General features: G+C 42.2%; 9 protein-coding genes and 2 long non-coding RNA genes across 26 annotated transcripts in view; 6 read left to right on the top strand and 5 right to left on the bottom strand.

Moving 5' to 3' along the window:
• Positions 1-47,886: 47,886 nt before the first annotated feature.
• LOC121693470 lies at positions 47,887-56,002 on the top strand. The gene is made up of 3 exons (XR_006025513.1): positions 47,887-48,014; positions 48,859-48,861; positions 55,993-56,002. It is a non-coding gene; the product is annotated as an uncharacterized LOC121693470 (long non-coding RNA).
• A 2,277-nt stretch (positions 56,003-58,279) lies between these two features.
• Positions 58,280-62,596, top strand: syf2 (SYF2 pre-mRNA-splicing factor). Of its 2 annotated transcripts, none has more exons than XM_042071576.1 (7): positions 58,280-58,354; positions 58,906-59,004; positions 59,491-59,616; positions 60,535-60,652; positions 60,891-60,981; positions 61,165-61,263; positions 62,048-62,596. In XM_042071576.1, exons 1-7 carry the CDS (start codon positions 58,337-58,339, stop codon positions 62,211-62,213), a joined length of 717 nt encoding a protein of 238 aa, XP_041927510.1. In that variant the 5' UTR covers positions 58,280-58,336; the 3' UTR covers positions 62,214-62,596. The 2 variants fall into 2 exon arrangements, with proteins under 2 accessions (XP_041927510.1, XP_041927509.1); XM_042071575.1 differs by lacking the exon at positions 58,280-58,354 and adding an exon at positions 58,596-58,631.
• Positions 62,597-62,631: 35 nt separating this feature from the next.
• Positions 62,632-63,542, bottom strand: LOC121692731. The gene is made up of 3 exons (XR_006025329.1): positions 63,507-63,542; positions 63,359-63,387; positions 62,632-63,068 (listed from the first exon to the last, which is right to left on the bottom strand). It is a non-coding gene; the product is annotated as an uncharacterized LOC121692731 (long non-coding RNA).
• Positions 63,543-65,029: 1,487 nt separating this feature from the next.
• On the bottom strand, positions 65,030-69,445 carry rsrp1 (arginine/serine-rich protein 1). 7 transcript variants are annotated; one of them, XR_006025328.1, is made up of 6 exons: positions 69,160-69,431; positions 67,688-68,210; positions 66,844-67,509; positions 66,447-66,516; positions 65,543-66,131; positions 65,030-65,382 (listed from the first exon to the last, which is right to left on the bottom strand). XR_006025328.1 is itself a non-coding variant. In XM_042071574.1 (5 exons), exons 2-5 carry the CDS (start codon positions 68,202-68,204, stop codon positions 65,236-65,238), a joined length of 939 nt encoding a protein of 312 aa, XP_041927508.1. In that variant the 5' UTR covers positions 68,205-68,210; positions 69,306-69,445; the 3' UTR covers positions 65,030-65,235. The 7 variants fall into 7 exon arrangements, 2 of the variants coding, with proteins under 2 accessions (XP_041927508.1, XP_041927507.1); XR_006025327.1 differs by having other exon boundaries at positions 65,543-66,516; positions 66,844-66,908; positions 67,316-67,509; positions 69,160-69,430; XR_006025325.1 differs by having other exon boundaries at positions 67,316-67,509; positions 69,160-69,428.
• A 177-nt stretch (positions 69,446-69,622) lies between these two features.
• On the top strand, positions 69,623-73,172 carry mgst3b (microsomal glutathione S-transferase 3b). The gene is made up of 4 exons (XM_042071579.1): positions 69,623-69,942; positions 71,849-71,971; positions 72,104-72,176; positions 72,435-73,172. Exons 1-4 carry the CDS (start codon positions 69,814-69,816, stop codon positions 72,533-72,535), a joined length of 426 nt encoding a protein of 141 aa, XP_041927513.1. The 5' UTR covers positions 69,623-69,813; the 3' UTR covers positions 72,536-73,172.
• A 393-nt stretch (positions 73,173-73,565) lies between these two features.
• On the top strand, positions 73,566-78,358 carry tmem50a (transmembrane protein 50A). 2 transcript variants are annotated; one of them, XM_042071577.1, is made up of 7 exons: positions 73,566-73,660; positions 74,484-74,595; positions 75,247-75,359; positions 75,440-75,507; positions 76,838-76,930; positions 77,106-77,166; positions 77,284-78,358. In XM_042071577.1, exons 2-7 carry the CDS (start codon positions 74,494-74,496, stop codon positions 77,327-77,329), a joined length of 483 nt encoding a protein of 160 aa, XP_041927511.1. In that variant the 5' UTR covers positions 73,566-73,660; positions 74,484-74,493; the 3' UTR covers positions 77,330-78,358. The 2 variants fall into 2 exon arrangements, with proteins under 2 accessions (XP_041927511.1, XP_041927512.1); XM_042071578.1 differs by lacking the exon at positions 73,566-73,660 and adding an exon at positions 74,103-74,123.
• A 171-nt stretch (positions 78,359-78,529) lies between these two features.
• Positions 78,530-82,955, bottom strand: rhd (Rh blood group, D antigen). Its single transcript, XM_042072627.1, has 11 exons — positions 82,823-82,955; positions 82,012-82,192; positions 81,722-81,872; positions 81,615-81,671; positions 81,460-81,527; positions 79,827-80,007; positions 79,429-79,566; positions 79,227-79,354; positions 79,061-79,140; positions 78,719-78,792; positions 78,530-78,556 (listed from the first exon to the last, which is right to left on the bottom strand). Exons 1-11 carry the CDS (start codon positions 82,953-82,955, stop codon positions 78,530-78,532), a joined length of 1,218 nt encoding a protein of 405 aa, XP_041928561.1.
• Positions 82,956-84,945: 1,990 nt separating this feature from the next.
• On the bottom strand, positions 84,946-86,738 carry LOC121693095 (ras-related protein Rab-39A). Its single transcript, XM_042072280.1, has 3 exons — positions 86,555-86,738; positions 86,213-86,461; positions 84,946-85,947 (listed from the first exon to the last, which is right to left on the bottom strand). The coding sequence occupies exons 2-3, from the start codon at positions 86,425-86,427 to the stop codon at positions 85,527-85,529; spliced, it is 636 nt and encodes a 211-aa protein (XP_041928214.1). The 5' UTR covers positions 86,428-86,461; positions 86,555-86,738; the 3' UTR covers positions 84,946-85,526.
• An 823-nt stretch (positions 86,739-87,561) lies between these two features.
• On the bottom strand, positions 87,562-88,554 carry LOC121693096 (protein FAM167A-like). The gene is made up of 2 exons (XM_042072281.1): positions 88,117-88,554; positions 87,562-87,825 (listed from the first exon to the last, which is right to left on the bottom strand). The coding sequence occupies exons 1-2, from the start codon at positions 88,483-88,485 to the stop codon at positions 87,562-87,564; spliced, it is 633 nt and encodes a 210-aa protein (XP_041928215.1). The 5' UTR covers positions 88,486-88,554.
• Positions 88,555-94,317: 5,763 nt separating this feature from the next.
• Positions 94,318-113,240, top strand: enpp4 (ectonucleotide pyrophosphatase/phosphodiesterase 4). Of its 3 annotated transcripts, XM_042072279.1 has the most exons (5): positions 108,538-108,696; positions 109,648-110,531; positions 110,910-111,080; positions 111,243-111,638; positions 111,999-113,240. In XM_042072279.1, exons 2-4 carry the CDS (start codon positions 109,691-109,693, stop codon positions 111,611-111,613), a joined length of 1,383 nt encoding a protein of 460 aa, XP_041928213.1. In that variant the 5' UTR covers positions 108,538-108,696; positions 109,648-109,690; the 3' UTR covers positions 111,614-111,638; positions 111,999-113,240. The 3 variants fall into 3 exon arrangements, with proteins under 3 accessions (XP_041928212.1, XP_041928213.1, XP_041928211.1); XM_042072278.1 differs by lacking the exon at positions 108,538-108,696 and adding an exon at positions 94,318-94,453 and having other exon boundaries at positions 111,243-113,240; XM_042072277.1 differs by having other exon boundaries at positions 111,243-113,240.
• A 26,314-nt stretch (positions 113,241-139,554) lies between these two features.
• The window catches only part of LOC121693546 (AT-rich interactive domain-containing protein 1B-like), a 148,620-nt gene continuing 145,263 nt past the window's right edge, over positions 139,555-142,911 (top strand). For 5 of the 6 annotated variants that reach the window (XM_042073064.1, XM_042073067.1, XM_042073068.1 and 2 more), the window contains exon 1: positions 142,792-142,911. This exon is cut by the window's right edge and continues 1,422 nt beyond it. Coding sequence is in view for 1 of the 6 variants with exons in the window: in XM_042073069.1 (XP_041929003.1) it covers positions 139,612-139,698 (87 nt within the window). In the remaining 5 variants the exon portion in view is untranslated. Of the gene's footprint in view, positions 139,699-142,791 lie in introns of those variants that run through there. The other variant, XM_042073069.1, reaches the window with a different exon arrangement.

The raw sequence follows: 142,911 nt of genomic DNA, 5'->3' as shown, positions 1-142,911 counted from the left end.
CTGCTTATGATTCAGTCTTTTGAATTCGTTTGGCCTTGCCATGCAGTTGTAGGCTACAACGTGCCGTTCCCTTCATGTGTTCTATCAAAATGTTGTATGCCCTCATGGACAGTAGCTCCGTGATGTCTGCATCTTTCCAGGTCGGAGATTTTCTGGACAGCACTATGCCACTCCATCATAACACTGGCATTTAAGTCAGATCTAACCACATGGATGCACTAAAGAAACGTCAACAACACGCCCTCTCAGGTGTGAATTTTAACCGCATGTTCTACGCCTCATTCAGACACAGCACATTTACATAATGTCCGGAGGAAATACTAGGGGGGAAGTGGTAGGCCTAGAACAACCGGCTAAATTCGGACTTCCATATGACCGGTTATGTCGTTCAGATATACGGCCCCACCGTTTAACATCGGCAGAATCTCCGGTCTTACACGTATGTCTGAAAGCGCTTCCTGAGTTATGGATGTGACAGTTGGACTCATATTGGTGAACAAAATGCCTTAGAGCATGGACAAGATTAGTATCAGTGAATTCATTTGCATAACTTTTAATGTAACATCTGTCCTCTGAATACTGACAAATTCTCAAATTTCATATAATCATTTACATCCTAAGAATACATGGCATTTGACATCAAATAGACACACTTTTATGAGAGATTACAGGTTTTCTACAAACCTTTCCTGTAAGTTTCCTGTAGCCCTGCTAGACTTCTACAGAAACTAAGGTCCCCGGGGGCCACTTCCCCACCACTCTGGGCCCCTCAAAACTCAACAAATGTGTTTTTTTGCTAAATAACTACCTGAACCGTTGATGACAACACCGCACCCAAGATGACAACATTTTTATGGTATGTTAGTCTCAGAAGCCTGCATCAACCTCCTAGCCCATACCTACTCATTTGTGATTTGCACACATGCACGCATGCACACACACACACAAACACACAGGCACACATTAACACATGCGCACACACACACACACACATACACAGGCACACAAAAACACATGCACACACACATAAACACACACACATACTGTACACAAACACACACACATAAATACACACTCGCACGCCATACCTGCCAACATTTAGCTTTTGAAAAATGGGAGATTGTTTTTTTCTCTTTGGGGGGGGTTGCACAGAATCAGTGTTTGCACATTTAACATGTTTCATTCATTCCTTGCAACACTGCATATTGGTTGTTGCTTTTACCTTACCGAAAGAGATGCGCATGCCAGTTATGTATCCACCTGCTGCCTGCAGCCTACCTCCAAAACTCCAGATCTGCTGTCAGATTATGTTTCGAGGACACAATTTGCCCATATGTATCAACAACACTCAATAACAGTTGTGTTGTGTTAATCACAACATTTATTCTCTGACAATTTGACAAACTAGGCTATTTAACTAGCCTGCTTGCTTGAGACTCCATGTCTTATGGAAAAAGGGTTGCAATTGAAAGTAAGTCATTGTGTAGGCTATGTGTAGGGTGTATTTCATACACAATTTGGCAACCCGGGAAATGTCAGTCTAACAGAAAAAAATGGATCCATGATTTTCAAATGAGGCTTGATGGTCATGCAAATTCTGTGAGTTTTCCGGGAGAAATAACAAAACGGGAGGGCGACGGGAGATGACGTTGAAATACGGGAGAAACCCGGGAAAAACGGGAGTGTTGGCAGGTATGACGCACACACACACATAAACACACACACACTTGCACACGCACGCACACACACACACATAAAAACACACACACAGGCATGCATACACACATGCACATGGACACACACACACACACACACACACACACACACACACACACACACACACACACTCAAGCAAATACACACACACACACACACACACACACACACACACTTATACTCAAAAGCAAACTCACACATGCACACACTCATTTACATGCATATGTGTTGTAAGAGTAGGAGATGGAGACAAATTGACAAGCGTGAATTATTTTTGTGGAGAGAATGTGCAGAACTGAGCAACGGTGATATTTTGTACCGCTATGTGGTACATCTAGTTTATTGCTGGCGTTACTCACAGAGGATCTGACACTTCAAATGCTATGTTGAAAACTTTTGTAAATAGTAGAGCGTTACATTTCAAACTGAACTGTATTACATGCAAACAGACGAGAACGGCAGGATGAACACATCTGCAACAGAAGGAGGTTGGTACGTTAACTCCAGCTGCAAAGTCAGCCATCCTCACCAGCTAACATGATAATCCAGTTACTGTACAACAACAGTATGACAATTACGGGAAGATAATCGCTCAGATTTTCGTTATTAGGCCACTCGAAAATAGGCTATATTGATCACTGGAGGTAACGCTTAGGCCTTCCTGTGGTTTTGATCAGCCTAATAATCTCTGAAATATCAATTGGAAATGTGTTGAAACTGGCATGCCACCAGACGTTTATCTGCTTTGAGGTAAAATAAAGTCTCCACTCCTGTGAATTCACATTATGTAACATCCATAACGTCACATCCATAATGCACCATTAAAGCTTTTAAAAGTAAGAAATGGACACAATTTGTTCATCACACTTTACATTGATATAAATCAGCTTTGCACAGAAACTTTGGACATTGTTGCATCAACACTGTATGTGTAGCATAAACTTTTAAAACGTTTTAGATGTGACATGGCCATGGAACTTGCTGACTTAAAAACAAGAGCCTTACAAATGTAAGGAGCTGTGCTCTTAAGGCAAGCTGAGCATACACATTGCTCTACCATTCCCTTGTCAATCTGGAGTTTTAATGATAACACTTTGTTGGAACCTTGAGTCCATTTATCCCCTTTTTACAGTATAAATATGTATAATATTGTCATTTTTCTTTTCAAAAATGTTGTTTCTGTATGGTTGCACACCATATTTATGATGTAAAAAATCAGATCAGTTACAAATAATAAATGATAGACCTAAATGAACATTTGAACAGTTCTATATGTGTGTGCACAACTTTTTTTCCATGGTAAGGATGACCTTTATTGGTACACACCTCAGTTTACACACTTCTTACCAATCTACTGTATAGATATAATGTGACAATATTAACATCACACGTTTATCAGTGTGTCAACTCAGTAAATGGAGCCAAAAGTGAGTGAGAGAGAGAGAGCCGGGTGTGTGTGTGTGTGTGGATGTGTGGGGGGGTGTCGCACAAGAGGGAATTAAGAGTCCATCCATCACTGTGTCTGCTCTCCATTAAATAAGATGGAACAGATTCAGACAAATTCCCAGTTTGATGATCAAACTACTTAGAGTTTCACAGCGCGGCGGAGACCAGTCCAGTTGACAGCCAAGCAGAAGGGCAGGGCAGCAGTCCCACTCCTCTCTGTGTGGTCCACTGGTGCAAACTCTGTTTAACCCTCTCCAAAGAGGCTCTGAAGCATTACGAGTGCATTAGCACCAAGGGTCACGCCTTTGCTATGCTAACCCCTGACCCCAACCATCCAATCAGAGTACCAGACACAGCAGTGAGCTCATAGCATGGAGGCCCCAAGGGCTCATGGGAATTGGCCAGAGAGAGAGGCAGAATGGAGGGGAGGAGAAACCAGAATGGAGGAAGAACCTCTACAGTTTGGCCTTAATGGCTGTTGCCGTTAGGAGCCTAAAACTGCAGCAATGGGGGTGAGGAGGTGGTGTATGTGCATGTGTGTGTGTGTGTGTGTGTGGGGGGGGGGGGGGGTCCTGAACTCTGAGCTGAGTGTCCCGGTCTTTCTGAATTATTCAGCAGGCCACAACTGTGATCACACACCTCTCAGACACAGAGAAACATATGCATTTGCACCCCCTTGTGGGATGGCACCTCTCTCACCCCTCTCTTTCATGTTTTGGTCTTCCCCCACCCTTCACTTATCCTTCTCTCTTCTCTATTGCCCTTCTACCTCTCATTTGCCATTCTTCTCTTTTTTCAGCCTCTAGCTTATTCCCTTTTTCTTCCTTTCTTTCTCCGTGTGCCTTTCTAAACTACTTGTTTTGCATCATTCTGTTAAAACTTCCTCTGGCGGGTGGGGAGTGACGCCATACGGTGCTGGCTGCCCGCTTGGCTAATTTCCTCATGGGTTGTCTACTTCTGGAGCCAGAGCTGAACGTGACGATCAGACCCTCCGTCCCGTGCACTATACACACTCCTTCAGGTTTCCGCTCCATTAACACATCTCACTTCTGCTTTTTTGGCAGACCTGCCAAGTTTCTCAGAGTGAACCGTGAACATAGGCAGTTGTTTAGTGGGTCAGACATCCACTCATACAAAAAACGGATCAGTTTGTGACAAGAATAATGTGGGTCACTGGAAACAGATCACTAAACGCGGCTACTATCAAACCTGTCAAGCCAAAGGTTAGCATGCAGATGAGTCTGATCTGTTAGCCTTATATAGACGATATCTCAATCCTTATCCACCACCAGTCCCTCACCAGATACAGTATCTGGATATGCCAAACGAAAAGGAAAAAGAATGATACCACATGATACGTTACATGATATAGCATATCATATTTTTTGCAGCGCAACACATACATTTTAGAATATTTTTGCAGGCAGCTAGCTGTGTGACTGTTTCAACACACTGTCTATCAGGGTGGCAGGAAACATCTGAAGCTGCCTAAGAGTTATATAGTACTGGTATCAGCATATATGAAGCGGGGGGGGGGGATCCTAAGCATTGGGCGCACACATGACACACCACACTGATAACCTCAATCACAAACTAGCTCTCATAACTGTCAACTGCCTAAATGCCTCGAGGTCTGCAGGTCAGCTCGCCTTAAATCTACAACCACAACTGTGCTTCCCTCTAATGATCTAGATATCCGTTCTCTTATACGGTTTATTCATTCATTAATTCCATGTGTCTGTCAACCCCTTCTGACTCTGATGCAAATGTGCCATTGCCATCCTATCACCAGTGAGAGTCAGTAGATGTTTAACGGTTAAGTGAAATCTCCACAGTAGTGGAAGAACACCTCCTGAAGGAGGAATGTACAGTAGCATTTAAGAAATTATGTCCACCTGCTGAAAATCTCTGGGCACCGGCTAGTCAGACCACAAGCCTACAGTACCATCTCCTCTCTGATGAGATTTCAGGTTCTGTTGTAGGCACTGAGCTGTTACATAAGTAGAGTGTAGGCCTACTTCACTGCAATGTTACTCATTCTATCATTGTCATCACCACAGTAACAGCAGCAATAGCAACAGCAACAGCAACGGTGGCAACAGCAACAGTTTACAAACACCTCAGCAATCCTTTGCAGCTGTACAAAACACTGAGGTCAGAATTGAAAACCACATTGGTGGGAGCTGCAATTGCAAAATTGGCATCTTAACCCTACTACCAACTCAAGTTCTACTCCTGTGCCTTCTTGGTGACTTCATGTGTTAAACAAATGCCTGTAGGATAATCAAACCTATCTACATGAGGTGCAGCAAGTAGGGGGAAGCACTGCAGCTGTGGAATTAGTCTTCTTGGCCTATTTGCACACAGCTGGTCCCCAGGTGAGTGCCCATACCGTAAATACAAGTTATTAGCGGTACAAAGTCGCACATGTGCTGTTAGCATTGCTGACTGACAGCAAGTCATCCATTAGTTTAGCTATCATGTGATGTGGGTATGCAAGGGGGGAGGCCTATGTTCAAACAGTGTAACGCAAACGTGAGGTCATGTCTTAATATAAACAAATGAAACATGGACATGAACAAAGACATGTTCATCACTCTTGTCCTGCAAAGTGTATTTTTTATGAGGACATTCTTCTTAAAAATGTAGGCTGATCAGTAGGTCTCTGTAGCATCCAGCTATTACGTGATTGTAAATTAAGATCTACATACATACAAACAGGGCCGCTGCTAGAAAAGCCCCCCCCCAAACCCCTCTGCAGCACCCCTGCATCAGGACTCCAGTTATTAAAAGTCAAGCCAAGCCATTTAGTTACTAATTACTCCACTCAAAACTTAACCTTAGGAAACCGATCATGTGAAGATTATGTGATCACATATTGTCATTTTTTTTTCAGGCCATTGTGGCACCAGCAATCAGCCCTCTTTGCTTCACAATAACACTGGAAGACATCTCAGCCTCTCATTGGGTGCAGTTAGTTCATGTTCACCAGCAATGTGTTTAATGGCTGTAACAGCACATGTAGGCCTACTGGCTGAGCAAGACTTATTGGATGTGTCACTGAGAGTTGATGGAGGGTCCCCTGGCAGCCAACGACCTGTCACCTTACTGAAGGGGTGTCATCTGTCACCCTCACTGCCCTGCCTCCACACTCCAGAGAGAGTTGCTGCATATCTCTCCCCTCGAACCCCTGGGGTCAAATAGAACACATACACTCATAAACAACATATATTATTCATAGAGCGCTGTGAAAAGATCTGTTCTTCCACTGTGGCCATGTCAGCTACTGGAGCATGTTCTGAAACTCTGCGCTGCCAAACAGTATTCTGCTTGAATTTCTACTCAAACTAAACGTCTTGAATAAATCAAATAGATGTAATGGGGAAGTGACTGTTCAGTGCAACTGTGCTGAGGAGACTGGATTTATCTCAGCTGTCATGCTTCTGAACTGTACAACAGTTTGTGCTGCTTACCCATGTCTTTGAGCATGATCCATTACAAACCCCTGAGGATTGAAAATCACTCTGCTAATACAAACACAGAGGTGCTCCTTTTCAAGCCGCCCCATACTCCCATTTCTACTACCATCAGACAGATAGTTTGTGTATTGGGTCCAGAGCCACTATGACTTTTAATCAGGATCCATGGCCCCTTGACCGGGATGTTTTGAATCAGAGAATGAATGTCTTCTGTGTCTCCACCCAATTCCATGGCGGAATCATCAGTGAGTGCCTTCATTTAATGGCCTCTAATGAGCTTAATCATATGCAATTAGACATGGAGTCAAGAGTCTTGGGGTGACAGTGGAAAGTACTTTCCTTTGCAGAGTCATACTGACATTGTTGACTTAGTTACTGGAACTGACTGACGTTGCTGAGTTACTGGAGCCAAAGACTTCGGCAAGAATGAGCATGTTGTGGATTATTTTAAATATAATATTAATTGTTTATGTTTTCTATATGCTAATTTGTTGACCTATACAGTTCTACATTTGTCACATTCTCTGGTCTAGGGGAAGAAATTTCTCTGTTTCCTTCCGTTTTTACTTCCATCCTATGGCCAAATGCATTTCCACATAGCTCAGTTACTCACCCCCACACTTGGAGGAGTGGAAATGAAGCCGAACCCACTACCAGTTATATGGATGTGGCCAATTCACTGTATTTTTCTGTCGTGTTGAGGGAACATTCATTTGGAAGGGTAGAATTCATGCTAAAGCAAACCACTAGCATAGAACTGCTGTAATTATTTCCACATGGCGCTGAAGGATAATTGATGTCCCAGGGCAAAGAGCTGGGATCTGAGGAGGGGTTGCACCAAATCTCAAGTGCTAAGAAATTCTTATTTTCAACACTAAACCTTCCCATAACAGTGAACAATGATGCAATGATGTACTGTAGACTTCTACTTATGAGGCCACAAAATTGCCTCCAAAATTCATCTCTTTTTCCCCCGTAACTCTGACCAGATTGGATGCATTGAGAGTACTGATTTACAACAACAAGCTGATGAGTTGATGATGCCATGCACAAGAAGCCACTCAAACATTTGGAGGACGTTTCTTTTGCAAGAAGCTTTGGCACATACCTACAGTACCTGCTCACTTAGTTTCTAAGAGCTGGTGCAGAAACAGATACCAGGTTCGCACTCAAGGAACTGCAACTGGTTGGCGTTTGTTTTTCTGTGTCAAAGCCAGGGGAGCCTGGGAAATCGTGTGCTCACAGAGGGGTACATGGGTTCACAGCTGCTCTCTCTGCAGGCGTAACTGTTCTCTGAGCCACCTGTTGCTACAAACTTCCTGTACCAAACATGACGGCTTGAAAGACAAACAGGTATGGCAGTCTTGCCTGTCATACTGCTGCCAGCACCTTTGTTCTTTTTAGTGTATAGTTTCAATATCTTTTTTTTTATTGAGACAAATGTTGTTAAAATGTTAAATGTATGATATGAATTTGCTGTACTTCTATTTTAATCTTGATGGTAATATGGGAAATATGTGGACACAAAACATTTGTGTCTCCTTCTTAGAGATGTGGTTCAATGAAACAGAAAAGATAACCCAGAATAATTGAGACACTGATAGAACCGCTGATCCCCCATGGCGATGCAGTCTTTCCTAAAAAACACGGAAAAGCCTGGAGAACTCCTCTTTGAAGAAGCCTCTCAAAATGTCCACTGTTGGTAATTTACAGTTTAGTTCCAGGCTGGAGCCGGGAACACTGTGTGGCTGTTTACGGCTTGAGGGGGTGGAGGGCAGAGAGGCAGTGGGAGCTGTGAAGAGAAGGCAGGGAGAGAGGGGTGGAGAGGACGGAGGGCTGGCAGACCAATGTGCTGCCAGAGCTTGTGGAGCCAGGGCTAGACCACCCAGCGTGGTGGCAGGACGTTGGCGCAGGATCAGGGGCATGTCTGCCAGCTTGTGCCCAGAACGGCGCTCTCAGACTCTGCCAGAGTAGATGGGTTGTTTGCCCTTGCCCACAAAAAAGAAGAGTTCAACGACTCCTGGTGCCCCCGAGTGATCCATGGCCTGCTGGTGTTTGAACAAATAGACGTGGAGGCTCTGTGTGTGTGTGTGTGAGAGAGAGAGAGAGAGAGAGAGAGAGAGAGAGAGAGAGAGAGAGAGAGAGAGAGAGATGAATGGGATGCTGGATGCACTGGAATGAGATATTTTTAGTGAGTGGTTTCTTCAGTTATGTGACATTCCTATGGGTGGAAGAAATATTACAGAAATGTTATTTAGACAGTAGAGGTGCCATGGCACACTCAACAGCGTCGCTATTTTCTTTCATTTTCCCCCTGTATGGTGGGATTTTTGACTAAAAATGAACTGCTCACACACTCAAGTTGTATTTTCCACATAAATCTGTTTGCGTACCAGTTTATGATGAAGTGAAGAGAAACCCTGAAAGAGCTCATCATTTTCATTGCAGCACTAAAGCGCACAGCAGCCAACAGCGCTGTATGCATTTTACCTTAAAACCTGTACTTTGTTAACATTTCTCACACTGCCTCCCACGAGGGCAAGTGGCTGAGTAACTTCCATGCTTTGCAAAAGCACTGTTTTGAAATGGCTAGCCTGTTTGTTTTTCGCTAAAAGCTTTGCCATTACGCTGTTGTCATGAATGCTCACAAACAGTTCTGCTAACGTTCTCTCCCAGTGGTCGTTTCAGTGGCATCACAAAGAATTTGGACTCTGTTTATCTTCTCCGATGGGGCCTCGTTCATTTCATCCCAGCACTTACAGATTATCAACTCATTCACAAATTGCATTAGCCTTTAGCTTCTCTCAGCAGTTCAGGGCTTTCTGGTAATGTATCATTTGTCACAGGGTAATTCACTTTGGTAGATAGACTGGCGAAGGTAGATTAACTGAGAGGTAGGTCAGTGCGAAAATCAGGTTTCAGAAATGTGAAACATATATACTGATACATTGACGTTTGTCTTTTCTCCCCTGCTGCACTATTTATTTTATTGTTAAAACTTGGAAATGCTATTGCATGACCTAATGGATATTTCATTTCAAAATGCATATTATACTTTATGTGCAGTGGTGTTTAGAATTTAGAAGTAATTCTAAACATGTTGTGCCTACAGGCTACTATTACATCTAGAGAGACTGAAAGAGAGAGAGCTTGAGGGACCGATTTCCCTGGTAGCTATCCTGCTTCTTCCCTTGAGGGAGAGCTACTGTGCAGCATACAGTATTGAAACATGATTCAACGAAACACTGAACAATAATAGCCTGGGTGTTCCCATGCTGCCTTGCGCGCGATTTGATTCACACTGCTAAGGCAGCCTGGAGACCATGGAGCAAATTTTCGCCTGAGATAGGGAACCAATCACAGAACAGGGGGGAAAGCAAGAGGATGATGAGCTATGCACAGACGCATTTGATAGACATCCGTGGCACCCAATAAACGGATCTGGGCATTTTTTTCAAATACGATAAAATGAACGTTTGGTTCCCAGACCACGTCTCATTGAGAAGTGGTGGCGCTAGCCAGGCTAGAACAATAAAGCATTTCTTAATGCTGAGAAATGTTTGCTGTCAGTGTGTATTGAATTATCTATAAGTAACTCAGTGCAGAGGGGGGAGTTTTGTTCACTCTTTAGCCAATTTACCTCTGCAAACAGTCCAGTGAAAAAACAATAAAATAATATTACCAACCTAATTGATTACATGCATCAAAACAGCACAAATCCAAACAACATGACCAGCTGCTACAGTAGCTCTGGCTGTGATTGGCTTTGTTTAAAGTGGGCTACAACAAACTGACCACATGCCTCAGAATCTGGTCATCTCTTGACTCTGCTGAACTGTAAAGAGCAGCCACAACAAGCTGCCTGCATCAGCCAGTTGCATCTCTGCCACTGCCTGGCATAGCTCTTCTCGTCTTTCATTGTGGGTTCTTTTCATGTTTGTCAAGTTGTATTCAGCAGCTCACCGATCTACTGAAATAAGGGCTGCTCTGCTTTTCTCCCCCTTTGTCCTCCCCTTCTCTAGCGTGGGCTCATATTGTTTGAGTTGACCAGAGCAGCTCACAGGGGCAGGTGTTTGAGTGATTTCCACTGCCGGCCTCTGCAGTCCGTTCATCACTGTCAGTGCGTCTGGGCCACCCGGGGCCTCACAGCATCTAAACAGCACGCCGCCTAAAGAGGACCAGACCGGCACCCCTGCCTCCCTCTACACTCATACAGTACATTTGCAAATCATTTATTTTGCCAGCGTTTCCTCTCCCCATCCCTCCCCCTGCACCCAACCCACTCTGCCTTGATCAGATTCGGGTCGCGTCTGGAACCCATTTTGACGCGTTAGCTGTAGCGTGCGGCTGCCTATTGGGGACATTTTGCACTTTCGGGCTTTTTATTAAAGACGGGATGTCATAATAGGCCAAGCAGAGACAGAGAAAGAGAGAGAGAGAGAGAGAAAGAGAGAGAGAGGGGGGGGGGAGAGATAGATGGAGGGAAAAAAACTTCCCTAATGTAAGATTGCAAAAGGATGTTTGCTAAACACTGAAGCTTTTAACTTCTACAATTGTAAACACAGCAGTTTCCTCCAAACAGGAAGCATTAATTACTATGTTTTTCCACACTGTGATAGAGTAATTGTTTTAATGAGTGAGTGCGTGATTGAACGAAAAAGAAAATAGACCTATCTGAGTAAAGCCTTCTGTAGTTGCTTCTGTGGGGTTTTTTTTTTTCTGATTCAGCTAAATGCTAATGCTTCTGCAGTGCTGTACTTAAGCCTGGAGTAAAGATTTTGCAGTGAGACATTTACGCTTTTTAAATACTCTTTTTATTTTTAATGAGCAGGTATTGACTCGCCTGCGCTGGGCCATGTTGACATGGAGCCAGCGTCTGTGTTGAGTTTGGAAAAGCCTCTGCGATTGTGAATATAATAACGGCCTGAGATAAAGTGCTTGACAAGGAAATGTATTCTGTGACTGTCTGAGATGTGAATTTTCTTCCAAAGGATTATAGTGGTGATGGGTGTGGGGAGTTGGAGGTTGGGGGGGGGGGCATAAAAGGGGGAAAAGCCATGCTTTACATTATCAAGCGGGCCCCACGCTACCTCTATATACAAACCTTCTTTGACTGAGCACTTTTGTTTGTATGTTTTTATGTCAGTGGTTCAATTGCAAAACAAACTATGTTTTTCTCGTCATAATTATTCCTTCTTGGCTCTCCTTGTGCATTGGTGGTTTGGCATGGACGACTGTAATTTATGGTGTTGTTTACGTTGTGCTGTGCTTAGTCCCTGACATAAGGTCATGGGCGAGGTGGGGGTGTTGTGGGGATCCTGGTCAAGAGTCCTGGACAGTAATGAAAAAAAGTGCAGGTCCTCGCGTCTTTCAGGAGTTAAAGTGTGTTTAGGATCAGGCTACACCTGAGGTGAGGATAATCTATCAAACGGCATGAAAGCCCTAATTAAAGCGTCTGTGGGCCTTCCAGACACTGGAGTGAACCCGCTTGGCCTCGTGCTTCACACACACACACCCTCTCCTCTCCACTCTGCTGTTCTTGGCATTGCTGCACTCACATCTCATATACTCAAGAACAAAAGAAAACAACCACAGAGGAGGAATCCTTGTGCAAAAATCAATGCTTTACCCTAGAAGGGCATTAAACAAATACAAGACCTTTCTGCGTTTTTCAAATAACGGCTGATGTCTTATATACAGTTAATATTTTTATCTCTCAGTTTTGGTGAGTTAGGCTTCCCTTTACTGGTGTGTGTGCCCTTCCTCAAGACCTTGGCATGGGGGCCTGTGGTGTCTTTTTCCAGCATTGCTGCTGTCTGGTAGGGAAAGGCATACCACACTAAGGGCCCATGGCTTGCCTCACCCCTCTGGCTTTGTAAGCCTACGGGAGCAGCAGCAGCGGCGGCTGGATTAACGGTAATTGTGGTGTGTGAAAAAAGCCAGGATTAAAGTGGGATTCTCCCTTATCCATGGGGATATGAAGGCTAATATGCTGCATGAGGAACTAGACACACACATACACAGACACAGACACACACACACACACACACACACACACACACACACACACACAAACATACACACACACACGTAGTGTGTTTTGATGGTAATTTACGATTCATAAACTCATGTCCACAATGCTTACAGTACTATGTGTAAACAGTTTTGTAACAATTTCAGGATACAGTATATCCTAAAATGTTGACTTAAATGTGCAGACAGCTACACAGACACTGGCATAGCAGTGCTGGAAGAGGGGACATGACGTAGTTCAGCTAAATACAGGGTATGTCCTTCAAAGAGCCCAATTCTTATGATTCACTTCTCCCAGTGCTGAAGTGTCTAGCCTCAGTGAAGGCTGGAACACCACACACACGCACACGCACAGACACACACACACTCACACACACACACACACTCACCCACACACACACACTCACACACACACACACACACACACACACACACTCACACACACACACAAACACACACACACACACACACACACACACACACACTGACGTGTTTACGTCTGCTCATGGGTAAGCTTTGTGCTTCCCTGTGACACAATCTGTTACTAAACATCCTACATTTCCCAACAGCGTCTAGTGGAGGGGCACCCGCCTCCAGTCTAGCCTCTCTGACAGCGTCTGAATAGAGATGCATACCAGAGCTGGGTGTCTTCTCCTCATCTGTTTAAAAAATCCCCATCATCATCTTTCATCCCTCTATCTAAAATGGACCTGTGGATGCCCAGGGAACACTCATCCATACATTGAGATATAACATAGTACTGTATGTATATCCACATACACAGCTGGAACCATGATAGGACATGCTTTTGAAATGTTTACACAAAAGAGAGTTTTACCCTCCCGCTCAGGTTAACCTCCTGAAAGATAGCTCGTCTTCTTTTATCATTTCTGCTTGGTCAGGTTCCTTCAACATTACTGTGTGAAGTGAGCTGAGAAGCCGCAGCCTGCCCTCCCTCTCCCCATAACCAAATCATGTCAAAAAGCAATTAATAACTTAATACCTCCATCAGCCCTGCCACCTTCGCCTCCCCTCCATTTTCCAATGCCGTCGTGAGCCCGTGGTTTTCCTGGTCTCATCTACTAGTGCCCTTGGCGGTCAGCTGTGGTTTTCGGGGGCACAAGGAACCAGGCTGTGGCCAGTGTGGCTCTCTTCGGCTCCCAGGGCTAAGTACCGCAGGTCTGGGAGAGTGGTGGGAGAGAGAGCCTAAGCACTAATGCAGAGTCCAGCCACGCTACAGGTCCTGACTGGCCATTAGCATGGAGTGTGATGCATGCAGCTCAGAGGAGGCAAGAGAGAGAGATTTCATCCAATTTAAAGCATTATCAAAGTCCCATGATTGATGCACTATGTGAATATAGATATAGTCCCATAGATTTAGCTGTTGCAACTGGCTGTCACCTTCCTGTGGGTTAGTTTTGTTTTTAAGCTCTCGTTGAAGATTTAGATTTGAACACATATCAACCAGGACCGGCTCCAAGCCCATGGTCAAGGCGAGCTGGATCCAAACCCCAGGCTTTCTGATTACAGTCCATAAAAAAGAAGAAGAAAACATAAATCTACATCAAACCTGAATAGGTTTCTTATATTATGGTAGGTCACGGGGTAACTCTTCATCTCAGCTTAGCTCAGCTTTTTGAAGAGGAAAGTGAAGCCGAGCTTTAGGACGTGGCCACACAATATTTTGTTTTTTTGTTCATTTCTTTTGGCAGGGTCTCCTTGAAACTTGTGGAAGTTCTTGGCAACCCATGCAGGGAATCTCATGATTAAAGAGTCTAAAATAAGTTTATAACTCATGTATTTATTAACCACTGAAAAGAGGGAAAAAGCTCTTTGCTTTTCCTACCAAACCACGTGAGTTGTCTGACCACATAGTTGTGTAATTTCTCTTTCTCTCCCTCTTTCTCTCTCTCTCTTACCGACCCTCTAGTTTTCTTTCTCTTTCTATCTTCCTTCCACCCTCCTTACCCTAACACATACACATCCAGCTCACTCACTTACATTCTCCAGTATATACTCATCCACTCTCTCTCTCTCTCCTTCTCCCTCTCTCTCTCTCTCTCTCTCTCTCTCTCTCTCTGCCTCGTCCACAACCTCACCCACTTACTTTCCTCAGTATCCCCCCCCACACCTCCCTCTCTCTGCAGCCCTCTCTGACGCGTGACTTGGTCCGAGGTCACCCCGGCGTGGTCGGGGCCCACACACCTCGGCCGTCTGGGTGGTAGCGGCGCTGTGTAAACGCTGACTCCAGGCCAGTGGTTTGGGCATGCGGCGCGGACTGGACTGCAGAGGTAAAAACTGCCCTCGTGGCTCTCGCGCTGGGCTCGGCCTCACCTTCACAACTCCCATCAAATAACAGCTGTGTCAATATATGGATATATACATTTAATTCCTGTTATGATATCTACTTTAGGCATAGGCTTTCATTTTTGCATATGCCTGCAGAATCATTATTATGACCGCCGCGCAGCGAGCGGTCATAATAATTATTTCTTTCTTTTTTTTTTTTCGCATGCCCAAATTTCCGTCAATGATTCCCGGGACACTGAAAGACCGGGGTACACGAAACTTGGTGGGCATGTAACCCCACATGGAAAGCATGGAACCATCGTTTTTCGTTTTGATCTGTAGCCCCCCGCTGGACTGGACCCCCCGAAAGGAGGGTAGGGCAGACACAGTTTTCTGTGAATATCTCGAAAACCGTAGGGTTTAGGAGGACCATTTTTTTTTTTGTATGTTGATCTCAAGGGGCCATGTCAACCCATTCCATAACCACTCATTTCATGTATAGCGCCACCTAGTTAAACACAAAAAAGTAAAAATGAGGTGTTGTAATTGAAGGTATCTGTGACCTAACATAGTCAAAACTGCACGAAATTGGAAGTGTAGGATCATTATGACACCCTCTGTATGCACGCCAAGTTTTGTGGAATTCCGTTCATGGGGGGCCACACAATAAATTAATTTATGTTACTATACACCAACTGGCCTGTAGGAGAGTTTTCTGTGAATATCTCGAGAACCGTAGGGCCTAGGAGGTCCACCTTTTTTATGTATGTTGGTCTTAAGGGGGCATGTCAACCCATCCCATTACCACTTATTTCATGTATAGCGCCACCTAGTTAAAAATTAAAAAGCAAAAAATTAGGTGTTTTCATCACAATATCTCTGGCTGACAAGGTCAAAACTGCACGAAATTAAAAGTGTAGGATCATTATGACACCCTCCGAATGCATGCCAAGTTTTGTGTACTTTCGTTCATGGGGGGCCTTACAATAAAATAATTTATGTGTACTGTCACAGACTGAGCTGTGACGCACACGCGCATGTAGCGCGCAGCGCACAGGCGGCCATTTGCCGGCATCTTTAAATCACTGCTGTCCTGTCCTGACGCTACTCATTCTCATTACCGTATGTACTGTTTATCTTCTTAACATTATCATTAATCACCATTTACCATAGATTACTTACACAGGGCCGAACTTAGTTTTTAGAGTGCAGGGAAAGGCCTACCAGCACTTCTAGATGGCTATAGTTTGTGCAGCTCACTGATTCAAACATTCACGTAAGATATATTGTCATTCTCATTTCTCTTCTGTATATTCTTTGTCTAGTATCAACAAGTAAAATAATGCACACTGGCTGTTAAAAACGTAATTTATTGATTAAACATTTGCTATCACAACTCCGTAAGCCATTCACTCACCCGCCGTTAAAAACGTACTTCCGCGTTGCGTGTGGGGAAACAGATGGACTGTTCCATTGGGAAGAAATAGAGGGGTTTCCCGGGTTCATTGTGGGGCAGCCCATTGTTACGGGGGTGTTTTAGGGGTAATAAATTAAAGCTATTTTTAAGGGTTTAGTAAGGTGTTTTTGTACATGTCCATTATTGTATGTGTTTGTGTATTATGTGTTTCCTTGTTTGATTTGTTATTTGGTAATTACAATGTTGTTATTTAGTTAATTGATTATTTTTGACAGTGGGGTTATCCAGGGGGCGGGGCTACGGATAGCAATGCTCTGTATTAGGCCCCAGAGCCTCACTATGTCGGTGATGGTAGTGATGGGAACATGGTCTGTCAATTGATTGTGGTTGATAGTGGTTCAGGGTCTGAGGACTTAGCCTGGCTACTTATGCCTATTTCTTTTTGTTTTGCTACAGTTTTGTTTTGCGTATTTTTCATGCATGGTTGACACTGTAAATATTTGCACGATTTTAAGAAAAGAGGAAAAAGAAAAAAAAATAAACGAAGCCTTTCGTTGAAATCTGTTTGGTCTCCTCCGTCTTCTCCACTGCTGTGGCTATCCTGCCACATGTACATTTAGTGACGTACACCAACAAGGATTCCCGGGACACTGAAAGACCGGGGTACACAAAACTTGGTGGGCATGTACCCCCACATGGATAGCATGGAACCGTCATTTTTCGTTTTGATCTGTAGCCCCCCCGCTGGACTGGACCCCCCGAAAGGAGGGTAGGACAGACACAGTTCTCTGTGAATATCTTGAGAACTGTAGGGCCTAGGATGACCATTTTTTTCCGTATGTTTGCCTCCAGGGGTCATGTTAACCCATTTCATGTGCACACATGTGCACAAACAGATACACACACACACACACATACATTCACAGTAATCATACGTATGACACATACTCACACAGTAGACATATGTACGCTTGCATGCACAGGCACATACGCAGGCACACACACAAGCACGCACACACACACACACACACACACACACACTCTCACACACACACACCCACACACATAACATAAACATAACACAAACAATCAAGAATTTCTCAGAATTATGAACAGGCAAGATGGAGGTGGGGTTGTATAAAATGAATTTTACATGTGAAATCTATGAACTAATCATGTTTTGGTACTTGTTGTCTAGCAGATACCAGTGAGAATTGAGTGTGGATAATGCAATTTAGTGAGACAGTTAGAATCATATAGGCCTTTCAGCGTGATTTCTTTTTGTGGAAAAAATGTGCTGGACTGGGCGGCGGTCATATTTTGTACCACTCTGCGGTACATCTAGTTATGTTATTATTAGCATGCAGCAGTGAGCATTGAGGTGGTAAAAAGTGTGACTTGATTGTAAAGATTATGCATAGTACACTTAAATCAGTGTTGTAGGAATTTATAGATTATCGTGGGTGTTAATTCCCTTTTACTATTACGTGCCTATTTGTAAATACCTTTTGGTTGTGTGCATTCTTCAAATATGACCATCTTCTTATTTCCGTATTTCTATTTCAACTCTGGTGGGTCAAAAGTTGTTATTATCTGTTTTTACCTCTTCAAACTGCTGTGTGAGCTCTCTGGATCCCTGATTGATTTACTATTCACCTCTTTGACAGGCTGCATAGAGACAAGTCATAATTCTGTGCACTTGGGAGATTAAATTCCTGTATCGCTGTCAGCTACATTAACTTACTTCCTGGATCTCAATCCAATTAGTGTTGCAGCCCTCCCTAGCATTAATAAATCAATACCGATGACCGGCTGATAGGCCCTGGACTGTTGATGAGGCTTTTTCCCCTCTCCCCTTGTCCAGCATAGATATGGTCAACATGGTCTCTCTTAGTCTCTCGTTTCTGGTGTTTTGGTTGTTGAGTTTTTACACTCAATGTTTTGCAAATAAATCCAAAGATTTTTTTTTACCAGAGATCACTACCTTAACTGCCTTTTGAGGTAAATGCTGGAGAGATCATGATCTACCTATAGTACTGCTTAATGTTGATTTACAGGCAAACGTTTAAATCATAGCCTATTATAACAGGGTAATTAAATATTAATATTCATTAAAGGTAGGAAAATTAGAAGTAACAACATTGGTGATAAGTCTTTGCTGATCTTTGCTATTACTTGGCACCCCTTGGTTAACCCCAACCTTGGTCTTTGTCTCCTCAGCTCTTCTTAAAGGACTCTGCTGTTTACCATGCCCCTGTTTACCAGCCGTCTCTCTCTCTCTTTCTCTCTCTCTCTCTCTCTGTCTCTCTCTCTCTCTCTCTCTCTCCCCTGCAGCACTTAAGCCACCCCAGCTGCTTGGAATGCCCTCACAGGAGGAGCAGCAATGCAGAGCAGATCGCGGTGGGCAGGATACAGAGTGTGCTGTTAGCGGTTGGCCTTGGGCTCTGTTGCAGATTACCAGGGTTCGGCACTCGGAGAGAATGACACAAATGAATGTGCCGGTGCATAGTGTCCTCCGCCAGCCAAGTAAGAAAACTCACCTCTCAACCCAACCTATATGCCAGAGCTGATGATTTACATGGCAAGCAAGTCCGCAAGGCCAATGAATGAACCCAAGGTCAAAATGCACTGTATAAAGCTCACTTTACATTTGTTTTATATGCTTTCCTAAAGTATTTGTTGTGCCTTATTATGGCACTTGATTTCTCTTGTTTCTTCTGTCTGGCTACACTCTAGTCTGTTGATTGCTGTGATCCCCTTACAACTGGTTGGGGGAACTTGACAGAGGTTGCTTCAGTATGGTTTGTTTCTTGATTGCATACGTCATCCTTCTAAACTGCCTACAGACTAATTTGCCTGTCTAGCTGGGGAGACAGTCGATAGGGCCATTGATTGCTTTCACTTTCAGGGAAAGACTTTTGGGGTGACGGGGAATCTGGTGTCACAAAACCTCACCAGATAGCTTTCCATACAGTTAGTAAGTTGACATGACCTAAATGGGCAATAATTGTAACAATACAATGTTCATTATGGCAAGTGGTCTAGAGAGGAAGAAAAAGGAAGTGGCTATATCCCATTCCCACTGCATTTGTTATAACAAAAATATACACAAAGAATAGTGACCCTCCGTTATGGGCTGCAAGACACATTTTGGAATCAGATAAAACTCTAAAAGATTTCCAGATAAATTCAAGATAGATCAATGCACAACTAAAGGAGGGGAAAAAGTGAAGAGAACGAGCTCATCCCTTTTCAAGGCATATGGTGCAAATTTGATCAGAAGCGATTTTTTAAGAGAGGAGGAGGAGGGGTGGTATTTGTGTCATTGATGTGAAAAATAACGCAGGCTGTAAAAACCCAAATCAAAAGTGCATCTGAAAGTGGTTAAACCCAAAGAAGAACCAGCTGCATCATCAGGGGTGTCTCAATCTCCCCGTGGTTGGCAGGGCGCAGCAGAAAATGCCGAGGCAGCCAGCCCCCATATCTCGGCTGCTGCCAGCGAAGATTCCATGTGCTGGAGGAAGGTGGAGGACTGGGCCTTTTCTCCTGGGATGGCAAATGTACCAGTCCCTGGATGTCCTTAAATATTAATGTGGCCTGTTAGAGACATAGCGCTGGCTAATGTGCTGTAGTGGCCCTCAGAGATGGTGCACTCCCCGAGAGTGTGCACGCTTTATTTGCAATTAAACTCCACAAGTAAGACGGCTAATGCAATAGCTTGAAAGATTTGTTCTATTTCTCAATTCAGTTAATCAACACAGATACTGCACTAGTGTGAGAGGAGCTAAGCACAGTAGGTCTGCAGTGTCTAAACTGGCAATGGCCATAGAGGATGTTTAACGGCAAGTTTTGCATTGTGATATACTCAGGTGCTGATGCATGTTGTCCTTGGGAAAAAAAAATTTGTTTGAACTTTGCTGTTTGTCGGCCGTGAGGGTAAGGGCCTATCAGAGATGAAGTGTGATGCAGCTGGATCCATACCCACTGAAGCCCATTATGGTCAGAATGCCTCGTACCAAAACTGAAACATGGTACGCTCAGAGGGCAGCCATTCTGTACTCTTGACCCCTAAGACTGTCCATCCATCATCTCTGACAGGAGAAAATGACAAGGGCAATGTGAAAAATCAATCCCATTACCACAGTAAACAGAGGTCTGTGAGGGGCAGGGGCCAGGCTTCTGATCAGCCCCTTCTTGCGAGCTCACTCACGGTCAAATGATGAGGTGAAGGTCAAGTTTCCAAAGTAGACTTCGCAGATGTACCCCAGCGCTGGACCATAAGGTTGGCCCCGGAGGTCCGTCTGCTGGTCCATTTGGAGATGACCCCTTTTTGTTGCGTGCACGCCCTGACATAGCAAACAGACTTGTCCTGATGCCTCCATGGCCACAAACTGGCTCTGGACAAGCTGCCAGCGGCGTGTGGGACCAGAGATGCACAAAGGCAGCTCCTGTTAGCCCTAGTGAAGTGGTCAGGCAAGGGTCAACCAAGGGTCGAGGAGGGGGATGGATGGGGACTGATTTTTTCACTGTGAGGACAACTTCAGTGCAGGATGTCCCAAACCACATTCACCATGTCAAAAATGCGGCATTCATTATTCAGGCTTGGACCTTTCCCCGTCCCTGATAAAAGCTACTTACAGTACATGTCATTAAGTTAATTTGAAAAATATCAGTTATCAGAGTTTTCTTGAATGGATTAAACAGGCTGTATATTTCTGCTGTTTGTCCTCTGTGTTGTATATACCAGTCCTCCTTGCTCTGTCAACTCTGGGCAGCGGCCCGTCTGTAATCACGAGGAAGAGGTAAGCAATGCCCTCCAGATGTCAGAGAGGGCCCCTGCTGCCTAGACTGGGATCCAGAGGCTTTTTTGGGCAAATCAAAACACAGAGAGCATCAGACATATGGACAAGTCAGCCAAAAGTGACATCCACCTCCTGTTCTAAACTGTGTCCCTCCTTCAGATAAGAGAGTCCAGGCCAGCAATCAGTGTCCACAGCATATGAATGGGACCTTCATCCGTAATGGAGTGTGAAGACAATGATGGAGCAGGACCTTAGAGTGTGTGTATTTGTGTTTTTGTCAGCGTGCGCACACACACACATACACACACACCCCGTTTGATTTGTTTGTGGCTCCTAAGTGGCCTACGACACGCAAGCTGCTCCCCCTCGACCCTGACGAGCGCTACTTTTGGGTGAGTGTGTGTGTGTGTGTGTGTGTGTGTGGTTTCGAGCGAGAGCGAGTGAGGCTACGGGGGCCTTTGCCAGGGCACTCTGGTTTTTCACAGCTTAATTCCATTAGCAGGGTGGCGCACCGTGCTGCCTGTAGAGGTGGAGAGGGACAAAGAAAGAGGCTGGTTCTTCTGCTAGAGCTATTCCTGGAGATGGAGGCGGAGAGGGGGATGTGGCGAGAGGCAGGACGGAGGGATGGAGGAAAGGTGGTGTGTGTGTGTGTGTGTGTGTGTGTGTGTGTGTGTGTCTGTGTGTGTTGTTTGGGCGGGGGCGGGTGTGGGGGGGTGTCAGTGGTTCCACAGTCTCCCAGGCTGCCGGCTCACTCCTGCCGAGTGTAAACTGTGTTTGCTTTGTAAAGTGACTCTGTGTGTCTGTCTTTGCTCTGCTGACCTGGCTGCTTGCATAATTGAATGCTACCTGTCCCACCCACCCCGGTGGTGCAGGCACTGCCACCTTGTGTTAGGGCTCGCTGCTGCTATGCAAATGGTCTGTGAAGGCAGGAAACACAGCCAGGAAGGTTTCTATGGGACAGTGTGTATACACGTCAGTGAGTGTGCATGTGTGTGTTTGTGTTTGTGTGTGTGTGTGTGTGTGTGTGTGTGTGTGTGTGTGTGTGTGTGTTTGTTTTGGGGGCCAAACATTACATACTGGGGTGGATGGTGATTTCCTCCTCCTGCATGTCTCCGTGTGTGTGTTTTGCCCAGACTGCTTGTTGTGGCCCTGAGAGAAGTTCCGATTTGCTCTGGCTAATAGCGCACCGCAACAACAAAGACTGCGGTGGGCCACGTTTCCTTTCATAGGCCCAGTTTGGGACAGAGGAAAAGCAGACCAATATGAGGAACACAAGGACCATGGCGAGCACTAAATAGCAGATAAAGCACTAAATAAATGTAATGTGTTGTTGTTGTTAAGAAAGTGAGGTCTGAATCCCTCAATTTACGTCAGTCTCTTCTCCACATCAGTTTTGTCTGCGTCTGTCTCAGATTCACAAACAACCAAAAGCTGTGTTGGTCATTTGAAAAGTCATGAGTTTGTATCAGCTGGCAGCATTTCCATCCTACGGATCACATTAGCTTGGAATTTTCCCACTGATGATTGTTCCCATTGGCCGGTGTAACGCCTTATTCACATCAGATGCGTGGCCTGTGTGTGTATCTCAGGCACAGCTTGCGCCGCGTCGCCACCGCGGGCCAGCTACAGAATAGAAATGCCGCCTCATTTTTTCACGTGGCCAGCGTGTCTGACGCGGTCCTGTGAGAAGATCCTATGCAGCTCTGCATCAGAGATGTTCCTGGTGTGAATATGCGCACGCAACCTCCACGCAGTAGTGACGGAGAACGGAGACGGAACGGAGACAGAACGCACACAGCACGCATCTGGTGGGAATGAGGCGTAAGAGACTCTCTGCTGTAGGCTGTTTACTCGAATCTGAAGATCAGAGAGGAAGATAGATCACTTGATCCCAAGATAGGCTCCACTGCTCCAGACATTTTTACCGCAGCTGTGGGAAGAGCAAATAAATGTGCAAACTGTCTTCATTTGAAACTTTCTGCTCACTGGCCATTGTCATTCTTCTGTGTCCATGCAAAGTGGGGGCAATCATGACTGCACTGCCAATCAGCACCACTACAACTGCTGAGTCTGCTAAGCACATGGGATACCAGACTCAGGCCTATTCTCTGTGAGTGGTGATGATCAACTGGTGTTGTTCACTCACTTCATCTGGTAACTTGGATGCACTGTCACTGATTTCCTAGACTAGACTGCCAACAGAGAGGGAGGGATGCACTTTGAACTGAAGGCACTTCAAATGAAACATTCTTGAAAAACACTGATGAAAAAAAGTAATCTGAGATCTCCAATATCACAATTTAGTCAACAATGTATCATGTCTAACAGCATAACAGTATGCAAGAAAACAAAAATACACAACACAGCAAAGCAAATAAGCACATGCAAATACTACTAGGACAAATACTAACATAATGACTCACAGAATGCTCTTATAGTTGCTATTGATTTTCTGAAAAGCTGACCATTTGTGTAACTTCTTTGTACAGTATGTTCTAAAACGTAACTGCTATGGCAGTATTTGTAAAGCAAGACAAAAAAAGAGGGAGAGAGTAAGTGGGAAGAAATACGACTAAAAGGGAGAGATGCTGTCCCTCAGTAGCAGAGAGAGGAAGAGAAGGGAAGAGAGAGGGAGAGTGGGCAAAACCTTGGGTTTCACTGTGCAAATCAGGCATGGCCTCATGTGTGGACCCTCATTGCATGGTTTCACAGCAGCTGCAGAAACCACATCTCCTCCCATGGAGAGCGTCCAGCTCCGTGGCCGGCCCTGAATAAGCACTGGGCCTACAGGAACCAGTTCAAAATGGAGCCGTTAGCAAAAAAAAGAAAGAAAGAAAGAAAGAAAGAAAGAAAGAAAGAAAGCACAGCACACATATGGGGGTTGGGGCTCCAGGGCAAAGGAAACCACGCAGGGATTATGAGCACACTGTTCCAGCCTCAGCAACAAGCCCTCTGGACCCCCCCCCCACCCCCCGACTACTGTACGCCCGCCCCCAGGCTGGCAAAGCTATTTGTTACCACACAGACCGTTTTTTTTTTGGCCCTCTATCATGATTCCATAAAAGTGGTGATCTGGTGGCAATGAGGAGAATCCAGATCTGGTTACAGCTGGACATTTGGCTGGTAGGCTGATGCCTGCTGCCCCATCGCTTTATTCTTTGAGGTGTATAAAATCTACAGGCCTCGGACAGAAAACTGGAAAGCCATTTAACATATACAGGGTTTCAGTTTGGAGTTTGTGTCATTTCTGGAAGTGCTTCTGACGCAAGAAGCCAGGCGACAGTTTTTCAGAGCCAATCAAGACACGTCCAGTCATATTTGGCCGAGGCGTCATTAGCTGGTTGACAGTTTCATGGTGCTGCTCCAACTGACCCCTATCAGCTCGTGCTGGCGCAGAAAAAAAACACACATTGCTTAGTGCTCTGCTAATAATTGAGTGAGTGTTGAAAGGATATATCCAATGAAATTAAAATCAGTGTGAAGACATGGTTTTTGTCACATTGTTTCTTCCCATGCCAACTTTGGTGTCTAGAACTGTCTCTTGCTTAGATCTTGCTGGCCTCTCTTTAGGCCACTTAACGTCTACAGGCAAGGGAAAAGAGAGAGAGAAGGAGAGAGGGAGAGAAAAAATGTTTGTTAGCAACCATCATAGCAAACACTTATGGTGCTAAACACTCAAAGGTCGATGTGAAAAGCTGATGGAGTATGGGCTCGACACAGAAGGGGTGGATACTGGTATTGTCCTCTGCTGTCCACAGAGGTTTCTGGGAACAATGGACGAATGTCAGCGATGGCATGTTCTCATGTCATCTCTGTGTAATTAGACGTCTTCTGCTAGTCATCTCCTCACCGCTGCTGGATGTAAATATAGACCTATTGAATTGTTTGGCAGAGAATCCCTTTGATTTTCCCTTTGTCTTTTCTTTCTGTGGTGGCTGTGCTCCTGGCCAGCCATACTGCCTTTGTTCTTCAAGGAAAAGGTCAGTGGCGATAAGCAATAGGTTTGTTGTCCAGGAGACATGTACTCTCAGGTTTTTGCAACACAGAGACAACTCGAAGGGAAGTTAGGGATATCTTCTGCAGCTCTGTGCACTTGTTAAGTACACACAAAGGTAACAAAAATGCCAAAAAGTGAACTGGGTGAGAAGTGAACATCCAAACCCAGACTCTCACAGTCAGCCTGCGCAGTCCTAGAGAGATGAGAGGACGCTAACGATATAGCAATATTACTGTAATTCACAAATATAACATTATCCCACAAATGCTGCATTTCAAATGGCTCGCAGCATGATTACAGGTAAGAAAAAAACAAGATTAGCCTGGTCCAGGAAGTATTGTATTTCATTATTCCTGTGTGTTATGTTGTGTTGTGTATGTGTGTTGCATTATAGGATGCCTTCATTTCCTTCGGGATAAATCAAGTCAAAGCTCAATCAGTAATTGCTGTGCTTATGAAAATCACCCAGTTCACCCAAATAAAATGCTTAGCTTAATGAATTCAGTTTGTGAGTTCATTTGAAATGGGAAAAAATCGTGGCAGTTTCTGACGATGCCATTTTGATGTGGGCACATTCTTGTCTGGCACATTTTGTATGCTGTAGACTGATGTTTTTACACGCTAATGTTGCTGTGTTGTCACGAACAGCCGAGATGTTGAGCACTTAATTTCATAAGCACTAAATTGTTTTTGTTTTTTCAAATGCAGTATTTTCAAATGTTTGATTTGTGTTAATAATTTGTGTTATTGGCTTTTTATTGCTTTGCTAATGTTGTTGGGCTGTGCAGAAGTGGGCTCCCATCTTGCCAGAATCATATCAGTGTAGATGGCCAAGAGTGCCTTAGAGAGGCCTGGAGACAATATGGCATCTTACTGTACATGCTAAGCACAGCTGCTCTGCTTCTTTAGGGAAAATCTACATGCCTGCCTTAGTTATTGCATGTGTGTGTGTGTGTGTGTGTGTGTGTGTGTGTGTGTGTGTGTGTGTGTGTGTGTGTGTGTCTGTCTGTGTGTGTGTGTGGGACATATGGGAGCCAGCCTCATAATCGTACATTTGTGTGCACGCGTGTGTGGAATGAGTCCCCAGTGTTGATTTAGCGTCACGAGCCATCAGCGGGAACAGTTGCAGCAATGTGCATGACGCAGCTACCACTTCAGGCCCAGCAAACCCATTCACCCCCACCCCCAACCCACCTCAACACCTACCACCCGCCCAAGGAGGGGAACACGCTCCACCTTGCACCTCACACTGGGTTGAGGGACCCACAGGTGTTGAGAGGGAAGCACTGTGGAGCCCAGGGTGGGGGGGGGGGGGGGGAGGAGGGGAGCGGGGGTACAGTGGGAGCTCGGCCACCTACCGCGCTCCGCAGGAGCCCAGCAGCGAGCCGCCATCTGCGATGCATTAGAAGCTGCCTGCGTAATAAAGCAGTTGTCATAGGAAATCAATATAATTAACGATACGCCCCGCTCTCTGTCATATCCTCTCAGCTCCCCATCTGCGTGTTCAGAGGGATGCTATGCGCAGGCTTGTGTTTACGTGAGCCTTTTTAGTGTGCCGCTCTGTGTCTGTGTGTGACTGTGTGTGTGACAAAAGATTACAAGTGTGTTTGTGTGCATGCCTGAGTGAGTGTGTGTGTATGTGTGACTGTGTTTGGGTGTGTATGTGTGTGTGTTTGTGTGTGCGTGTAAGTGTGTGTGTGTGTGTGTGGTTGGGTGTGGTTGTCACCAAGTTAATTTTGTTGTTTTCCCCACAGTCCTAAAGAAGCTGTTGTCAATGGTATTTAGCCACTCAGTCATATGCTTCAGTCATTTGTCCATAATTTTACATGTTAGGTATAATGCACACGTACTGTAGCCTATAAAAGCCTAATCTGTGGGCAGAGCTGTAGGAAATTTGGCCTCAAACAGATGAAAAATCCTCCTGACAAATAATCTGCATGGACCTCCTCACACACACACACACACACACACACACACACACACACACACACACACACACACACACACACACCAGTCTTCAAAGGAGCCTGGAAAATCAAGTCACATATGGAGGACCAGAGCAAACATCTGTGAGGTTGTTGATTAAATCTGAGGCTGTGGAGAGATGAGAGGATGAAGTGTAAAAAAATAAAGTAAAAAGATGAAGAAAAGAAAGAGAGTGAGGGAGAGAGAGAGGGAAGAAAAAATGAAATGCTCCTGACTGTGAAATGACTGCCAGCTTTCTATTTGTGCTTTCTTTTAGAGTCGCTCCACGGCGATTCTTTCTACTCCAGCAGCATATGGGATGTGGGATTGGAGTTTTGGCGAATCAAAGCCTTCTGGATAAAGATCTCTGGAAGCTCCAACTAGTAAACAGTGCCATAAAAGTGGCTTGCGGGGTGGAGCGTCAAACAAAAACTTGAATGTCTGCCCACCGCCAATAAAGCCACGGCTTCCACAGCCATCTCCTTACTCCCTTTGCTTCTCTTCTTCTCCCTCTCTCTTCCTCTCCCTTCCCCTCCACTCTGCTTCTCTTCCTCTCCCTTCCCTTCCACTCTGCTTCTCTCCCTCTCCCTTCCCCTCCACTCTGCTTCTCTCCCTCTCCCTTCCCCTCCACTCTGCTTCTCTCCCTCTCTCTTCCTCTCCACTTTCTCTTTTACTCATGTCTTTATCTGTGCCCCCTCTCTCTGCCCTCTATCTCTTTTTCTCTCGAGCACCTCTCTCAGTGGGTCCTTTTTTCTCTCCTTCCCACATCCTTCATCACTCTTTCTCATTTCCCGCCCTTCCACTCTCCAGAATTGTGTTCTGAGGCTGCCCTACAGTACTTGTTTTTTCCCTCCTTCCTGCCTTTTCCCTCGTTTTTTATCCTCCATTTCCACAAGCTCTGCTCTATCATTATCTAGAACTTTCCTGATCCATCATATCAACCTCGATCAACCTCCACCCACCTCTCTCCTCTCCATAAGTAACACCTGAAAGTTCATTTTCTGTATACATTCATCTAGCAGAAACCACAGAAGGTCCTTCAGCAGTTCTCAGCGCTTGGGTGGAGTAAGGGGTATTTCAGGATCTAAGTGTTTGTGACAGTGCGGCTAAAGGAGAGTGGGGGTGTTTTGACCAGAATATTCCATCTGAAACGACTCAAGCCTAGTAGCAATATACACCGATACATCACTGGTTGGGAAAGTGAGACATGCCCTCCTGCTTTGCGATAGTTACATGCATAACTGTGGGGGTTTTTTCTCCCCTCTGTGTGAAAAAAATACCTTGGGAGCTGTTGGAAGCCACATCTGGGTCAAATCGTACGGTGTGGTGTTGTGAGCAAGACAAATGTGTAGAACAGACTTAGACTGAGACAACAGTGCCTTCTCTGCAGAGCTCACCGAAGTCAGAACCTGGGCGCCTGTATGTGGAAGATGAATGGACTCGACCCCTCCCCAACTCTCATGCCATCCATCCCCATATCCTTCCACCCGGTTGGGTCTTACAGGTGGATAGCTGACTATCTAATGGTGAAGAAAATGCTTCCTGAAGTCAGCCCATGTGTTTTGTAATGCCTGTGAGAAAGATGTCTTGAGGTGATGATGGAAGTGGTCAGTGAGGTCCTGCCCATCCTCATGCTCAATACTGACCTCTAGTGGTCTTTTGAAGATGGACTTCATTACAGTGTTCCCACCATACCAAGACTTCAATAGTCAATCAGAAAACCTAATTTGTGGAAAATTGAAGTCGCACTTAAAAGTAGAGATTTATTAATATCTAATGTGAATGTTGATGTTAATTACCTCATAACTCCAGGGTGAATGGAAAAAATGGTTTCATGAAAAATGATCTAATGAGGTTAAGTAAAGCTGAAAGATATGTAGCCAAATGTGTTAACCAGAATACATGTTTAATAATCCAAAAATCGTGATTCTGATTCTTAGGAACTGCATGCCATCATAATATCTTTCCGCATAATTAGTTCAGTACTCTCTCTTTAGAACTTTCCATCAAGTGTAGTCTTAAAGCCTCCTATGTTTAGCTTCCAAATATGGGTGAATATTTAATATCTCTATAATTTGCCCAACCTCTAAGTACTGGCACTCTCCAACCTTGAGATGGCTGGAGGAGTAGCTAGAACGCCTGAGCCCCCAACCGCCCATCATCATCAAACCTGGTGTTAAGGGTTTAATGACCCTCTCCACTGCATGCCTTGTTAACTCTTCCACGGTACAAATTAGAACGTGTTGCAGAGGGCAAAGGTCACAAGCAGCTGCTGTGGCACCTCTACTCAGCCAATCAGAAACAGATGCTGTCCTCTTCGAGCATTAACAGTAAATAGGCCTTCAAATATAATTGAACATATTTTTTAAAGATGACAAGCACAAAATGAATACCCCATCCAGACTGTTTCAGTCAACAAATGTCTTGATCTTGAGCTTCAGCCTAATGGGTGATTCATTGTTGTTGAAGTCATTTCGTTATGATGTATGTTTGTAATAAGATGTAATAACATCAGTTAAACACATTAAAAAGATTATTTTAATACATTGCCTATTAAACATTTGTAAATATTAGTTTCTGTTATTTGCACAGTGTACACAATCTTGTCTTGAAACATTCCTTTCTGCTTGTTGATTATCTGACAAAAACTTTGCCAATTGTTAATGACACAATTCAGTCCATTTGTGTGAAACTGAATCAAAGAAAGAGAGAGAGAGAGAGAGAGGGAAAGAGAAAGAAAAGAGATTGAGGAAAAAGGGTGAGAATGAGAGAGTACTGATGAGAGACCACCGGAAAGGGTTTCATGTGACCCACTCCTCTCACGCGCACTGAAACACACTTGTTTATTTTGGTCTGCACCCTGTGATTTCTCGGTCGCAAGTGTAAATTACATGTCGCCACCATTAATTATTAAATCCAATCGGTGCTTAATTATTGATGGTATCACCTATTATGCAACGTTGCCACCACTAAAGGAGGCAGTCTGGGAAAGAGCTTTTCTTCATTAAGATTTTCTTGAGGTTAGAGACTCTGCCCACCCATTCCAACCCATATCTCCTGTTCTCTCTTTTCTCTCTACTTCTCTCTCTCCCTCTCTTTCTCTTTCTCCCCTTCTCTCTCTTTCTCTCACTAGTGATTGATGATTGCAGGAAGTTCGTAAATGAAAGATGCACAGGGAAAAAAAGCGCTCTCTCCGAACTGGATCTTCGTGGGTTGGGATGGCCACTCAGAGAGAAAGTAAGTGCTTCTCAAACCACAGCTAAGTATTTTGTGTGGACCTGAGGACACTCAAGCTCCCCTCCGCCCGTAACGATTAGTTTTGGGAGTAGTGGGCGGAGGGTGGCGAGTGGTTACCCACAATGCAATGGGAGTCCGTAGGCCTCGGCCTCACTCCTCCTCTGGTGGTGTGTATATGGTTGCATTGTCATGCCACTTCGAAATGTTTAATCTGCGCACAAATAATCAGGCGATAGAGGCAAAGGACCACTTAGCACCCGCGGGTAAACATTAGTGACCATGATCACCTCAAGTCGGTAAGGAACACAGTGTGAGCGAGTCCTAAGACACCAGTCCCTCTCAGGCTATTCCTCATGCTAATAGATTGTTTCATAAGGCTGTAAACCAGAAACTCCAAAGGCTTTGTTGTGTGCGGCACAACATCAGTTCTCAGTTATGTACTTTTTGAAATTTCCTGGACAAATGGATAGTAATAATGATTAGGGCAAATAAAACAATGTGAATGCTACATCTTATTTTGATATAGCACATGCTGCTCTGATCATAAGTTTGAAACAAATCAGTTCAGATCAGCTCCAAATCACACATAACATTCATGTTGAACTTTCAAACTGATATCTACAAGGGGATATTACACTTTTGTGCATGAATACAACTCAGAGCACGAAAACAAAAGCCGCTTGGCATATAGAGACGCTCTCGGCAAACCTTTGAAAAACTGAGCGAATGCTAACAGACAGGGGGCAGGGTGGTAATCAGCCCTCACCGGGGCACTGTTAGTCGTCGCCGGCGATAATCAATATGGCTTAATAACCTATAATCGAGTCTGCGCTCGTCAGAAGCGATGGTGACGGATGGACCTGGGATAGGCCCTGACGCTCCGGCTAATGTGCTCTCAGTGAGCGACTGTTTATTACTCAATAAGGGACTCGGCAACTGCCATGATCAATAATGGATGGGGATCTTTTAACTGTGTGCAACAGCAGAGGAGCCGGGAGGGACTGCAAGCAGACTAGGCCACTCTGGCTCACCCTCACACTGAGCTGAGCTGAGGGGTGGACATGGCCACGGAGGTCCACTCAGGTTCAGCCCAGTTTAGGATGGATGGGGACGGGGCAGTTTTAGAAGTGATGTTTAATATGGGCCCGCTACATGAAATGTATCTCTCCTTCAAGGTCATCGTGTCAATAATATATGGAAATAAACATTTACCGATACACAACAAATGTGAGAAAGAGATTTTAAGAGATATGGATGGTACATGTGTAAACAAAATAACACATTAAAGTAATTTGTCAAACTAAACTTACATATAAAATGGAAACTCCCTATGCTGTTTATGGTTAAGAGAGGATCTTTAAACACAATCAAGTTAATGCTATTTTCTGTTTTAACGGAAAGATCAGAGCCCTCAGTTTATGTGTGGAGGTGAGACGGGGACTCATTTATCTCAGATCAAGGGAGCGCTTGGACTGAGGTGGCCTTGACGCTCAAAATCGTTTTGATTCAGCAACCTTGAATGGACCTTTTCAGAAAATTCTTTCACACACATTTCCAAAAACCAGGGATGACAGGTCACCAAAAAAAAGTCAATCTTTCTGGGCCCTCTGAAAATATTTTCCGAAACATAAATAGCAGCACACTTAAAGAATGACACTTTTTTACGCGACGGCACAGCAGTGGCCAGTATATCAGGCAGCCAGGTTGTCCAGATCTCTGTCTGAGGACGAGATGTTTGTGTTTTTTCTGCCAGTAACCACAACTTAGAGGCAAAGAATCCTCTATCCTCACCACAGGCTCCTCAGTCGAGGCCCTGTTCCTGGCCTACGGGACGAGTGGAAAGGGAAAAAGCTGATGGACTCTAAAAGTGGCTGAGGTTTCCTCAGGACTCCAGTGGTCCAGTAGACGCGCCTCTGTGTGTGTGTGTGTGTGTGTGTGTGTGTGTGTGTGTGTGTGTGTGTGTGTGTGTGTGTGTGTGTGCGCTCAGCTCATGAGTAGCTCAGTTCAGACAGAGAAAGCCTCACCAACATCCGGCAGTCTCTGTCCAAATATTTACCCCTTGTGTGTGTGCGTGTGTGTGTGTGTGTGTGTGTGTGTGTGTGTCTGTGTGTGTGTCTGTGTCTGTGTGTGTGTGTCTGTGTATGTGTGTTGGTATCCAGTATGGCCATAGGCTCCATGTGTGGGCAGTGTCCAGGCTCTTTGCCACCTTCCTGACCTCCCTGGGTTTTTGTCTGCTGCTGCCCCACCCGCGGCCCCTCAGCCTGCGGCCCTGCTGCCCGGCCTCACACCACACAGACCACCCAGCCCGCCCAGGCCTGTGAGGGGGCCACTATACCTCCACACAGACTGAGCCTCCTCACCAACAGTTACCCACAGGACCCTAGTGTACGTGTGTATGTGAGTGTGTGTGTGTGTGTGTCTGTGTGTGTGTGTGTGTGTGTGTATGTGTGTGTGTGTGTGTGTGTGTGCGTGTGTGTGTGTGGGGGGGGGGGGGGTTGTGTGTGGGTTGTGGGTGTGTGTCTGTGTGTGTGTGTGTGTGTGTGTGTGTGTGTGTGTGTGTGTGTGTGTGTGTGTATGTGTGTGTGTGTATGTGTGTGTGTGTGTGTGGGTGGGTGGGTGTTCGGGTGTGCTCCCTATGGTTACACATGTGTGTTTGTGAAAGTGTATGTATGCCAGTGTCCAGCCTTTTTTTCTGAATTCATTCATATTTCTGAGAACACCTACTATTCGTTGACTACAAGTGAGTTTAATTTTGAAATTATACTCAAATTATCAATTTAAAGATCACCAGACCATAAAACCAGATGACTTCATATGCAGTTGAATATTGACAATGTGTGTGTGTGTGTGTGCATGTGCGGGTCTGCTCCCTATATGTTTAACATCTGATGTCAAGGTGGTGACATTAATCCTGTGCTCCATTGGCCGTGTTGCTTAGTAGTGGCTCTTGCGATGGGACTATTTGTGTGTGGGCCATACCCATCCTGTCATCCAAATTGCCAGGGACAAATCTACCCCATATGTTGAGTAGCATAATGATTATACTTGCCTTGTCCATGTGTGTGTGTGTGTGTGTGTGTGTGTGTGTGTGTGTGTGTGTGTGTGTGTGTGTGTGTGTGTGTGTGTGTGTGTGTGTGTGTGTGTGTGTGTGTGGATCACATAAGCCTAAAACACGCCATTAAAGAAGCTCAGTGGTGAAGTAGTCACTCAGCATCATCCGAATCCAGGTACAGACAACTACAACAGCACAACACATTCACACATTCACACATTCACACATGTAATAAATAATCCTTTCAACTCTGCAAACTCATAGAGCTTTTTTGTGCAGCAATCACTCACTGACATGCTGTACCTGTAATAACAGCCTGGTGTATGGGAGTGGGCACTCATCTGGAGAGTTGTGGAGCTTCAGACGCCCTCAGATCCTCGCAGGCTGATGACTGTGGTGGAGCAGCAGAGGGCTCATAAAGGTGTCAGAGTGTTGAAATGCTCTCTGTTTGAAGCCACTCCCCACCGCAACCCGTCGCCACATCTGACGGTCTGCCCGAGATGCCCCTGAGCAGCCGTCAGGATGCCCTTCTATGCGTCTACTGTTCACTGCTGCTCCTGTTATGGGCCATAAGAGAAGCATCCTGAGAGGGAGAGAGAGAGCGAGAGAGAGAGAAAGAGAGAGAGAGAGAGAGAAAGAGAGAGAGACTGAGGGATGGAGAGAAAATGGGGAGCCAGTGGCAGCCGTTAGGAAGCTGTGCAACCACAGGAGACACGGATGAGTCACCGAGCGGAGTCCTCCGAGCCCCCTCGGAAAAGGCCCAGCCGAAGACTCCTCGCACGCCGGCGTCCGTCCTCCACACCCCTCTGTTTATTTTCCCTTCCTGTCGCCTGATTGGCTCGTGCGGACTACCAGCACTGCGCGCTGCACGGAGAGCTCGTCCCTCGCAGGGCCGATGACAGATCTAAAGGATAGTTCCCTATCCCCTTGTTACAAATAACTTCCTCCGACATGTTTGGGCATGCTGACAATGTTTTGAGTGAAAACAGCTTTCAGGCCTGGCCTGGAGTCAAGCTTTCAACCCCTGGGGTGGGCTACGTCTTCAATCGCTGTTTTATTCCTCCAGAGAAAGAGAGAGAGAGAGAGAATATGAATGTGTCAGAGAGGGAGAGATGGACTTGATGGGTGCAGAAGCTGTGGGTTTAGCGATGGGTAGGAAGACAGAGGGAGAAGGAAAGAGCTGAATAAATTACTTTTACCGTTTTTTCGCCATAGATTCCTAGTAGAAATAAAAATGTCTGAGGAGAGATTACTGGTGTTTCTTGTGACTAGTGAGCAGTGGCTGCTATTTATCATTATCACACTATTCCCAATTTCACTCTTCATCTCTCTTTCCTGAGCTCGTCCTGCCTCTGGCTCCCTCCATCTCTCGTCTGCCTCGCACTCTCTCTCTCTCTCGCACTCTCTCTCTCTCTCTCGCACTCTCTCTCTCTCTCTCTCTCTCGCTCTCTCTCGGGGTCCTGTGGGAGTCTCGCCTCTGGTCAGTCCACCGCCGTCAGAGTGTTCTACTCAAATGCTTAATCAGAGGAGATGGCGAGATCAATGAGATGTATCGTAACAGGAATCTGAAATGAATCTGTTCCTCCGGATCAATGAGCCCATGTGTGGAGGGCGACTGGACAGAGAGAAGGAGCTGGAGGTGGAGGGGGGGGGGGGGGGTGGAGGAAGACGACCTTCCATGAGACGGGAGCGTGCTGAAGAGATGGTGCATCACTTTTGGGAAGTGGCTCCTCGGAGGAATAAAAATGAGAGAGGGATGCGATGGAGGAGTGCCTGAAGAATGAAGTGTGAATGAAAGAAGCAGATCATTCTGCCTTGCTCACCGTCTAGGAGCATAAATATCCTAAAAAGGCCTCTACTCAAGTGCCTCATCAGTCTATGTGCCAGTGGGCTATCCTACAGGGATTAGTTTCTTGATGGATGTCTGTTTACGGTCGCCCCCACCTTCCAAGCTCTTCGTCTGTATTAGTGCCTCCTTTTAGAAATGTGTCAAATGCACAGATCACACTTGTCCAGTCACAAGACTGAATAGCCTTCCAGGGTTTTCTATAAGGAAACCGTTTTTATGAAACAGTTTTATTTACAACACGCGGATGAAGGGTCCTTTGTTGTAGTTTTTGCGTGTAATGGCCATGGCATGATTTGATTTGGGCTACACAGAAGGACATGGTAAAGTTTACTGAACCAACGCACGCCAACCGCAATTTTTTTGATGAGTATATCCACACCGCGTGTAGAAACAGCTGACAAGTGAAGTTTCACGTAGACATGAATGGAGGACAGTTGCCCCTTTTGATCACTGTCACCCCTAAAGGCTGTGCCCTGGCACCATGCAGTGATCCTACAAGGAAAGATGGTTTGCAAAGACTTGCCACATTTGTGCTAAAACAACCTTCTTTTGCAGTGCATGAGCAACCATAGTGCCACTTGTTAGATTATGTAAGGCAGGGATGGATTACTGCACGGGCCTACCGGGCCCAGGCCCAGGGGCCCAAGGGGTCAGGGGGCCCTAAAGCCCAAGCCTTTGCATGGAATCATTGCCTCGTTATTAACAAATGAGGATGTAGGCTATGAATCTGATTGAATTTAGTATTGGCCATCCCAAAAATGCACCAGAATACAGGAAATCACATCAAACAAATTAAAACATTTCTGGGGGAGGACCCCCCCCCCCCCCCCCCCCTCCCACATATACGACAATAAATCTCTACTCCAGCTAATGCTTGGGTCTGTTTGATTCTTCAAAGCAATATTACGCTCTTGCTTTTTCCTACACCTCACTCAAAATGAAGAACAGATACAGTGAAAAAGGGGGAGAGATGTATAGAGGTAGGGGCTTTGCAGACATTAGTGTTCTGCCACCAGTAGATGAATACCAGATTAATAGCCGAGGGAGGCAGCAGGCTTAGAGGGGTTGGTGTATCCTGGGCAGTGGATGAATAATGGCTCTGGAGCATAATGGAGAAAGACAGGCAGACAGAGAGAGAGAGAAAGCAGACAAGGGAAGCCAAGCAAGGCGACGAGGAGATAAAGCAAGGCGAGGAGAAAGTGGGGAAAGAGGTATATGGGAGCAAGAGAAGACAAGAAGACACTGGTGAGTCACTGCAGAGCATCCCGCCCCATATGGGCCTGATCACAGTTTCTGATGGCACGGCTGATGTCATCGTCACAGAAGATGTTAGCAATTAGGGTCTCGGGCTGAAAACATCTCTGATGGCACTTGCAATGGGGCCTGGATGAAAGTGATGGAGCTTGCCTGAGTTTGCTGTCAATGTTGCAGAACAGGCCAGTCTGCAAACACTGGAAAATTCACAAATTATCCCAGGTCATGAGAGAGTGGAGAACAGAGGGTGCAGAGAATGGGTGGGGTGCCAAGCTAAGGCCCAATGCACTTCAAAGCCAGCATCTCCATTTGCCAGAGAGCTGTTAGAAAGCCTTGAGGGTAGGATTAAAATGGGCTGTTTAGAGGCGGATGTTACATTGATGTGAGCCAGGCAAAGTTTTGGTGCGCAGCCATTATTTATGGCACCACACTAATTCAGTCCTACAGCACAGCTCAGTGTACTGTCTTTGTTTACATAATTGATCTCATCTACCACTATATCTGTCTTTTCACCACTTCATCCAGCTAATTCATCTTCAGGAGAAACTACCTCAGATATCAGACCACGATCTCCTCCACCTCCAATAGCTGTTTGGCTGTTGGAAAAAGACTACGGATGACAAAACACCTTGGCCACCGTGGTCTGCATCAGGAGCTGGGTGAGTGGGGGGTTGAGACGGGGGGGGGGGGGGTGGGAGGGCGCCAGCCTTCACTGGTCTGCCGCGCGTCATATTTCTTTATCTGAGGCCCAGGCGGCAGGCGAGCCTCTTTTCCCAGAAGCTGTCAGGCGGCGATGAGATCAACGGCTCATCCATCAGAGCGGCCCGCTGCAGCCAGCCCTTCCGTCTGTGTCGGGAGGCAGCGGAGGCAGCGGAGGCAGCGGAGGCCCCGGCGGCCTCGCGCCCATTACGCTTTCACATCATCATCCCGCCGCCTGTCACGGCTCTCGGAGCGGCCAAACGGCAGCCCCTGAATCTTTTCTTCACTCCCGCTCCCCCAGTGTGGAGTGTGTGTGTGTGTCTCTGTGTGTGTGTGTGTGTGTGTGTGTGTGTCTCTGTGTGTGTGTGTGTGTGTGTGTGTGTCTGTGTGTGTGTGTGTGTGTGTGTGTGTGTGTCTGTGTGTCTGTGTGTGTGTGTGTCTGTGTGTGTGTGTGTGTGTGTGTGTGTGTCTGTGTGTCTGTCTGTGTGTGTGTGTGTGTGTGTGTGTGTGTGTGTGTGTGTGTGTGTGTGTGTGTGTGTGTGTGTCTGTGTGTCTCTGTGTGTGTGTGTGTGTGTGTCTGTGTGTGTGTATGAGTGTCTGTGTGTTTTACGAGGAGCAAAATAGCATATGAATTTGTGACGTGCTCTTTTTGAGTCTCTTTGACTGCAAATGAAAGCCATATTTCTTTTTCGCTCTCACCCCCACGGAGAGAGTGCAAAAGGCAAGGAGAGGAGAAGGGAAAGAGAAGGAGGGAGGGAATTACTCATCCGCACATTCTTGATTCCATTCAATGTGCTGTTCAGTCAGTTGTTTTAGTCAGCTGAATTTGTTTGCGATGTGATGTACAGCTTCCATGCACATAACAGATAACATGTGTCACAATTGTTGAATACAGTTTTTCTCGATTGCTTTTACCTGCTTAAGTAAACTAGAACCCACTTGGTCTTCATGACTACTTTCTTTGCACAGCAGAAGTCATCTCTTGCGAATGTGTTCACACATTTTCATTGGGTTCACACATTTCTCACACCCTTTTGCAAAACAGTTAACACAGGTGTCATTCAAAAGCCCCAAACTCTATTGGTTTTCCCATGCTAAACAAAAGGAAAACATCTTTTCACAGGTGGTATATATTCCTTGCATAAGTCTGAATCTCTGATACACCTGTGTGAAACTCTGCACTTTGCACAATTCTTCAATCAGCAATCATTCATTATACATAAGAGATGTCTGTTCTGTGTTGCTATTTAGGCAAGTATCATCTAATGCACATTTAGACAAAGTACTGTTGTATTGCCTATTTGGTGGAGAAAACAGTACAAAAGGTGTTTACTGTAGGTCTATTTCGATGAAAAATGACCAAGTTGTAGTTCAATGAAATTTACTGTATGTCTTACATGTCAATGGCAGTTACATCTTGGGAGGAATGAATAAATTATTTTTCTATTCAGTACATTTTGTCTTTTCACAGTTTTTTTCTGATACCAGAAAAATGAGAAAGCAATGGAACAGACAGCAAAAATGCTCATTTTGAGAACTAGATTTTGCATTTTGTTGTCCAGTGTGTAATGATTGATTAAAGAGTGTTTTTTAATTGGCAACAAGTTGTAGTGTTTGAAGGGAAGATTTGCTTTTGCTGCATGTTTTAAGTGTTTTGAGAGAGTAACAGCCTTTTGCAAGCAAAATGTGTCATTTTGTCCAGAGTGCTTTTGTTCAGACACGGGTGTTAACTGTTTTGAGAGCGTGATTTCAGAGTGGACACAGGTATCAAAACGATCGAGAAAAACTGTAATTGGTCTCAGAGGTACACTATTGTCTCTCCCTTCTTGGTGACTGAGTGGATTCTTGTTAGAGTCACCTAATTTCTACCCACAGAGGTATTAGTGGACAAATGCCATTTTCCAGAGAGAGTAAGGAGACTGAGAGGTGTGTTTGAGGGGGACAGAGACAGAAGGAAGGAATTGAGAGGGAGAACGAGGGGGTTGACAGAAACTAAGAGAGAGAGATGTTTATATGGGGGCCCTGTTTTTTTGTGGTTTATTTTCTCTCCCACGTCTCTCATGTTCAACTCTCCGGTGTTTTAAGACGGCCTCCGGAGACGGGTTTCTCCTGAGGAACTGAACAGGCTTCCCCATTCACCCCTGTCGTCTGTCCGCATGGCCCTCGACTCCCTCCACACAGGAAGGAAGCAGTTGTGAAACGCTCAGACAGCTTCCTACAGAGGCGCTTCGCTCGAGCACCTTCGGCTTCACAAACTTCTCCCTTAAGTAAAATTGGTATTTCATAATCTGTGCTTGTTTGAATATATGCTTTAACAGATCTGGAGAGGAATTTTGTCGTCTTGTTTTTGTCCTTGCGTTTCTCCCCAAATAGCCCCATCCAGTGTCGTATGTGTTCCCCCCTCTCCCCCTCTCCCCCTCTCCTCCTCTCCCCCTCTCCCCCTCTCCTCCTCTCCTCCTCTCCTCCTCTCCCCCTCTCCTCCTCTCCTCCTCTCGTCTGGCATTGCCACTCGCCCTCTTTCTCTCTGCTCCCGCCCTCTCAAGGTGTTTACATAATGAACATATTGAGTTTGTTATAGAGACTGAGCCTTATTTCCCTTCGCTGTGGGGAAATAAAAAGGGTAGTCTTCATATTAAAACATATTTTTGAAATTATACGATAATTAAAGCAATTAGAACTTGTTTATGAGGCTGGGCTGGGGTTATGGCCACTTTAGGCAGGCACAGGAACAATATGGATCTTGTTTGACTGCTATTTGAAGCGGTTTGGCACGGCAGAGTGTCCTGTTAACAGTGCCTTTCAAGCAGATGATCTGCACTTTGCAGTTTCTTGAAAACTCAACAGAGATTTTACCCAGGCTGTCATCTACAGTTCAGCTTCTAAAGTATCAGTATTTGTGGCAGTTAGGAACCAGTCTTCATAGGGAATGTGATGTTGGAATGGTCTGACTTTCTGGATAAACATAGCCTTTCTGTGTTTTGTGATGGCTCCTTTGAATATGTGACTCTAATCAAAACCAGTTACCAGTTAGAAACATTTCATTCATCCTAACAGCAATTTAAGTGTCATGTTCAAAAAAACACCGTAATGATCAATAACATAGTGTATTAGTTGTTTTCTGACAGTGAGTACCCGTTCAAATGTCATTATGCAACCTCTTGTGACAGTTGTTTACTTTGATTCTATCTGTGACAGGCAGTGCTGTTTTGGTCCCACATACATGTTGAATCCAAAACACTTCACACCATTGCTGGTTTCATAACAACAGTAAATCTTTGGTCCTTCAATTTGCCTCATCAGAGTATACAGCTCATCTTTAGTTTTATCTAAATTCTTATAATATATTGTGCTAAAAGACAAATGGCTTGTATAGCTCCAGTACATGTTGAAATTTTTCTTTGATAATGCCAGAAATATTCAAATCCAGATCTGTGCCAAGACAGTGTTCAGTGCATGGACTGTTATATGTGTAGAAAATGAGGCACTCCACGGTGTCTGTCACAGTGCTACTTAGCACTCGCCTTTCCGAGTGTTCCGTGGATGGGTTACCTTCTCTGTTGAACTTGCGCAGTGGGATAGCTGCTGTGATTGGTCCTCTGTATATTTCACCTTTTGCCATCACACGTCTTACTTCTCTGAAGTCAACAACATTCAGGCTCTCAGTTGTACCATTACTACAGTCACTCTGGGTAAGCTTGAGAGCCATGGAGAACTGCACACCTCTAAATGAAAACAAAAACATAACAGCAAAGTAACAGCAAAGACAAGTGGCACTGTACATATATCATAATCCATTGGTTGCATAAAATGTTCAGGTTAAATAAAAAAAAAAGAAACAGAAACAGCAACCACTGACACATGTATGAGTGCTATTGCATTGCTCTGTGTGTATGTGAAAAATTAGTACGCTTTTAGTAGACCTTTATCAGGTCAGGAGATAACCGAAATGTTGCTAATAATAAATTAATATTACAAGTGAAATAGACAGTGGGCTGGAGTTATTTTCAGTATGTCCGTCGACCTTTGGTCTTCTACAATGCACTTGTCAACTTAAGAAGCGTGCAAACGTTTTTTGCTCTTGAATCACACCCATTTACAGTACACATGCCCCTTGGTGTCTCTCAGAGATGGTTTCAGACCCTTCAAATCATGAGAGGAAGGAATGAAGCTAAGTGATAAAGTTACCTTGGCATCTTATGGTCACTCTGCATATTGTCCTGAGCTTCAGATTCTGCCTGGACTTCTTTCTGTAGTTTACTGTGGTCGAACCTGCAGAGGAGACATTTAAATAGATTTGAGGCCATTCATGTGATTTACAGAACATTGAAATAACTACAATATATCTTCACTTTGTGTTACAATAATGGAAATCAGAAGTGTAGCTGGTTTTCTACAAACAAGAGGCCATAGAATTTTAGATTAATTAGCAACGGGACTCACTCAACAAAAACTGTTTGTAGTATAGATGCCAGTTTAGAGTTGGTTAATCCATCAATAGATGTCACAGACAAGATGTGTATTGTTAGGTGTATGTTATCACAGTTACTATCAGCATCAGTTTCGCCTGGGGCGAAAATACCAACATGAAAGGATAAAACATTTCATAATCAAAATGTTTAAAATATTTGAGTCCAAAGGATAGACTTCAAAGACACACACTCTCTCACACACACACACACACACACACACACACACACACACACACACACACACACTGACAACATAAACAAACATCCACCCAAAATAACTAGGTGGCTATAATAAAGAGAGATTGTAAAGAGATAGACATAATGCATGTCATTTTCAATGGACTTAGGTATAATGTTGTTTATTTTTCATGTGTAAGAGTACTTGCTAACAAACATTACAGACATTACTCACAAAAGTCCTGCATCCTAACAATACTCACCATCTGACTGACCGATATGTCTCTCACACAGAGATCTGTGACCAGTTATCCATGATGAACAGTCCATTATATCCTCTAACCTTCAGCTGAGTAACGCCCCTTCAACAGTGTAATGCCTGTAATGAATATTGACATGTTTTATACTTTACTGTTTAAGACACTAAACTACCATCATATATTTAACTACTACTCATACACCTCATACACAATGACCTGATTCTCACAGAGAGGGGAATCTACATAAGTTTACTGCATTAAAGGATTGTGAACTTGTGTCACTGGCAGGCATATGTACCAGCGTGCTGACCTGAAGAAGCTCAGACAGTGGGCCCTTAAGTGGGCTCTTACAGAATGGGCTTTTAATCCGATTCACATTTCTTACATTTGCATTTTAAGTATATATATAAGTATATCTAAGTATATATATATATATATATATATATATATATATATATATATATATATATATATATACAGACCAGGGATGTCAAAGTCATTTCAAGATATGTCTGTATAGGGTCAGACTCACAATATTCACAATCTGAGCGTTTTATCCCCTAAGAAGAAATAGACTTTTATGACCCACAGTCTCTCTCACAAATTGATCTGATAAACAGAATTGATTTGATTCCAAAACATTTCGGTAACACTTTACTTGACGGGTTAGTTCATAACACATTCATAGCAGCTCTCATAAACTGCACATAAAGCATTCATGACTGTTTCATGAGACATGACTCAACATTCATACCAAACCTTTCATGAATGTAGAAGACAGAACGACGACAACTTGTCAAAATAAAAGTCCAACAATCGCAAAGCAGCATTGCCGTTCTTCTCTCCAGCCTTTGTAAATATTTCATGAATATCTACATCGAATGTCACTTTACTATACAAGTTGGGAAGTATTCGTAATCACGGAGTTTAACACTGGGAGGTAAACTAGCCTACATTCAGCCGTATTTGTGTAATCAGTGGCAAAATATGAGAAATTATCTGCAAAGGTTACATCATAAAACAAATACATTTTGTTTGAAAAAAAAATTATTTGTTTGACCATGTTCTGTCTTTTTGGCACTGGAGTAGCCCACTGACTCAGATGGGACGTGATCAGGTAAGAGGTTTGGAACAAAAACGGCAATGCCTCTTTGCGATTGTTGGACTTTTATTTTGACAAGTTGTTGTCGGTCTGTCTTCCACATTCATGAAAGGTTTGGTATGAATGTTGAGTCATGTCTCATGAAACAGTCATGAATGCCTTATATGCAGTTTATGACAGCTGCTATGAATGTGTTATGAACTCACCCGTCAAGTAAAGTGTTACCAACATTTCTGTAATGAAAGCCTTTCATGACCATTTTGAGTCACACTGCATTCCACTTTCCAGTGGTTCAATTTAAGTATATATACTTAAATAGCTCTGATATCCAAAAATGTGCTTGGCTTTCACAAGCTAACATTAAATAATTAATTAAATTAATTATTTAATATCAGTGTAGTTTGGTGAAGACACAGAAACAATTCAAGATTCAGGATTCAAGACTCATTCATAGTAACACCTCATTATACCACTGCTTGGTTGAATTTTCCATTGCCATATTCTTTAGAACGTGTAATAACCATAGGTTATTTGCACACCTATGAAGTAGCTCCGATTTTATAATTATAATAATATAATAATAATAAATTCGTTTTATATAGTGCCTTTCTAGAAACTCAAGGTCACTTAACACGAAGGGGTGGTAGTAAGTGTGTGTGCATGTGTGTGTGTGTGTATGTGTGTGTGCGCAGGAGCGCTGGGTGGGATGGAGAGGGAATTAGAAGCCGAAGGCCTCAGTGAAAAGATGTGTTTTGAGGTGTCCCACAGGCCCACAGAAGAGGCACAGCGGATGTGGAGGTGGAGCTGGTTCCAAAGAGTTGGGGCGGACACACAAAAGGCCCTGTCCCAAAGGTCTTAAGTCTGGTGCGGGGTATAGCCAGCTGGTCCTTGTTGGAGGACCGGACCGCAGAGGGGCGTAGGGGTGGAGTAGGTCAGAAAGGTGTTTAGGGGCCAGAGCATGGAGGGACTTGTAAATGATGCAGAACTTGATTGGTAAATGTAGCTGTATGAGGGTGATGTGCTGCCAGGGCTTAGTGCCTATTAAGATCACACTTGTATATTCATTTGCCAAACTCTGTAAAATACAGACGTTTAGAACATAGCAACATTGTAGCATATGACAGAGGTGGCTTTTAGCTAGTTACATGGCAGTAGGCTATGTAAAATAGTGATGTTTCAAAGCTAAGGTTCATCAGAATCCTGGGATATGCCCGCTTGGGAGAGATGGAACTAACGACTGGCCTTTGGCCATATCAACCATCCATTTAGAACTAGTAACGGCAGTTTGTCCTGTAAGTTGAGAAATTAGTTTATATGTGGCGGATAGAATTGGTTCTATAAACAAGACAGTTTTAGCGATTAAAATGTTTATAAATTAAATTAACAGCAAATGAACACATGCAACGCAAGTGGCAACAATGGTATAAGATAATGGACTCCACAGCGTTCGGTTCACTGAAAGAAATGCATGTGGAGGTGTAACTCCGCTGGCACGTTGGGGCTGTTTTACCACCACGAACATGCATTTCTGTCTGTGAACCGAACGCCGTGGAGTCCATTATCCCTTAGGCTATTTATACATGTATAGGAAGGGGGGAAAAAACTTGTGTTTTGGCTTCTCTTGCCGAAACTTGCCAGAAAGTTGTGGGTATACAGAGAAGAAGGATACTCAGGACACAGCCCTGGGGGGTCCTGTAGGAGTCAGAGAGGAAAAGTTGGACCCCATTCTTACCACCCGGCATCGTCCTGACAGGAAGTCCCACCAAACCCCATTTTCTAACCCAGCATTGTGAGAGGTTAAAGTGTCTGCTAAATGTCCGCTTTAAGTCCAGGACCCAGCTGCACAGACTGGGGTTAAGACCGAGACTCCCAAGCTTGGTGTTAAGTTTGGACTGTGTGGTGTTAAATGCTGAGCTGCAGTCAGCAAACAACATTCTGCAACTTTTCTTCTCCAGGTGGGTCTGTCATAACATTACACATACACCGTACTCATTCTATAGATGCTTTATACTGTATAAGCTATCATTCAAGCTGCACTAATCACCATCTCGTTGGTGAGCTCTCTTTGGCAGCCCAATTGCTGCAGGTTTACATCAAACTATAAAATCTGGTTAACACTATATTAAAAACTATTAAAAAGCCACAGGTGGGAGTGAAAAATGGTTAGTGGTTACTTCACCTCATTTGAATTGTAAGGTTGTGTCAGAATTACTTGAGGTGAGCACGTCACAATAAATGTTGCTGTTTGGCACTGGAAAGCTACAGGGTTGAAACAGCTTCAGGGGAGGGTTGTATCATGAGTGGCGGCCTGCCCGTCAGATCTTCTCATCAAACGGCTTCTGTGGCAACAGCTCCGAGCCCAAATATCATCTTGTGTGGGAGGCCTGGTGTTTGTTTTATTCGAAACCTCGCCTCATACTTTTGGTTAACCATTATCTTGCATCAGGTTTGTTGTTCCAGTCGGCAGTGCTGATCGGGCCTGAAACGAGTGGTTTGTTTAAAATGTGGGTGGCTGGCTCGATTCAGACAGCATTAGCTGAGGCAGCTCTGCTGGACCCGCTCAAGAGTATTTTAAACCTCCCCACAACATGAATGCCTCATTCAGGCCACAGGCCCCCCATTCCTTTCACTGCACTGTCGCCACAACCTGAATACCTTCGGATGTGTGTACAGAGAGCCATAGCCATGCCTACCCCCGAATACTCAAACATGTGTACTCGCAGACAGACATTCTCACCGCACCTCCCAGAGGCATATAGCATTATGACGCCTTATTGGGTCATTACCTGTTAAATGCCACTACAGGTTAAGTGCACTGATACCTGTGTCATTAAGCAGACAAAACACAATTGCCAGTCATGCCTCGCACTTTAAGTGTGCTGTGACATTGCTGTCATAACAAAGTGGATGATAACATATACGCACACTCACAATGACATACAGTAAGCACACTACTACACAGTACACATGCACATGTGCACACACACACAAACACACATAAACACACACACACACATAAGCACACACACACATGTAAGCAGATGCACATACACAGACACAGACACAGACACAAACACAAACACACACTCACACACACACCCCACATGCGTAAGCAGCCAGTTCGTAAGAATCTGGGTGGAGTGTGACAGAGCTAGTCACCTGGCCTGACATTCCATTCAGACAGGGCATGCATGAACTGGGTCCCTACTGAGGAATGCAGACATGTATAATACTCAATCAAGCAACAGCAATTAAATTATTTGCGTTTTTACTCTCCTTGACAGATGAAAGAGGCACCTTATCGGTGGTGTGATCAGATTAGACAAAACACGCATCACAAAGTTTCTCACGCCACTTTATTAACACAAGACACTTGCCCTTGATGCAGAGGTATTACTATAACGACAAATCAAGAAGTGATTAGCCAAATAAGGTCATTTGTCGCAAAATATTTGTTTCCTGATTTACAAAAAATCCTGCCTTTGTGTGTGTACTAATCGAGTATACAGTCGGCATAGTTCAATTGAAACGATAAGGAAATTATGTTTATTTAATAAATAGTGAAATGCTCATAAAGGGATGTCTGAGGAAAATCAACAAACAGCAAATGAGTAAATAAATGATAACAATAAATGATTAAGAACTCATGTAACATAATTGTTTCCCTTTCAATTCCCTCGCAGATTGGGGCGATTTACATGTTCCATGTAACAGCGATACAGCTTTCAGGGTATAATTCTCCCATTAATATTTCATTGCCATCAAAGTGTGTTTTCCAAAGGATAGGGTGACGTGCTGGTCAATCCCTCCAACCCCCCGTGCAGGCCCTCAGCTCAGCTACAATCCGGCCGGTCACAGGCTGGGCGGAGGAGGACAGCTGTGGTGTGGATGTGGAGGGCAGCGCCTCCGAAGTCATCTTATCCCGCGCGCCCGAGCGCAGGGGCACCTGTAGCGCCCCGGCAGCAACAGTAAATCACGTGACCATTTCCGCGCGAGGAAATCCTAATCCCGACGTTGATCTGCCCGGGCCCCGAGCTCCGCGCGGCTGATAGAGGGCACGCTGAAACCCGAGGCGGCGGCATTAAGAATTAAAAAGCCAGGGAAGTGGTCCCCACGCTCGCCTTGTTTTGTCATCAGCGCTCCATTAGTGTCACTTTAGGCCGTGCGGCCCCCTCCTGCCGCCTTCATTGGGCCTGAGTCAATATCGGGAAAGCCGGCCCGTTTTGGCCCAAATGGTTACAATACACCGTCTTCACGCCTAAAGAGCTGACAAAGGTTATTATAGTGACCCGCTGAGCAGACATGGAGGAGAGAGCTCCAGAGGATAAATCGTTACTCTATCGGCCCCAGACGCAGTAAGTAATGCGAGGTGGTGCCGAGGTGATGGCCCTGTTCATGGGTGTGCTTAGAATGCCACTAGATATGAGAACTACATTATGTGTACCTCTTTCAAACCAAAATGTTAACTTTTAAAGCATTCAAACAAAATGTCATATTTTGATAATAGTGAATTTAATGGATCTTATGTCCATACAATAAAACACTGTTTGGTTACACTTTACTTGACATAAACAAGTCATAAACATTTATGACATAACGTTTCTGTTATTGAGTGACATTCTGTTTTTGTCATAACAAGTTAGGGTTAAGATTAGGGTTAGTTTAAGGGTTAGGGTTAGGATTAGGGTTTGGGTTTGGGTTCATGTCTCATGACAGGGTCATGTGTTCATGACAGTGTCATGTCACTCTTATGTCGATACTGTCAAGTAAAGTGTTACCCACTGTTTTTTGTCTTTGGTCTCTTTTTTGTATGATTTGATGTGCAGAGAAATATCACATAATAGCATAACTTTGTACCATGTGGTCATTCTCACTATGTGGGTGTCCTAATCTTCTGGATACAATTCCAAGCAGCCTCGGTGTCCTGTGCTGAAGTGCACTGAGGCAGAAGGCCATGGGGAGGCAGGAGGCTGGAGGGAGGTGAGGTGACACGAGCGGGTTGTTTATGATGTGGCCTGCTCAGGTGGTCTGTTCCTGCACCCACAGCCTCCACAGATCTATAGCCGCTGCCACTGCATCCCCACAGGCACAAAGCCACAGGGTACCCCACCCGACCCAACTCAACCCCACCCGACCCAACTCAACCCAAGGCAGCACAGGGCTGCACTCACAACACTGTTTCACATTACACAGGCCCTCAGTGCTGATGCACACAATACACATATCAGTCTCATTACGGAATGACCAGTGGAGAAGTCCTTTGACCAATGGGAATGAATATTTGACTTCTCAAACTTTATTAAAAGACATTATTTTAATAGTGAAAGTGTGTTTGTGGGTTCTAGAGAATTTTCATTATCATAAACATGGGTATGAGAAGCCAAAAGCACTTCACTCTTACCACTGTGCTTCTAGTCTGTCCCTATATAGTAATGTCTCTATAATACTACATGGCAGTGTGCCATCATGCACACAGACACAGATGTAACACACACACACACACACACACACACACACACACACACACACACACACAGAGAGAGAGAGAGAGAGAGAGACTCACAAACACCATACATACACTAATGGTTAAAGATTTCTCTTTCTTGCTTCTCCAGAATGTCAATAAATAAACCAAATAGCATTAAGAATAACTTGAACTATATGATCGGAGCTCTAATTTGATAAAATTAGTATCAGTGTTTTAAGGTTTGGCCATTTAGGTGAAATCCTAAGCCAAAGTGGGAGTAATTTGGTCGTAGGGAAATTGATTTTGAGCATCAGCACTTTCTCATTTTCAAACAGAGCCTTCGGCTAACCAGGTTAATTTCTGTTAAACGCATTACCCAGGTAGCTCCTGCTCTCCCTCGCAATGATTATGTGTCGGAGTTGAGGGATTAAAATTTCGTGCAAATAAGAGAATTATTATGGTCCCTGACTGGAAAGGGAAATTAAGCGCCGCCATTACGCTCTGTCTCAGGGCCCAGAGCAGAGATTAAAGATGATATTATTAGGAACAGTTGGAGTCTCCATGGGATGAAATAGAGATTTCTATCAAATGGGGATTTCTTTTCTGTCTTCCACTGAGCCAATTTGTCAGGGGGAGCTGTTTACAAAAGATCTGAATGGATGGATATGAATATTATATACTTAAAAAGATGCTACAAATACAATTTGATATTTTTGTCATAGTGACAACACTGCCAATCTACATGCATGTGTAAGTAGGCATAGTATATCAAAAGTCAGCATTTATCCTAAATCCTCAGTACTCTCTAAAGCCCTGAGTCTTCTCTGTTAAGTTTCCATAAGAACAAAACAGAACCTAAAGTGCCCATAAGTATGGAAGATTTGTGTATGGGCAGCTCAATCAATGTATGTTGCAGCCCAGAACATCCAAAAGAGCCCAGTCCCTGCAGCAGCCTGTCCTGTGCGTCCTGTGGCCGGCCCATCTGGGGGCCGCACGTGGCATTTGGGTGCTGCTAAGTGTAACCATGTGGGGGAACCTGACACTGCTGCTGAATGGGCTGAAGGGTTAACCTGGGCAAGCAGGAAAGCCTCAGAGCCCTGGAGATGGATGGTACTTCATTCCCTTTCAACAGAGAGAAAGAGAGAAAGAGAGAGAGAGAGAGAGAGAGAGAGAGAGAGAGGGAGAGACAGATAGGCTGGTATACTGAAAACAAGGAGAGTGGAGAAGAGAGACTGAGTGGAATGGCTGGTTGGTTGGTGAGAGGGGAAGATAAAGGGGAGAGGTAGAGAGTGAGAGAGATGGGGCACTCATCTAAACGAGAGGCAGAGAGAGAGAGAGAGAGAGAGAGAGCAAAGTAGACTGAGAGGAGAAACAGAGACAGAGAAAAGAGACTTCATCCATCCGGCTCCGTCTCAGGGGTTTCTGCGGCGACCGTGCCTTCCAGTGCGGCCGACCGACAGGAGGCATTTACCGTACGCCATCCGGCAGCCAAACAACAAGCAGCCACACTAATGGGCGAAAAAAGCAAAAAGCCACAAGCCACACGTATCCAGTAAATAGCCGACTGACCGCAGTCATAGAAATGCAGGCCTTTTCCATTCTGTTTGATTCCACGCGCCAGGTACACTCCTGTGCCCATTACAGCGTCCAGGCCAGCCGTCGTCTGACCACTGTTGTGACTCCTGTAAGTTCATCTCAGGGAGTGTGGTCGCATCCCAGGCTCCCACTGAAATGAGAGGAGGGAGCCTCCAGGAGAGGCTGTGTGGGACATGGAGAGAAAGAGAGAGAGAGAGAGAGGTGGTGGGAGGAGAAGAAAGATAGGAGAGATGAAAGAGAAGAGGAGAGGAACAATGGTCTGCTGAGTCCAAAAGACTTGGTTTGCCATTAGCCAGTGTATTTCATTCTCCTCCCTGTATGTATGTATGTATACAGACACACACACACACACACGCACACATATGTTTGTGTGTGTGTATGTGTGTGTGTGTGTGTGTGTGTGTGTGTGTGTGTGTGTCTGTGTGTGTGTGTGTGTGTGTGAGAGAGGTGTGTGTGCTGGAGGATTAGAAGGGCCACACGCTGATGGATCTTCCTGAGGTCAAGTGGGCAGTTCAGTCCCCAAACAGGGATTGGGGGTTGGTTGGGTATCAACCCAGCTCGCCATGCCTCAAACCTCCTGTTGACTCCAGCATGTGCTTTAAGTTAAGGCAGCGACTGCGTCTGATGAGGGGTTAAGTGAATTTCCCAGCTCACCGGCGTCTGGGCTTATTTGCTTTGTTCAGCTCTGCAATGGATTACAAAGAGCCTGTGCCCTCCAATCGCGTGCCCACAAATCCTCCCCAGGTCATTACTGTTACAGAAATGGTGTGATTGAGGCCCCTTATATTTGACTTTACACAGAGATACTGAAACCTGACACACACTGTTACACCAACATTGCACAGACATTCAGCATTCACACAGGGCCAACTAAAACTGGTATGTCTGTAAGACTGAATTTGATCAAGGTAGAATTTTTTGGCTTTCTCCCTTGGCACTGTTTCATACACAGGCTCAGAGATTGTTTCCACTTTGCCCATCCTTAATGTCAGTCTTTTGAAAGGCGAGCTAATCTTCTGAACTTCAGCTGAATGCTCCTCTGTTCACTGCCCTTTCCTAAACAATTCTGCATTCTGTTGCCGCTTGAAGCCTGAAAATTGTTAAGCATCCACATACTGCTGTTGGGATTGTTGCTCTCTTTGAAACTCTTAGCTCTTCTTATGTTCTTCTTACGTCACCAGCTCTGTCTCTCTCTCTCTCTCTTTCTCTGTCACTCCCTCTCCTTTTTTCATTCTTTCACAGACGCTGTTCAGCAACAGCACTGGCGCCTCCCTTAGGCTGTGATTAAAGTCAATGAGTGAAATAAGATACAAGGAAATTGAAATGATTAGCTTTTATTGTAACCACGGCGACTGGCAGGGCTGCCCTGCCACAGAGCAGGAAGGCAGGGCCCATAAAGCAGGGCCACTCGACTGTGAAAATATGAGTTGGGAAGCACAGCGCAGTGCGGGGAGGAGAGGGAGACGAACGCTGATTATATGCTGATTTTGCGCTGTGCTCCATGAAATGCGCCTGACCTCATCACGCAGTCCCATGACTTCCTGGGACGCCACTGGACGCAGCTGAGTGATCGATCATGCCATACGGCTTTAGTCATTAGTCAGCTTGTATTTTTCCCTCTCTGGAAAAAAGAAACAAAATACTAGCTAGCAGACATCTGAGTATATTTTTGCTCTTCCTTTTTTTGTGCATATATTTATTAGCTGTTAAAATGACTTGCATCATGGAAAACGTCAATGATGCCTGTCATGAATGTGAATGCTATGAACCCTGTTGTGCAAACCATAAATTTGAGGATGCAAAAGGTACTGCCGTTCTGTAGATGAGCAATCTGATGAAAATTAAAATGAAGGCCTCAGCTCAGCTTACTCCCCTTGGCACTCCTCTGTTGCTTACAGATTTGTTTGATCTAAACTCTGTGTGTCCCCCTCCGCACCCCCAGCCCCCCAAGTCATCCCACTAGTCCGCCACACTCGGGCCTGGCAGCGGAATAAAGGCTGCAGAGCCGCACAACTGTGCACGGGCCGGGGCCAAGCGGGCAGGATGCCATCGGTACATTTCCACATTCTCTCATCGCCAGCACTGCGCTTCCTCTCTGCAGGCCATCCATCACCCGCCGAACGCCACGCGCACACCAGGCGCTCTCTCCCAAACGTGCCACGCCGGCTGGCCGGCCGGCCAGGGGCCTTCACCCCCCGGGCTCCCCGCGCTGCGCCACACAGCTACAAAGCCACAGGGGAGAGGGGAAGGGTGGGTTACAGACCAGTTGGTGGACCATGTGGGCAAAGAGTGAGAATGTGGGCAAGAGGGCCACCATCTCAATCCAGGGCAGATGAAACGGCTTCACTGGCTCCTTTCCTCTTCTTTTCCTCTCTTCGCACCTCCTCCCCCCTGGAGGAGGGGGGATTCCTCTCTCCTGTGGCCTCCGTGATTTCCTTTTTGAAGCCAAGGGGCAAAAAAAAATGATTTTTTTTTTAAACGGCCGGCAGCCCGGGTCTTGGCAGACCTTCGGCTTCCCTGTGGGGGCACAAATTGTCACGGCCACCGGTTGGCCAATACCAAACCACCGTGACCGGGAGGGAAGTGACATCATGCACCCTGGCTTGGCGTGCGGGTGTGATGGCACTATAATAGCCATAGCACTGCGCTTCTGACGCCTGCCAAGAGCCGCTTAACCACCGGGAACAGCGATGGCGGCAGAGAAGGGGGTAGCGCACTGCCACAAACGGCATCTTAATTTGTCCCAGAGAGCTTCCTGTCAGGGGGGCTCCAGCCTCCGCCCCCGCCCTCACGCCCTCCTCCCCCTCCCTCCCTCGCTACAGGAGCAGTGCCTGACATGGATGTTTGTTTTCCTGAGCTTCATCTGCTTGTTGTGGTTACTCTGCCTTTATTTTTGTGACTCCACAAAACACACACAGGACCATAGCAAATGGAGATAATGCACAGAAGGCCACATCGCTGGCTTAGCTGGACCCAGTTGCCAAGATTTGACCACATGACAAGAGCTAAATATTTGTTTTTCAAAAACTCAGTGCATCAATTGTTCTGTCCATTTTTTCTGATTAATAAAATAAATGGTGCAATTCTTCTACAAATGGCTTTGCCCTGGCTTCATGGAAATTTTTTGTTTTATTTTTGAAGTGAGTGTACTATGACATTAGATGGGATTTAAAAATATAAATTTCATAAGCAGACAGCGTTGATGTCAGTCGCATAACCGGAGGCCTGTGGCATGACTTCATCACACTGAAGGAGAGTTTGCAAAAACATGCTCTAGTGAGATCTCTCCACTGCCGGCTTACAGCAAATTTAAACGATGCTTCTTATTTAGGCAAGCATATTACATTGCAATGCGATACTGGATTACATTCGGCAGAAAGAGGAGACGGGCTCTATTCCCCCCCGCCTCCTGCTGAACCCTCCACTCACTTTAGGATGTAACTTCATCACTGATGTGCTGCCAGACCCGTTGGGGGAGCTGAAGTTTGGAAACACCACGCCCCATCAAGGCCTCCCAGTCTGAGGAGAGTGTTTAGCTGCGAGCTGAAACACACAAACATAAAGCTTCATCCAAGAGTGATATCTGCCTCAGAGGATTTGCAGTTTAATGGACTGAGCTAAATGCATTCCATCTTGGCGTTACCAGGTGAATAGGGCCATATCTGGTTTCTGCACACTGTTTTTCTCCACGTCTCATTCCCATTAGCGCTTATCCATTTTCACACTCTGTGGGGTTTTCCCTCTCCCCCCACTTGTAATAGGCCCACTGAAGAGAGCAACACACCTTTAAAGTTCAAGGTTCTTTGATGTAACATAATGTATTATACTGATTTAATGTATCATACTGACAATATGTGCCATGCATAATGTTTCAAATCAGTTTTGCACTTTAAGTTTTTGGCATAACTTAGTGCCATGCATTGTTTATTCATTGCCCACTGAGTAAGACCATGAAAGTAGATGGGCATGTGCTGTGTTATTGTTTTGAGACACAGTGGTTGATGATTCAACTATTCTGTCTTTCATCTCAGTCCAAATACTATGATTTGCCAGTCAACAAGTCAATGCATGCAACAGCAGCTGTTGCACAAGCATCATCATAAACATGAAGATCAAGTGATCCAGGCAATCAATCACGACATTTGTTATTAAAACACTTTTGAATGCTAAATGACTGGTGTCTACTTCATTTTAAGCCAGCAAACATCAGTACAGTTCTCCACAACCAAGCAAGGGTCAACTTGTCACGAATCTGCGGCTCAGTAGGTCTACAATAGGGCTCTGATGGTGTGAACTTGAGAAAAAAAGAGTTCCCTGGCCTCCTTTATTTCCTCCGCGCTAAATTGCGTGTTAGCCGTCCAAGCATCCGATGTGAGGAAGCTGTGGCCATTTGCGCATCCCGCCGAAAGGAACCATTTGATGTTGGGTCACATTTTCTGCGCCGGCAGAGAGACAGATAAGAGCGACTGTTCCTCTCACAGCTGTGTGTCCAGGGGCTGTTGGCAAACGCATCTTCCAGCTAGCTTCCTCCACAACAGGCCATTGTGTCACCAAGTGAGAACTGCAGCATCTAATTAAGGTCAGAGGGAAGAGAGGATGGGAGCTCAAGATGTGGGGGTGCAAGAGAGAATTGTTCTCCACATATGATGAGGGAAGGGAGACAGCATGCGCTGGAGTTATGTGGTTTGGAATGGTGGGAAAATAAGACTCACATGTGATAATACTTTGTTATCCCTGCCTCCATTCCTCACCTGTTCACTGTAGAATCTGTTCAATACATACATGATATTCATGTTCAAACTTGACTGACTGTTTTGTTGTCTGTTGCGCATCCACCAATGCCTTCATGTTGCTGTTGAATGGTCTACATTTACATTCATTCATTTAGCAGACACTTTTATCCAAAGCGACATTCAAATGAGGATTAACATTCAAGCTGCATTGCAACGTCTAGAAAGGAGGTATTTTTAATGAGGAATCTGTATTTCTGCCCTTGGCTATTTGGTGTGCACACATCCGCACTGATAATAAATGTTTCACTATAGTTAAAGTCCTAGTTCCATACTCACCTAGAGTCTTGTTTCAGTTCCCTCATATTTGCCTGTCACTTCTTTCTGTTTCTTTTCATTTTCTTTCAACTGTTGGGCATTGTTCTGCTTATAGATCTCTTTTGATGAGAGCACATTTGTTTCATTAGGGATTAAAGGACTGTAGAATGTAAATATGTCTTTCTGGTGGGTAAAATGTTTTAGATCATTGCAACTGTGACAAAATAATCCATTGTCATTGAACTTTGATTCCCAAAAGCAATGCTCAAATGTGTTTGATTCGTGCACTGGCAGATGTGTACATTGCTTAAAGTGCACTAACACAAATACACACACATAGATAGAGAGAGAGAGAGAGAAACACAGAGAGACAGAGAGAGAGAGAGAGAGAGAGAGAGAGAGAGAGAGATCAGGAAATTGTATGTTACATGGTGCCCTCTTGTGGCACGAGACCTTCTTTGGTTCTTCCATCACAGTCCTGTCTCAAAACATAAATACTACTTGCAATTCCACATTCCATTGTCCTCCACAATGAGATGGACAGAGCCACCATGGTACTGGTTTTTATTTTCCCTTCACTTTTTTGTTGTTTTCAGGCCCTAAAAGTCTGAGCACTAATTATGATAATAAGCGTGCAGATTAGTCAGCATTGCCTCAGAGAGTAGACTGGGAGACATATGTTTATCCACAGTTCTCTGGCAACAGCAGGGCTTTGGTGGTTGATGCTTGTGGAAAAAAATATAATGGGTCTTAATTGGAAGTTTAATTGTCAACAGCACTTCAAGAATGATGAGAGCTCTACAACCAGTGGTATTTGAATATGTTTCATGCCTTCCCCGTTTGCCCATATTTTGTGCTTGTGCTCAGTAATGCTATAGCCATGGTTTTTAAGCACATGGTGTGCCCGGAAAATCATTCAGAGAAAGTGTACCTTGTATGGAACATGTTATGCTATCTTGGACCGTGAAATCAATGGAGAGCATTAGGACTATCTGAATGGGTTAATGGTGAGATATTTGTCTACGCACAATTGTATAAATGACATGTAATGTGGTGTGCGATATGGAATTAAGCAAGGCATGCCATGGATGGTGATGCTGCGATTTGAGTGTGCATTCGGATTTTTATGGGCAAACAGTGTAGAACACCAACAGAGAGAACACATTGGCGCCTGATAGGCTCTACGAAAGGGGGGACGGTATGGAGAGAAAGAAAAAAATGTTGATGAAAGCAAATGAAAACAGACAAGCTGTAGTAGGCCTACAGGCTACAGCCAGGCTGCCAAACTTACCACAGGAGCACAAATTAATGTATGAGAGAGAGAGAGAGAGAGAGAGAGAGAGACTCTGTATGTTTGTGTGTGTGTGTGTGTGTGTGTGTGAGAGAGAGAGAGAGCGAGAGAGAGAGAGAGAGAGAGAGAGAGAGAGAGGGAGAATGTGTGTTTCTGTGTGTGTGAATTTGTAAAAATGGGTGGTGGCTGATTAATAAATCAATGCATCATGGAAACCGAATGAGAATTAATTGTGTGCTTCTCTGCTTGGATTTCCGCGCTTTTGTCAATAGCAGAGTAGCATTACAGCTCTGTGCAACGGAGACGCATGTTTTCTTTGGCCAGGAATTAATAACTTTTCATTCAGTGCGGAAATGACAGGGATAGCAATTAAGGAAATGGAATGATTTTATTGGCCATGATGTTTATATTACTTTCCAGATGTTGGACAGCTGTAAGAGTTCTGGTCTTACAGATATGGCAGTCTGAAGGACTTGGAAGTAGAAGTTTGAGTTATATTTAATGAAAATTGTGCTTTCTATGATGCGTATGTTATGATGAACAACAGAACATGACTGGTTACTGTTCCACTATTTTACTATGACAGAAAGATGCACCCTCATAGTATATTCACAGTGCTTCAAATGCTTATATATTTGAATTTTGAATTGTAAAGTACTAGGTTGTGTGCATACAAAATTGTCTATAAGGATAGATCTATGCGTTTTTGTGTAGCCATGGTTACATTGGTTGCTACGTGCACTAAGTGAGAGAAAAGGGAGAGAACAAACTCATTTCCTTCCCTCTGTCCCAACAAACACACACACAGACACACACGCCCACCCTACTCACACCATCATCTGATCAAATACACTATTTACAAATTATTTGTTACATCCAATCTTTCTCAAACACTCAAAATTCTAATTTTTCAACAGTGCTTTACATAATTGGTATCCAATAGGATTTGTTTCCTGACTACTGTGTCTTTGACCAACCAATGTTTCACATTGTTTTGCATTGTTGTGATGGTCTTACATCTGGTTTCCAGTGAAAATGCATCACCCCATTACCATCGCCTGTGATCTGGAGGATGCTTTAATCTGAGGCTATAAACTCTGCTTAATTACATCCTCTTTAAGTGCTCAGTTAATTATAACATAATCAAACAGGAAATGCATCTATTTTAGTCAAACCGACAGACTGTGTTAAAGATGCTCTGCAGACAGTTGTTTATATCCCCTAATTCTTGAGTGTAAACTACAGAGACACACATAAAGTGCCATGCACTCATGAGTTTAACCTCTATTTGTGCTGAACAGGGAGGGAAATCAGTGTCCTATACAATATAATATATTGATAGGCTAAATGCTTAATTAAAAAAAAAAGTGAGTTTGAATTAGGCTACAGGCTGTCCTATATCAAACTGCTTTTCTTCTATTACCGACACTGTGGAGATTCTAAAGAATTTATCAAGTTGGTAGCCTACCATAAACAGTAAGTGAAACTATTCACCAAATTGTATCTTATCAGTAACATGGGGCAACACAACACTTGCAGTAAGGTGTAGTATGCCTTGTGTGCCTGTGTAGTATACACCAAAAATCCTTGATCAGCCTACTAACTTCACTTCTACTCCTACTTCTACGCCTACCAGTGTTAAAAGTCAAATTAATATATCGAAACGTCACTTCCTGTTTACAATATTCAAGATGGCGTCTGGTGTAGAGGTAGGGATTGCTATGCTACATATTTCGAAAAATGTAATTATTGGTATTTAAACTGCGCTAACTGGTTTATTATTTGAAATTCAGTTTCATTGTGTCTGTATATTTACGACGGCAGATATTCATTGATTTTCCCTAGTTTTGACTATTCACTAGTCGTCGCAGTTTTCCGTCGGGCTTTAAGCTAACTGTTAACGTTAGACAACGTTGTTGAGGTTGTTGGTCGGGGGAAAACTACGACATCAGTGACTGGCTAATCATGTTTATGAATTATATAATTGTACGTACGTAGTGGGAGAAGAATATGGATTAAACACGGTATTATGAGTGATGTTAAACTCACTTGGTAAATGCGGCGGTGTCGGCGCTAACGTTATTTGTTCGGTGTTGGTGTTATTAAGTTCGAGTGCTCAGCTTAATGTAATGTTAGACCCTTTTGTCTTTTGATCCGTATTATATTTGGCGCAGTATTCATAATGATAATAATATTCATAATGATTTGATAATTTTGCCTATATTAGCTGTTTTCAGTCATTCTGTTAAAACTCACGTAGGTGTCTACGCCAGTTCCTGAAGAAGAGACAACAGAAAGCCTCGCATCCCAGAAGAGAGAGGAGAGGTTAAGAAAGTTCCGTGAACTTCATTTCAAAAGGGTGAGCGCAACAGTGTTTCTCAGTGATATTGACTATGCAAACTGGCTATTTTGTTGCTGCTGGGAAATAACACACAATGAACTTGTTGATAGACGCTGATTAAAGTGTTGCAGTGGTATCCCATTATTGTGGTATACCATGGTATGAATATACACATTGTGTACCAAACAAACCCTGTATGGATATAAAAGTGTCTGGCAAAGCATGAAACATGTCAGACATGTTCACATGAACCCATCTTTGAGAACACCATCCGAAACCATCCATAACCATTACAAAATGCAACATCGAAATAATTTTTCACATCCTGGCTCCTAGCTAAATCTGTCCTGCTGACTTACTGACACTCAGTACGGTGTCAAATTACAGAATACCATGCAATTTATATTAGTATTATACAGTTAAAAAATCATACTATTGCATCCCTAACTGATTATCATGCTCATTAGAGTTGAGTAGTGAGTATGGTGTATGTCTCTGTTGCAGAATGAAGCTCGCAAACAGAACCATCAGGAGGTGGTTGAGGAGGACAAGAGACTGAAACTTCCATCTAACTGGGAGGCAAAGAAAGCTCGTCTCGAGTATGAGCTAATGGTCGATGAGAAGAAGAAGGTGAACATTTTGCCCTTCTTTTTTGTTATTTGAAATAAGGTGATAGACTAGCATTTTCAGCAGATTATGATTAATAGCATTTTTTCCCCAATTCATATTAAGCACAGAGTTATATTTTGGTTTGCTATCTGACGTTTACCTATTGGAAAATGTTTTAATTGTGATCCATATTGTGTTAAACATTTAAAATGAAGTATTCTTTTGAACCAGCAAATTTCAAATGAGGCGGCAGGCAAAACGTTTTTATATTAATAAAATAGCCCAAGTTGCAATATATCAGCGTCTCTGTAGCAGCCAGTTAGGACGGAGCTGTGCAGTATGTATGTTAGGGAGAAGATTACGTTGGTGCCGTGTCAACGATGGGAGTGAGGTTTAGGGGGATGCGTATAATGGTAGCCAACTGGGACATAGCTGAGCATTACGCATGCTCAGTAAACCTCCCTCTTGACACCTTAAGAGATGTAAGAGCTGTAAGCGATGCTAGCACCCATGGGTTTTAGCTCCCTTGCTAGTGCACTCGCCTCCCAATCTGGAGGTGCTGTGTGTTGCGGGTTAGAGTCCGGACTATAATGCTTACAAAAATAAATATTACAATAGTGCTATCTCATGGCTGTGCCATCCTTATGGTCACATTGGAATCAGACCTGCTAATTCTTAAAGCTAACACCTGGAAGGTGCTTATGAGGCTTTCAGAATGAGCAAAGAGAATACAGAGTTCTGTATTTTTTATGATTTGAGGCTTTCTATAATCTGTATATTCAATGCTTTGGCAACACCATGGGCTTTTCAAGTGGTCATGTCAATAAAGAGTATTGAATTAAATTAAATTAGATGGAGTGCCCTGCAAGGGGTCCATGTCAGGCAAACATTGGCCTGCACCACAGGCACAGCTCTGATAAACTGCTGTGTGATTTGTAGGAGTGTGCAGAGCGTGGGGAGAACTACCACCGTGTGAAGCTGCTTGAGATCAGTGCAGAAGATGCTGAGAGGTGGGAGAGGAAGAAGAAAAAGAAGAATCCAGACCCGGGTTTCTCTGGTGAGTCCTGTTCACACACAGTGGAAGCGCACCATTATTTATTATACTGTGGCCAATATGGCTGCCAGCTGTTGCTCTTCAAGCCTTAAGGAGATGAATTGACAAGGGAGGGGGGCGAGGGGGAAACAGTGGCTGTTATTCATTGGTCCTGGCAATTATGAACTGAAGAGTTTTTCCTCTCCCACTGACTTTGTATCTCTCTCTCTCCATCTCTCTTTATTTCTGGCCAACCCAAAAGGCTATGCTGAAGCCCAGCAGCGGCAGTACCAGCGTCTCACCAAGCAAATCAAGCCAGACATGGAGAGCTACGAAAGACAACGAGAGGAATAGTATGTTCCTTGTGCACTTTTACTTGACTACCTGCTATGCCAGTTTTATGCCTGTTAAATGATAATGGAGATTAATTAAATGTTGCATGTTAAATATTTGAATGTAAGGAATGTGAACTGATGAAATATAGTGTGCACAGAGTACATTATGTGTAATATGGAACCCTTCTGGTTACCTTTCAGTGGTGAGGACTTCCACCCCACCTCCAACAGTCTGATTCATGGAACCCACGTGCCCACCAAAGAAGGCGTCGACCGCATGGTCCAGGACCTGGAGAAGCAGTAAGTGGGAGGTTGGAGGGGAAGGAAAGAGACCAGGACATGCCTTAACATTGTGAAAAGACTCCTCTGTTCAACAGTGCAGTCATGAATAACATTAGATGATGGCATCATCTGAGTCGTCTATCTTTGCCGTGTACAGCGTTGGGCCAGACAATGCCAATCTGAAATTTTGATTAAGCCTGAAGATGTAGCAATTAGTGGTTACCCTTTAAATTATCTGCATCAGTTTATATTTTGTGTTGTAGACATCTGTGTAGACAACAAAGCTATGAAAAATTGGGGCGATTTGTAGAATGACCATGTGCTTTAACCTATGATGTCATGCTATGGGCATTTAGTGCTACTTTTCATGATTTTCCATGACAAACAGCACTTGGAAAACTGATAACGTGTGTGCATGTGTTTGTTTCTCTCTTCAGCCTTGGTGTTCTAGGCTAGATTATGCTTTCAAGATCTATTTTTGGGTGTCCTATTGTAGCCATAGCTTCTGTGAGAGATTAGCCAATGCAGTCGGTGCCAGGCCATGACGCATATCTCCATGCTTTGAAGATGCTTGGAGAGAGAAAAAAAATGACAGTGTCTGTGTTAGCTGTACTGCTTCAGCGGGCTTGAAAGTTGACTGGCTCCATTGTATTGTCAGCTCCTCGAATTAACTGCATGTCAGAAAGTGAAGCAAGACCATCTGGAAAAGATTCAGTCGAGTGAATCCTTTTTTCTAGGGTATTCAAAGCACAAATCTCTGTCTGACCCTGTCACTTTTACCTCTCCTCACCCCTCCAAACAGGATTGAGAAGCGGGCTAAATACAGCCGCAGACGAGCCTACAACGACGACGCGGACATTGACTACATCAACGAGCGCAACGCCAAGTTCAACAAGAAGGCTGAGCGCTTCTACGGCAAATATACTGCCGAGATCAAACAGAACCTGGAGAGAGGAACTGCTGTGTAATCGTAGGTCAATGTTCTAGACGTTTCCGGATTCAGCAGCTGTCCATCAGCTTGTAAAAACAAAATCACCCATAATTTCTCTTCTGGGCGATCCCCTGTTATCTTTGTGGAGAACAAGCTTCTCTTTGTCTTCTGGTTGAAGGGTGGCATAACAAAGCAGTGAGGACTGTGATATCATCAGAGGTGACTGTGAAACAGATTTCTCTTACATTTCTTTATATTATTTCTTTTAAGCAGGCAAAGCATTTGACCATATAGCGATTCATTGATCATGCAAGGTTTCTATTCGCATCGGTATTTTTTTGTTTATATAAATGCATTCTATTCCACTTTTATGATTTCTTGTTTGTTTTGCATAATAAACAACTATAGTGTTTACTGATACATCTTTTAATTACGTTTCCTTCTATCTGTGGGAATTGGTGACTCACATTGGTTGTTTGTGCGTGTGTGTGCTCATGTGCTTCCCAAGTGTGCGTGAGAATTCAAAACCATTCATCTCCAGGGGGCATACTGCCAGTGTGCCACATTAAAAATACCAGCCAAAGAATGCATTAGTGTAGGTGTACGGAGAAAAACAACAATTCTGCAATTCAATTTGGTGACTTTATCGGGCTCATCTCAGGCCTCGGAGCAGAGCGACATGAGAGGAGAAGGCTTGTGACCTGAAACTAGATCAAAGGAGACAATGAAGAAACTCATGCTGTCATAATTGCCCATGTCTTCTGTCCACACTCTCCCAAGTCCAGCAGCTGATTTCCTTGGCGTGCCTGGTCAAATGGGTCCTCCTGAGGCCTGTACAGTATGCCAGGGGGCCCCGAGGACACGGTTTGACTTTAATTAAACCCCTGCAAAGCTGAATGGAATAAAAACATCTTACATGAAGAGAACAAGTCAAAGATGCAGCACTTGCAGCCAACTATGAGTAGTCGTGTGTGTGTGTATAGATGGGGCGGTGGGGTTCTTTGTAACGTGTCACACCATCATATGAATCAGATAAGTGCATGTGATACCCACATGTGGTAAATGAATGTTATGAATTAGCTTTGGAGGGGGTAAAAATAATTGCCCTGTTTGGTTTGTGGATGGGACGGCTGCTTTCAAAGGCGGATGCGTGCGAAGAATTAGTGATTGTTTATGACTTACCCCATACATTTCCACTCAGTTGCAAAATCCTAGGATGAGGGGCAACATGATGACAAGGGGTCAAGTCAATACAAAGCATCCATACCACCTTAAAACCATTGTAGAAATCTGGGTGGTTTGTTGATGTGGCCTAATTGAGGTAGCCTACCTCATTTGCCACTTGTTTTCACTGTCTGTTTAAGTGCCATTACCGTTTATAATAACATGACCTCAACTGCAAAGGGAACAGGTAACAATGACACAGCCAGTTGCAGACAATCCTACATTTACCCAACATTGGCAAAGAGAGTGCTTAAAACACACACATACCCTGTTAAAATTTCAAGTCAGTAATTGTTCATCATTTCAATACAGCTTTCAAGTTACCTTAGATCACTTGATCAACAGCTTTCAAGGACATCTCCATTCTTTAAGTCTTAAACATCCCCATTAGTCCACAAACCTTTACAATATTTGATTAGATTGTATCCGCTTGCTTCATGTTGATGAGTCCAACTCCGACCGTAGTCTAAAGACATGATCACAGCAGGTAGGTTAAATGGTTTTTCAAAAGTGTATATTACCTCGCAGAAGATTGATTGTAGTAAGGTGTTGAGAGTCTTTTGGTGAGGATAAGATAGCCCTATTGTTTAACTTGTTACGAGTCCTAAGACAGGCGCCTTTGAATACAAATTAAACTCATGTGATGGCCTCAAATAGATGCCCGGCATCCGTGGCACTAAAAGAGAAAATTAAACATCAAATAAACTTTGCCTGCGAGGGGTGACTTGAAGCATTTTTCTCAAGCCAAACAGAAAAGGCGTTCTGTGTCTGGCAAACAATGGAGGCCTTTATGTGCATCTGTAAACACGGAGGGGTATCTTCAGAAGATGTGTCAAGATTCTTTTGTGGTTTTGCCAGGATGTTCCCGATTTAGAGGGCAGCGTTCCCTTGTGGCGGAGTATCTACATCAAAATAAAGTCTGCTAGCTGCAGCTCACAGCACCGTGAGGATGTTGTAGAACAGTCCCTCACTAAATGCTTTCGGACATGAATGAATAGGCCTACATGTGCGCATGAACGTTGATGACATGTAGGCCTAAATAAAAAAAAGTCCCGCCCCCTAGCTGCAATGTGAACTCAACTGACAAACGAATTTTAGAACTAGGAATCAATTATTCTGATGTCAAAACTAAATGCTCGAATTCCGTGATAGCAAGAGCACACCCTTGATAAATGGCAGGGGAGGTCATGTGAGGCAACGCATGAATTGACTCGTTTGGGACCATAGCAGACTGGTACACGCTCTAGGTATTCTAAAGACCAAAAGCAATGCTGTACACCTGCCAAATCTGTTTTTATAAACAAGGCTCAACTGTCATGGCTGCAAAATTAATTGCAGAGGATTTATACCACAACATTCAAATATCCGATATTTTATCCCCTTCGTTCGTTGTTTATTAAAACCACTAATAACCTTGAACTTCGGAATCGTACAGATGAGGTGACATTAGATGTAGTCCTCTACTTCCATCTACTGGCTAGTTGTGCAATTAGTCATTAGTCCCACTAGTCACTAGTGCATGTTCCAGCCTATCCTTTTCTGGGTATGAAGTCTCATTTATTTATTTACATTTATTGTATCTGAGTCATATCAAGAGCTAGACAAAAAGGACTAAGAGCCACTCACAAATCCACATTATATGTCTTTATTCAAACCACAGAAACGTCACAAAAATATCCCACCTGTAGATTTTCTTCTTGCCTTCTTCCCAATTCCCTCAACTGCTTTTTACTGTACATCTGCAAGAAAATATCTATGATGAATTCTATACACCCCCTTCCCATATATACAATAAATACAATATATACAAAGTTCAGCAAGGACTAGCAAGCTTGCTACTGTTTTGATGAAAGAAGGACTTTTGTCTTGACGGGGATCCACTGGCCATAAGGCTTTTTACTGCCCACGATGTCAACCCTGGAGGTTACCTTAACCTCTGCCATGCCCTGAGGTTTGCCATTCGTCGGCTTTGCAACAGTGTTCTGTGAAGATACAAAAATAATCATAAACATGCTTTCTTTCCTAGGAATATATACTCAGAATTTCACTCATTTCTTAATACTTGTGTGGATTTGTGACGTGACAAACTTGAAACAAAAATGCACACATGCACAACTGCTTTTGTTTCTGCCATTCACTCACATTGATGCTGAACGTGATGGGTTTTCTCTTTGGAGACATCTTGGGGCTTAATTCGCCATCCTCTGAGGCCATCTCTGTGATCTACCAGAAAGACAAAAGGAACAGACTTGTTTAACAAAGTGATCACAAACTCTTTTCAAACTTTCTTCATCATCCTCAGACTGATAGAGATGTGACCTTTTTTTTGTCTTTAGACAACAATCCATGCATATGACTATCTCAAGGTCATTAAGGCCACAATGTACAGGCATAATTGTGACTTAATATCTACGATCTGCAATGTTACAACGGATATCTGTCTGCACTGCTGCCAATGGGCAGTTGCCGAACTTTTGGACCAGTTAGTTCCAGTATATTTGAAGGGAAAAGGAAAAAATAACAGCACAAAAATAAAAATAAAAGATCCCTTTCTCTGATGATGCAGTTTCTGAACCCCAACTTGTGCCACAGCATGGGCACAAACTTATCTTTGGTACATGGAGAGGGGGAGGGGGTTGTTTCTTCTTCTGTTTTTAAGTTTTCAGCTCAGGGATAGTCACTACTGTGCAGTCCCAGCACCTGCACTTCTTCTGCAAGCTGGAGGATGGCTCTGCCAAATAACAACGCATCCGTTTCAACCAAGAGCAAACAAACAAACGTTTCTGTTATGCATGAAGAACAGATCCTGCTAGTACGTTACATGTAGTCAGATATGAGGCGTTGGCTACTTCTTTAATGTCTATGTTGAAACGAGCTAGTCTCCAATTTGAAAGGGTGGAGATCAATGCTATACAAAGATGTACACTTAACTATGGTGCGCTACTAATATGTACTGTACTTATTAAACAAGGTACACTACAGGCATCAACTGTTACTTGACCTTTAATGTGCAAGTGAGACTTAAGAATTAACCCTTTCCACAAACCCAGTGGCGTCACATGACTGCCCCCTCGCTCTCCTAAATCCGAGGGGTGCTGGAGAGCAGACCATGTTATCTGAAGAAATGAATAAAACAAAAAGGCAGAGCACATGAAGCTAAACCATGTTCCTACAGACAGTGATACGAAGGCTGTCAAGAGTTAACACACACTTACACAGGAAAGAATTAAGCATACTCTCGCTCTCTCTCTCACACACACACACCAAGCATGCTCTCACTCTCTCACACACACACACACACACACACACACACACACACACACACACATCAAGCATGCTCTCGCTCTGACACACAGACACACACATCAAGCATGCTCTCGCTCTCACACACACACACACACACACAAAACTTTATGCTTACTAAGGGGAGAAACCTCATTTACCTTCAACATTTTCTTTAAATGTCCATGACAGACTCGATGACTCAAATTACCCGAATAAGCCTTTGCTGTAATTAACACACAGCGTTTAGAGGACTATTTATAAAATCAGCCTGATCCAGGCCAGTCAGATGCCTGCAAATACACTTTCTTTATCAAAAGGAAATTGAAAAGTTATAGAAACGAGCCAGAGAAATGTGTCAGTTTAAAAAATGTTTCACAATTACAAAAATATAAATACATAAATAAAGAGACCCCTTCACTCTTAACAATCTTTTACTTATTGACTGGTGTGTGGGCATTCAGATAGCCATATTAGCAATGGTCAGTTTCAAATACTACACTACTTGCACATCTCCATTGTAGTAGCTCAAGTACAGTTACATTGTACAAGTGTAAAATAAGGTCTTCTGTAGCTCTATCCCTCAAACAGGACGCACAAAAGAATAAATGATCTGCTTCTGTTGACACCCACCTGTTCTAGACTCTGCTGGGGTTCTGGCTCTGGTCTCACCCATTTGCTTGGGACTGGACTGCTATGATCTGGTGAAAGGGCTGCTTTCTCTTCCGACTGGAGGGTCCTCTTCACACTTTCAGGCAACTGCAACCGGTCTGACCCCACAATCTTCACTGCATTTTCCGCAGCAATTCTCAGAAGCTCCCTTTTTTCTGTTAAAGGACAACCCAAGATTATCAATTTATCAGCTTGACAACTAACATTAAGGACACTAACAATAGAGGAAAATGTAACCCACTAGTGTCAGCAGTGTTGCAAACTGACAAATATAAAGTTCCTCTGTAAATAAAAGAACCATATACTAGAAGCAGGCGCAAAAAAAGCTCTTACCATCCTGACTGAGATGGACTGAGGACTGCTCGGGTGTCCGGGACTTGCTCCTGCGGCTGTAGTCAGAGGGCCTGCTACGGTATCGGCCAACGACGCCACGGTGCCTTCTGCTGTCGGGTGACCTGGAGCGAGAGCGGCTTCTGCGTGTGTGGTGGCGATCTGATGACGGGGAAGGGCTGTAGGAGCGGGAGCGTGCCCGGTAGCGGCGAGGTGGCGAGTGGCGATGACGGCGGCAACGGTGGCGTGACGATTGTCTGTGGCATCGTGGATGAGAGCGGGAACGAGATTGGGTGCTTGATGTAGAGGAACTGGAGGAAGATCTGGAGTGACGTCTCCTCCTATGAGATCTCTTCGTGCTTCTGGATGAGCGACGGTCACGGCTGGTACTGCGGCTGCTCCTGCTGCTGGAATGGGGACTAGAGGAGGGAGAGCCGGATGGATCTTGATCAAAGATCAACCTCAGCCCCTCACTGAGACGTGCTGTCTGAGTTTGCATGCTCTTGTCAGTGGTCTTCATATTTTTCTATGGAGAGCAGAAAAGACAACGATTTAGAAAAAAAAAAATGTTAAATACAACACTGACTAAGTGTATTATGCTATGACTTCGACTTTGCAGCGGTTTAAAACGAGACACAAATTGAATCAGCAGCTCAATTAGCACTAAACAATTTTTGCTCTCGGGGTCCCCCTACAGTTGAGTAGCGCAATAATAAACGAACTAAATATCCGTCTTTTGCAACAAAGTATGAACATAACTCGAATATAATATAGAGGGAATACAGCAGTCTGTAGAAAAAGATCTTAGAATTACAGTAACATAGCAGCTCTTTTCCGTTTCGATATCGGAGGGGGGTCGGTAATTGAGGTTATGTGCCATCAAAATAATTTTGGAAACGTTATGCTAAGGTAAAATAATAACAATAACAAACACACACACATTTTAAGTGTCGGGTAAACAGGCACAGTTCCGCACAAACCTAGACGTTAACGTTACACAAATGAGACCAGCCCGCCCCTCGAGGCTGTCCGAGTTTCATAAACACTGACATTACGCAACTCTGGAAATTTCCAGGGACGACTCGATGGTTCACGTAATCGCAACCGTAATCAGTAGTTCTAGCATTTCAAACACAGCTATCTTATAGATAATCGTAAAACCCCGCAGTCTCACGACGGGTTAACGTTAACATAACATTCCGAAAAATCTCTATAGTTAGCAGCACTAACTTAGCATTCTACACTATCCAGGCCATCTGCTAACGTTAAGTTAATGTTAGCGTCAGCACTCACAAAGGGCAGCTAAGACAACTTAGCTAACGTTTAGGTTAGCCGCAGACATTTCTAGCAACATTTTAAAGTGAAAAGTTAAGGGATATTTCACACCCCATGCCACTCTTATTTGACACCAATAATATCGAAATTTTGGTCAGTTTAAAGTTAGTTATCAAACTAGCTAGCAATAAGGAACTTACCAGCGATAGTTTCACGTTGACGTCGTCAGATTTAGCTGCTAAGCTCGCTTAAAGCCACGCTGTTCGGTCTGTTTAACTGGATTAACGTTAAGTAAATAAAGAAACCTTTGATTTGAAGTTCAAATACGTTTACAAGGGAAACTTACTGATGGATTCGTTTAAGTTTTTCTGAGATCACATTTACAATAATTCGCAACAAAATAATAACGGACTTCCACTAGGCCTTCCGACTGTCTCCAATGGCGACTACGGTATGCGCACGAGTCACGATGACCAGAGGCAAATAATATGTTGTGACGTCATGTTCGCGTTTCACCAGTGTGGTTTACACACTTTTCCTCACAAATATCTTGTGTTTCACAATATGGCGATTCAAAGCAGTTGGTGAAGAACAAGCATATACACTAGTTGGATACTAAAGTTAATGACTAAAGGTAGGATATATTTAAACAAAGAAAACATGATAACCAACCAGATCAGATCAGCAAACATCGCGAGAACTGTTATCTACTAGAAATCACTTTGGCTGGCTCTTAGGCTACTAGAACTACTTCCTTCCACAAAAATCATTACTTCACTTGAGGGAAAACGATCGAGAACGACAGACTAGAGACTAAACTATATATTCAAAATATTTTATGTTAAAGTACCTGCATGATGGACGTTCTTGACGTGTTACCCTCGAATTTCGGCCTTGTGATCTTCACGTACCTGTACAGTTGGATAATGCTATGTTATCTTGGAGTTCAGGTTGGGTCTGCAAGGAAGAAATATGACGTGAAGGTAGGCTCCGCATTTGATTTTGTTTGCATGTATGGCATGTAACCATGGGTAAGACTACTCTGTACACTAGCATAGATGGACCTTCCTGTCTGTATGCCAGTCAATGGTGAAACTAACTGTTTATAAGTTCAATAAGTGAAAGTTGAATTTTGTAAATGAATTGGATAGAATACTCTACTCTACTATATACTCTTTTGATCCCGTGAGGGAAATTTGGTCTCTGCATTTATCCCAATCCGTGAATTAGTGAAACACACTCAGCACACAGTGAACACATAGTGAGGTGAAGCACACACTAATCCCGGCACAGTGAGCTGCCTGCAACAACAGCGGCGCTCGGGGAGCAGTGAAGGGTTAGGTGCCTTGCGGTTTGAACCCCGATCAGTAGGCACTACTGATCGGGGTTCAAACCGCCAACCCTCCGGTTACAAGTCCAAAGCGCTAACCAGTAGGCCACGACTGCCCTAAAAAAAGGGAGGAGTGTGTGTGCTCCTTTGGGCCTTCCAGTGGTGTGAGTGGCTGCCCAGGGCCAAAGCCACTCTGACTGGACAGAGGGAGGAGTGTGTGTGCTCCTTTGGACCTTAGAGTGGTGTGAATGGCGAGCCAGGGCCAAAGCCACTCTGACTGGGGAGAGGAAGGAGTGTCTGGGTGGAGAATACTGAGAAAAGTACAGTGTCCATGCACTCTTGAATATAAAAATTACTAACTGGAGCTAGAGGCCATAAGTCCACTTGTTTTAAAAAGTTAACTTTGGCCTCTTTGCTTATGAGCACATGGTGAGATAAGGGAATAGTGGAGCAGATAAGCAGATATATAAAAGGTTTTGTGCATTTTATGACGAAAGCATGACATTTTGTCTGTGAACTTCCTTTTCAGACGTGGAACCACCTCAGATTTGGCCTCTCGGACCAGGCAGACTAAAAAAAAAAGGCCCTAATTTTCAGGAGTAGGCCATAAAATATTTCTGCAAGTCATTCTAAAATTGTACCAGAGAGGGTTAAAGCGGTTGTTGAAGGAGAGAAATTGGACTATTTCATGGAAAATATAAATTTCAAAAAAGTTGAAGAACTCCAGTGATATCCAAATTCCTTGCTGCAGACATTGCAGAGGACTTTATTTTAATCAGCACTTTATTTTTATCAACACCATCATTTACATTAAAAGTAAATGTTCCAATCAATGATCTAGGCAGCACATTTTCTTCTCTCTCCTTTATTTTACAGTCTAATGGTTACTGACTAGAACGGCTCTGGGTCAAAGGTCATACGGAATCAATTTTTTCTCACATTAAATAATCGAAATTAATCAGATATTCTGACAGCCCTATATATTAATTAATATTATTATGTTAGTTTCTTTACATTTATTACTAATACTTTATTGTTACTTTTATACTCTTTATTAATATTTTACACAGGAGAGATGTTAAATTCCTCGTGCTAGGGATTTCACACACTGGCCAACCTACTAGCCTATTTACTGTCAAAACCAAAATCAAAAGTTGTCCGAATGTCCGTTATGGATGTTTATACCTGGTTGCTATGGTTACATTTACACCTGGAATGGCCAGACTGGTGTTCCAGGAAGAATATGTCTGAGGCCAAAATAAGCTTTTCTATTGGAATAAAACGGCATATTTGTAAACATGTACATTATTGTAATGAAGAATAAAGGGGTAAAATGAAATAATGATGTCATTGACCCACAAAGGTCAGGTACAAAATGGCTCCACGTCTGAAATTAAACGTTAGAGTGTTTAGATTATATGTGGAAACTTTTATGCTTTAGTCATAAAATGCACAGTTGTTCTGCTTATCAGTCTAGATGGTTTAAGGTAGACTAGGCCTATTTGGTTTGCTGCATGGTTATGTTGTGCCACTGTACCCTTGGATCTCTTCCTTTCCAGTATCCAGCAATGTACAGTGACAAGGACCAGGTGTTTAACTGCATTCAGAGAGCACATCAAAATACCCTGGAGGTGTATCCTCAGTGGCTCGTCTTTCAGACTATTGCATCGTTGGTCTATCCTGTAAGTTTTATCAAAGGTTAAGAAATGTTTCATCACAATTATTAAGATTTCAGATAATATGCCTTAATGTGTAATAGGCTACATACACTCATACAGACGTTCCCAATGTGCCTTCTCTTCCTTGCTGACTAGGTTGCTGCCTCTGTGTTGGGTGCCATCTGGGTGACCAGTAGGTTCTCATATGCCTGGGGCTACTACACTGGAGGTAAGGTCTTCTATTACTGGTAACTAATTTACCTGTTTTTGTCTTTTATATGTGCATCTGAACATGTAATAGCCATGAGAGAAGCTTTAAGGTGTAACAGTGTCTAAAATTGTATTGCAACCTAATTAATTGTACAAAGGGGAACCTGTTCCAATTCAGTTTGCAGTTGAATGTGTATTGCCCTTATAAAGTATGTTCAGAATAGTTGAGTTACATGTATGTTTTTTGGTTAGTCATGGATGTACTTTTACTATTCAGATCCTGCAAAGAGGATGCGTGGTGTTTATGGCTACATTGGATACCTTGGAGTCATCATTCTTTCAATTTCTGTTGCTTTGCAACTACTTAAAGTGTTCTGATAAGTAAGGCAAATATTTGTTATTGTCATGGCGCACAGCTAGGTGAAAACAATCATGTTCCTCCATTACATATTGCTGTAGATTTGATCTGTTTGTGATGTGTTCTCTGAAATTGATCTGTCTGCATAATGCACTGCTTTTAGTAAATTATTCAAAAGGACCACTATTGCTTTTTATTACTTCTAGTAATGACTTCAGAAGATAATTTTAGCTTTGTACATCATAAATTGTATTTGATGATGTATTGCATCAGTAACACTTACCAAGGCATGACTATTTTGCATATCTTTGTCTTTTGACAACTGGAAACATGTACAATTAAACATCAATTAACAAAAACATCTATTTAGAAACAACTTCATATTAAATAGTTTACTCAATACCAGCCTTTGGGGTAGAAAGAGTAGTCTTTCTGCAATGCTTTAGCTTTATTCAGGTGATCATGTGACATAACCCAGAATGTCTTTAAAAGTTACTTGTTTGTTGGTTTTCTGTCATATGCCATCATGTAATGTCTGAAAATTAAAGTATGCCATTGAACTGTAACTTAGTTATTTGATAACAAATGACAAACCTATTCTAACTTCATCCAAGGGCTTGTGTTTTAACAATAAAGTATTTTACAATGTATTGTCAATGTTGTTGCTGATATATAATATATTATATATGATATACTAATTTACTATCATTCTAGTGTGTACAGTCAACTCTTATCTCTGTCCTGCAATAAAGTTCGTAGCTTAGCCATCAAAGCAGAGTTAATCAGGCTAAATGCTTGTGATCAACAATGTCATCTGACCCACTCTCTGACTTGACTTGACTCTCACATGACTCATAAACCAGTATATCCTGTTACTTTTTGATAGGGAAAATACACAACATGCCTATTAAGAATTTACGAATAGGACATTTTTATAACGACAGATGAACCATTAATATTATCATGTCTAGCCTAAAGCATTGTAATATGGTTAATGCCTCCCGCAGTGCCAGAAGCTGCGCAAGTCCTCACAAGTCCTCTGATGTAAATATGGTTTAGAGACAGTAATTGATCATGCGCATGCGCTTGAGACAAGTCAGTCGGTCGGAAACAAGGAGGAAACTGGACCGAAGACGTCTGAATTGGTAATATTCCGTTGATGTACATCACAAATACATTCGTGGTTACATGCGTTGTTGATAAAAAACAAAACAAATCACACATATACTTTATTTGAATCATGGTAGGTTTTTAGAGTAGCGAATAAACGGGCGTTTCTGCAACGACACAAGCTAGGTTAGCCAGGATAACATTAACGTTAGCTTTCAAGAGCTGGCAGCTGACTACTACTGCTAGCTAGGTAGCTTGTTGGAGGAGTAGAGGCTTTTATTCCCTGGACAGAATTTGTAGCTTATCGAAAAGCCGTATTTTGTCTATCAACTATACACATAACTTGTTACATTATTGTCCAAGCTGTCTCACGAAAAGAGCTTGTGTTATCGCGTATCCACCAACAGCTGAAGTGAACGTTAATGTTAATCCTTTGTGTGTAACATCTCATTTAAGAACCCATCGACACTGCGCAGCATTGAGGACACTAATACGAAGGTCGAACAATTCAAATCGTTTTGTGAATAGGTTTTTAGCACTCTGGTCCACTGATACGTTTTTCTTCAAATAACACATTTGATTCTTGGTCTGCAATCTAGAGCGTTTGGTTTTAGTTATAAGTTCCTTGGCATTGTTGTGTTGTAGCTTGCGCCTCGGTGGCCTACATTTCCCAATCATCCACGCAGAGATCTATCGATTTTTTTCATGTAACTTTAAGCTAATTGTTAAGATGTTTTGATAGATTTCGGGAATAGGATGGTCCTGTTCTCAACTCTATTTCGGGCGACGTAACCTGTATAAGCGCCTTAAAAATTTACTTCTGTGTAAATAACATGTCTGTTTACTTCTGTTTCTCAGGTGGTGAATCATGTCAGGTTTTCTGGATGGAATCAGATGTGGCGACTGTGAATGCAATGTGGATTGGGGCGAGAAGAGAAACACAATAGCTTCGATAGCTGCTGGGGTTCTTGTAGGTTCCTCCAGTTTAACCCTTAATTATTTGTAGCTCTATGCATAGAGCTGTTTTTGATAATGTACCCTTTTACACCCTACTGAAAAAAAAACAGCCTGACCAGCTTAACTTGGTTTGCTGGTTGACCAGCTTGTTAACCAGCTTGTTTGACTACCCTATGATGGTTGACCTGCTAGACCAGCGAAAACATACCTTCAGCTGATTTACCCAGCCTACGATGGTAGTTCAGCTGGTTTTGCTTGTCGTACCACCTCAAGCTGATCATTTTAGCTGGTGTTGCTGGTCTACACTGCTGGTTTAACTGGCCATACCAGCTTATGTTGGTCATTCTAGCAAGCCAACGTGATCATCTTACACAAGAATGTCAAGCTTAAGGCTATTCACCAACATGACTATCTTGTACCAGCTGTATCCTACACGACAGGCTGGTCACACCAGCATGACCAGCTTCCTCAGATGGTCACGCCAGAATATCCAGCTGGTGGCCCCACCAGCTACACCAGCAAGAGCTGGAAGAAAACCAGCAAAGACCAACTAACCAACATAAGCTGGTTTCTAGCTGTTTTTTTTTTCAGCAGGGCAGTTTGAATCTGAATGTCTTAGTTTTTTTTTCTGTTTTAGTTAATCAATTGTGTCTTTATGTCTAAGTTTTTCACAGGATGGTGGATTATCATTGATGCAGCTGTAAAGTATCCAATAGAAGAGGACTTTCACCATGCTTACCACACATGTGGAGTCATAGCCACTGTGGCTTTTTTAATGTAAGCCATTGCAGTAGCTCACAATAGAATGAGACTGTGACAAACAAAGTCCATTTGCAATGATGATGTTCTTTTTGCAGGATCAATGCTGTCTCCAATGGACAGGTGAGGGGAGACAGCTACAGTGAAGGATGTCTGGGACAGACAGGTATGTGGCAGTTGAAATGCTTTCCCACAGTATTAGTGATCTTGTGTTAGTTTCAAACACAACATGGATCGTGAAGCTGAACTGTTACTTTTTCACTAGTGTTTTATCCCAAAGTAATAATCCTTGAAGACCTCATTGCACTAATCTCTTGCTTAATTGAATTTCAAAGAGGGCCAGTCCCAGTTTGTGGTAGATTTAATGTGGCCCTTATCTACCAGTAGTTCACTTTTATACTGATACAAATGAGCAGATTAGTCTTTCAAATAATTCATAGAATCACCCCGGTTAAAGGAATCAGTATTCAGTTGGTATGCTTAAAATGCCATGTAATTCATTTTTATGCTTTGCTATATTTGGTAACAATTGCTAATAACAAGTGATTGCTAACAAATGGTAGACTCTTGGTCCTATGACTTATTATAACTGAAAGACGGCCAACCAGGGTGTGACACAATTCCCAGTTACCACTTACGAGAGAAATGGAATGCAGCATATGTTTTGCTTGTGTGTTTATTCTATGAATGGTTGTTATGTAGGCCAAGGACCTCACGTAAAGGCGAAATCTGCTGATTTTTCACATAGATCTCCGTTTTTCGAGGTCACAAAGTACTGTCGATATGAAAAACGGTTTTACCTAGCCCGAGTTTCTGCTAACCTGACTCTCGCCAGATTAATTTCGTTCCGCCTAGCTCCACTCACATCCATCTGGGATTGCTTCCGTTGAGAGTGATTTTGGCACCAGATTTTATGGTAGAGCCAATCAGGACACAGGGCGGGAGTTTCATAGATGTGACATAGCGTAGAGGCGACTGTGAGACTTCTCAGCGTCACGGGTTGGCTTCGATGTGAGTGGTTGAAGTAGCACGTCAATAGATGACGGACAAGTGACTTATCCAATCATATGCAAGGATTTTTGATGAGGCCCAGCCTTCTGAAACACCTCTCCAATGGATCGATCCCAGATGGATGAGTGGAGCTAGGCGGAACGAAATTCATCTGGCGAGAGTCAGGTTAAGTTTCTGCAGCCAACAGCTAAAATAGCCAGGCAGCTACAGCGCTACACTTTGGGGGCATGAACATGGGGGCTCATGAACATGCCCCCAGAGTGTAGTACCGTAGCTGCCTGGAAGCTCCAACTGTTGGCTGCAACAACTCGAGCTAGATAATAATGATTGTTTTGGGGGGGGGGGGGGGTTCCATACCAACAGTACTCTCGGTGACCTAAAAAAACGGTGATATATATGAAAAATCACCAGATTTCTTCTTTAATATTTATATGTTTACACCACTAAATCCAATCTATGTAATTCCACTGAATGACTTGTTGTAGGTGCCAGGGTGTGGCTTTTCATCGGCTTCATGCTGGCATTTGGATCCCTCATCGCTTCCATGTGGATCTTGTTCGGAGGATTTGTTGTCCCCCGTAAGTACTTTAACTGTTGGCCTAGTCCTTTTCATTGCATGTTGAATAGTTTTCTTATAGAAGCCCATTTCCACCGCTTGGGTTATCTCAAAATGTTTAGTATCTTAGAAACAGGCTTTACTTTCTTATGTGAAAATCACATATGAATCTATATGTTTTTGTTTATATCCTGCAGAGAAACCCATTGTGTACCCTGGAATTGCAGTTTTTTTCCAAAATGCTTTCATTTTCTTTGGGTAAGTGTTTGGTTGTCTAGTGTGTATTTGTGGGTGTAATTGAACCTTAGCACCTGAGATGTAATGAAAGCTTGATTTTGATGTCTGTTTGCACCAATGTCTTCTGTTCTATTTCAGTGGCCTGGTGTTTAAGTTTGGACGCACTGAAGACTTGTGGCAGTGATGAGCTGTCTTTACTCAGCAGAACTGTTACACACACCTGCTTCTGCTGGCCTCCTGCCCTTTGATTCAGCCTGACCCCTGGTGTGATGAGACCAGTCAGACTAAAAATTGCAAAATGGACCCCAAAGCTTGGCCACCCATGGAGAACATTAGCTTGTTGCAGTGTCAAACCTGTCTGATCTCGTCACGACTGTGGTTATAAAAGAAACATGAAAAGAATGGAGGCCACAGCCATTTTTGATAAGAAACTTGGGTTGCTGTGTCTATGTTGCATACCGTGGTGTGGTATTCCATTTTTGCTTGGCACAGTCTTCAGCTGTAGCAATACTTAACCAGAACAATATCCTAATAAGAACAGTGGTTTGAGGTTAAAAAGTTAAAAACAGTCATATATCAATAAACAGGAGGTGCCCAGAGTTATGATGCTAACTAGTACATAATCTCCTTTGTTTTTTATATATATATATATATATATATATATGTATATAAATACATATATTACATATGTTTTCAAATACACCGGTAAATAAAGATTAGTATGAGTTTTATGGTTGTGCCACCTAATACTTCAAAGGGAATGTTTCCAAAATCGTTAAAGCTGGAAATTCTGTTCATGGTGTGAGTGAGTATGTTACAGAATGTGTCCCTCTGTGCAAGAAAACATGTGAAATGTACCCTTTGCTAAAATTGTTTGTGCTCTTGCAGTCCTCTACTCTATATCTGTCCATATCAGCAAATACAGACTATATTCTGTAGCTTTCACTTAAGTATACATTATTTATAGAAATGGTATGTGGTGGCTTTAGCAAAAACATTTGCATTATGTAAAAAGCACAATTTGATATCTGAGGTCCACGTTTTGAGGGAAAATCAACTAATCTTGTGTTAAGCGTTTGATTGGTCTACATCTGATGTTGGGGAAAAGGAACATGCACTCCTTTGTTTTAGTTTCCATTCTCTAAGATGCCATAATAATGGCTCTTTACATGTCTTACCTTGCAAAACAATAAAAAGCTGATTTGTTATTAAACATTGTAAGATGGTCTTCCTATGTATATTTTAGAATGGGAAATCAATCCCATATGTGCTAGTCAAGTACATGTAAACAAATGAAAAGCCAAAAGTTGTATGATGAAACATATTATTGATGTATGTTTTTATTACTTTTTTCTCTCAAAGATTATCCATTGTTTACATCTTCTCACTTGTGTTTTGCCAGGTGGGGAAACTGCAAAATATTTATTCGTTTTACAAACATTGCTGTTTTCATGGAAACATAGTATTAGTTTATTGTAATATATACCATAGAGTGTTGTACCAATATGGACATCTGCATGCTGTTATCAAATGTGTAACAAATTATGGATAATGTTACAGGTAGTACACTCACTTTCCAACAGGCCTGGTCATCAAAGCACTTCCTGTCCTGAGGGGGTCTCCAAAACCTCCATTTCAGGATGATGCCTGAAAAAGACAGCCATCGTCCATAAAGACTTCAGTAGGTGCATGTTGAACTTTATTCTGTATTCTTCTAAAATGGGGAAAACTGGGTTCAGAAAGTAAAGGTCCTTATTCCAAACATTCACTAATTGAATAATAATTAAGTGAATAATCTAATTACTGAAATTTCCTTTTAAGTGCACCAGTAGAACCAATACTTGGTATGACTTATACTTTCAGAAACCATATTTTCCCGCCTCTGCTTTTTAAATATTGACCACTATGTATGTACCTGTAATGACTCCCATAGTCAGACTTGAAGCAAGTGTGATGAGGAGGATCACAATGTGGTACACAGCAAACCTCACTGCACTGATGGGTGAAGATTTTAGAATATTGTGTTGGGTGCATACAGGGATACAAATACATATAGGAAAGGTTTCAGGAATGTTACCTACAACGTTGTGCTATCTGAGTTGGCAAACTGAAGAAAGAGCTGAACAAACCATCCCAGAATGGCAGGGATCCCATGAACACTGAGAATGCTGCAGGTGTCATGGCATTTGAAAACTACTTCCATAAGGAGCTTAAGGAGAAAACAACAAAGGTTTTTACCGATCCATACTCTATTATCGATCCATTTGAAGCAAAAATATGTACCTTAATATATTGGTGTCCCAAGGTTGACATTATGCCAGCTGATAACCCAACTGCCATGGCAACCCAAGGTTGAGGAAAAGTTGACATACTGCCTCCCACAGCCACCCCACCAGCGAGAATACAGTTCTGGACATGAAGCTGGCAGAACAACACCTGGACCAGTCAGCTTCAACTCCTAACACCACTCATAGAACTGTATTGCAAAGTGCTGGTGTAAAGTAACAAAACTCATATTTTCTCATCCCAAGATATTTCAGTCAATTTATACACTATGTTTGTGCATGCTTTCTTTGATTGGGCTTTCAAAGACTTCATGCCCTCCCCCTTCTCTTTATCTCTGTAAATGTTGCTCATACAAAAGTCTTCTGGACGTTTTAGAAAATTAGTGCCAACCTCACCATGTTGATTTTCCCTCGAGGGTTGAAAAGAACAGAAATCGCGATGGCAGTTACAGCAGAGACAGCCATCGCCAGGTATGTGCTACAGATGACATTTAAAGGCACTGCAAGATCCATATCGTTGTTCAGTAAATGCACTATGAGTGAGTTAAAACTAGGCCAGAATATCCATAGGAAGTCCCTGAAAAATAAAGATTTAACCAAGAACTCAACATGAGGAGAACACATGGGCCCATAAAGGAAAGCACAAATGCCAAATAGTTACATTATCATTTAGTCAAAGCCACAGCTGGCACTGACCAGCAGGGTATTTATATATAAACTGTATTACAGGCTCTAGGCCCAACAGCAAGACATACAACAACAACAACAACAAAAAGGAATAGATACATAAACACATACAAACATACTCTGATTCATGAGAGTCTTAACAGGCACCCATACCAATGTTTCCATAAATTTGATTGATATCTGACCGAGCTGCACCTAGGGCTTGTGAGCATCATTATAATACAGTTTTGAGACTCATCAAGTCGGGTCATGAACTTAAACATTAGGTTCCTCAAGAGAGCCTGTAGAGTGCTTAGCCCTGAGTCACAAAAGAGCGCACTTGCACTGCTACTCCTGGGCTTTTTCAGCAGGATCCTCAGGCATTCAATGCCACCTGAAGTTTGCGCAGGGTCTCCTTTTTGTAGCTGACCCATAATGGGGCTGCATACATAAGGGTGCAGTATGCACGGAACATGCTCACTTTCACATCATCAGAACAGTGATGGAATTTCCGGACTAACATGTTTGCTTGGACATACAACATTTGTCTCTGCCTATACATATCAGCATCATCTTCCATCTTGTCAGTGATGATGTGCCCAAGATATTTTGTACAGTTAGATACCCAGAGGGATTGCCCTGACAGGTAAAACATTGGAAGGTGCAGCTTCTGATCCTCTTTGGTCCTACATATCAATACAACACTCTTTTTTGCATTGTACTGTACATCAAACTCAACCCCATACTCAGAGCATATATCCAACAGCTGCTGGAACCCAACAGTGCTGGGGTACATAATAGCCAAATCGTCTGCGTACATCAGATGGTTTAACAGAGTGTTCCCTATCAGACAACCTGTACACTTCCCCAACTGCTTTGACAGGTTGTCCATGTATAGATTGAACAGGGCTGGAGACAGAAGCCCCCCCTGCCGTACACCATTGCCTACACTAAAGGGTGAGGATAGGCTTTTTCTCCATGCATCTGTTGTTTGGCATACCAGTAAACCAGGATACGTATGATGCATCCAGGCACACCCCTAAGCTTAAGTTTAGTAAAAAGCTTATGGTGATTTACCCTGTCAAATGCCTTGGAAGTATCAATAAACCCTAGAAACATTGTAGAGCCCTGATTTCTGTAAGATTCAACTGCTTCTTTCAAGGCATAGATCTGTGCTGTGCTTAGGCTTAAAACCAAATTGATTTTCTGCTAGTAGTCCGCATTGAAAATATGCAGTGAAAGCTTTTCCAACATTTGTGTAGGGTGGTCCATCCCAGACTGCAGAATTGTTATGTGAAAGCATACCTAAAAGAGGTAAATTGCTTGATACTGTTGATTTAACAAGATCAAAGTTCATTCTAACTTACCAAATAAGGAGAATAATGTCATCTTTCGATCAGATTTCTCTTTTTCATGTCGTGGTTCAATACCCTTCAATACCCCTGTTAGGATACAAGCCATTTATTTATATAGATAGATAGATAGATAGATAGGGGATATTCTAGGGGATATTCCCACATCTGTGTCAATTGTCCAATGTACAAGCCATGTAAAATATAAATTAAAACAGGGCTTCTAGATTTGAAACGGTCAATCCCAGGATTATACTCAGGTAAATGTTTCACCTTCAGTAAAGTTTGAATTAGCCACTTATTGAGGATGAATCCAGTAACCTCCATCAAAGACATTAAGAGAAGCTGGACAGGATTGGTCTTCCCAATCACAACACCCATGGAAATCAGTGATGAGAATGCACTCATTTCTGCAAAGACCAAACTGGCAACACAAATAGTCATTTTAACTGCTTGAAATGCATTTTTTTCAGTTCTTCAAATTAGAAAATCTCCAAGGAGTGTTTGTGTGACGACTTGGTTTTGCTATCTTGTCTTTCTCAGGAGTTGGCATACAGGGATACCTTTCCATGGTGATTCGCCCTGGATATGGTAATTGCAGAAGAGTCTGAAACACAATGGCCCACTGCACTGCCATGGCTGCAACTAGCAAGCTGAAGCCAGCACTGCTGAAGCCATTACGAACCAGGAAGGTGGACAAGAAACCAAACCCCATAAAAACCATGACGTGGACATCCTGGAACTCTTGAAACCAAAAGAGAACACACCCTCAGATGCAGTTTACAGGTACAATGCCCTAAATGCTAAGTGACACATTCATCCAAATGGTGGCTGTAGTGACCACATGGTTATCTGGGGAAAATGACAATTAGAATGTGATAGTACAAATTAGGTAAAACAGTTGTCATTTTAAGGCTCCCCCAGTTTCAGTGAATAAAAACCTGAGCTGCACATTCAACATGACCATTTGAGACTGCATATAAAACCTTTATAAACCATATAATTGGTGAAATCTTCTATTTTATGAGGCTTGTCATGTGAATGGAAGCCTATAGGGAAATTATTTTTTTTCCAAGCTTGCTTTGATGGCAAGCATTTGGGCAGAATGGCAAGGCCAGAGCCTCTTAGAAGCTCTTATCAGCTCTAGCCAGGGCTGCATGCTGTCCACCTCCACCCCAACCGTACAATTGTGAAAGCTATTGAATGAAGAATGTCTGTATTTTCACAAAATGTTAACAAAAGGTTCTTGTATATTGGACTGTCTATACCATAGCCTACTCAAAGGTATTTTTTGGAATAAAAAAGGCACATTTTCACAGTCAATTAGAAGTAAACTGGTACAAATACAGATACTGAAGCATTTTCTGTACAAACCTGCATAAAATACAATTGGAAATATGTATGGAACTTCCATGTAGAACGCAAAAAACAAGATAAATATAGTTTCCAAAAGTAAGGCAACGACAGGGAGTCGTGACCGAAGACTAGGTGCGTACTGTGGCACCATCAGTATGTTTGAACCTTCATACAATTTTAGCACTGACTCTCAGGCGAGAACTTACTTTGCACATGAGGCAAAAAGGAGTGTTACCTCTGGAGAATTTGAACTACTACTCACACATCACCTTACTCTGCAGATATTCCTGGTAGGATATGATTTTAATGGACAGCAAATATTTTGCTCTGGCTATTTTCAGCTGATTTATCCCAATTCAATTTCCAATGGGACCATAAACACAGTGGGTGTGCATCCTACACTGCTACAATAACACAGAAAATATTTAACAATTAGAAACAAAACATGGGTATTAACATTCTTCTAGGGCAACAGGTAAATATGGGCATCAAATGTCTAAGTGACATGTTAACGACTTCTGTTTACATTTGAATAAAATCCTAATGAAAGACAAGCTCGTATTACAAATAATATTACAAAGTGTATAGGCCTACATCAGAAAGTTTGGGCAGGCCACTGCATTTTGCATACTTTAGTCTTTCATACTTCACATTGTGTAAACCTTAATAAAAAAGCTGATGAAAAGGCAAATAATTAGCTCACAAATATATTTTCACTAATGACTTTAAACTGGTGGGTATGTCTGAAATTACGTGTAAGTTAAGCACATCTTCCATTTCACTGCTGGAAATTGAACTATAACATCCAGTAGGTCTAGTAATTGTTCAGTTTAGATGTACAAATGTGGCTGTAAACTCTCAAAGATTAGCTGCTATTATTAAGGAGCGCCTTTAGATGGCACTGTGTTTCAACAATCTTAATCAAATGGAAAAGACTATCCTTTTCATTTTTTCCTTCCTTTTAAAAAAGGTCATGTGCTTTGTATAGAGAATCAGTGTTTATTGAATTGCAAACATTTATCAAATTGTTGTCTTATTCCAAGCACTGGGTGTGAAGATCACACTGTCAATTGTCTCTGAAAACTGCAGTAATAGCTGTTAATTGCTCATGAACCAGCATAATCCTCTTACGATGTTGACTTCAGAAGACCTTTTGAAGACCTGCACTCGTCAAGTTATTTCATAAAATCCTCTTGGCCATCTTTACTCTTAAGTCCACCACTGAGAACCACAATCAAAATATCAGCGGGGTTTATGAACACCTAGAATGTTAGTTTTGCTCATTGACAGATTTCGTAGATTTCGTGATTCCCCACCTGTGAATGGTGTGTTTATATGTGGCTTATGTGCACAGAGCATGTACATGACAGAATTATTACACAACAACACACTTCCTGTGTCTGAGAAAGACTAACACATCTTCTTCACACAGGGATCATCTGGAGCTTTGCAAATGTTGATGAGCTAATCGGGGGTCTCACGGGTCATTGAATGGAATAAAAGGTCTATTCCAGACATATGGTCATTTTTTGGGAAAAGTCATGGAATATCAGGGAATTTAAGCATGTTTAAATGTATTCATGAATTATTCTTTACTGCATTATTTCACATATTTCATATATCGCATGGTTGCTACCGTTAGCCTACTTGATCTTTTTCCCACCCATTTATGCCTCTCTTGCTCATTAACAAGATGCAACTTCAGGCAAGATACATATGGGTGTTTTAGCTTTTTAGTCAGTGAAAGTCAGGGAAAAGTCAGGAAATTTGACATGTGACTTAATAGTGGGAACCCTGGCTAAGACTATGATCAGGTTGTGCAAAACATGTCATTAGAAATCCAAAATGGGAGCCACTCCATTAAATGATCTCTCTCTGAATCCCCTTTGTTTTTATGGTATGATCAATGGTTGAATGATTGCTGGTCTACACCATGATCATTAATTTTCTTTCTGGGCAGTCAATCAAAGTGAATACAACAGAATCAACATTTGAGACAATACAGTCAGTGTGGAGCTTCACAACAGTTTATTAGACACATGTCATCCTTAAAGAATTACTCACGTTTAAATACTGTGCTGGTGTAAAAACGTATGAGGAAACAACATCTATTCCCGGGCTAACATTACCAAGCAAGGGAAACATGTCCAGCATCAATGAGGCAAACACACTCATCATGTGACCACTCAAGCTCTTCACAGTAAAGTAAAGCAAAGTCCTGAATTGGTGTCAGTTAATCAGTCGCACAGCTTCTGTGCCACTGTTTGTCTGTGTCAAGTGTGAAATGATCACTTCCCCTTCCCATGCCACTGGGTGACCCAGACAGGCAGAGCATAGGTGCAGACTTACAAAGGACTGGTTAAGAGACACTTCCAAGGGGCCCCAATAGGCATGAATGCAGACAGACGAATAAAGGGGGAAAGCAAGCAGTGACAGCTCCTTCCTGCTATGCGCATGTACAGGAAAGCTAATGTGGCACATAAAGGGATATTTCCACTCTCTAATTGGATGGAACGTTGGCTCTAGCAACGGGTGCAACTATCTATACTTCCATTTTAATACATTTTCAGATTGTCCATCACAAAGTTAAAAGAAATGGTTTGAATTTATTGTGAATTTCCTCTTAAATTTAAATCGTAATGTTAGATTGTGTCTGAGACAGCAAAAATCATTTTGGAATCATGTCTCTATATAATAGGCAGCTATAGGCCTCTATCCATCCTCAGCCACACTGGCAGCCAGATGGCTTTGTCTGGGGAGGGTCGATTTGCACAGGTGCTCCAACTGTAAGTCCATACCATCCGTCTCGGATGGAGATTCGGCGTTTCTGGTACTGATTGTAGATTCCCTGGGCCAAATTCTGAAATGCCAGGCTGACATTTGTGTTGTCCTTGGAGGAGACTTCCAGATAGCCCACCATGTTGAGCTTCTTAGCCAAGGCCTCTGCTTCCTCGGTCGTGACCTGCCTCTGTACATCCAAGTCACACTTGTGGCCCACCAGCAGGAATATCATGGGGTTGGGTTTGACGTAGTCAAGCACTTCCTGTTGCCAGCTGCAGATGCGCTCAAAGGTCTGTCTCTGGGACAAGTCAAACACGAGCAAACAACCAACAGAATTCCTCATGTAGGACTTGGCAATTGACCTGTGTGAAGGCAAGTATCAGTAGATCAATTAATGGAAATGAAATACATGTAAACCTGTCTCCAGGCAGTGAAATGGTCCATTTGTAAATTATCAGAAAATGAACCAGTCCTGTCTGCCATGAGGGAACAAAACGTATATATTACATTCTTATTGCTATGCCATAACATAGTAATGTTGTTACTGATCCGTGCTGTGATACTGTATAATAATACAATTTGTATTGTCTGGTGTTAATAAAATGTTTAATATGATTGACAGCTTACCTGAATCTCTCTTGTCCAGCAGTGTCCCACAGGAGCAGTTTCACCACAATACCAGGGTCAAAATCCACATGATGAACTTTAAAATCAATTCCAAGCGGAGACAGCCTTGAGTCATCAAATATGCCCTCAGTGTAGCGATGGAGAAGAGAGGACTTTCCTACTGCTGAGTCCCCAAGAATGACAATCCCAAACCTGAAATTCCATGAGACCTCCATTCTGTTGCCAATGTGGCTGGATAAAGACCATAAGCTGGAAAACAGTGTGGTAGGTCAGGGAGATCTTTACTGCTTCAGTTGCATTTTGAAATAACTTTGATAGAATAAGTTTAGATGTGCCAGTCACCCGAACTTGACTTCAGTAAATCCTCCTCTGACTGAACAAACGAGTTGGATACAAAGACATGTTCATAATTGTTGTTGGCTCCACACCTACTGTAGGTGTGAATGGGTTAGACTGCGTACAGTATGTGGGCAGATGTCAATACTGCATTTGTGCGTCATGACAAAGTTGACCATGTCAAAACAGACACTTCTGTCTCTTTACACAGATTGTCAAACAGTGTTTTGAAAGTTTTTTCAAAAGAGCCCATCCTCATTTACCTGTGAATGGTGCACCTTTGTTTTGCTAACCTCTTCCTTTTCTTTGTTGCTTGTTGCTGTCAAACAAGAAAGCTTAACCTGTTGGTCCAGCAGGCCTGATTTTTTTTTTTGTTTTACAGAAAGGATTGTCACATAGCATGGCTGTATTGTGAGTTACTGTATATGCCAAACGATACCTTTATTCTAGACCTAACAAGTCAGAAACACATCATGATAAAAAACATTTATTTAAAAAAAATGACTAATGAATCAGAAGAAATCAATTAAGTGTCATACAGTTCATACATTCAGAATGGATCAGGAAAACATATTTAGAGTGTCAAACAAAACACAAAAATTGTGTTTTGGATTTTAAAAAGTCTCTGAGGTGGAGAATGATTCTATGCGGTGGACCAATGATAAGTCAATTCAGTGTTCCTTTGTGTCAAAACATAACCTTCGGTCTCCTCTTGAATAATGATGCAGCTGAAAATGTTCCTCAGTGTACTCAGAAAGTCCAGAGCACGTGAAAGTCATTTAAAAACAGGCGTTCAGCCTACAAACAAATTTTTAGCTCATCTGTGCCAAAACAATAGCTTTAAACATGAATAACAAATTCAAAATAGATTGAACATAGTCTGACAGTAATGTGCTCATGTGTATTGCTGCTACCATCTGTGACAGTGAAAACACATTCTTATTTATCCACATAACAGACCAGCCATCCAGCACATCCACATACTTCTGAAGTGGCTCTCACCCATTTCTGTCCTAACACAGGGAGAAGCGCCGGGCATTGATGTTCATCTTGGTGACCCCAATGAGCTTCAGCGGGGCAGATAGCCCAAATCCAGGTGTGATGGGAGAGTCGCAGAGCAGGTCTGACAGCTCATCGCGCTCCTCCAGCCCAAAGGTGGCGTCGTTCAGCATCTTGCGGTGGAGGTGACAGGTCTGCTCGATCTTCAGCTTGTTAATGTCACTGCGCAGGCGCATCAGTTGCCGGGCAAGCTGCTGGTCTTGTACTCGCATTTCTGTCTGTGTTAAATGGTGAAGTCATTTGATAATTTTTCTTTCAATTACCAAATTTAGTGTAAGACTTCCCACATTAAACTCCCCTCTTCTCAACATGTAATTGTATTTTAGAGTTTTGTATTATATTACATATGGTTTGTGTCTGGAAAGTTGGTCTCCATACTAACACCAATGCCAATGAAGTGGTAGTACATTGCTTGGCTTATTGAATGTCATTGTACATTTTTACATTTTGTATACTCTGTTTTAACCATTTCTTTTTAGCAAGACAACAAAGCAAAAGGTCCTGCTCACCAGCTCTCTCCTCAGCCAGACCAGGGCCTCGTCTATGTTGCCGAACTCCCTGAGACTTGTGAAGGGTATGCAGTCTCCATCTGACCCCAGGCCAGGCCCTGTGTCCCTGGGTCCCTGCTGCTTCAGAGATCCTGGAGCACATGTGTCTTTCCCCTGGGTGACAGCCACGCATTCCTCTTTCCCTCTCTGGGCCTTCGGAGCGGGGGCCTCCAACTGGGCCCTCCACTCCAGGTAAGACGGCCTTCTGGTGTCCAGCTGCAGCTTCTCCGTCAGGGCCTTCAGACTTAACAGGTGGTCGTCCTGGCTGAGGCCCACCTTCTCTTTTTGGGAATCTTCCACCATAATGTTTGGGATTCGTTCCATATCCATGACCCTTGATCAGAGATACATTAACATGTCAAACACTGGTGGTATGTATCTGACATCTGATGTATCATACTGGTGGTATGTATCTGCCATAATCAGCCATTTACGTCGTACTATACATATATATACAGGTGCTGGTCATATAATTAGAATATAATTTATTTCAGTAATAGTAATAATAATAATAATAATAATAATAATAATAAAGTGAAACTTGTATAATGTATACATTCATTCCACACAGATTTCAAGAGTTTATTTCTTTTAATTTTGATGATTATAACTGACAACTAATGAAAACTCCAAATTCAGTATCTCATAAAATTAGAATATTGTGAAAAGGTTCAATATTGAAGACACCTGGTGCCACACTCTAATCAGCTAATTAACTCAAAACACCTGCAAAGGCCTTTAAATGGTCTCTCAGTCTAGTTCTGTAGGCTACACAATCATGGGGAAGACTGCTGACTTGACAATTGTCCAAAAGATGACCTCTGACACCTTGCACAAGGAGGGCAAGACACAAAAGGTCAATGCTAAAGAGGCTGGCTGTTCACAGAGCTCTGTGTCCAAGCACATTAACAGAGAGGTGAAGGGAAGGAAAAGATGTGGTAGAAAACAGTGTACAAGCAATAGGGATAACCGCACTCTGGAGAGGATTGTGAAACAAAACCCATTCAAAAATGTGGGGGACATTCATAAAGAGTGGACTGCAGCTGGAGTCAGTACTTCAAGAACCACCACGCACAGACGTATGCAAGACATGGGTTACAGCTGTCGCATTCCTTGTGTCAAGCCACTCTTGAACAAGAGACAGCGTCAGAAGCGTCTCGCCTGGGCTAAAGACAAAAAGGACTGGACTGCTGCTGAGTGGTCCAAAGTTATGTTCTCTGATGAAAGTAAATTTTGCATTTCCTTTGGAAATCAAGGTCCCAGAGTCTGGAGGAAGAGAGGAGAGGCACATAATCCACGTTGCTTGAAGTCCAGTGTATATTTTCCACAGTCAGTGATGGTTTGGGCCGTCTACTGTACCTGCTGCTGACCAACTTTATGGAGATGCAGATTTCATTTTCCAACAGGACTTGGCACCTGCACACAGTGCCAAACCTACCAGTACCTGGTTTAAGGTCCATAGTATCCCTGTTCTTAATTGGCCAGCAAACTTGCCTGACCTCAACCCCATAGAATCTATGGGGTATTGTGAAGAGGAAAATGCGATACGCCAGACTCAACAATGCAGAAGAGCTGAAGGCCACTATCAGAGCAACCTGGGCTCTCATAACACCTGAGCAGTGCCACAGACTGATCGACTCCATGCCACGCCGCATTGCTGCAGTAATTCAGGCAAAAGGAGCCCCAACTAAGTATTGAATGCTGTACATGCTCATACTTTTCATGTTCATACTGGGATTTTCATTAGTTGTCAGTTATAATCATCAAAATTAAAATAAATAAATATTTGAAATATATAAGTCTGTGTGTAATGAATGAATATAATATACAAGTTTCACTTTTTGAATGGAATTACTGACATAAATCAACTTTTTATATGACCAGCACCTGTATATATATAAAGTATTTAGACATACTTTCTGTCATCATGGCAATATCGCGAAGCCTCTGTCACTGTTTATAACCAGAGAACAATGCATAAGTTGCTCCTCGATGTTTTTCATAGTTTGAGGTTCAGGAGGTTACACTATGACAAATGTATGTATGTAACATATGCTAAAACTGGAATAATAAAACTTAAGAAATGATCATGTAAAGGTCATTACATAGGCCATCCACTGTAAGGATTTAAGAAGCGTTATGTGAAAGGTAACATTAGTAACATTAATTTATAATGGGTCTGTTAACCCAATGAAAAGATGAATGTTCACCCAATTAAAAGCCTGCCATCACAGAACAAAGACTGTCTTCTTCACTGCCATCCAGCTTTTTGACTCATTTGTATGCATAAGAGGACTTGAATAAATATAAAAGCAGACAACATTTAATATGAAAGCTAGAGAGAATTTCTAGATTTTGTTCAAGAGTATCATAAACATTTTAAAAGTAAGAATACAATGAAAGTTCCTCAGACAATAATTGAAAGAAATTTTAATTCATATACTTAACATTAATGTTTGTGAAAATATAAAATTATATTTGTTTCCTCACAAAATAAAAAAAAAAGTGGGTATGTTAAGCAAATTCTACTGCTGCTTATTACCAGCTGAGTAAACTGTTGTTACACCATCATTGTGGCAGTGGTAGTGGTTAAGGAGCTGGGCTAGCATGCAGTAGCCAGAAAAGTTGTGGGTTCAATTCTCGGCTCCCACCGTTGAGGGCTTGAGCAAGGCACCCCCGAGTTGCTCCGGGGACAGTGTAACAATGCCCTTGTAATATAAATGACATATGTAAGTCACTTTGGAAAAAATGTAAACGTATTAACTAGACCTGATATTTACATACCAGACTTTCATACATTTCACGTGGAAACCATTGCAAATAGGCATACACCATGGAGGTTGTGAGTTCTGTTTGCAATCCTTCACTACAGATGCACAATTGACTGCTACCGTTTTTCTGGTGAGAATGTAAAGCAGGGCCATCTGTTTGGGATGTTGATGTAGGTGTTGATACCTTGAGGTGTTACTGATGTTGTTGTTCAGCTTGCCTGAATATGTCTGACTCTGCACCTAATTTAATGTAGTAGTTGTGGCAATATTCAATACCCACAAGGCATGATGCTATTGTAAACTGCTTATCATCAAACTGCCATGATAGGCTATAGCTTCATGTTGGAATCTAAGAGCATGCACACAAGAGAGCGCCCTACTGCACCTAGTCTGTGCTTGCCATTGTGTTTCCATTAGGATTCAGGAGTCCGTGGGTAGCTTATGAGACCAATTCAATATAAGCCAGAATGGTGTTGATTAAGTTGGGTGGCTTTCTAAATAAGATTGTTTTCCAGGTGTTGCCAGTGTGTGAAAATACAGAATTGTATCTGACTCCAACACTGCATCCTTGTTAGTAGAGTTGGTTATTAAACCAGTGTCTATCTGTGCATTTAGGCTATGACCAAACAAATTGTTATCCCACATTTATATGAAATTGTTAGTAGCCAACACAGTTTAGCTGCCACAGTAGGCCTACATATTCTAATAATTAATACAGCCAATACAATGAACTAGTAGCCTGGGTGAACCAGACGAACCAATTAGCAAATTTGAATTTGCACTGGTGGTCCGTCTGGAAAAGATCCCATTGACGCTGTTTCCGAACTTCCCGTTTTACAACCTCCAGGGACGTAACCAGCAGTGAAATTGAACTTAAATTCATGCATGAAACTCTTACCTAATTGTTTCAGAAGTGCAGCAAACACATATTTCTTGTATTTTTTTTTTTTTTAACTAAATTCCAAAGAAAATACATGTTCCTGGGTTTTTGCTGATTTGGAAACGGACATCAATAGGACCCTTTCCAGCAGGACCGGAGTGGGGCCACTTTTCAGCCCGGGAGTTTCAGGCCCAAGACCGGCCCACTTTTTTAGTGGTGGTGGAAATTGGATAAATAAGGCAACATTTCAGCTCTTACTATCCTGTAGTTTTTATTATAGGCTAATATTTCACTATTCCACAAGGATAGGTTGATAAGTTAACAAAAACAGGAAGGAAGAAATAAAGCATTTGAAATGTATCCCACAATTCCACTAAGAGGTATATTGAACTACTGTATTGTTTACATTTTTCTGCATGGGTCAGCTATCATGTTGTTGTTTGGTGATTTGCTCCTTTACACCCACTTCTGCATGAGCAACAAGCCATATAGGTTGATCATGTAGCCTACTGCTGTCATAGCCTACTGTTCTTTCTTCCATAAAATAACTTTAATTCATATGGTTAACTCTATTATCCTTTCTACTTGTCCCTATAGCCATAGTTAATTTCGGGCTCATCATTTTCAGCGGGGGACTGGCTGATCTGCTGCTCAGGCTACTTTTGTTTTTAGGCCTATAGGCTACTGCATACACAGATCAAGCTTGAGTTTTGTTATCAATATTTGCATAATATTGGATGATACCAAAATGCTAATATTTTAATTCATTTAATATGTTACTTGTGAATAGGTTGACAACGCTACAACGTCCAGTAGGTTATTAGCCCAATTGCGCCGTTATAATCATGGCTCTCTCTTTACCAGTTGCCACTTATGTCTGTCCTCTTCAAAAAAAATTGGCATGGCACATTTGTCAGCAATTCCCTCCAATACTTTTCGTCTTTTTTACCAGGCCTTTTCAGTCCTTCGTGGCATCTTTCTACCATCCATCCTCCCTGACGCTTATCACTACGGTAGGGCCGGCCCGGCTGGTATCTGAGAAAACTTTTTAGGAAAGACGGGCTATATGGACCCAACCAATTAACTCTTCTTGGGAGGGGAGAACAACCCATGCAGAGGCTGCAGGCATAGAATGCGAACGTGTGTAGCCAACTTTAAGAGAAGATAGATTAACGTGACAAATGCCAATATTTTTCCCTCGACCGGCCCAAAAGTGAAGCGACCCACCGGGAATTCTCCCGATTACCCACTCCGGGCCTGCTTTCCAGATGAACAATATCACCCTGGCCTATGATGGTTATTCTAGTTAGAGGATAGCCAACACAGAGGAGAATTATCAAAGATGGTTGATTACGAAGATACTTCATGAGAGGCTATTTCCTGTCCCTGGAAATTTATGTAAATAGGGTAGCAGTACACGCCCCCGCACATTTATGCAGTGATCGGGCTCTCTTTTTAACATTGAGGTCTATGGCAGAATCCAAGAATTTCCCAGAATTTGTCAAAGCCTTATTTTTCTGAGCAATGGATGCACATTTCGGCCACGGTATCATGATCTCCAAACCCTCCTCCCTATTTCAGTAGAATGTTGTGATAGTGTGACCCTCCAGTCGAGAGAAAATCAACATTAATGAAGGTGTACACCCTTTATTTGTACTCCGGCTTGTCTGGCGTGGAACCGAGGCCTTCAAACGTATGTCATACGTCAGTGACACGCCCCTGTGCAGGCGGGAACTGAACCAGAGCCCGTCTCTGACTGAACTCCACTTTGCCCTCATAGACATGAACTAGGACGACCCATCTTGCTACGCATTCATTATCTTTGGAATTATCTTGCTGCAATACCTTTAATACTTTATAAGCAATGTTATTTCACATCACATGCACAGACACTTTTTCAAAGAAAGGCTATCCTATTGCATCTTCACATGGGCTGCCTGTATCCAGACCTTTATGGTTGTTGGGCTTTTGTCCAAATCGACTTACAAATAAAAACAATAAAATACTTAACATGAACAGTGAACAGTTTTAAAATGTTGGTACATTATTAGCTGCAGTTGGCAAGATTTGTTTGATCATATTCACTGAAACCGACTGTTTGTAGCCAACATTTCAGACTCAGATTTACATTATTGGCTCATCCGAATAACAATAATAATAATAATAATAATAATAATAATAATAGTAGTAGTAGTAAAGTAATAGTAGGCCTATTAATAGCCTAATTATAATAATAAAGGCTATTTATGTATCGACTATGGCGGCTTTTCTGCTGCTCAGTTTTTATTTTATCAGTTCCGTATTAAATAAAAAAAGCCTAATAAGATAAACCTTTCCTATCCCATTTAAATTAGGCAGTACTACGCTACACCACGAACAAACTGTCAATATTTTTTTGCGTTTGTACAACTTTTATGACGTGACGTTTCTTGGGCATTTAGCATTTAGGCCTACTATCATGTCAACAGGCAGCGTTGTATGCGCAATGCTCATCTAGGGCTATAGGCTATGGCTTTAAGTGTTGTTTCATTTTAAAAAGGGCGGCAAAAGTGGGACTGTGGACTGTGGACAAAAGTGGACTGCTCCAGTTCTGTTGCTTTAAGCGTTTGATATGTGGATAACTTTCAGCAGACTAAACAAATAAAAGGTAAGATTGTGTTATCACAAAACTAGCTGGTTCGTTAAATATGGCGAAGCATATTACAGCCAACTTTGTAGGCTACTTGCAGCAGTGAAGCTGAGTTTGTTGTTAACATCGTTTGTTGGGTAACGTAAACGTTTCTTCCGTTACGAGCAGGACTTTTTTATATTCTGCATTCATTTTCATGGGCAAAAGCTAGCCTAATATGCATGAGAAATCAAATTAAGGGAGCTGCAGCTGTTAGCATCAGCACGGTCATAATACTGTAACACAGCAGGGCACACTAGCCCAGCACTAGCCCAGTGATGAAGGATCGTGTAAAATCCCCATCCCCAGAAAGTTTCAAACGAAGCTTGGGATGATCACTGATCAAATTACTATTTTCTGACACAACCATTCCCAGGTGCTTCTATCTGTCTGAATCATAGACTGTATATATAGAACTGGACAATGTGCCGTCTGTTAAGAGTGATGCGAGCGTTAGTCCAGAGCCCCCTGGTGGCTGGCTGCAGTACAATGTGTAACTCCGCCCATCCCCATGTATTTCAATGGCCAAGTAGCCAACTTTCCGTGTCACTTTTCTCATCTAAAACTATTTTTGTATCAACAACTTTTTATTCGAAAAAATAGTTTTCAAGATGCTTCAATACACACAATTTTTCTTTTCTCGCTGAAATTTTTTTTTTTTAATGTTATATTAACAAATCTAAAAGGGCGTGTTTACACCTATGATTGACAGCTGGCTGCAGACACTACCGCGTCATCGCTCACTTATTTTAACACCTGATTTCGACCCTATGATTTCGACACATAATCTAACCTAAATAAGTGTTGCTGTTATTATCATTAGGCTATATCTTATCACAGTCTGACTAAATACATATTGATAGTCATACATTGTGTAGTTGCTGGTAAGAGACATCGTTGTTAGTTGTGACAGATTCTTTGTGAAAAAAGATATGTTCTGTTCTTTCGTAGATGCTAAGTATATTAGCTCATAGCATGCTACATCATGCTAGCATTAGCCAGTTGATAGGTAAAGTAAAAGGGCTCTGCTATATTGATCCGAAGTGACGTTAGCCATAGTCACCATCATTTACAGTCCTACTTGTTTCAAATGGTTTAACGTAACCAGTGATTGCCGCCATCATCGTTGCAACTTCATTTGAATATACTTTGTCACTGGAGAAGGCGATGTAAAGTGTCATTAACGTTAACTCTTGCTTAGTTTTGCGAATGGCAAAAAACGCCACCTAGCCTGCTAGGTCGACAACCTCGGTATGCCCATTTATGAATCAGCCCGACAAATAACGTTACTTGTGTTTTAGTGAACACATTATTGGACCATAGCTTAACGTGAGGAGGGATTCAAAATTACAAATGGCCAATTTGCTTACTATGCTCAGAACAGCGGTATCTGAAAATGCGTTAAGGTCTCGTTGTTACCTGCGATTGCACTGCTGGAGAAGCATTTTGCATTAGAAATCCTCCCGTAGACGTACATCATTTCAAAATAATACGTCTAAATTGAAAACTGTGACAACTCATTGATAGGCCCTCTCAATATGTCTGTAATCGTATGCCTCTACCACAGGCTTGCTAGTCTTTCACCAGAGAGGGTGCTCCATTATAAATCAAAAATTTAATACTGCAGCCTTCATGTCAGCTGTAAAAATATGAGAACATGGACCTACTACATCAGGACAGGATACTCTAAACATTTTACACATAATCAGGAAGCTACTTTGCTGTTCAGTGTGTGATGTGTTTAAAGTGGTACTACGTTTAAAGAAACATTTTTATTCTTTGTTTCAAGTGCATAAGAAAATACCACATTATGATGGTTATGGTTACCCTTAACAAATACAAAACAATATAATACTTAAAACAGGGATCAATCAATAGCCTAATGAAATAAACAATGAGGGGGGAAAGCAATAATAAATAATAATGCCCATTCAATCAATAATATAATAACAATAACATGGTAAGACTACATTAAGGAGAATATCAATAATAAACAATGTCAAATTAATCAACAGCCTATAATGAAAATAAAACAGTACTACTGCATACAAACCATAATGTATAAGAAGTGCTTAAAAGACCAAAAACTATCACAAGAACGAAGAGCACTGGGCAACTCATTCCACCAACATGGTACCACTGAGGAAAAGAGTCTTGAATTTGACCTAGCGTTTAAGACTGGTCGACACAACAGAAGTTCATCAGAAGACCACAGTGGGCGGTTGGGGATGTATATCTTGATCATTGAATTAAAATAACAAGGAGCAGATCCAGTCAATGTCCTATAGGCCAAAGTGAGAGATTTAAATTTAATTCTGTCTACTGTAGGGAGCCAATGGAGAGTAACTAGGAGAGGAGTTACGATGTGTCCTCTTTGGCTGATTGTGGCATGTTGCAGCATTCTGAATGATAGATCACACAAAAGAAATAAAAAACATTCAATATTGATTTAGTATCAACCAATAATTATTCTGATATTAACATTCTTGTAACATCTACATCTTTGTGTAGGCTACAGTTAAATACTAAGCAATGGCCTCTGACTTAAATACCAAGGCAGTTAAATGACCGTGGTATAGTCTACGTGATACACAGGACTACACAGTAAACCCATTTAAAATAGGCAAGGATATGTATTTAATAACATTTGGGGTTGCTCACAGTATACCCACCACTACAACTAACTAACTCGACTACACCACTAGTTAAATGGCACATTGCAATTTACAATTTGTGTGAGTTCAGGGGCATACAGAAAGTTGAAGTTTGGGTGACATCAATAAAGAAAATAGAAACAAAGGGATGTGTACAGCCTCAAGTATAAATGATGTCACATTAACAGAAGGTTCAGAGCAGAGGCAGACCTTTCTTGGTGCCATGCAAGTTATTGAAAGTCATGTGTTTTCAGAACGTAGTGGTGCTGTGCCATGTCCCATGTATAAGGGGCTTCAGGTTGATCCAGTGACGGTGGGTGATGATGTCAGGGAGATGGATGTCAGGGTACTTGGAGAAAGGGGGAGGACATGCCACCTCAGACCACCCCAGCCAAACATCTTCACGTAGGCATTCCCTTGCTTGCAGACTAATGTAGACCATGGAGACCACCTTGCCGCCACCTCCAGTACATTCAGTCATCACCCATATCTTACCTGCAAAAAGGAAAGTTACAATAAAGTTAGTCAGACAATTTTACAACATTACAAAGCATCTAATCAGGCACTCAACACCACTAGTAATACCAATTAATTAAATATATGTGTGCAATAAACTTCACAGCCTACCTATAATGTTAACTACACATTTAAATATGCGGTGTGAATGTTATTAACTTGCGTCAGCTTGAAAAATAACGTTATCAGTATGACTGATCATGGACGTTAGATGACAAACTAAGGTCTTTCTCAAATGTTCACCGATATCCCTGGGAAGTGACTGATTCTTGGCGTAGCAGCTAGTGTTTAATGCAGGCGTTTCATTTATCGATCATTCACTTATGCGGTCTACAACTACTGACCTACCGATCTATTTTTTACAGTCTATGCTACCGACCTACCATCACAGAAGTAGCTCTAACAGAGGTGTCGTTAACGTTAGAAAAAATGGCTAGTAGTTACATTAACACGAGGTTGATGAGGTCCATGCTTCACATTACGTTAACGTTAACTTGCGTTGCTTTATCACATCATACCGTTGCTTTATCACATCATGTACTGTACTGACTGTCTAGTGTTATTAATCCCCATGTACAGTCAATGGTTACTCCATGTTGAGATGGCATACATGATATTGGAAAACAGCAACAACTAATAAAACCAAGTATATCATGCATCGACTGTTAAGGGAGCTGTGTGCTAATCTTCACTTCAATGACTAACTTAGCCTCCCGGTAACGTTAATGTAGCTGCTAACGTTAGCATGTAATTCGCTGTCCGCATTTCTGTTGTTAGCTCATTAGTATTCACCATACTAAATTGTCACAGTCTATAATCAACATAATAAGCTCTCTTAGACGTATTTAAGAACACCAATAGACAAAAAAAAACGTTTCAGTCGATACGCAACACTTACCAGACAAGAACAAACCGATTGTTGTTTGTACTGTTTAGCTAACTCAGTCACAGCCGTAAAATTCATCCAGCCAGCTAGCCTTCGGTGCCGAGTCGACCTGCGTTGTGGAAAGGAGAAGGGGGCGGGTTTCACTTGACAAGGGGCGTGTTTAACTCTCTGAGTGGCAACTGAGTGGGCGTGCCTGACCGCGACTCCTCTTCACTGCGCATGCTTCAACTTTTGCTGCGCAGCCGCACTTCAAATTGGCTCCAAATTTTCCAAGATGGCGTCGCCTCGGCGGCTTCAATTCATAGACAGTAAAAGAAATGGACCAACAGACTCCGTCGTTTTCAATGGGAGGGCACCATAGACAGTAAAAGAAATGGACGAACATACTCCGTCGTTTTCAATGGGAGGGCACTGAGTCAAATAGAACGATTTTTCAGTTGGTCCCCCCAGTACTGCGCAGCCTCACACTTAACTTCGTGACGTTAGCCATAGAACTGAATCTTGTAACTCATATGATAGATACACAGAAATTCTTCTCACATTTCCTTCGCCTTCAAAGTCATCAAAGTTAAACATTTATTTATGTATTATTATTAATATCATCCTCACCAAGTCGTGTTAATGTTGAAGCTACCATACATGATCATCTTCAAAAACAGTCATGCTAAAACAAAAGCTATTTTCTTTCCACTTTTCCGACCTACGGTCAATCCATCGAAAACCTCTGAAATGATTACTGCCGTTTTTTTTTTTTTTTTTTTAAATTAGGTTGCCTCTGTGTAATGCTTTACCTTAACATACGGTCGTGTATGCTAGGTTTTGCTTACGAGTTACCGTCATAGACAGTAAGGTGGACTGAGCTTCTTATCCAAACAATACGGTGATCTCCCTACGGCGCGAAAGAGAGATTACGTCAAAGCTAGCTTCCCTCCAACCGAACAAGCTAACCATTCTTCTTACGGGTAACCAACGTTACGGACGAGGTAGTGGAGTCTGTTTTGCCTTTGTAGTGTTTATGTTGATTACACAAAAGCTACAATATCAGCACAGGATATATGTTGTATGAAATTATGGTATTTCAAAAAAATCCTAGAATGAATGGACTTCTATGGGAGTTAGCAGAGAGGTGGTCCCTCCAGCCTACGTCGATTCTTCTACTTCCGGGAATTCGCCTGCCCCCTTGGAGGGCACTGAGTCAAATAGAACGATTTTTCAGTTGGTCCCCCCAGTACTGCGCAGACTCACACTTAACTTTGTGACGTTAGCCATCGAACTGAATCTTGTAACTCATATGATAGATACACAGAAATTCTTCTCACACTTCCTTCGCCTTCAAAGTCATCAAAGTTAAACATTTATTTATGTATTATTATCATTCTCACCAAGTCGTGTTAATGTTGAAGCTACCATACATGATCATCTTCAAAAACAGTCATGCTAAAACAAAACAAAAAAGTTATAGCCTTGAAGCTAATCTTCTTTCCACTTTTCCGACCTACGGTCAATCCATCGAAAACCTCTGAAATGATTAGTGCCGTTTTTAAAAAAAAATTAGGTTTACTTTTTATTATTATTATTAGGTTGCCTCTGTGTAATGCTTTACCTTAACATACGGTCGTGTATGCTAGGTTTTGCTCATAGATATATCTATGGGTTTTGCTTATGAGTTACCGTCATAGACAGTAAGGTGGACTGAGCTTCTTATCCAAACAATACAGTTATCTCCGTACGGCGCGAAAGAGAGATTACGTCAAAGCTAGCTTCCCTCCAACCGAACAAGCTAACTATTCTTCTTACGGATAACCAACGTTACGGACGAGGTAATGGAGTCTGTTTTGCCTTTGTAGTGTTTATGTAGATTACACAGAAGCTACAATATCGGCACAGGATATATGTTATATGAAGTTATGGTATTTCAAAAAAATCCTAGAATGAATGGACTTCTATGGGAGTTAGCAGAGAGGTGGTCCCTCCAGCCTACGTCGATTCTTCTACTTCCGGGAATTCGCCTGCCCCCTTGCTTCAATTCCATAGAACACTGTAGAATGCAGCCACACTGTCCAGTTCTATATATACAGTCTATGGTCTGAATCTCATAGCCTATTGAGCTCTTTCTTTACCCATCTCATCTTAATAATGTATTCACAGCACTTATTCACAGCACGGTGAATGACATGTTCATGAGTTCATGAGCCTGGTTATTTATTGCAGGACTACATCATGTCACGTTTTATATTTTATTATGATCATTCTCTCTCTTTTGGGCTCTGATAAAACCATAACGCATAAGAAACGCTTCAAGCCGCCTGCCGATGGAGGCGCACATTCACATGCACATTCAAAGCAAACTTTGTTAGCCATAGGGTGTTAGCGTGTTATGAACACATTGTTTTGGCTAAGATTATAAATTGCGTGAGTGAAGCTGAATCCATATTGAACATTTGTAGTATGATTTTACATGTTATAAAAAAGGGTCATAAGGGGACAGGTAAAACCTGTTAGACTGTGGTAAGTTAGCCAAAAGTTATCTCTCCATGGACCTGGCCAAAGGCATCGGCAACCACATTAGCTAGCATTAGCCAGGTAAGCTAACCAAGTTGGTTGCTTAACAACCATGAAACTTAACACCATTATGACATAACAGTTGTTAAAGATTAATATTCTTTATACAACAATATATTTGTCCTGACCGTAGGACAATGGTTAGCGGTGCCGATTCCCAATCACAAGGTCACGAGTTCGAACCTGGGGTGACCTGGGTGACCTGTGATATGGGGTATCTATGGAAGATCGTGTCAGTGCCAGATGATATTCTCGGTTGAAGGCTGGGGCCCCATTGTGCAGTCTTCTCTGAGTGGTGATCACTGGCACTACTTTGTTCGGTCTGCACATCTAACCATGTGCGGTAAGGCAGTGTTTTTTGTGGCATCCTCATCTTCAGTCAAAGATCCTTGTTTAACATTAATGTTACTCTGCTTCAACCCTCTCTGCTTCAGTTTCGCTAACACTTTTTAGACAGATATGTTCAAACATAGCGATTATTAAACCTAACACAATCGAAATATCATTTCTGACTCAAAAATACCAAAAACAATAGACCAAAACATCACAATACCACTATAAAAAAAACCCATTTATGAACACACAGGAAATCATTCACTAAAGGAGTGCGCACTGCGCAAGTTTCCGGACAATAACGGCTCTGGGACAATTTTGCAACTATCGCCCTCTAGTGGGTGCACCGACAACCTTTTTTGCCTCTTTCTCGCCAAGTAGGCTACTTTGTTCACTACAAAGCTACACACATCATAGTCTAGCTTTCATATTAATTGTAAGTAACTACATTTAAATTTAGTTCATTGTCACCTCTGGTTTTACATGAAAATCTCACAATTTATGTTTATGGGTATGTTTATGTTTATGATTTTGACACTTAAGTGACCAGGTCTAATAATTCCAATATCAATAATAATATCACTTTTATAATAAAAAAAACCTCATATACAAAATACTTTATATGTTTATATTAATGATATCATTCAGACACTTTCGTTCAAAACGACTTTAAGAAGTGGCCTATAACGTTATTATTACATTATTATTAGTTAAAAATAATAAGCCTATTTAAATTTAGTTCATTGTCACCTGTTTTCCATGAAAATCTCACAATTTATGTTTATGGTTTTGGCAGACCCTTTTATCCAAAGTGACTTGGGGCTGTATTTTTCACACTGGCGCATGGCGTAAAACTCGTTTTCCACCCGCGCAAAGTTTAATTAGGTATTTTGCACGTTTATTTTTTAAACAATGCGCCCAGGGGTGTGGCAGTTAACAATCTAGGGAGGGGCCTGGCGCATTGTCTAACCCAGTGGTTCTTAACTGGTCTGGCTTTGGGACCCACAATTTCCCATGTTCATGAAGTCACGACCCATATATATTTTATAGCGTTCAAGACAACAGATTTGGTGAGCTACATGCTAAGAAAGGCGAAGTGCCTGTAGGCCTATTTGTTTGGAACATGCTGTTTGGCATTACATTTGTGAAGTCTCCAACTCCTGATGTCACCTTAAAGTACTTGACAGGTCTGTCTTTAACAGGTGTACTTTATTATGAGGCATTTTCACTCATGTTCCAGCAATTGTGAACATTGCACACTGTGGATTCTGCACCATTTTGTCTCAATTTAAGTCTATTTGAAATGGGCGATTTCTTCTCTTTTTTTAACCACAAGCTCCGCGACCCACCCAGAATGGTTCCGCGACCCACTTTTGGGTCCCGACCTACCAGTTAAGAACCACTGGTCTAAACATCGCTATTGTACACCTGGTCAGAAGTCTATGGCGAGTTGTTTATATGTTATTTTAAGAGCGCATTGTCAACAGTCGTATTGGCAGGTGCACGCACCATCCTTCTATCATTCATGAACGCACACCAGCGCACGTCCATGCAAAACATTACAAATTGCACGATTACAATGGGAAACATAATTAGAATAAAGATATTACGAAATACTGTACATCTCATGATGAGTAGTTATTCACCATCATTTGCAAATTGGTAATGATGGTTAAAAGGGATTAGGGGAGAGGCGAGAGACACGAGTTCAAATAATAGACGAGTGCAAACGGTCTCGCAAGCAGCCTCCTTCAAATGCGCCGTTGAATGCCAAAATACCAATGCATTTATTTGACATATTGCGCTTTGCGCCGTTAAAGGGAATGACAGATGTCATTCTCATTGGTTTAAATGATGTTACGCCCCAAACACACCCATATGACTGACCCCTCCCAATGTGGACTGGACATCCTACTAAATTTAAATAAGCTTTTGACAAGTGAAGATGCACTTTAGAATGTCATGATAGGGCCCTTGCAGTCTAATAATAATAACTCTAATATCAATAATATCAGTTAAATAATTAATCGTTCAAAATAACTTTAAAAAGTGGCCTATAACATTATTAGTTAAAAATGATAAGCCTACATAAAAACAGTAATAATAACAACATGATTAAAACAGTAATAATAACAACAATATCAATAATGATAATATCAACAATAAAAATAATGAGTTTTCATATGAACATAAATATACCCTGCTTCAGGTGTACTTTGGAGTGGGTAAGACTGTCTTTAGTGGCAGGCTAGCACATACCGTTGACTTGCGCTAGCCTAGCACCTGCGAACTCTGCAATTAGAAGGACTGGATGAAACGTGCTGAAAACGGTCTCCACTGATAAATATCACACTTGCTTACTTGGAAATAAGGTCTTATGTCCAAAATCCTGAACCACCCCTTTAAGGCTTAATTTCTCCTTAGGTAAGGGGTTTATTTAAGGGTGTTGCACATAATAATACCTTAAATTGTTTCTTTAGTTAAGGAAAAACGTTAAGGGATACATACTGCATTGAAAAGGATTTAGCCTACCATCACGAAAATTATATTGAGATTGTTCAACAGCTGTAACTAGCTGGCTAGTAGGTGATGTCGTTAGTTAGCAATCCACCGAACACAGTGAAGCTTAATGATCTTATCATTCATCTCACCTTAAGAATATTCGCTGAAATTCAGGTAGCAAGTAAAGCATGTTATAGACATGCACTGAGCAATACTGGCTGGCTAGTTAGAAATGATTCTGACGGTCATCAGTGCACCAAAACGATCTTTTTTGTTAATGTTTTGCCTAGCGAACCGAACCGAAGCTCATGGCAGGCTAACAAGACATCCACATCCACATGAAGTTAAAGTTAGCCTACCACTAACATCATGTAAACCACACAATAACAATACATTTCTGAAAGGCCTATTTGACAGAGTAAGCATATTAACAGAGAGGTTTTATTTTAAATTGTGTCATTTTCAAAAAGTATAATTATTGCAAGTTGCACTACTTTTTGTATTGGTTTTATACAAGATGTAGCCTACTTGTGAAATTTGCACAGTAAAAGTAATGTATTTTGACTGCAATTGTCTTTGCATTCTGATTAGATTCTTCATTAGAATCATGAGTGGCTCTTTGTAAATAGCATCATTTTCTGGGGCTATGCAAAACTGCATTACCCTAGTGTGGAGTTATTCTACATCATGACAGTAAAATAGACCATCCTTAATCAATGTACTGCAGCAATTCCTCTCTCAACCTGTAGAAAATGCTGTGAACATCTGATTAAGCATGGTAAAAAAAATACCATCATATACCGTGAAACCGTAAGAATTTTGAAAAATACCGTGATATACATTTTTGGTCATACCGCCCAGCACTATGTCCACCACATGTAACCTGCCAAATGCACGCTGATGATGCAGTTATGTACACGCTAAAGACAAAAATCAGGCTCCACAAAAACTGACAGCTGTCATGAGTAATATGTAACTAACAGTCATCAACACCTCAATTTGTCAAAGACAGTCTGTGTGTATTTTTCAAAAAGGGCAAGCCCCAATACCCCAACATTCTGGTGTGGGGGGTTAAGCTTGAGGTTGTGCATGAATTTAAATACCTAGGAATGATATTTGATTCACAACTTAGCTTCAAGCAGCAGGTCAAACAAACAGTGAACAGAATGAAGTTTAACCTGTCCAATTTTAGACAACTTAACCCTTGAAGTAGCTACATTATATTTTAATGCTATGATCATGTCACATATAACCTATTGCATGATGAGTTGGTCGTTGGTTTGTAAGCCAAGCTTAAAGCCAATTGAAACAGCATAACAATTGTCATATACTTTGGTCTATGATGGTTCCTCCTGTAAGAGGATAGCCAACACTCAAGTAGAATCATCTTGTCCCATTGTCTTTAATATTTAATAAGCAATATTATTGCATGTGTAAAACTTTTATACATTTTAAATATCGGATCTGCCCATGAAGTCTTTAGGCTGTATCCAGCGCTGTATCAGAGTATTTCTCTCTTGAGCTCTGGTGTGAGAAATTAGTTTTAGGATGAGTGACCATTACCAAACCATGCTGTGCCTATTAGTCCGTCATTGGTAATTCATTTTCAAATTCTCACAGAAGCCCACTATTAAACACTTCAGATGCATCTATACTTCTTTGCTACAATTTGAATATTTTGCATGAATTCACTATTGCACTAATTCACTAAATATGTAGGCCTAAGTAGATTCATAGCAGTCAGCAATCCACAGTGCAAAATCCACATTTGCTTTGTTAGTGTCATGTTTTGGCAAAGGAAGACATAAGCAGACACTTACCAGGACATGTGTGATTCCTATAACCTTGCCTTAAGCTTTTTCCTGGAGTCGCATCTCAACCTCTCTGACTCAAAGCTTTCATCTGGGATTTGTAGTGGGAGGGGGTGTGGTGTCGGAGAGGGGGCGTTGCCTAGACACCATTGAGGAATTTCTGGCAGGTCTTTATTCTCTCCAGAACTCCTCAATGCTATGCTCATCATAGGGTGCAAATCAGGACAACATGCAAACTTCATGTGAGCCTCATTTGAATGGCTGTGGCTATTATATCTCACGCTAAACATTTAATGTATAAATAAATATGACTATGGTAAGATATAGGCCTACTTTAATCATCCTGAGGGAAATTAAGTGAGCCAGGGAGATAAATGAGATCCACACTAAACGCCATCAGTCTGGTCAGTTGGGGTGGAAAGTTGCATTTGAGAAATGAGAATACAAATGAAAAGTAGTTTGTTGGTGCGCACATCCAAGGCAGGTGCTGGACAAAAAGTGCTAGGCTATCAAAAGGAAAAAAGGTAGATTGTCCGCACACTTGCTCCCATCAGGAATTTTAATTGACTTATTCACCCGTGTGTAATGTTTCGAGCTTATACGCTCTTCATCAGACTTGAATATCAGGCAGACTGTCGCCATATTTAAACAAGTACAAAAGGTCACATGACCCATCAGAGTGATAGGCTATAATTACATAGATTTACAGAACATTTATATACATATATACACAACATCATAATATCTACAAAAAGCATGTACTTATAGAAAAACATTTATATAATATACTTTGTAATTTTTTTTTATATATAAATAAGTACAAGCTTCCACCCTATCAGAATACTTGGCTGTGTATCAGTTGGTAGTCGCCATCTGTATACAGCGCCCCCCTCGTAGTCCGCCCCGTCTCTTGCAAACTTCTTTCTCTTTGAAACTCTTAGTTCATCCTCCAGTGCCTTTTTATGTTGTTCGCAGTCTTCCAACAATTTTTCATACTTCTCCTTCTCTGTTATGCTTTCCCCGAGTTCCTTCTTCACATCAACGACGCGTGCTCTCACCGTAGAGAGTTGTGTGGAGGTTTCCTCAATTGTTAGAGCCATGAGATCGAACGAACACTTATTTAGGATTTCACACCATCGGTCACTGAATTCCTTGTTCTCTCGACCCAAGAAAGGTGTTTTAGTTATTCTCAGACCCCTTGGGATCTAGTCCTGAGATAATCACTCAGGGTCACTGTGTGTAGGTAAAGACGAGATTCCTTTTCTTGCAGTTTCTCCAGTGTGCGTATTAAAATGGTTGGTTCATTACCTTGTGGTGTGTCCGTGAATAAAGAGTCCTTCAATATGATTCTTATGTAGTCCGCTTTTTTGAACTCAAAAGTTTTGGAAAGCTCCGACATGGTGGATAAAGTATTGTGTAGTCGTTCCTTTTCTTATTAGGAGTCAGGTGGAGTGCCGCATCCAAAAGTCCAACAAGGCTCGTCAAATGAAAAGTAGTTTGTTGGTGCGCACATCCAAGGCAGGTGCTGGACAAAAAGTGCTAGGCTATCAAAAGGAAAAAAGTTAGATTGACAATCTACCTTTTTTCCTTCAGAAATGAGAATACAGACATACAGCCTCTTTTTGGCATGTTCCATTTTTATTCACAATGCAAACCCTGAAACTTTGCAAAGCATCAATACACCATTCAGCACAAGCAGGTACAAGTTGGCTGAACTGAACATGATGTGCCATTATGAACTAGAAAGAAGTGTGTGTTTGTTTTTGAGCACACAATGTCGAAGTTGGTATTTGAGCATAAATAAACTTTTTGCCAAAATGTTTCATCAAAAGAGTTTTGTTAAATGCTATGAACAGGCCAACTATTTTGCCAACTAGCCAGAATTATCACACATGTTTTTTATTAGGCTTTTCATGATTCAGATCATATTCCTCCATAGCAAAAGGTAGATGATTGTTCATTTTGTTCAATGGAAGTAAAGTGTGGCAACCTTGTGAACACCATAGAATGAATTGGTCTGACCTGACCCCTCGTGGACAAAGGTGAGCCTTGCCCTGAAGTCCATTTGCAATTTTTTAGAATGTAGAAAAGCTCACAGTTATATATCTCACTGGCATAGCCTTACTTCTACTGATTTTGTCCTCTGGTTTGAAGTCAAACTTGAGCATAGGCTATGTGTTTCGATTTATACACAAACAAAAAAAAGGCATAGGTCCAGACTCAACCCATTTTTCACCATGAAAGGAAGATGGATGCAACTGAGGACATAATAGTTTTAAAAAATCTCTTATTCATTTTATTAATCTGATTAAGCCAGCTACCCCTGTCATGACTTGCCTCCATGCCTCTAGTGGAGTTGGTATGGAGAAGGATGGTGTCTATCTCTGATGGGCATGTCACAACACTTTTACAGCGCGTAATATGTCATATTAATCATATAAGGATGTAGGCTATTTATTCATTTAGGCCTATTGTTATTGATTTATTTTGTTTTCATTTATGCTTCATATTGAACTTTGCTTTTTGTGTTGAGGGATGAATGAAAAATGAAATGATCTTATCTTATTTGAGGTTACAGTTCAGTAGCCAAGAAAAGAAATACGACAAGCGATTGTTGCCAATAATACACAGAAAGATCTGCTATATTTAACTATTTTTACTCTATCCTAGTCAGATGTCCTGTCATTCAGATGATAGTTCTGCACCTGAACCTTGGGAACCGCCTATCTCTATTTAAAGCATTACTATTGGTTAATTCAACTGCTTCCTCGTGTCTATCAAGACGTCTACGTCATACAATAAGACAAATTGAGGAAGTTGTAGCAATGACGTGATATGGTGATATTCATTCGGCATCGAAATGTCAGGCTAATCGCTGATATTTAGCTGGTGATCTATAGGCTACTCGTTTGGAAAACGAGTAAATGCTGTTGCTGTTTAATCAGAGACCGTATAAGGGTAAGTGTGGTTGCGTTAGTGTTAATCGCCGTGATATTGTGCAATAGGTTTGGCAAACGTAGGTTTAGGTTTAGGGGCCTATCTTAACTGTCAGAATGTTCAACGTGCATTTCCTCCTCTTTGATAACGTTACAGCAACGACAATGTCATTTAGTTAACGTTGTTTTAATTAATACAGCATTTGTAAATTATGCGTCGACCACTGTGTGCTAACCATCTTTCAGTCACTTAGTGCTATTTAGTCGTTGCATCGAATGTTTTTAGTTTGGTTAAGAGTATTGCACGACGCTTGATACAGAACTTTGTGGTGGTTCTTCCGTTTTCCTTGAAATGGCTAACGTTAACGTTCAGTCAGAATTGTGTTGCACCTGTTTGTTCCGTAAGTTAACCGGGTTCGTCGGCAAGTTAGTGTGACTCAAATTTTAAGGATGTTATGTAATTGAATTGGTTGCCTCTGCAGATCTTCCTGAGTAAACCCAGATAATGTGATTAGGTTCATATCGCTGTAATTTCACTAAGCAGAACTGAGTTGATGCGCAGTTGCAATTCATTCTTGCGGTCTTTTCTCAAAATATGTCTTACACAGACTGAGTAACGTTAACCTTAGGCCTACGAGTGGCTTCCTGAATTTAGTCAAACGATCAAACTGTTGTTGCACATAGTTAAATCTGAGGCACTCAGGGGGCATTAGCCTAGTTAAAAATGGCTAGTTGTTCAGTCATTGTGATAAAACTTCAAATTGTTATTGAGTTACCCTCCTCCTGAGTGTCCCAGATCTGTTCAACAATGCTCAACCATAGGATCCCCGAACTGAAAAGCACCAGAGGAACATCTTTTTAAGCCTGAGTAGTCGGCTACTCTATGCAAATTGGTTTAAACCGTAATTTCTTGCTTGACGTTGGCAAAAATGGTTTCTCCCTGGTCTTACCTCCCACCTGTCTATATTTTTAGAGTTCTTGAAGGTGACTGCCTCAGTCTCCCACACGCACACAGGATGTTGATTCATCAACTGCTTTGGTTAGCTGTCTGCTGTGGATTTGCTACTTCAGAGCACAGAGGAAATGACACTGAGAAGCAGTCCACACCAGTGACCCATCCCTTACTGCTTGTATCCTTTGATGGTTTCCGGGCAGACTATTTGAAGACGTATTCCTTTCCACACTTTCAAAAATTTGTCTCTGATGGTGTTCGTGTGGGCTACCTCACTAATGTATTCACAACAAAAACATTTCCCAACCATTACAGCCTAGTCACTGGGTTGTATGCCGAGAGCCATGGCATTCTGGCCAGCCGAATGTATGATCCACAGACCCATAAGACCTTTACCATAGGAGACACCGATCCCTCCTGGTGGGAAGAAGCCACACCTATCTGGGTGTCTGTGCAGAACTCTGGCTATAAGTCAGCTGCTGCCATGTGGCCGGGCTCCGACCTGAAGATCAAGAACAGCACAGCGACCCATTTCCTCCCCTACAGTCCCAAAGTGACTTTCCAAGAGAGGATCGGAAACCTAACCAAGTGGCTGAAAGATGACTCGGATGTTAGGTTTGCTGCTCTTTATTGGGAGGAACCGGACCGGTCAGGCCACAGGTACGGCCCAAACAACACTGTAGAGATGGCCAAGGCCTTGAAAGAGGTGGACAACAACATAGGCTTACTAATGGAACAGCTCCAGCAGGCCAACCTGTGGGGAAAGATTAATGTGATCCTGACCAGTGATCACGGCATGACTCAGTGCTCCGAAGAGCGGCTCATCAAGCTGGACAACTGCCTCAATCGGACCGACTACTCAGTGGTGGACCTCACCCCTGTAGCTGCCATCATGCCTCTTAACAGTAAGTTCCACTGCATATGTAAACACATTTCCAACACAACACAGACACTTTGGACTACCAGTCCAGTATCAGTAATCAACAAAGGCTCTCTGCATAGTAGCCTCATTGGGCCTTTATTCAAAATGCCAAAATGCATGGAAGTTTATTCCATCTAAACCTAAATGTGTCCAGACACTAAGCCGTTACAAAACTGTTCTGGTAACTTATAGGTTAACTGTCACCGAGACCCGAGACCAGAGATTCTTCTTCAAGAGTTGGTCCACATGTCCGCACATTGCATTAAAACCACAAACAAAGTGGCTGTTGACAAAATACTAGCATGTGCATTTATTGCTGACGTACATCCCGATGCAACTCTTATTCAAAATATTTTCACAGATGTTTCCAGGGTCTACAATCTGCTGAACAAGTGCCACCCTCAAATGAAGGTCTATATGAAGGAAAACATACCAGAGAGATTGCACTACAAGTACAATGAAAGGATTCAGCCCATCATCCTCGTGGCTGAAGAAGGATGGACCATTGTGCAGAATGGCTCGCTTCCTCGACGTAAGCTTCTCACTGCAGTTTTGCCATTACCCCTTTGTATCCTTCAGATATCTAACATCTGGAATGTCATTATAAGGGATAACCTTGTGTGGTTTAAAAGGTTAAATTAAAATGAGCAACAGTCTATTCACACTGTGTTTACTAATGCCTTTTTTATTACAGTTGGTGACCATGGCTACGACAACTTCCTTCCAAGCATGCACCCTTTTCTGGCAGCTCATGGTCCTGCTTTCCGGAAAGGTTATCACTTGTCTAACTTCAACAGCATAGACATCTACCCGTTAATGTGTCATCTACTGGGCATCCAAGCCTTGCCCAACAACGGCAGCTTTGTCAAAGTTCGCTGCATGCTCGAAAGTGAGACCTGCGCAGACCTCGCAGTGACTGTGGGCATTGTGATTGGAGTCCTCATAGTGCTCACCACACTGACCTGCCTCTTCAGGCTTATGAAAAGCAGAGGGCCTTCTCCCTCTCGGCCCTTTGCTCGCCTTGAGCTACAGGATGATGACGATGATGATCCCCTACTCGACTGATGCACTTCTTTTTTTTCTTTTTAAGGTACACATGTTCAACCCATGTTTTCAACCTAGGTTTCGTATGTATATCTGACACCATTCATACCAGGCTGCTGACTTGCCGTATTGTCAGGTCAAAATAATTTACACCATGACGAGGGCCAGTCAATAGCCAGGTATTAAAATTCGAATGCAATGACGTCACTTCAGTATATGCAGGGTGGTGCAACTCTGCTTAGTGTTAGTGTTCTGCACAAAACTGCTAGGACTTGTGGATATTATAATATTCTATTATACCACTTGTAAACAAATATTTAGTGTCAACCAGTAAGTTTGTGTTGCATATCACAAGCAATAACTCGGCAGAGGTTAATTCTGTTTTTTTTTTTGTTTTTTTTCCTAGTAACGTTTGACCCATTGGTATAAATGGAGTTTAAGCTACTTCCTTCCATGGAAACATTGGTTAAAACTTTCTCAGAATGCTCAAGGATAAAATTCCACTCCAACCAGAGACTTTTAGAAGGGCCTATCTGGAAATGATTATTGTATAATATAACAATATATTTTGGACTCTTCCAGTTCTTTTCTACTTGTGTAAAGTTTTTGCTATGTTGCTAAAGATTGCTAATAAGGAATACTGTGGGAGGCTATTCATGTTCGGTTGGTTTGTCTCTAAACTTAAGTGCAGCTGAGCCATTTTTTTTTTTTTGCACCGTCACATTTTTAAGAAGCTATGCTTCAGTTACTGTCTGCTGGAACTTGGAAACTCCCAAAGACGAGGTGTCACATGAGACATGAGAACGTTTGCTTTAATATTGTTTGTTGCTTGTAGACACTGGAATTACTTGAAATCTTTTTAGGCCAGATGTGTGCTAGTATTGGTACAATAGCATTGTCGGTGTCTGATACAATAATACAAGGTCTAAGCAAATTTAAAAGAAAATGTTTTAAGCAGAGATAAGGGCATGAACTGTTCAGAATTAGTCTTTTTTTATTATTTGGAAAAGGTTACGTATTTATATTTCCAGTTGATTTGAGTTGTAAATGAGAGCACACACACATTAATTTCCTTGTACATTTGAGGTCTTGCCTGAAAGTATCACTGTTCACTGTTAATAGAATGTATGGAAATACCCTTTTAATCACACCTTCATATTGACAGGCTTTTGGGACATTATTGTGCACTTCTCTATTCAGGCATGTGAAAGGACTTATCCATACACCTTGTAGAAATATTATATCAGGAAAATATTTGTTCTTTATCTAAGTCTAATCTATTCTTGCCTTGATGTGATAAAACGAAAGGGGGCATCTATGTTATGTAAGGAATGTTATGCAGTGTTCTTCTTAGTGAGCGTTTCAGTTTTGTTCTTCTGTCAGAATATATTATCTACCTGCACTATTTGTCACCCCCTTCCAATGGTACGATACTCTTGCACAATTTCACAAGTAATGGTGAAGCTTACACCAGAATATTGGTTTATCTGGCATTTTTCTGTATTGTGGCCAGGGTCATGATTCCACATTGTAAACTATAAAGACTTATTTTCATATAGGAGACAGTAATAGTGCTTTAAGTTAAGGAAAGCCTGAGTAGGCATGAGGTCAATAAAAGCTTTTTTAAATAAAACATTATTGCCATACAGCCTTGTGTAGCTGCACTTATTGTTACCACTTATAAGCCTAATAGCCTGCACCCAGAAGAAGCCATGTTGCTTCAAGAACACCTTTCTTGAAGGACAAATTGTGCGTATTTAGGATGGTGGTATTTCTTCCCCTTTTCCACGTTCTGGATTTTGATTTACCATATGCCGTTGCAAGAAATCATCATCCAGGCAATCGCCATGTGGGGGCAGTCTGCAAAGACTATTGTAGCCTAATAGCTCAATGAGCAACAAATAGGGAGCCTTGGGTTGGTGTTTAATCCATGGAGGTATTATATAGACAAAGATCCTGCCTTCAACCCTCTCCTGATGTAGACCTGGAGAGTACGAGGAGGAAGTACCGCCTCCATTCATTTCAATGGCCGATGCTAGCTTCTTCAGCCAAAAATATCCTTAACTGACTGCCACCATCTTTAAAAATGGTGTCTGACTTGCCCACTTCGGGCCACATTTTCACAAACAAGACATTTAGGAGCCACCTTACAGATGGCCACAAATGATGTCATCCATGTGGATTGCCTCCCAACTTGGAAACAGACAATATACTCTTGTGTCCACCAGTGACATGGTATCAAGAGTGCCTTGAGGCACGTTTAGTACAAATTTTAACTTGGACTCTAAGATCAACTGATTTGATTTCTGGGGGCAAAGGTCAAAGTTAAAGGTCACTGTGTCCACATGTATGTCCCTTTAGCGTGAACGTGATATCTCAAGAATGCCTTGTGGCATGTTCTACAAATTTGGGAGGAACATTCACTTGGATTCCTTTCCATAATCTATGTTTTACATGCCTCACCACACAAATGTATGTCAATGCGGTAATTGTAGTTACTCTCCCTCCCAGGAATTGTCCTAATCTGCCAGATGCCACTTGAATATAGTCACCTTCCTAAAATAATGGCTTATGCCATTATTTTAGGAAGGTGACAATATTTCATTCTAATTAGAGAGGTTTAGGTGCGCGTTTAAGATTGCATGTTGTCGTTCACTTTGCATTGTAACAAAAGTGGACACTCTAAACAACAATTCAGGGGTGAAAGGCTGCAAGAGCATAGAAATGTCTTTTTTTAAAAGGTGTATGTTTTAATCAGTGCATAATCAACTTTGAATTCTGTCATCATTTGTTTGGTTTACAAGATGCTAGCCTAATACAGTAGCCTAACAGTCAGAGCTGCCAACTCTCTCACATTGAGAGTGAGATTCATTCATTTGATTGGCTCCACACGCTCTTACACCAATCAAATGCGTAACATATGCCAAATTCTATGGTTGTAGCACTTTGGTTCCGTGACACTAGGTAGCTTATAACCTGTTGTGTCATTTCTTTATCTTGATATACCTGCTTGGCCAATCCAAGACCGTCCAGAAGATTGCTGGGTCACTCAGGAAGGACTTCAGGTTTGTCTTATGTAACACACATTTTAATTGATCTTTCTGAAAAATCTTTTCCCTGAAATCTTTTGAAAAATGGTAGTTTTTCTATTTTCTATTGCTTAGAACAAATCTATGCAATACTCAAGCTGCATGTATCGCTCACTTTGCCACTTTATCCTAGATTACTAAGGTGAGAAATTTCTATGTTCTTCCGTGTTGTCATTGTTATATGTGTCATTTGAGATGTCGCCACACCTCAACTGCTGTCGACCCTACCTTTCACAGTACATCCTTAGTTTTAAAACCGCCGATTTGTAAGTTGGGCAGAGTGGGATTCTGTGAAGTAGTTGCCCTGTCATTCAATAGTCAACAGAATAGAAGAGAACGGCTTGTTCTTTGCTTTTATGCACCTTGTGTGTTTTGTGTTTTCTTTTTTTTGTAACTATTCTTTAACTATTGCCCTTCTATGCTTCTGTTTATGTAAAGCACATTGAATGACCTCTGTGTATGATATGCGCTATAAATAAACTTGACTTGATACTGCTCCATAGTGTACCAGACTATTGTATTTTACTATGCTGTACAGCAACTAAATTACAACAAAGTTTTTATTATAACTGTCATATTAATGAAAAAGTGGGTTCTACAAATTTTATCCAGAGACTTCAATACTATTATACTATGTGAAGGTCAAAAGGGTTTCTGAAATTATGTGGTGGATCTAACAACCTAAAAGTGGAAGAAGTGAAAAGGTGGCCCATGAATATTCAAGGATTTTCAAACATAATAAAATCAAAGAACTGCTCTTTGCACATCATCTGGAACAAATATACATAGATACATGTCTGGGGAAATTTCTGGATGAGACCTATTAACATGGTAAGTATTTGAGACATTCTAATTCAGAGCAGTGGTTCACATTCAAGCAGATCTAGTAAAGGTTATTGGTATCAAGATGTGTCCCCAGGGATACACAATCACAATGTCCAAAAGTACATAAGCACCTATATTTTGTTTTATTTCAGGCTATGCTATGAAACCTTATCCTTTCTGTGCTTGATACAATACACATGATGGTGGGAACAGTCATGCCCTGGTAGCCCGCATAACAGCCGTGGTGACGGTGGCCCAGTACCAGTGTGAAGGTCGGCAAGTGCAAGATGAGGTGTGTATTGCTTCTGTATACCAGGTAACTTGAGAAATGAGAAATTGCTTATTCTATGGTAATTGAATATGGAAATTCTAAGGTCATTGCTTAAGTAATTTTTGGCTGTATGGTTACACTTCCTCTGCAGTACCATTTTCCAACACAGGAGGCCAGTATTAGAACAGTATTCAGCTGTTTTCCAAGAAATTGGGTGTATGCGGGAGAACATATATTACTCCTTTGTAAAATTGTCTCATGCTAATATGTTGATATTTGCTGCATTGCTTCCATTGAGCTTTTAGATTTAGAAGTCTTAGATCTGCTGTGTCTCAGAATGTTCATTGAGAACAATATCATGAACCAGGTTATATGATACGTTTGTATTAAGCCTAGTCCTAGACTAAAAGCTCTTTTTCAATGGAAAACCTCTTTGAAATTCTCTTTCAGTCAGGGACTAGGCTCAATCTTCACCCATACCGGCCCCAAATGTTTACTCGCTCATGGAGCTTCCTATTGTCACTTTGCAAGAATGAGCACAGTTGTCGTAACATGGTGTACTTGTTGCAAGATGTGTTATCTCTTGCAGTTATTCATTTTAAGTCTAATCTCAAAATTTCGGCTTTGTGTTTCCAGTATAGTGAGTTGTGCATGTATATGTGCTCGAATTACATACCAGTGGACCTGCCCCAGAGGACCATTTGTCTTGATGCAAGGGAAAGTGGTTTGATGGTAGCCTATTCTGATGGAACTGAACCTCTAAGGCAGTTATGGGAATTTTGTTCATGTCAGTCTACACAAATTGCTGTGTGCCTTACCTGATTTAGTCATCTAGGTCAGTAATGTAAAGGTCACATGTGTTATCATGCAGGATGACAAGTTAGCCGATCTCCTCTAAACTTCCGTAAGGTACGTGCAGCTTTGCTCCTGTAAGGGCCAATAATAAAGATGAAAGGTAAAACTAAAGTGTTACCCTTTAATCGAAAGTGACCATTTATCTACAAAACAAGTCAAGTTATTTGGTTAGACAAATCCATTGGGGAACAGTGAAAATCATAATATTCGGGCTGAAATGTTGAACAAAAATTCTTCACATATCAACTAATCCAAGTTAAGATGTTGACAAATAGATAAGTGAGAGATTGGTCAAATGTGTACCCAGTTCTTTAGTTAACGATGGCTAAGGTCCCCTATATGTATATATGTGTGATAATACAAGGCTTAGCAGGAGCAGGAGCACAAATTGATTGCTTCATTTAGTTTGTCGGACTGAATTAATAATGTACCCCTTAAGTAGCACTTGCTGACACTGTTATTGTTAATGATTACTCATCTGGATCAAGTGCATCATACTGCCTAGAAGACTTGCTGTTCAGGGAAGTTAATTTCATTTTTCAGTGCCTGTATTGTTCAACACAACACAAACAGACAGATATACTGTGAAAGTAGCCTATATGTGTTTGGGGTATGTGTGTCAATGCAAGACAGCCAGACATAGATTTGGTGGATAACTGGTGACCATAAGGTCTTAACTTTGATATCCTACAGAAGTAATATTATAGATCATATATACCGGTACAGTATATATACTGTATATAGACATATATATACATATATCACCTAGCCAGAATACAAATACTGTATCTTAAGCCAAATTACTCTCTTTGTGGCAGTAACCACAAAAACATTGATTAGATCAAATGTACACTCCTCTAATTGTGCATGATGGACTGACTGTAGCACTCGATGTTGTAGAAGCCTGATTTCTGGCACTGTCATAGAGGAGGTCCAGCAGTTTTTTTATGGATATCAGCAAAGAGGGCTGTGTGATGTTGGTGGTGTTGGATAGCATTTACAGTAAGACACTACTTTACTATCTTGGACTCGTATGTGGATGATTTGATTTTTATATTTTATATTTTCATATGCTCATAAATATGCTTGGGTAGTGTAGAAATATCATCTTGATGTGAAGATGACACACAAACCTTATCATTTTCTAATCAGTGTTTCTTCTAATGAAACATCCCCTTCTGTTAAACAGGAAATTATATACTACAGTTGTTCCCCTAACCTTCCCCTTCAAAGACACAATTCCTCTATGTGTCAGAGGTGCTGGACATGTTGAATACCGTCTATCTGGGGACCTCATCAATCGAAGAGCTGTGGCTGACTGCATGTACTTTATTGAGAAGTGCGAAGTGAACTCAGTTCCTTTCCTCAGTTTATGTCTTCCACAAATCCTCTACACTATACATTGTCTGCATTTTCATATTGGCTATAGAAGTAGTTCACAAAATTGACTGGAGATGAGTGAACTCCGTGCTGTGGTTGAGGGACCAAGGGAAGACCTTGGTCTTCTAGTCTTCCAAAAGTGTACTGATGCCAAGTAGTTTCTAAGAGGCCATGTGATTTATTAGCGTGTTAGAGGTTCATTGAGATGAGAATTGCCTATACTAGCTGTCTTTTGAATACAATACATTTAGGTTTTCTTTACAAAGGGGTCATGCCTCTGTGTACATGTATTATGTCAGAGCACAGTATTGATTTTGCAATCATTACAGAACAGTACAGCACATTTTGTAAGCTTAAATGTTTTCTAAATGGAGATACTCCATTTTGGAATTGGAATTGGTTTGCAGCCAGAGAAACTGCGACCCAATGTGCTGTTGCATATCCACCTACCAATTTCATATTTCGACGTGCCCCGTGATTATTTACACCTTCAAGGCTGCTCGATTGAACTAAACATCAGTCAATTAGCAAATCAGAAATGTTCCTATGATTCCAATTTAGTGAGGAGTCCTTGGCTCCCCTCTAGCTCCCTCTCACTCCCCTCCCCTCTCTCCCCCCTTTTAGATTTGCACCCTGACAGTGACAAATGACTCCTCTGCTCGCCGAGATTGGAAATTAAAAGCATTTAGAGTTGCTCATGCATTTATGCTAATGAGAAATTCAGCTATGATTTGCATGCAAAAGAGCCCGGGCTGAAAGCTCATCATTTTCTCCGTCCCTAGTGCTGCTGTTTCAGTATCCTGCCTCGTCTTTTGACCACAGTGTGGGGGATAAAAACAGTGGGTGTGGGGTTGGGAATGTTTTGGAGTGAAGAAGCACTGAGGCTTTATCTAATGATGGACATTTGCATTTGTCTGTAGAAAAATTAAAACTGACTACTTTTTCTCTTGGTCATGTCCATTGCACATGTATTTGTATATGTTGAAAGTCCCGTTTGTTTACTATGAGATGTGATTTTGTATTTTCCCTTTCAGACATTGGCTACTGCAGATTGAAGTTTCATGTGTGCAACTAGCTTGACATAGTAAGTGGACATAATTTCAACTGAAGACTCTTGAACTTGACAAGATAATGCATATCTGTGATTCTCAGTGGTTTTAGGGATGGTTTCCACAAGAATTTTACATAGAAGTCTAACATGCATCACTGACCTCTAGAAATATTGTTAAAAGCATAACATGCAGGTCTGTGTGTAGCTTGCTGTATTTACAATGAACAGATGGGGTTTAGAATTGTGTGGATTTTGTATATGTGTTTAATAATGTTGTTAACAGCAAGGTAGTAAGCTAATTGCATATTGCATCAGCTTGTTGGTTTTGATGATGGTGTCTAGCATTCAGAGTTGGGGCTTATACAGGCTTTTAAATCAGTATTTTAAAAGAGGTAAACTATTTTAGGTGAAGTCTGATATGAAAAATGCCAAAAATGAGGCTAGAATTATTACATAATAAACATAATGGTAATGATGTAAAATTATGACTTGTTTGTTGCTGAACTCATTGCCATTGATGCACTGAAATACAATCTGCATAATGTGTATAGCTTTCAGTCTGTGTAATGCATTTTGTTTTCTTGACAGGGAAGTGCCAGTATTGCTGTATTCACACTGCATAGTAACGTCAGAGAGGGTTAAAGCGGAGCTAGTAATCAAGGATCTTTGGTAACGTGACCCAGTTCTAATTTTTAAAGTGGCACAGTTGTGGTAGGTGTCATGCTAGTGTACACAGGATAAATGTGGATGGAATTTTACCTGAGTTGTGCTACATGGACTAATATCATATTTGCTCTAGTGAAGGGAATTTTAAGGTGTATCATATGCAACAGCCATTAGAAGAGGTGCTAGTCATGTGTATAAAAAGTAGCTTGCACTGTAGCAACAGGTGACATTGTGTCAACTATAAAGTACTTTGAGACACTGTCTATTGTTTAAGGATATAGTATGTTATATATAGTACAATTAATAACAGTGAATTAATTAGCATCTATACTCTGAAATTCCAGTTTAATACAATCAATACAATTCGATGAAACGAACATCGTCATCCACATATGCTAGAGTGCGTGAATGTACTTGCTGGAGTCACACTTAAGGCAGTAGTAGGCTACTGCATGGGAGGTTGAAGTGCTCTCATGTACTTAGATTATTTTTCTGTAAAAGCAATTAATTACAAACTCTTAGAGTGCTATTGCTCTGAACCTGCATAACCTGTGAAGATGCATTGGTCTTGTTAAAGATGAAAAGGTTTATGGATCTCAAACTTAAGCAGCCATTAGAGATCAGACAGAATGCAGCCAACGTGTCACTTTCTCCACTACTTTCAGCATTTACACTAATATATTAATGTAACATCAGGCTATCTGCCACATACAACTTATTTACATGCTGCAAACCCCATGTGTTTTTCACCCTTATTTAGTGAGTGTTTGTTGATAACATATGTACATGCATGTTTTACATAGACAATATAGAATAGAAACTATAATTGAAAAACTAGAATAGAAACTATTGACATACCACATTGAGTTTTTCATTCTCTTTATTGACTATATATTCTTACTGTTGGAAATAGATGTAGTATAATGAAGAATGAAATATTCTGTTAATATGGTTTTGTCGTGCCACTTGTATTTGTCATCCTGTCATTTCAGTGAGGAGGCTGCAGCAATTAGACACACGGTTACTGTGCAATTAAAACTGCTGCTTTCATTAATAATTTTGATATAAATTCATCATCACAGGAGAGAATAGGCGCTGCAAAGGCGTTTCAATTATGTTTCTTAATTAGAAATGTCAATACTAAGAAATAATTAAACTCTGAAATACATTAAGGTTGTCATATGTACTTCTTAAAAACAGCATGAGTATCTCTTGCATCTTGCCCTTTTGCGACATCTTATAGTCTCCAAAACATTCACCAAATATAGTACATATTTTAAATAGCCTAGGCCTACATTAGTGTTTCTTACTCTTTCTAGATGATTGAATGCTGTATACGACACATTAATACTTTGTTTTCTTGTTCCCTCTTATTACATACTGTATACGAAGAGAATACGTTGTCACTCAATTGGATGTCAGCAAATAATGGTGTGGTCACTCAGAGTTGTCTGTGATGACAGAAATGAGCGTGTGAAGGCATTGACCCCATACTGCCTGTACAGCATCAGTGTTAGCTACCCGGAAGTCTTGGAGCGTTTCCCTGAAGGGCTGCCAGGGATTGACTCTGTGGCACAGGAAAGATTGAAAACCCTGGTTGGATGTGAATTATGTAAATTACCTTGACTTTAACCTTCACCCTTGATGTAAATAATGAGGATTACATTATGATCTATGTTATCTACCCATCAAAATCTACTTTGCAGCAACTATTTTGTTAACATATATATCTGCTAACTAGTTAAACTTGCACACTTGGAACTTTCAATAGACATGTAATGACTTTAAACATTTTTCTTTCTCAGTAAAGTCTGGCATTTTATATTGTGTATGTTGTGTTATAGAGATAATTTAATTGTTTTCTTATTGTTGTGAACCCTCTCCTCTCCTAACCAAAACTTTAAGAGAGCTGCTTAGATACTTCTCAACTTTTTAGATGCTTGATCCCAATTTGTATTGTCATAATACATTTTCTTTCTCAACCACTAATTAATTTCGACTACTTCGAGTTATGATTAGAATTTGGGATCTCTGCCGTTAACAGAGTGGTTTGCCTGCTGATGTGTCGATTCTGTTTGCTGATACAGATACGTATTTGTCAAGGATCCGCAGGCGAAACTTTTGCCAACACCGACCATGTCTTTCACTTTAACAAGCTCTTGCTCGATGGTGTCCCTCTTTAAGCTCTGTCATCCGACTAAACAAATACATAAGCATTTCACAAACATATGTCAATAAATAATAAGAACATATTTTTATTGATCATTAAATACATTTCTGAAACAAACAATGATGGATTTTCAATAATTTGTTTTGAATTGGGACTGGGGATTGTGGGATATGGTAAGTGAACAAGCGTATTGCGTCCAAAACAATAAACACATTAAACTTGGATTATTTCGAAGTTCTACAGCCTGAGACACTTTGCACTGCGACAGACAACTGTTTTTGCAAGCAAACCGGCTGGTGGAGATTTACTAAGATAAAAACTACCATTTCCTAACACAACTGTTGTCATTCCGTGCATGCTTACAAAACCGTAGGCTATTTCACAAATGAAAACAATGCAGGAGCTGACGAAGATGCTGATAATCGAGAACAGCTGCATCACTCTGAGTTTCGGGGATGTTTGCACTCTTTTCGTGCTTTTTCTGATCATCCCAGTGACAGTGGCCTCTGCACAGCATTCTTTTTCTAAATCGAAACTGATAAAAAGCTAGCTGAGGAGCTCAATGGGACAGAGTCGTCTCTGGACTTGCCACACTGATTAGTCGGGAAATGTCGGAAAATGCAGGTATGTAAGTGAGCATCTTTTTATGTATTTGGGCCTAGGCCTATGTGTGTGCAGTAATAGCAATGAGTTACTGTGTGTTATGGTGCGCCGTCTTCAGTGTTTTTCATGTTATGGTGCACCGCCATCAGCAGTGTTTTTCATGCGTTATGGTGCGTGCGCTGTCACCAGTGTTTTGTTGCTGTGGTGCGCGTACTCCCGATTTTGTCAATCCTTTCATCTCTTATATGCGTGCTGTAATAGGCAGTATCCTATCTTGTCCTATTTATGGTAGGGTAGGCTACTCGTGAACATTTCATTTTCGCGTGCTGTAGGGGGGCCCGCCTTGTTAATCCTGCATAAGGACCCGGTGTTGGCTCGTTGCGCCACTGATGTAAGATTTACATTAAAATCTCAAATAAAGCCTGGGAGGAAGCTTATTCTTAAGCTTAGTTTATTGTTCAACAGGTATTTCACAGATGCACAGCAGTCACTATTGATTCACACTTGATGTCTACAGGCCTATTCCTTCCGAAGTGTGCTATGTTAACATTAAAGCCAAACCAGGGGGTAAAGAGGTGTACTTTTACAGCTGAGTGATGTGGTTCAGTTTAATTTACACCGAGTACCTTTGGGTACAGCATGTTATTCTATGTTTTTTAGCCATACCGTCACTTGCCTTTGATTTCTCCTGCAGATAATCCTACAGTCAACGTCACAAATTCAGGCTAATGAAAAGAGCAGTGCTGAAAATAAGAACGGCCTCTTGCTCACATATTCACTCAGGAGGTACTCATTAGTACTGTGGGTATTAGGGTGACTGGAGGGTTTCGCCATTCGTTTGATTTTAATGAAGTTTAAACAATCTCCTGAAAACACCTGTTGGCGGCTATGCCACGGCTAAGAGAGGGACTTGAAAGTGTTCCAGGCTCAAAGGGACGCTCTTCTGTAATGATATGATCAGTCTCTCTGCTCCACGTTTGACAAATTTCGCTCAAAGCACACATGTGACAGTTTTCTAATTAGAGTCCAATGTTCCCTCAAAGTTGTGGGATGTTATTAGTGGTGTTATTGAAGTTTTTGCTGGTTAATTACTTTGCTTGGTTTACCTATAGTGGGAATTAAGCTGAGCGAAACTTAACCATGTACTGTAGGCTACCTGAGTGTAGAGCCATTTCTATTTAGAACTGTTATAACTATATCTATCACTAGAAATGTATGAGCACTGGTAAAAGTTAAATAAGCAATGTTGAAAGAAATGTTCTTAACCTTAAAATGTGAAGTCAATAACCATAGCCAAATGAAAGATATTATGAAAATAATTGTGATTCTGATGTAAACTTTTGCAGTCATATGCTGTATTCATGAAATATGAATGAACTTGCAGAATTTAATAGCATGTAGGCTAGCCTACTTCGAATCGAAAAAGACCTGAAAGGTGTTTCTAGATGGGATCAATCTAGCTTCAAAGTAGTAGTGTCTTCTTGTTTTGGTCCTGAAGGCACCATTATGTTTGCTGTAATAACATATAATACATCTCTTTCACAAGAGCCATCATATGGGCCTGTCTAAACTTTTCCTGGACTGAAATAATGGACTGGTGGTGGTGGAATGAGATGTGCTAAATGTTAGAATCTTACCAAGCCTTGCTTGATATCAGAGTGGTGACATTTTTTGGTCATTTCATCTGTTGACCTTCTGTGTAACTTAAATGTGTCTTAATTTAAAAGCCAATTTTCTAACATAATTATGCTATCACAATACATAACTGTCTCACTACAAATTAAATGTAATCAGTTTATTTTTTTACGGATGAAATTAATTAGTGATTCTCTCATTAACCTGTTATATTTATTTCATGTGGTGAAAACTTTCATTTTATTTGACACTTGAAGCTGTCATTTGTTTTAAGGAAATGTAAACCTAAATAAGTTATTAGTTTAGTGTAGCCTTAGACAAGGATTTAAAAAGAGTAGTGAATTAAGATATATTTCCTGTTACATACACAATAAATAGCCCATTTAAGGGTGAGAGTTTTTATTAATTGGCGAACAAGCCAAAAGTGATCATTAATAAGAGACCAGCTAAACCATTTGGGAGAGAGGCACCGTGTCTGTGTTTGAAAGAGCTACCGTCTGGTCTGTTAAGACTAAAGAGGTAAGTTGGGATGGGGGTGCCTGATGGTGTTTTGTTCAGCTGTGTGAGAAAGCATTCAATTCATAGACTATATATACAGTCTATGATTCAATCAGATCGACTGTCCACTTATTAGATAAGTCTTCGTTTCACAGACGTCGGGGTTTCATGTTTGCTGTTTTCTGCCATGTTGTGTTTTGTTATGTGTGCCATGTTCCAGTGTTGTACACTCCAAGTTCTGTCCTGTTCCTGCACTTCCTGATGTTCTATGGATTGAGACCTACACAGATCCAAGTCTCCCAGACACTCTTTAACCCTGGCTTGTGTCTGTTTCTTTGCTAGATTATTTTCACTAGTTTTCCAGCCCTGCTCTGTTCAGGGTCAAGTCTGCTTCAAGTCAAGGCCGTTTCCAGCTTTTTTCAAGTTCAGTCAAAGTTCTTGTTTCATGCTCAGGCCCTGATTTTAAACTTTGACTGTTTCTGCACTGCATTTCACCTGTTGTTTTTGGATTATCTTGCATTGGAACTATTTGCTCATGATAATTACTTTTTGTGAGTTCGTTCTATGATCAGCCATTTCCAGACTGTGAATTGTGAACTAAATGGATGCTGGTCTGATGTCTTATTCTGAAGATTACCAAACAGAACCTTTTGTTGAGTGGATTTACATCCTAAAATTGTACATTGATTCTAGGCTGCTTTGCTAAATGCCTTTTATGCCAGTTTGTTTGTTTTTAATGACATTGTTGTCATTAAACCACTGCTTTTGGGTCGAAGCTTTCATAGTTGGCTTCACAACCCATGGCAATTTAGGATTGATATACTTGTGATTCCCTCTGTTCTTCATCCATCCAGTTCTGATTCACTTTACTGTATTAGCTTTACTTATCGCTTTTCGTCCTGGTTAGATGGTGAAGGAAAGAAGGGGGCAAACCAAAGCCGTGCTGCTGTTCATCCAGAAACTGTAAGTTAAGGCATGCATGCATCAGCAGATGAACAAAAAGTTGCGTTTGTTGTGTTGGCACACATCTGGGTTGGCGTGAGCCCAGGGGGAGTGGATTAGCATAAGGGGTAAAGTCACAGGGGACACCCGGCACAAGGAGCTGGTGTTCCACTTCACTGGAGAACTCCATCTTGTCCTCCTGTCTCTAATTTGTGAGGTCACATAGTATGGGTCCCAGTGCTGGAACCCTGTGATTGCATGATTAATGCTGGGGAGGGGGGTAGATGGGGCCTTAAAGGCTGCAGTAATAGGGGTTAGCTGTCACCACGGAAGCTTGTCATCCTTTGTGTGTTTGAGCGGGGGTAGAGTGTGATGGGTGTTAAAGCAGATGCGTGGCAGGGTGCAGAGCAAGATCAGAGGGCTGGAGGGGTGCTACAGTGTAGATTGCCAAATGCTCAAGATTCTCAACCCAGGCCAGTGAGTGCTGGCTTACCCAGGATGCACCAGTTATGATTATCCCTGCCTGAGGAATCAATTAGGGCTAAGCACCATTGTCTCCTGGCAAGATCTGAGCATTCAAATTTAAAAATCCAAAATAGGAAAAACTTTCAGGGATGCATTTGGAATATTTATAATGAACAAATAACTTAATATAATATTAATTATTATTGCCAAGTGTCGTCTTTGCACAGAATTGGATTAAAAGTGAATTTGTAATTTCATACATTGTTTAAACATGCATTTATTCTTGACTATAGTATAAATGGTAGACTAACAGTTCTTGCAGATTACAGCCAGCTCAATAGAGTTTTGACCCCACAAACAGACTTGAGTAGACATCAGAGGCAGTTTTTGTAGAGCAACTATGTGTTATGACGAGGGATAGGGGTATCACCTGTGTGATGATGGACATACTAACAAGTTCAGTATATTTACAGACTGTAATTACCATAGACTGTTATATATATACAGTTATGCTATACAGTCTATCGTAATTACTTTTATTTGATTGCATTGCCTCATCTTACTGCCTTCGGGATGTGCTTTACTTGGCTCTGTGTTTAGATGGACATTGGCACCATATGTGAGTGTCCCCAATGCACAGTGCAAGTCCTCTTTTGATTTGTAATGTTTCACTAAAGTGTCCCCGCCAAAATGAATCCTGATCATTATTTCGGCGCATTCGAGCCAGTCTTGTTTCATCACTGTCCAAGGGCACCACTGTGGTCTCAGCCCTCTCTATCAGATGGCAGCAGATGTCTGTCAGCATGCTCCTCTCTTTTCCTCCCAGACAGAGCGCTCTCTCCCTCTGACTCTCCTGCTCGCCTGTGTCTCTTCAGACGCTGCTGCTGGAGATGAAGTGGAGAGTGAATGGGCCGTGTGGCGATGGACTGCTCCAAAGACAAGGCACGGCCTGCCATCCATTGCTCATTTGTCTCAGAGAGACAGAGAGAGAAAGAAAAATAAATAATGTGGCAGAGCTGAAATAGTTCACTGCTGTGGTGAGAAAGAAAAAAAATCCTCCAAGGGGTGTAAATTGGCTCTTAGAAGGAAGGAGTGAGAGAGAGACAAGAGAAAGAAAAACAATTGCCCTTTACCTTTGAGGTTGCATGTCATTTCTCCGCAACTTACTCTCGGGCAGATTAAGGTCGAGTAGTCCGTTTTGTCTCCCTTTTGAGCCGAGGGAAAGCGAGATTGTGAAGGTCTTCGAAAGAGGTTTTAGATCCATCCCCGGTGGATATGTGGAGACGTGTCTTGATAATAGCCTCTTGGCTGAAAGCCTGAGCTCCTCAGCACATTCTGTCTGGCTGCTCCGCTCCTGTTTTTGATCTGGCTGACATTGAGAGGGTTAGTCCATTATCGTCCATGCTGAAGTCGCAAATGATACAATACAACATGCTTCAGCTGCTATTCTTGCTGTTGCATTTTGACTTGTCTCTGGTGGTTTCTCTTGTCATAAAGTGGTGCTTTTGTCACCTTTTTAAGTGCATTAAAAAATGTCTCTAATAATTACACAGGCCTTTTTTATCAGTGTACATAACCATTCCTAACATTCATATAAGTCTGGGTTTGACCATTTAAATAAGTTCTTGTTTTTAATATAAGATATTGATGGCTCTTACAAATGGGAAATAAACTGTCTCCGGAACTCTCCTGAGCTCTGTAATAGGCAACTCAAATTTCACTTGCTTCAGTTGTGTTAACCAGACAATAAAGTTCCTAGGAAACAGGCCTCCCCACCTGCCAGTTATTGTGCATGTGTGCACGCTGAAGTGACTCCCGTGGTGGCTGTGTTTGATGAAAATGCTTATAAATTATGTGTAATAAGTTTGGCCACTACAATAATTCCTGGAATTTTCTTTGTCTCTACATTGACACAGTGATGCAGGCAATGAAGCCTTCACTATATAATATTATTATGTGTAGTATCTCATAAGTGTATCTGTTATTATTACCATACTTGCAGCCATTGTACACAGTATTATGGAAACTTTGATCAATTGGAGTGAATTTGTGGTAGTTACCGACAAACAATAAGCTAGAAATCTATACAGTCATAGGCCATATCCTACACATACATTTTTTGACATATTTGACATGAGGTTAGAAGAGTATTTTCAAAGAGTCGCCATCTCTCCAAAATATATTACAGACTAGTTCAGGTCCCTTGAACTTGAAGAAATTACTCACATGCAATCTCACAATGGATGTAACCACTTGAATGTAACCAAGTGAGTCTCCCTAGAATGCTCTTTTGTGGCTCAGTGAAAAGCATGGGATGTCGCGTGGTATGTACTGTACTCTTCCTGACTTTCATTTTTGCTTCTTTGCTTGTCTTTCTCTCTTTGATTGTGGGAGAAAATGTGTAATTGCAAATAGGGCCAAATAGGATGTAATTGCTGCTGTTTGATGATTAAAATGCAAAACTAATGATTTCCCAACACTAAGGTCAGACGGAGTTTAATTAGAAAAAGCACAATCAGTGTCACCTCTAGCACACTCTGTTGTCGTCTGGTCCAGTGCTATCCAACTCAGAGCCTGTCTACATAAACGAAAGGGACTTCTAAATGAAGAAACAAAACAAAAATCTTCTCTATTTTTTTCCACTGGAGCTGTGAGTGTTGAGGCTTAAAGAATGGAACCAAGATGAAGGCAAATCCTGTGGGATGTCATTACACATGGCACTAATGTTCCTTTGTGGAATCTGATGGGAACTGGTAGCAAAACAATGAAAGAAATACCTTAACATCTTTTAGTTGTGGCTAACTAACAACCAGGGTTTCTTAGTTCTGTTTTGCCAGGATATTTTGTTTGCCCAGATTTGCCCTTGACTGAATAATAAAGGGGAAATAGTAAATGGAATAATGAAAATGCATCTCATTTCTTCCTCTAGTACAATCTCCTACCACACTATATTTAAAAAGTGCATTTGCCAGATCAGTCAATTACCTGAATTGATTAGTGGAGATAATTAGACATTAGTGTCAATCTAAACTAAGAAAACAGCGTTGGTTGAAATTTATTTATTTATTTATTTATTTATTTATTTAGCTAGCAGCCATTCCTGTTGGATTTGTTGTTAGGGCAAGAAAGACTGACCATTCTTCTCAGCATCAACAATTATCATCAAATCCTGCAGGGTTGTATTTTGAGCAGGTTTGGTTGACTGAGGTTTTTTTGTATTTCTTTCATGCGCAAGATCAAGAGGGAAATGAGGCTCTCAGAACGGAATCAAATCAAATCTTGGAGCTGTCTGCCTTCTTGAAAGGCTTGTGTGGCATTAGTGGTGGAATAAGACAGAGCAATTGGACTGTAATTCCTTTTCGGCTATTAGCCACCGCTGCTTGCAGCCCGGGTTATTTCTCCCTCACCCTCTCGCCTTTGATTAATTCATTATTTCACAACAAAGCCGAGTTACATTTCGGTTTGGCTCCTCCAAATTGGATACACCAACAATTCCCTTTTCAGCAAGAATGGAGGAACAAATGGACGGGAAAAGAAAAGGGAATATTAAAAAGAAGCTGCAGTGTTACGGAGGAAAATAGATGTTCTCTCATTTGGCTTAATAATTTGTGGAGTTTTCATGTTTTATTTATGCTCTGTGGAAGCGCTGGCTCTCGTAAATCACTGGCCTAATGAGGCAAATCAGTTGGGCTGTATTGATTTAGGCTGACTGCCCCCCACCCCCCCCCCTTCCAACCAGCATCACCACCTCTCCATACCCCTCCACCTCCACAGCTTCAATCAGGCCTGGCTCAGCCCTCATGCTGGCTCCTAATGGAAGTCTCTGGCCCACAGGACACAATCCAGTCCCTTCATTCAATATCTCCATTATTATGTACATTAGCTCTGTCCTCTGTGTTGTTGCTGGCGCTGGCTTGTTTGCTATTTTGGGGGGTAACGAATGTGACCCTTCATGCTTCGAAACTTATAAATCAAGGGGCCAAGAGTTACTTTGTTCACAGAATTCTCCAGATGCCCCCCCCCCCCCCCCACACACACACACTCCTTCTTCTCTCCCCCACCCCTGTTCCCTGACTCCATGGGCTCCGTGCTGTGCTGACCTTGAGTTTGCTGACATGAGCCCCGTCCCCCCCGAACCTGCTGACACACTCCACACATAGGCGTTTCCGCCCCCACCCACACCCCCAACACCACCGCCCCAACCCCTTTCCCTCCCCTCGCCCCTCCCCCTGGTCTTACCCACCCCCTCCGCCCCCACCCCACCGAGCGAGCGCACCTTCGCCAGGCACCCACGGGCCAGAGACGGGCCGTGTTTAGAATGCGAGGCGGCTCCTCTGGTGCGTATCGATTCGCTGAGTCCGCTCCGGCCGCCTCTCCCCGGCAGCGGCAGCCATTCATCAACGCCCCGGTGCCATGACTGGGGAATTCGCTTGGCAAGCCTCTGTCAAACACCGCCGCTGCCGCTTCAGAGGGGCGACGACGGATGACGCAACGTCAGCAAGACATACGACCCATTTGGTTCTGGCTGTTCAAAACAAGCAAAAGCAGTGGTGCACAGTCACGTTTTGGTACTCACCAGTGAAGTTCCAGACTGCCTGAGTAAATGTTCCCTAATGCATGTTTTTCATTAAGTGATGCTGAGGTGATCCTGTTATGTATGTCTAATTATACAAATCCTATGCTTGTTTCATGTTACTCGTTGTTATTTGAATAATTGAATGATATTTCTATGGGGTGATGATTGTAAACACTTGTTTCATTCTGTGTCTGCATTACCAATGCCAGATTCTCTGCACAGTTTGCAGTTTGCTCTTCACCACCTTGCCCCCCACCCCTCTCTACCAATTCCCCCCCCCCCCCAGTTTGGTAAGACATTTTTGATGGATAACTTCAAAAGCCATCAGCAGGCATTTGTCCCATTGCACACGCGGTCAGGGTTAGCTGTGGCAAGGACAGCCAATGGCTCTGTGTCACATTTGCGTTAAATAACTTTGACAGACGGATTTTATTGTCTCTCAGGGTTGGATGTAATCAGATGTGAGGCGGTGCCACACTGAGGCAAATAGGACATGGCTCTGCTGGTGGGAAAGCTGGTCTCCTGACTTCTTCCCTCCCTCTCACCACCCCTCTCTCTCTTTCTATTCTCTCTCCCTCTTTTTCTTTCCATTCTCTCTCCCTTTTTCTTTCCATTTCTCTCTTTCACTTTCTCTATCTCCCTCTTTTTCTTTTTCTCTTTCTCCATCTCACTCTCTTTCTCTTCTATCCCCTCTTTCTCAGTCTCCCACTCCTCCAGTGGCAGCATGTGATCTTTCCGCCAAAACAGAAGTAACAGTATAATTGCATTATTTCTACACACCACAGTTATCTTTGTGGCTAATATTATTATTAAGCATGATATCAGTAATCTTGTTTTTGCTTTTATGTGGTCACCACAGAAATCTGTTTTGCCGAAGGCTGTTTAGCACCTGTATCTGCAAATTAAACGGTTATGCTTTACAGGAGTACTGAATATTAGCATGAGCGGAGTTTGTTAGAATGTAAATTAATAGACACGGTACACAATTCAGATCAAATAGAAAGTATTGGTGCTGTGTTATTGCTTTTGTGTCTCAAACAAGAACCAAAACAACTCTGCAACAAAATTATATTCTGGTTGGGTACTCTTTAGTCAAATCTGAATTTGCATGTGGGTCACAGTTTATCTCTGTGCAGAAAACCATTTCTTTGGCCTCCTTGAGTTCCTCTCTGCACACGTCCGTATCAGTGCCATTCATGCTCGGCTTTGTGTGAGTAATACAAGCAAGGACACAGGGTTTGGCAGCACCGCGCTACTCTCTCTGCTCTGTAAATGTACCCCTGTGTACAGCAACAACAGTAAATGCATTTTCTGTTCTTGCCTCTCTTTAATTCACGGTTCAGACTGCGCCCAACTTGCTGAGGCGGCCGGGTCACCCCAGCTCAGTGCTCATCCATCCCCGCCGCTTGCCTTTATCTCCTCTCCTGCGTTCCCTCGCTCCGCAAACCATTTGGGAGGTCACGGCCCCTCCTGTCATTTGTGAAATTGCTTGAATGCATTTCACTCAGACCCTCACCCGAGCTCACTCGCAAGCCCACTAACACACACACACACACACACACACACGTGCACGCACTCACTCACACATTCACTCGCTCACACACACACACACACACATGCATGCATACACAAGTCTTTATGGATGCGTTCACTATGTCGACACATGGAGTCAAATCATATCCTGAGAGGGGTTGCGCTGCGGGGCAGTGCTCAAAATTCATTGCAGGGTAATCCTCTCACGCAGCGCCACTCTCGGGCCCATGCGCCCAGCACAGGCACCCAGCCCTGCTAATCCACCGCTCTTCCCCTCTCATTCACTGGCAAAAAGGACCCACTGAGAGTGGTTTTACCGTTTAAGCCCTGTGTGTGTGTGTGTGTGTGTGTGTGTGTGTGTGTGTAGTAGGAAGAGGCATGCAAAAGACAAAGAAACTGGTCTTCACCTTTTAAGAAGCATCATTTACTGACATTGTTACAGAAGTAAAGAAACAGGGATACAATTTCTGGTTTTATGAAAAAGGACTCGCACTGGGGGTGGTGACGACTGGGTGTTTGGAGGGCAGAATGAGTTAGGGGGTTAGGCACCCAACAGGGTCTGCACATTTGTAATTGTGTGTGTGTGCGTGCGTGCGTGCGTGCGTGCGTGCGTGCGTGCGTGCGTGCGTGCGTGCGCGCGCGCGCACATTTGAGCACAAACAGGGTGCCATAGCAGCCAGATGATGCCGTGGAGTGTGGGGCACTGTATGGGATGAGGAGTAGTGTGGTTGCCACGGCTCCCGTCCTTGGGCCCTCCTCCACAGCGCCAGGCTTCATTACTCCCCCGCTCTGCCGCCACGGGCAGGCTGCTCCCCGAGCGGCCGTAAAAGACGGGCGTCCTCTCCACGCGCTGCCTGGACCCAGCTGTGACCTCTCCTTATTAATCACCACCCAGTAACTTCACCAGCCCCCCACCTCCAGGTACCCAGCACCATGTCCCTCGGAACGGCCTGGAGGGAACAGATGAGCTCTGAGAGCCGCCTAATGTGGAATACTTTGGGCACATTATATATATCGCCAGGACTAGCAACAGTATGAATAACTTGGCTAAACAGAGGGGTTCAAACAGTGGAGTTGAAATTAAAACTGGCAAAAGCCTTCTTCATGACTTTGGTGGTCATATTGGTGAAGATGAATATGATTCCTAGCCTAGCAGTTCTTACCTCTCTCTCTTTTTCTTATTTCTCTCTCTTTCTCTCTCTCCCTCCCTCCCCCTCTCCCTAACTCATTCAGCCCTGGCTTTTCCATCTATGCAGAGGACACAAAGAGTACAGCTATGCCCCCTCTCCCTGAGCCCCAGCAAGTTTTCACAGGATGCCAGATGCACCAATGCCCTGGAGAAGAGCCCAGAGCACGCGGGCACTCTGCGCGGCCTGGACGCTCAGATGGGGTGCCAGGGCAGGCACGGGATGAGTTGTCACGAGCGGACAGCTTCAGAGGATCCCCCAGCTCATACGTGACACGTGTTGGCCCTGCTCCCGATCTTCTCAGCGAAGGAGAGGGCCCAGGGACCCATGTTCACGCTGAATAAGTAGGTGACTGAGCGTCTGTGTGAGAGCGCCATTGGCAGAGCATCGGAATATCAAAAGGTGAAATTCCTTTGGTCGTTCTTTTGACATTGTCCATGAAGTGCTGCGTGCCCGTATCTGTGCAATACAGGTTGGTAGTGCAATTTCATAGTTTGACATGGCAAAAACACATTTGTGTGGCCAGTACATGTTGACAGTTGTGAAGGTTGGAATTTTGATTCACTTTCAACACAAACCAAACTGGCCTCCATTCCTCTTTCACAAACAATGCCGCTGTCCCCCCGACAATGGAGTTCCATGCTTTGCCATGACACCAACTTGTCATTGCTCTGTGGTAATAGGCTTGGCTGGCTCTCCTCTCCTGGGTGTTTCTTGACGCTCTGGCGGTCGGATGGACACTGGGGAGGCGGCGTGCTCTTTGCAGGCAGTCTGTGCAATTTAAACCTGCCTCGGGCATGTAGATATTACTCCCTGGCGACGCGGCTGAAAATTAATGAAAATTGTTTTAGTGGGGATCATCATTAACATTCTCCTTTGGATGCCCTTTTGTCATATTGCCATGGCTCTGTGTGTGTGTGTGTGTGTGTGTGTGTGTGTGTGTGTGCCTGTGCCTGCCTGTGCCTGTATGTCGGTGTACTTTTTGCCTCCTTTGCCAGACATTCCTTTTGATGAAGAGCAGATATGGCCATTTTGCATGACAAAATAGGATTTTTTGTTTCCCACTGGCAACTGGTCATTTTACTCTTCTTCTTATAACAATATTTCTTGTTATCACTGTAGCATTGGTTTTGAACCTTAAAATAATACTTTTAGAGGACAGAGCTAAAAGCATGGAGCTTTTTCTCTTCCTTCATCCCCTCCACACACACACACACACACACACACACACACACATGAACATAAAAAGCCACAACTGGAGTCCAGCTCTGTTGGCTGCCGTCTTCAGCAGCAGCATGCAGAGGAGTGTGATTCTCACTGCTCTGCCTGGCTTCACACCTATCGTTAAATTAAGAGCAATCTTTGCTTAAGGTCTGTAAGGGAAGGAAGTAAATATCACCCGCGCTCCTCCCGGCAGAAAATACAATATTTAAATGGGAAGTAATAGAATTGACATTTTACAGTTCATTATGCAGCCCATGACCTTTTGGGTGTATGACTAAGGTGCGTCTGAAATGCACGTATGTGGGGTGCCCCTAATGGGAAATATTTGACTTTGTCATGAACGCACTAAGGTCAGGAATGGAAAAGCTTAGCCCATCCACTCGAGTGTTTGCATTCACAGGTGATACAAACACAGAAAATGAAAGTGGCCCTGGTGTCAACATTTTAGACCACAATCTTGTTTTAGATAAAGACTTTTCATGGAATTGAACATGAATATCAACACATTTATAGACATAAAAGGTTGCCAGGTATGTTGTGTGTCAAATGGTTGGACAAACTTAACCACTGCATCGGCGTACTTACACAAAAGCTATTGATCCTGGAAAATTTGCAAGGGGCCCTCCCGATATCTTGCTCTACCTGACACTACAGTATCATGTGAGGATGTGATTATATCTATTTAAAGCTCTTCATAGGACCTAACACTCAACTTATCTTGTCTAATTTTTTTCATGGACTGTAGAATCTTCAGATTGACCTATAATCTTGTTCTCTCTCTTTTTTAATATAATGATGTCCTCTCTTGTTCCTCAGGGATAATCTTATTACTTGCTTGTCCTTTATTCTCTGCGTTACTCCCTTATTCTTCATTCAATTATTTGATGCATTTAATATGCTAATTTGTAGCACTCTATAATTGAGGTCTTACATTTAAAAAGTCTGGTCCAATTTTTAGAAGATTATGAATTTCATCCTTTGGATTATAGTCTGCCAAAAAGATGGAAAAAAATCCTCCTATTATTTTTCAGGCTATTCAAGCTTAATTGTAAAAGGCCTTTGTCATAAAAAGTCAGTCAGCCAATTAAACCCAATTTCTTCTTGGTTTTAGATTGTCGATAGATGGCCCAATTAAGAACACAAGACTGGCGAGTCGACTGTTGTGTTGTCATTGTTCATCTGTCCTCTATAGCTTACCTGCAGTCCCAGAACTGAAATTATACCATATGAACATAAATCAGATGTCAGTGTAACTTTACATAAAACCATAAATCATGTGAACATAACTCTGTCAGTATAACATAACATAATATCATATCATGTATGAACATAGATTGGACATGATTGTGTTACAGTTTTAAATATGTGCTAGGTCTGATTTCATCTGTATAGCAGGTTTTTGAATGAGGCCAGTATGGTAGAACAAAGCAAGCAGTGGAGGATTGCAGTGAGCATTTCATGGGAAAGCTAAGGGAAATGTCAAAGTGATTAGAGTGTCTCAGGCTCTGATTCATGCCGTGGCTCAACAAGGGACTGTTTCACTGAGGAAATCTCATTCCTGAAATATTGAGTGACTGTTGATTCCATGTCAAAACATATTTAAAATTTGAATGCTGTCATTGTCTCTTCGGAGGATGTCTCCTTTCACTGGTGTCACAGGAGGCACCAACCACACATTTTCAATATATTCAAACCCTCTCTTTTCTGATTGTCTGTGTGACATTTTAAGTGGCAAAATAATGTGCTGGGGATGTTTTGAAATTGTTTGGACAGATCACTCAAGGGAGAGGTCTTTGATTGGGAATGTTGACAGAAAAGTGTAGTGACACAAGTGGGGAAAATTAGCTTTTCATTTCCATAGCTGAGAAACACAGAGCAGAAAAGAGAAAAGTCTTCACACAGATCTATTACCTTCATCTAATTGTTTGAATTATAAGATTGCCTGTTCATTAAGGAAAGTGAACTGTGCTGATTATCCTCCACCCCAGCATATTTCAGCTTCTAATAGATTAGCAGAGAGGGGAAACGTATGAGAAATTGGTCATCGTTTTTTCATAGTGGAACTAAGCCTAAATGGAATCATCATTCAAAAAACATTGTGTATTAGCACTTAAACAATGTAGTAATATCTACTGCACTGTGACATCTAGATAACACTCTCTGTACTTTATAACAGCTACTCTATGGTGTGCGTTCCTCTTCCTGTGAGTCATGTTGATGTGTTTGCATGTGAGTTATTTTGGTTGGGCAGGATACTGAGCGTCGAGGCGTGGGAAGGGGCCTTTCCGACAGAGGAGTGACGGAGGAGTGAGCTTGCATGCGGGCCTCGAGCTGGGACTGGGAATGTTCTGTCTGCGTAGGAGCAGCCCAGCCGTGAGAGGACGAGCTGGTCAGCAAGATTCCCCCCTCCTGCTCAGAACCTAAGGCTCTGCTCTGCTCTGCTCAGCTCCGCTGGTGCCTCTGTGGGAAGAGTGGCTTGGGAGGCCAAGTTATCCTGGCCGGAAAGAATGAGCTCGTGGGGCAGCAGCTGTTTGGCAGAGGTGGGCAGGGGTGGGTGGACTGTGAACTCAAACTGATCCATATGGTTTGGACATCCTGCCAACAATTTGGACCCACACAAAAATAAATATAGAGCAGAACATTAATCTCAGCATGAAATGCTTAAATATGGCGCAACAAATAGACAGAATTGTTGAATATGAACAATATTTTCAAGACATTTTGAATGTGCCAAGAGTAAGAAAGAGAATGTGGCTTTTCATATGCTTTTATATATGTATTAGATGTACCTTCACATTATGACCTGTTATGGGATGATGACAACAACAGTGACTGATCTAAAGCAGACACTGTTAGCCATACAAGGCCATTTTGGCTCACAGCGGCTAATCACATTAGCCTATAACGTGATTTATATTTTGTACAAGAATAGAACCCAAATTAGCTGCCACATCTCCCTTGCAATCTTCCTGACTGGCATTGAGAAGATGAGATTACAATGGAACACTAATAAGGGTTTTGACATTCATGACATGACCACGCGATAGGCCCTACGTTAAATTTTCCTTAAATGATGCTCTCCCCCTCTCTGTCTCACCTCATATGTCAACCGTAATATCATAAATACCCAGGACACCTGAGATGAATATGAGTTGCATTCAAATGCATGTAATCTACATGGTATCTCTGCTTTGGGGGAAGGGTGGGGGATGGGACAAGAAATTGATTTGTCTGCAATCACTGATGTCTAAGACAACACACTGGCTATTCTACTGAAGTGGAGGCACTGGTAGAGTGATTGGACAATGGGCAGTAAGAGATGACACAAGTATCCCCTCCTTCTTTGAACACAACAGCATCAAATTATCCACTTGGCTGTTAGTATTATCAGCCGATCAGCCTCATGACATAATTGCAGGATCTGTGTCTTGTTCGCTCCATTACGTTCACAAAAGGCCTCAGAATTAAACCACTTTAGTGAATAAAGTTGAGCACACTTGACTTTTATTGAGAGATATTTCCACATCTGATGCCATTACGGAGCACAATGGCATGACTGCCAGACAAGCAGAGCAGGAAAGGCACGAGACACAATATGAAGAACAGTCTTTCATTTTTGCATCGTTAATACGCCACACACCTTGTAAAGTCTAGACCACATTCTTTGCTGTCACCACAACCAAACATGAATGAGGTGTGTGTGGTGCAGTGTTAGTGCAGAGTAACATGACCATTTTACCTCAACCAACTTGACCATTTTACCTCAACCAATTACAATGTTTTAAAGCTTAGGGGACTGCAAACCACTCGGGAACATGCCAACTCCTTGCAAGTCTTTGTCATAATTTATTTTGAGTTGGATGCCAAAACAACTGCAGAAATACAAACCTTATCTAGTCAGGTTGTATAATTAATCAGATTTAATTAAAGTGCCCATTGTAGTTTTTTTTTGGTAGTTTTTCGCTTTTTCGTATATTTTTTTCTTTGCGGATCAACATTTTTCATCATTCATTTTTCTTTTGTTTTTATTTTGTCCCTCAAGGAAGCACAACCTGACAGACTTATCAGCTAACATGCCCAGACTCATTTCTTCCTTTCACCACAACTGACATAAATTGGAAAATATCACTTTGATCTAAGAAGCGAAAACAAAAACAAAAACCTAATTAGTTTAATTTGCTCACATCCAAATATGCATGGTTACCAAAGCAGAGAGGTCTGAAGCACATGAAAGAAATAAAGACTTGCAATCAATAGGACACAATTAATCATTCTGTGATTTATTTTAGTCATTTTAGACCCTCTCTAACACTTCTTTGTCACTGCCATGCTGCAGACATGTTTCATTCTCTGTGCAGGGAGATTGATACAACCGCTGTGATGTATCAAGGCCCTGCACAGAAATGCCTGCCAAGCCAGCTCCAGTCCCTGGAGGTCTTGTAAAAGAAATCCTGGAGTGAAATACTACAAGCCATATTATGGTGCTTAGGCGTTCATATTGCTCCATGTAATGCCTCATGTTGTCCTCAGTAATAAAGTAGAGGGGGTAATACCCCCACAGAGCAGCTAATATGGCAGGGCTGAGATCTGAGAATAAGTATTAATCTCACCGCATTGTCTCTATGATATATGTTTTTTTTCTGTAAATGGAGCTGTAGCTTCAAAAGATTCTTAATATTCCAATTATTGTGAAAAAAAAAATGTGTTTACCAATAAATGCTCATTTCACATAGGTAATCTAGTACCTATTATGACTGTAATAAGAAAGCACAGTAAAAAAGAGGTCTTTTTTGTCTCTTTTTAAGTTTAAAAGAATACAGCAGCCATAAGGATTCATGCATACGTGGTGCTCAACTGCTTAATGCTGTGAGCTTAGCGCTCCCCTGCTAGCTTTAGCAATGACTGCTGGCAAGCTCTTACCATTAAGTTTTCACATCAAAGGGATTTAGTCAAATTCAGCGCAGACGGTTAAAAAGTGGGCTCGCTGTGGATCTTGTAAATGCAGTCTTTGAGTTGTGCATCTCAGGGGACACTTCACACACGCAGCAAATGGAGGGTCTCTCTGAAGGGAAGAGGGAGCCAGTGACAGGCGTCAAGAAGGCTCCATGGAGCACTGCTATCACCAGCTGGGCTCAGGTAAGTGTTTTCCCACCAAAAGGCTTCTGTCTCTGTAATGTTCTCCTCTGAGGATCTGTGTTTGTGTGTGTTGGCTGTGTCTTCCAGTGGCACTGTCTGGTATTTAGCTGTATCTGCCTTTGCTGATGTGATTTTGTCTCTTGTTTTAGCATCTTCCTGTCTACATCACTCTTGCTTTTTCAAATGCCAGTTATTTGGGCCTTAAAATACACACAGGCTTGGCAGCTGCACTTACCCTTAGACTGTAATTGTTCAGATTCATTTTCCAAGCAAAAACCCATTTACTGAGCTCTATTGTGACTCCTCTGGATTTATTTATTTTCCGCATTTTTGTGGTCATATTCAATGTTTTCCCATTCACAGAATTAGAATACCTATTCTTGTTTCTATGTTTTCATTACATGCTTTCTCTCCCTGAGGGGTGAGTCTCAGCTCCCCTGTTGTGGAGGCAGTGCCCCTTCAAATGCATGAGGTCTTGACTACCTCAGTGTGGGTCCTTGCAGACTGATCAATGCAAATGTTGTTATTTAGCCAAGCCTGAAATTAAAAGGCTTTCGGATCAATCGGATGTGTTTCCACGCAGCAAGGTGGGCTCGCAGCAGTCGCTCTCTTGCTTTCATGTGTAATAATAAAAGAAGAGTCCCCCTGGTCGCTGAACAGTCCTCTATTTACCTCCTTGTGGTTACACAAAACACACGCAGCAGTATCTCACTGTCAGTCACACTCACACACGCACACACGCACACTCAGTCACTCACATGCACATGGTTTGGAAAGACCGCATGGTTGAGAAGGGCTACATTCAGAGCTTTTTTGGGCTGACCCACTTTCTGTGCTTGGCCATGCTTGTGCTGCCTGTGCCGGGGGAGATCCCAGCAGATTCCCCCTGAAGAGGAGGCTCAGTCTCCTGACAGTCAAGCACTGTGGCAACGCTACACCCTCCACACACACACACACCCCGCCATCCTCACATTGAAAATAGTGTTTTTTCTTTTCTTATGAACACACAAAGACAACGATTATTTTGCATATTCACTCTCCTCCTCCTCTCTCTCCCTCTCTCTGTCTCTGCAACACGCTCACATGCGCCATGATACTTGTCTCACCATTTTAATTTATCAGCTTCTCTGACTTAAACGCTACAACAGAAATACTGTATTCCACTTTCACTCTTTCTCTCTCTTAGACAAAATAGATAGTCTCCTCTAGCAGCTCTCTCTGATCTGCAACATGGCCCCGTCTGCATTTACCATTTCTGTTAAATTGCTCTAATCTCACTGTATCATAGGGGCCTTAGTGGTTATAAATTAAACATAAATGCAAATTCACCATGCCATTGTTCCTCTCCACTCCTTCAAATAGTGCAGTGTGCATCTGTGGATTAATACAAGAACACTATGCTTGCTTAATGTGCAACGTAACCGTAACAGCTTTACAAGTAGAATATAGGCAGCAACTATAACAACAAACTCATAGACTGGTTAGCACTTAAACTCTGTCAAAATAAGTAAGTTTACTCTAACAGACGTTAAATCTGCATTTTTTCCTTTTACCTTGTTTTGGGTCTTGTAGAGTTTTCAAGTTGATTAATTTAGCAACATAATAATTAGACTGCAGGTTACTCTATGTGCAAGCCAGAAAAGCTTGATTCAGATAGTCTTGGTGCTTGTAGTTCCCAAAACGTTCCACTAGGGGTCCTTTCTTTCAAATGTTGGTAATCGTGACTGACGGCCAACATGAGTGACAGTGTTCAGTGTAGACTTTTACAGGTCCTTAGATGTCACTGTTGCATTCATTCACCAAGGCCTGGCGCATAATGAACCGTTGTTTTCATACAGTGGACATAAGGCGATTATTGAGCGATATTAAACTGAATAACCAATTCATTAAAAGTCAGAGTTACATTTTATTGGCCTGTGTTGCCGTTTTACCTGTTGTGTCAATCATCATCATTATTCTTTTCCCAACGTGCAAGGAGAGCATATTAAAGAAAAACTTAATTCGCCTTCAGGATTTATAAACAATAACATTTAATTCTAAAAGGTAATATTTAGGCTAACATATTGTGTAAAAAAACAAGCGGTAGAGAAGGGATAACATAGAGCTAGGCACAGTGGGCTAGATATCAACCCTGCGTCAATTCAGGCCCACGTGGAAATATTTTTGTCACTTTTTTATGTGCATACACTTTTCAGTTCAGACGTTGTTCTTATTAATGGTAGGCTACCTTATAGGCAGCAATATCATCATATAGCCAATGGAAAGGGTTTTCCCCTCTTCGCTCATGTGTCATGACAGATGGAAAATAGGGTAGAACAGACTGAGCGGGGAAACTGCAAATTAGGCTATATTGGCCTAATAAAAAACGAAGAAACAGCACTGCTTCAAATAAATATAGCCTATCAGGTAATGAACAACCCATTGTCAGATCTACCGTATCTTCTACTTTTTCATTTCCAAAAGATGTTCACGTTGTTTTGTTAGTTTTTTTTATATTCTTCATCGACTATTAGTACTTGGGTACTTTGAGCGTCTACATATTAACACGCAGATCTTGTGATTGCGTATGATGCTGTCTCCCGGAGCAGTAGAAACTGGATTGAGCCGTAGCGGTGGGCGAAAAGCAAAGCCAGACACAGATCGCTACAATCTAGAGAGCACAGGCAGGCTATACTAAGGAAATGATAATGTCAACAAGAAATGTTCAAACAAACAGTGATATTTTCATATTACCTCTGCGGAACTAGCTAAATTATAAATGATGTCTTTCAGATTACAAAGTAACAGTAAATGGTTATGTCAGTAAATGGTTATGTCTATGAAAAGTATATTTGCCTGGAAAAGGTATGTGCCATTTTCGTGCTCACGGGGTCCTAAACAGCCAAGAACGTCGTTAGACGAGCCAAGAAAAACTCATCAGTGTGTTTCTCTTGTTAATAATGATAACATGAAGTTCTGTGAGTCAATAATAATCTCCTTCAGACTTAAACCAGTAATTTTCCTTTGAGCACATTTGTGGCTCCAGTCCGTGTTTTCCCCATAGCCGTCGCGCCACAGAGAGGTGGATAACAGCAGTTGGAAATCTCTCTCATACCATGCTGGGCCAGAGGGGCTCCGTGAGACATGCACTCACCCATATCCGGGTTAGAGAGGAAAAGGATGAAAAAAGTTTCATTTAAACCTGGACTAAAACTTTCAACATGAAGCCGCACT

This window comes from Alosa sapidissima, chromosome 19, assembly GCF_018492685.1.
Source record: "Alosa sapidissima isolate fAloSap1 chromosome 19, fAloSap1.pri, whole genome shotgun sequence".
Classification (NCBI taxonomy): domain Eukaryota; kingdom Metazoa; phylum Chordata; class Actinopteri; order Clupeiformes; family Clupeidae; genus Alosa; species Alosa sapidissima.
The sequence above is the reverse complement of the archived record's forward strand: the minus strand, read 5'-3'. Positions and strand labels throughout refer to the sequence as shown.

Coding starts and splice junctions, on each gene's coding strand:
- LOC121693095 (XM_042072280.1), bottom strand. CDS start 86,427: ATGGAGGTCTCATGGAATTTCAGGTTTGGGATTGTCATTCTTGGGGAC. Junction 85,948..86,212: donor GCTGGACAAGAGAGATTCAG/GTAAGCTGTCAA, acceptor GCCTTCACACAG/GTCAATTGCCAAGTCCTACA.
- rhd (XM_042072627.1), bottom strand. CDS start 82,955: ATGGTGCCACAGTACGCACCTAGTCTTCGGTCACGACTCCCTGTCGTT. Junction 82,193..82,822: donor TCCAATTGTATTTTATGCAG/GTTTGTACAGAA, acceptor TTTGGTTTCAAG/AGTTCCAGGATGTCCACGTC. Junction 78,793..79,060: donor GACTATGGGAGTCATTACAG/GTACATACATAG, acceptor TGTCTTTTTCAG/GCATCATCCTGAAATGGAGG.
- LOC121693096 (XM_042072281.1), bottom strand. CDS start 88,485: ATGGATATGGAACGAATCCCAAACATTATGGTGGAAGATTCCCAAAAA. Junction 87,826..88,116: donor TCTGGCTGAGGAGAGAGCTG/GTGAGCAGGACC, acceptor CATTTAACACAG/ACAGAAATGCGAGTACAAGA.
- syf2 (XM_042071575.1), top strand. CDS start 58,611: ATGTTTATGAATTATATAATT. Junction 59,005..59,490: donor GTGAACTTCATTTCAAAAGG/GTGAGCGCAACA, acceptor TCTCTGTTGCAG/AATGAAGCTCGCAAACAGAA. Junction 60,982..61,164: donor GAAAGACAACGAGAGGAATA/GTATGTTCCTTG, acceptor GTTACCTTTCAG/TGGTGAGGACTTCCACCCCA.
- mgst3b (XM_042071579.1), top strand. CDS start 69,814: ATGATGGACGTTCTTGACGTGTTACCCTCGAATTTCGGCCTTGTGATC. Junction 69,943..71,848: donor GGAAGAAATATGACGTGAAG/GTAGGCTCCGCA, acceptor CTTCCTTTCCAG/TATCCAGCAATGTACAGTGA. Junction 71,972..72,103: donor TTGCATCGTTGGTCTATCCT/GTAAGTTTTATC, acceptor CTTGCTGACTAG/GTTGCTGCCTCTGTGTTGGG.
- rsrp1 (XM_042071574.1), bottom strand. CDS start 68,204: ATGAAGACCACTGACAAGAGCATGCAAACTCAGACAGCACGTCTCAGT. Junction 67,510..67,687: donor AGTCCATCTCAGTCAGGATG/GTAAGAGCTTTT, acceptor GTCCTTTAACAG/AAAAAAGGGAGCTTCTGAGA. Junction 65,383..65,542: donor CCATCACGTTCAGCATCAAT/GTGAGTGAATGG, acceptor GTATCTTCACAG/AACACTGTTGCAAAGCCGAC.
- enpp4 (XM_042072278.1), top strand. CDS start 109,691: ATGTTGATTCATCAACTGCTTTGGTTAGCTGTCTGCTGTGGATTTGCT. Junction 110,532..110,909: donor TGCCATCATGCCTCTTAACA/GTAAGTTCCACT, acceptor ATATTTTCACAG/ATGTTTCCAGGGTCTACAAT. Junction 111,081..111,242: donor GAATGGCTCGCTTCCTCGAC/GTAAGCTTCTCA, acceptor TTTTTATTACAG/TTGGTGACCATGGCTACGAC.
- tmem50a (XM_042071577.1), top strand. CDS start 74,494: ATGTCAGGTTTTCTGGATGGAATCAGATGTGGCGACTGTGAATGCAAT. Junction 74,596..75,246: donor CGATAGCTGCTGGGGTTCTT/GTAGGTTCCTCC, acceptor TTTATGTCTAAG/TTTTTCACAGGATGGTGGAT. Junction 76,931..77,105: donor CGGAGGATTTGTTGTCCCCC/GTAAGTACTTTA, acceptor TATATCCTGCAG/AGAAACCCATTGTGTACCCT.